Source organism: Sander lucioperca, chromosome 21 (genome assembly GCF_008315115.2).
Source record: "Sander lucioperca isolate FBNREF2018 chromosome 21, SLUC_FBN_1.2, whole genome shotgun sequence".
NCBI classification, from domain to species: Eukaryota; Metazoa; Chordata; class Actinopteri; order Perciformes; family Percidae; genus Sander; species Sander lucioperca.
This window is the reverse complement of record NC_050193.1, coordinates 24,549,450-24,693,628: the sequence shown is the minus strand read 5'-3', so window position 1 is coordinate 24,693,628 and position 144,179 is coordinate 24,549,450. Positions and strand designations below refer to the sequence as shown.

General features: G+C 40.7%; 1 protein-coding gene across 1 annotated transcript; it reads right to left on the bottom strand.

Moving 5' to 3' along the window:
* Nucleotides 1-30,107: 30,107 nt before the first annotated feature.
* On the bottom strand, nucleotides 30,108-126,019 carry LOC116063898 (speckle type BTB/POZ protein). The gene is given in 13 exon segments (XM_035996731.1): nucleotides 30,108-32,536; nucleotides 35,835-35,977; nucleotides 37,322-37,444; nucleotides 41,370-41,416; nucleotides 51,166-51,266; nucleotides 51,268-51,332; nucleotides 69,752-69,771; nucleotides 69,774-69,878; nucleotides 78,176-78,327; nucleotides 80,598-80,719; nucleotides 81,477-81,760; nucleotides 106,571-106,693; nucleotides 125,892-126,019. Coding segments are annotated over 11 exon segments (1,065 nt in total). The 5' UTR covers nucleotides 81,519-81,760; nucleotides 106,571-106,693; nucleotides 125,892-126,019; the 3' UTR covers nucleotides 30,108-32,391.
* Nucleotides 126,020-144,179: the final 18,160 nt, after the last annotated feature.

Sequence of the window (144,179 nt, the reverse complement as noted above, 5' to 3'; positions counted from 1 at the left end):
CCAGCCTCCCAGCCGGCGGGTAGCCACAATGCCAGGCATGGCTGGAGATAACCAGTTTTTATCACTGCTCCCCTGCCGTGCCACAATTAGCAGTCATTAGCAGCTCTGGGGAACAGGGGAGCATTGAGGTAGGGGACACACTCCAACAGCATGGCGAGAGCTTACACTGCTAATCAGGTCTGATTCTCTTTCCCTTGACTCTACTCATCCACGCCTCCACAGCAAACACAGTCCTTTTGATGTGTGTGCGGTCATGATTGTGCACAGAGGAGCACACAGAATACCACTTACATACACACACTGGCTGTCATGTAGATATTGAAGCCAATGAGATGGAGAACTTAACACAGTCTAGAAATCCCACAGGATCAATACTTAGCCAGAGTTATTACCTAGTGTATTACATTTATATTGGCACCAGAGCTCTGAAAAGCCACCCACAATGAACCACCTGAAATTGATGTCAAAGGTGACTCTGCACGAAAGGAGCATAAAAGATAATGTGGAAGCAAAACCAAATAAGAGCGGAATCCAGACGGCAGGTTAGCATCGTAAGTACGCTGGAGCAAACCTAGATGGCCGTTCTTACAGATAAAGACCAGCTGTATGGCCATAGACAGCAAAGTGGGCCTGTTGAAAATGACATTGATGCATAGAGAGAAGCTACAGAAGAGTGACTTTTTTTCTGTGGCAACAGACTGACAGCTTGTCCTCTGCTGTGGCCCTCCCCGGCTCTCCATGAGCGGCGGGACGGCACCATCTCATCTCTACTGCTGTGATTTGTTCGTCCGATCACAGAGGCGACCACTTTTACAGCTGCTATATTGTCAGGGCTAAGCAGGATGTGGCATGTGGAGCCAGTTCTGTGTGTGTGTGTGTGTGTGTGTGTGTGTGTGTGTGTGTGGTTGTGTAGCTGCCTATGAAAGGAAGACATTAATTTGCTGTATCATTTCATGCTGGGACAGCCCCCCCCCCCCCCCCCCCCCACCACACACACACTTGTTTTTTTGCTCTAAAGCTATAGCTCTATCGCTGGCCTGTCTGCCATAATAAACAGGTCGTGTTAGAGAAGTGAATTTAAACCAGGGCCATATCGCATATTTCTGTACATGAGGGGGGCTGAGAGAGAAACACATCAATAAAGATGACACCGTTTAAGAGGCAGACAACCTTTACAAAAGAGCGCCGGGTTTAATGGGCTGGCCGCCTGGCTCATAAACCACAACTGCATTCGACTGCAACGAAGACCGAGAGCCAGCTTTACTCAAGGCTGCTGCAGAGAAATGTTACCATTGGTCTTTTTGCATGAGTCAGTCACAACTGCAGGAAATCAAACAATCTAGACCCAAGGACTGCAGAGCGATCAGCCAGGTTGAGGAAGCGATGTATGAAGTGTGTGCTTTGCGGTGTAGCTAACAACCACAGTTGATGACCACAATACCACAGTGCTAGAGTAGCACACATTTCTCAGGGCCAAATTGTTCATAGCGTGGCAGCCGTTTTTTTTAGGGTTTCATTACTTGTTTTCTGCTTTTGTGGCTTCAAGCATGATGTCACCTAATTAGTCCCTCCAGGATTTCGCGATGTTGCGATCGCAACAATTCACGCAAATTCAACCAATCACCGTGAATTCGGTGCGACTCGCAATTTTGACCAATCACCGTAACTTTACCGTGAATATGACCAATAACCGGAGTTTCCCGTGACTTCAACCAATTACGGCAGTCCCACGTGCCAGACTTTGCGTCAGTATGTGACTGAGGACGCGACTCTGAGAGCCACTGACCAAGCGGGAGTGAGAACGGGTTGACGTAACACACGTGCATCGCCAAATTCATTTCTTTGTTTCTAATATGAAGAGGAGAAGTGTGTGACTCGAACATCTCACATTTACCAACAAAAGTACAGCAAAAGACCGTGCAAAACATTTCAGATCGTCCTGCCAACCTGTATACATTTTAACATCAAGTTTTTTCACTCTAAAGTCGCTGAAAGCTGCTGCTGTTTCAATCCTATCGGCTCTCTGCTGCTCAGTTCCCCACGAGACTGACGCGTGTGCACGTGTGCACACACACAAACACACACACGGTAGATGCAGGAAAAACCGGAGATGAGACGTACACGATGACCTAAATTGAGGACAGCTACTCTCGTTATTGTAAGTGCAATGATAAGTTAAAGTCCAATAAGTACTTTATCAAACCGTATGAATGTGTGTCCCAGGCCAGGTTAGGAAATTAACTAACAATGTAAAGATCAACAAGCCACTGACAGACATGTTCAAATTTGATTCATTCAATAAATTATTATTTTTTGTCTTAAATCCACCAGCCATTTTCATATTACTGTATACCAACATGTGCAGCATCCTGAGCCTTTATGGTAAGGTTACTAGGAAAACTCAGCCCAGAGTACTTTTATTCTCCCCAAGATTTTACTTTTAAAGAAGTATACCCAAAAAAATTTTCACTGTCTCTCTCAACTTCACTGCAACAAAAATACAAAAGGTATCGCAACTTTTATCGCCACTTTTTACAAAAGCTCCCGCAAAATCAGGCATTTTGGGCCGCAACAATCTAAAAAAAAAGGCCGCTGGAGGGACTGCCTAATGGTGAGCTTTCAGAAGGAAACAAGCACTGAAGGTCAAGCACTGCACATAAGCACAACTTTGCAGTACTTACTGTATTCCTTACATGACTTTATACTTTTACTGCACAACATTTCTACAGGAAATATTGTACCTAAAATCTGAGAGCTTTACTTTGCAGGAAAAGATGTTTACATGCAAAACATTCAGTATAAACTCATAAAATAGGATGCATTTCTAAAAAGTAAACTAGAATAGAATTTTTATTGTCATTGTTTCACAACAACGAAACACAGTTATCAGCTCTCAGTTTGACAGTATAAATAAAAAACAGACAAAAATATAAAGTAGCAACATTTAAATAGTAAAATATATAAGAATAACAAGCAAAATTTAAAATAGCTAAATTTGAATACTGAAATAATTTATAAAAATCAAGATAAATAAACACAGTAAGGTGGCACTATTAACATATACAAGGTTATTGCACTTATAAAAAGTATGAGGTTATTAGACTACAGACTGGGGATTTATTGCACATAAGTCTTCTAGGGGGAGGAGATGGAGAGAAGGAGGGTTTGTGCATTTAACTGCCAGAGGGAAAAAGCTGTTTTAGTTTGTTCTGGACCTGATTGTCCTGTATCTTTCCCAAAGGGCAGCATAGAGTTTTAAGATTAGCACCGCATTATGTGTGCTTCTTTGCATGGCATGCTAAAGACATATTTGGTGTCATTGGAAACATTGTGATCTCCACTAAAATTTGAAATTACTTTTGTGAGTTTGAACAATGTTTGACTGCACAGCATGAGTCTGTAATGACTGGATAACTGGCAGGTCATTGGGGTTTAAGAGGTTTTACCACAGTGTAAAGTGAAGTGGCATATGTCTATTAAAATATACATCAGAAAACCAGGATGTGTTTGGTCAACCGTTTAACTCTTTTGAATCAAGGCTGAAGTCATATTAAACTGCAAATATTCATAGCGACAATACTAATGCTTCTAAATTGCCAGATAAAAACAGCTCATGCTTTTAAGTTGCCAAGACAATACTCTCTAACATGAAAATAATGGACTCGGCAAAGAAAATGGCACTGTTTGCCTCTATATCTTGTCCATAATTTTATTTTTCATTGTGTATTATCACTTAATTTAATGTATCAACAATAAAACACATTCATGCCACTGCTGCTCAGTAGTCAAAATACAGTTTTATTTTTTGAGGAGACCGTTTTTACAGTTTAAGTGTCACGATTACAGATAAAGGAGTTCATTTTTTCGTATTGTGGTTTTAGGGAAATGTGTCTGCTTGAGGCATGAACAATCCTGTTTTCATATTGTCCTACATGCAACCAACACTCTCTGCAAAGGTAGATCATCTTTAGTTAAATACCATTTTTACTAAAATGACCACCAATGAATCCATCATCTATGAATATTATCAGAAACTACAACATCATGTAACTGGCTGTAACTTACAACTGTAATACCAACTTCATTAATCATGTACAGTCATTCATTCAAGGTTAATTGCTGTAACCATTAGAGTAGGGAGATTGTTGACGTGCTCAGTTACATTGGCCAGGGTCAGTTGAAACAGCCGTCATGAAAAATATACTGATGTACCTCTTGAAAACAAACTCTTTTATATACTTTAATCAGTATATAAACTATAATAACTGAACAGGAGACAGTGGCAGGGGATAAGGCACTGGAATATATATAAGTATATCACATAATTTCGATGTAAATATGTGCAAATACATGCAAAACCAAACACTGACCTTAACTTGCCAGACACAAGAGCAGCAAATGTCTAAATTCCAAAGTTTTAACCATTTTCTGTTTTGCCACCTGCCAAAAAAACATTTTTCTCATTAATATGCAAATGTGGGGAATCAGATTTGTGTGTTGGATTGAATTAATCCTTGCCACCCCTTCTACTTATGCTGTAATCACAAATTACAGACAGGCGTCTAAAGCCTTGAATCCTGTCAGAGGGTCTTTTACCTCAGGGGACAAATCCCAATCAACACAACTGGTCAGACACACAGATACAGCAGCAGCATAGTAATGTGGCACATCCGCTGTCAGTTTCAAAGGGATATTAATTCTCCCTTTTATTTTCTCCTTATCTCTCTGTTCTTGTAGCGTCATTGTGAAGCAGCTACAGTAGGCCCACGCCGTGGCCAGTTTCCTGACATGTTAATCAGCGGGCAATTTGTTCACATTTAATAAGGGGGATGTTTGAGGAGATAAAATGGCTCCATCCTCTATGCGTTATTCCTTTACAGTTAATGAGGAGGGTACATGTGAAAAATTTGAGATCAGAGGAATGACACTGCTATTTATCCACCTTTAAACTGACCCTACATCATAATGATACTGCTTTTAAGTAAACTTGGAACAAAAGCTAAATGTTGAGACGCAGCAGACATCTATTAAACTGACTTGTTAAAAATAAGCATGGAGAGTGCAAATAGTTTTGATAAAACACAACAGGCTGTGGTTTATTATCATGTATGTGTAATGCTCTGAGGAGAGTATTTCAGAAAGCACTCGTGATAGTCCTGCAGAAACCTCCCTTTCAGATCTCATAGCTGTAATAGTATACTGTAATTGTTGAGTGTTTGCCTCTGTATGCATGTGTGCACATTTCCAGTTGCAAACCTGTTTACGTCTGCACTATTGAATCTTGTGTAAATCCTAATTCAATTGAACACGTGTATTGTGTCTCCTCAGCAGTCTCTCCCAGACCCAGATGGTTGCATGATGAAATAATAAAATGACATGAACATCCACCTGTATGATGAGTGTCTGGTAAGCTGGGCAGACTGCTGAGATATTCATAAGCAGAGTCACAGTGTGAGCAGAGTGAAAGTGTGACGTCCCCTGTGAACAGCATCAGTAGTTACATCTGTGAGAGAGGAGAGGCAACATGAGAGGAAATATAACAGGCCTCATTCAGATGACAAAGAGGGGCAGACAATGGGCGTAGCAGCATTATTTCAACTCCCCTCTGACAGTACTCTAATTTAATGAGGCTCTCTGTGAGCACTCGGGTGAGTCTCTGTCTCACTTTGTCTGGAGCAAGGTCAATCTGCAAACACGAGGGCACGCACAGGAAACAACAACAAAACAAAGCCAGGCCTTGTAAAGAAAAAATGAGAAAGTCAGATTACAAACCACCAACAGTGCAAACAAGAAAGGCCACGCTGGCAGCCCAGAATATCCAAATAATTAAACTATAATAGCAGACATGTTGTAAACAATGTTTGCTGTGCACAGAGTGGTAAAAGCATTTTACAGAGGAGAGGACCCTGCCAGATTATTAAATGAGGTTGCTCACCTCCCCTGATGTGCTAAAGTGCGACACTGCAAACACTGCTAACATAGTCGCAGTGACGACAGCCAAACAACAACAGCGAAAAACAAACACACACACACACACACACACACACACACACACACACACACACACACACACACACACAGACAAAGAGAGACTGTAACTCCAGCCTCTTGGCTTCACCATTTCCTTACTCCCTCCATCTGTCTGTCACCACAGACACGCACAACATTCCAGACAGCAGTCGCCTGGCAACATGGCTCAGCCTCTGAACATATTTCCCAGTTCGGGTAAGATATACACTTTCAGCTAGTAGTGTTATTTCATTAGAACAGAGCGTGTGGGTTTGTGTTTCTGCATCTCTGTCTCCAGCCACCTGCTTTTATTGGAGCCTGCCCCAGGAGTGTTTGCTGGGGGAATATTAAAAAGACGACTGCTGTTGAACGGGATATTATAACCTAATTAGCAGGGGTTCCGGGCTGGCACACTGCACGAAAACAGATGGCCGGCTAATTCTATTAGCAGGGCAAAAATGGCCGCATAGCTCTTAACACTGGGTAGAGTGCTGTGACCTTCAAGCCCCTAGAAGTGGGCTGGTGCACAGACCCCTAAACTATTACAAGATACTTTGACTGACCCTGGACACTTGCTATTAGAATTTTTATGAAGTGGCAAGACCTGTACAGTGGTCCCATATTATTCTGTTTCCATGTTTTGTTCTCAAATATATGGAGGTTCAGATAAGAATACCACCTTTAATTATGTTTCACAATAAGTCTAGTTAAGGTGAAAAGCTATTTATTGAATACATTTGAGAACTTCAAAGTACCTGTGCTAGAAAAATAACAATAATGGACCCTGATGGGCTGAAAATGGGCCTTCTCACAGCAGACATTTTGACTTGTTGTTGCAGAAAAAGCTAAGGTGTTAATAACTAACAACAATAGCTATTCAAGTGTCCCAGTAAGCCATAAAATGTGTGACAATGAGCCAGCATGACCAAAACCAGGATATTGAATCAGCTTAATGAAATCCAGCCATCATTAATTTGTTCATTTACACCTGAGTTTTTCCTACCGTGACATGTCAAAATGTCTTCAGTGTAAGAAGCCGATTTCAGCTGCTGAAACTCAAATTAGTTGCAAAACTAAGACTTTCCAGGCGACCTTTTTCACAGCAGACATTTTGACTGCTCATAGCAGGCAAAACACCGGTGTAACTATTGACGTTAATCATGGCTCTGCTGCACTACTAAATGCCATGCAGCCACGGATAACATTACTAGTTCACACCAGAGAGTGGCTGAAAATGAAATGTAATTCACACACCCTCCAGGAAGTAGGTGGTGCAAGAAGTTTGGTGATGTTGTAACCACTTGCAGGTCCTGTAATGGTGACTGTTGGTTGTGGCTTCATCTGTGCCAAAATGAATACAAAGAGGAAAGCTTTATTGGTGTTGCTTTTCATTCAGCAGTTCAGGGCGACATAAAATCAAATCGTACCACATGGCTCGTATGATAGCTGCTACTTTGGTTTTGACTTTTCAGTGTTATTAATTGTGGTATGATCAAGCAAGGTGGATTTAAAGTAGACGCAAAGGGGTAACAGGAGTATATTTTGATATATATTATTATATTTAGACACCAGACGGATGTATTGTACGCAAACAGGCTGCATCATGCTTTAATCAGATACCCCACCATAACTGTATTTACATTCTTTCATTCACTTTGGGGTACGAGCAACAGTGTGAAGGTCTGCCTTGTTTCATTACTGAATATGGGACTATCCATGCAGTGTGTGCTAGATGTGTGTTCCTGGAAAGTAGAAGATAACTGAGGCTTCTTTTGACATGCCTGGTGTCTCCAACAATCTACACCGGCATCGGAAACTTATGGGAGAAAATCGTGATTCTTGCGTTCACCATGTGGTGTCTTTGTAGCTGCAGTAAAGTTACATTTTAGGACGTGCACATGTCAGTCAAATGACTTTTGATCATATACTGCATATGTATAAATGGTGGAAAAGGGAAGATAAGCTAAAAACCGCATGACTTCATCTATTTAGCATCAAAATGGGCAGGACAGACTGCCATTCCAGGTTCTTAATATATTTTCATCATCTTTCTTTTGGCCACAGAGATATTAAAAGCACTGCAGCGCTGACATGTTATCAGAGCATAAACCATTACAGATATTACATTTTGAAATATTAAAAGTATCATCTTTTATGTTTTTATTACAAAACCGCTTTCAAGATCAAGTTCCCGTTTATGACTTTTTTTATCAGGACTGTCTGTGATTTTGATTCACCTGGTCGAAGCAGTGTGGTTAATATACTGAAAGCATTGATATGCTACTATACAGTAGAATCTGTGGCGCTAAAGCAGCTAAACGCCGTCAGACTGGCCACATCCAAACCTCTGCTCTGCCCGGGACACTGAGCGGAGCTTCAGTCTCTGACTGACATTCTCACACCCACTCACTTTTCATCCTAACCTCAGCCCCAACGCTCTCCCTCCCAGGTTTCAATATGCCGTCTTTCATCCTTTATTTCTCAGAAGATTCCATTTACCTTCTCTATATATTTCACTGACATTTTTCAGCCCTTTTTTGCTCCCCCCCCCCACCCCCAATCCCTTTGCTGTCTCTCTCCCTCTAAAGCAATCATCCTTCTTCCTAGTGTTACCCTCTCTTTATTTACATGACACTAAGGTTTTCTTGGAGGCAGGTGCGGATGGCAAAAGGCAGGCTTTTAAAAAATGGTTCAGGTTTTAATATCTTCCCCTTGCTTTTCATCACAACCCAAGAGCTTCATAGCAGAACTAACATTCCTCTTGTAATCACATTGTCCTTCTGTAAATATCATGGGCCAGGTCTCATCTTTATTTTATTACCACCTCTATCACTAAAGACCCCCAGTGTGGACCAATATCGTTTAGGCTTTAGGGCCAGCTGACGCCAGTCTCATATCCTCCACCCCTACCCTGCAAAAAATACTGCATGTGAAACACAAAGGACTTCTTCAGTATGGCATGAAATCCAAGGCAATAGTTAGGTTTACATCTAATATTTAGTCTAATATTACATAGTCAGAACAAAACTCAGAATAAAGATATCTCTCACGTAATATCATACTATTTTAATGATTATAATACTGTAGTCCAGTGGCAGTTTTAAATAATAAAAACATTAAAATCACAATTTGACTTCAGCATCACCTGCAGAGAAAATGCCGTTCATTTTCAAGCTGCAGAGAAATATAAAGAATATTCTTGCCACAAGGACACATATCAAACTTCCAAAACTAGTTCAATCAAAACAAAGAGTGTAAAGAGTTTCGACATTCAGAACATTAATATCAGAATCAGAATGGGTTTTATTGCCATGTACGTTTTTTAACACATACAAGGAATTTGTTTTGGTGTTGTTGGTGCACGTCACACATTCTCTAGATGGAATATTAAACAATATAAGTATAGGTATAAACAATATAAGTATAAGTATATGTACACAGTATGTATTAAATTAAAAATAAAGATATAAATAAAAAATAAAGAGCATTACAGCAGAGACAGAACAGTGGCATGAAGAGCCAGAGGCTAGTGGCGGAAGGGAAAAAGCTGTTCATGTGACGTGTGGTTTTGGTCCTGATGGACCTCAGCCTCCTGCCAGAGAGGAGTGTCTCAAAGAGTTTGTGTCCGGGGTGGGAGGGATCGGCCACAATCTTTCCAGCACGCTTCAGAGTTCTGGTGTCTGTCTGACTGTGGTCAGGGATGCTTGCCCCTGAATATAGCAGTAAACACATATTTGCTATGTAAAGATATAGTGGAGTTATGGCGTCCTGAGTCACGCCCTCTGTGTGTGTTGTAACCTGAGCTTCGCGTTGTTGAAACTGTTTGCCCTTCACTTTGTGTTCATGTCTCACTGGCTGGCTGATCGCAGACGACTCACCGCCATGCACTGCGTGCTGGGCTGGGCTTCTGCGAGAGATCGGTGGTCATTCAGAGGCTACTGGCTGATAACACCGGCGTCCTGGTCTGGTCGGTAAACGTTACCGCTGATGAGCACCGCTCCCCATGGAAGCTAGGTGGCCCCCGGTGAGTTAACCATGGAGCTAACTAATGTTCTTTTTTAACTTTAGCCGTTATCCCTGTTAGCGCTCCCTGCTCCTCCACCCTCTTTCTTCCTTTGTGATTTCCATCTGCTGATCAGCGGTATGAGCTCCGTATGAGCATCGATGTCGCACGAACACCCAACCCAGGTAATGCATATCTCAATCTGGTAAGAGATGTGTGGAGGCAATCCCAGCACAGACTGACTTCTTTTCAGTATTTCAAGTACAGTACTGTGAATGGAATGGGTAAATGCTGGCTTGTAGTGTAAAGCGCTTTGAGTGGTCGCTAAGACTAGAAAAGCACTATATGAATGCAGTCCATTTACCATTTACAAATTGTATAAATTTGACAGCAAGATGATTAGCGCACAGAGGTCGTGGCGAAATCTGATCGAAGAAAAACGTGTGAGAGCCCTCAGTCAGCTGATTGTAAGTGGAAAAGGCAAAATATAAATATAAAGTAAACAGAAGGCATGAAGGATAGTTTTCCTTTGACTTCAAGTTGAAGTTAGACTTGCAAAGGTAAACCTTAATCAGAGGCGTCAATGGTGGACATACATATACTGTACACATACATTTCCTATCATTGGATCATTGGTAGGTCTAAATATTCAGACTAATAATATTTATTAGTGCAGTGCCCGTTCAAAACGGGCCTGTTTAGAACGGGCTGATGGCTTGGCCCTCCATATTGCTGCTTGCAGCAGCTCAAGAACCACTCATCCAAACAACGTCACACTTGACACTATGCTTCCTCGGGTCCTGAGCAATAAACCTGCGATTACATAGTTGCATCCCCTAGCAATCCTAGAGTATACACGCCATTTGCTAACAGCTAGCTATTTGGGACCAGGCTATTCCCGGGAACAAAAGAATCCATTTTAAAAGTTACATTGCTGATTCTTGAAATGTTTGAGTTAAAATGTAACATCTCTGGTCTCTCATTCGTCATCAGTTCTTGAATGAACTGTAGCGAGCAAAAGAGAGTGAGCTGTACCCAGCATGCGCAGCATGTACGGCGGTGTAACAGATAATAGGGGTCGCGTCTACATACACTACACAATGTGTATATAATGCACTACTAATACGTATGCCCCGTAGATCTTGGAGAGCTTGCGCTCAACACTGCACTTCCTTGGGTCCTCAGCAAAACACCCGCCAAATGGAAGTCGATCAGATGAACGGTTGTTGAGAAAATCGAAGGACAGACAGAAAGAGACTTCTTCCATTTTGATTAGATAAGCAATTCAACAATGAGTGACTCGTGCATAAAAATCAGCACATAAGACAAACATGCACACACAAGTTTTACTTCACACTGTGCCTGAACTTCCTCAGAGGCTGAACAGATGTTTTGTCCAACAGAGATCTGAGCTGCATCTTTTTCTCAGCACAGAGGGAGAAAAAAAGGGAGAAAGAATCGTTGGAACAAAGCAGAGAATCTCCATCAGACTCCATATCAGCTGTTGTAAATAGTCCGTCAACAACAGCCTCTCACATACTGGCAACCTAAATACAGTGTGAATAAAAATCTTTACTTTTCAAAGGCACAAACATGCGTTGCATGTGCACAGTCATGAGAAGTGTCTGAAGTTCTCTTTGTGAGAGTCCATTATAATCAACCAGCACCGTCTCTTCCCACTGTTTTTGCTTTATAGTGTGCCTCATGTCGTCAGCTGTTTATTAATGGATTCCCACTGGGGCATCACATGCAACTCACAACTCACTGATTGCTGAAGCACAGGAGTGATCAACCTACTTATGTGCGGCCAGTTTATGGAAGCTTTCACACTGCTGTTGACTCTTTTCCTGGGGAAAATGCTCCCTGTATGTGCACAGGCAATTATGTTGTGTTTTGAGTAAAAGTAGGAATGATGAGTTTGTATGGGTTAAAAAAAAGCTGCACAGAAAAGAAACTTAAGCAATAATGCAAAGATTACAAGTCATGAGAAGTTATGTTTTACAGCTTTAATCTATAGTGAAATATTTGTTTAAGCTTTAGACAGACTGCAATTACACACTCCAAATTAGCAGCAATATGGCGCACTGCTACATATTGTACAAGGCATCATGCTCATAGTCATTAGCTGGAGCGACAGCACATTGATGATTATTATTCCCATCATTGCACATGCACCTTTGTGCAGCTACTGTAATGCATTTGTTTATTTATTCACTTTGGATTTCATGACGACGTGGCTCATTAACACAACAAACATCATCTTGTGTCACCTTTTTAGGATTTCGCATTATAACTGGCCACAGATGCGTCACATACACATTAAGGGTGGAACGGTACACAGAAGTCACGGTTCGGTTCATACCTCGGTTCAGACATCACGGTTCGGTTCAATACAATGGAGGGAAAAGCATAACAAAAATGCAGAAGGCAAATTTTTGTTTTATTGTGCATGTCTCAGGCTGTCTACCACCTAGTGTCATACAGTCTATCCCCTGAGCTAGCTGCAACAGCCTTTAGTGTGTAAAGTAAGATGTAAACAGTAAACAAAGAGTACCCCACATCATCTCCAGACTCCATCTGTAACTTGTAAACAAAATAGAAAAAAATGGAAATGGAAATACAGCATCTCTTATTTATGAAAGTGCAAATTACATATATAAACAATAATAACAACAACAAATATGTGGAGGGGATGGCATGTTGTAACGAGGTCGAGCACATGCAGCAAATACTTGAAGCCCTATATGTATTTGTATTTAAAGGCTGGTTAAGCACTGTAGGGAGGAGAAGTTGGACAGTTTTCTTTTGTCTTGTTCCAGCGATTGGTACAGCTGGGTGATGGCGTCGGATATGCGTTAGCATGTTAGATGTATTTCCACTTACATACCCAACAACTGCTGAACAACGCCGACACACAGTCCTCGTCTTATCCACCACTCTCTCGCCTGTACTACTGTAACTGACCCTAACACCGAAGTTTTCGAGGCCGGGACCTCACCAGGCGGGAGGGCATGACACGGGAAGCTCCAGGCTTCATCCATACAGTCTCGAAGTTTTCCCAAATTTGCGATCTTAAAGAGGCCGGCGGGTCCTCTAACTCTTGTGGGTCGCCACCACTCGCCATACTCGTCCTTTAGTGCTGCTATCTCTGACTCACTCACTGGACCGTCGACCTGCAAAAAATTGCATGTAGGCGGAGCTCGGCTAGCTTCAGAGCTAAGGCGGGGCTACAGATTAGGTGTCCCTAGAACCCGCGTATCTAACAGTAGTTCCGCATTACATTAATTAATTTGCACGCAAGTTCTATTTATTTTTATACCGTGTGTTCTCCGTGTAAATTCATGTACCGAACCGAGATGCCCGTACCATTTCGGTTCAATACGAATACATGTACCGTTCCACCCCTAATACACATACACACACATGCATTAATTCTAATGAGGAGGTACTTGCAGGAGGAAAGGCTGCTGCTGTCATATTCTGCTGCCTCTGTCGTAATATTTTTTACATGCTGTTTTGTTTACTGTGAAGCACTCTGCATATTATTTTTCATATAAAGTTTATTATTAGTGTCTTAATGTACCATGTCCGAAAACACATGCATGCAATTTATTTTCATATAAAACAATCAGTAAACAGAAAACGCCCACGCCATGCTACTCCTGAGTGATATGGCTGGTTGGTTATTATCATTTAATCGTTCTAATTTTCTCTTTATCATAATCCTAAAATGAAAAATGAAATGTCAGCTTTAAGGTCAGGCGTTCTTGGTGCAGATGCTTATAAGATGATCTACAATCAGAAGTGAATGACTGACTGTGTACGCAAAGTACACAGAAGCAGTCAGGGCGACTAATTGGCCTACTGCAGAAGAGATATTTGTATTTCCCCAGCTGAGAAATAACCGGACCACGGGAGCACCCGAGAGAGGGAGAATGAGTGAGAAACAGAGCAAAAAAAAACTTGCAAAGACTTACAAGTAAAGATAATTCTCAAGTGCAGAGGGGGGAAATTGGCAGATTGAGGAAGAATAAGGGAGAGAGGCAAAAGTCCTTTGCATTTTAATGAAAACTTTGAATTGAACGTAAATAAAGAAAGGAATACAGAAGTACATAAACAAAAATAAAGCAAGCAAAACAGCATCAGCTTTAGGGTTTTGATGGAATTCTTAACCAGGCGTGTGTTTGTGTGTGTGTGTGTGTGTGTGTGTGTGTGTGTGTGTGTGTGTGTGTGCGTGCGCGTATGTGTGTGTGTGTGTGTGTGTGTGTGTGACACATTTGTGACGAGGAGGACTGACACATGAACTCACCTCACTCAGGTGTGAGGAGAATGTGTGATGACTTCAGCTTGGGCCCATCAGCTCACCTGAGCGATCGGGGACTTCAGTGGAGGATGGCAATCGGCCATTTAAAGAATTCATGAGTTCCTGAAAGAAACGTCTCATAAGCAGCGACTTTTTCACAGAGTCAGCTGGACAGAGATTTTTTACAACTAATGAAGGGTAATAGCCAGTGTGATTGCCCAACATTCCTCACAGTGACCTTTCAGGTACAGTATGCATGTTTGTGTGTGCCTGTGTGTGTGTGTGTGTGTGTGTTGAGGGAACAGCCTGCCTGATAAAAGCGGATAGAGCAAAGCTTCTTTAAGGACGAGTAGCTTCATACATCATGCTGGCATTTCTCTGCCCATTGGTGAAATGAGGGATTTTCTATCACACTCCCTTCTCTCCTTACATTCAAGTACACACACACACACACACACACACACACACACACACACACACACACACACACACACACACACACACACACTACCTCTGTACTTGTGAGGACCCTCATTGACATCATGTGTTCCCTTGTCCCAAACACCAATCCAACCCCTCATAATTTGCTTAACCCAAACTCTTACCCTTACTTTGACCTACGTATATGTCTAATCTTATGCAGTTTTGTGAAAAAGGCACACACAAAAAACAGAATTTGAAAATACAACCCTCCTACTGTAGTTTTCTCTGTCCTAAGCCCCTCCCTCACGCAGTAACCTGTAAGAGTGGTGGTTCAATGAAAATGACCGTCCACTTCTTTGTAAAGCCCTTTGAGTTGACATACTGTGATTCCAGGCTCCAGCTAGCTACATAAACATGAACTTCGATTATCCACAGCCATGAGCCTTTGGCTACAGTTAGCAGAAGGCTAAACAGACTCTCTTTTTGATAAGTCTGTCTTCATTTTTGGGGGTTTCTTTGCTGTGTAGGCAGTTGTTGCCAATGCTGGCATAGCAACTTTTTCTCTGCAGGATTTTCCTCCATTGAATCAGGCTTTCTCCATGTGAAGGAACATGCAGGTGCATCTGCATTTAAACAACAGCCAATAGGAACGCCCTCTCATTGAAATTACCTGTGATTGGCCAAAGTTTCCAGTTGCAGGCTAGATTTTCAAAAGCCTGAAGAGCCAAGAGGAAGTGCAGGAGTCTAGTTTTCTCGCAGACCACTTGAATTACGATATGCTGAAAGATTATTATGGAACAACAACAAAAACTGCCTACCCCAGCTTTGATAATGGCTCAAATGACTATATGTATGTGAAAAGGGCTGCTGGTAGCTACAGAGAATTATCACTCAGCACTTTTATCATCTTGTTTTGGGTTTTTTTGGCCCATAACTTTACTGTTTTGGTTCACTCTATCTACTCTCCTCAGCATTTTTCCATTATTTCCCAAAGTGGGAAAAAACTCAGTTGATGCTGCTTTAAAGACAGAAAAACACCTGTTCTTTGGATGTCTCTGCACTAATTGTTTTGCTAACTCTTATATAAATATAAATTATAAATAAAATACTAGGGGTGCACGATTCAGAAAATGTCACGATTCGATTCAATATCGATTTTCGATTCAAAAACGATTCTCGATTAAAAAAAACGATTCACAGTATGTAAATGCAGTTACTTTTCCCATGTGATTGCAGTAGACATACAATTTTCTTTTTTTTAATTCTATGAATCGATTTTGAATCGGTAGCTTGAATCGCAATTCGAATATGAATCGATTTTTTTGCACACCCCTATATAATACCTGTCAAAAAAGTAGAGGTCGACCGATTCATCGGTTTTGCCGATTAATCGGCACCGATAGTTGATTGGTGGAACTATCGTTATCGGCAAAAATCCATACCGATAGTTTTTCCTGGTTGCGTCCATTGCTGGAGCGGCTGAGAAGCGCGCGCTGTCATTCATTACACATGCGCGAGCGCTGAGAAGGGTCTGCTGGCATCATGCATTACAATAGCGGCCTCTAGAGGCGAAATAAAAACTATCTCGTGTTGTTTATTTTCGACACGTGTTACTGCGCGCTGCACGGAGAGCACATGCTGTGCGGAGAAGGCTGACATCAGATGCGTGTTTAAAGCATCGACAGCAAAAAGGTATGTATACAGTACATTTTGTCATATCATTATAAAGTTATTAATTTGTTGAATAGATGCTGCATTAGTAGAGAAAGAACAGCACAACAGTATGTTTGTTTGCTTGCTTTCGAGGCTGAGATGACGCTAAACATTAGTAGTAGGCTAACTTACCTCAAGCGGTTAAAACACTGACAAAAATAAACGCAAGTCCGACCCAAATGTCAGAATCAGAACCCTAAAGGCTCGTCCACGATCCCAAACGGCACCTCTGATTCATATTAGGTAATTTAATAACAGTTAAACGTAGAGACTTACTGATTGCTGTAGCTAAAAGCTACCGAGTTAGCCGTCACGGGGGTGTCTTTGGTGTCTTTCTAGCCTCTACAGGTGATTTTCTATCCAGCCTGGAACTTGTGCCTTTTTTCGGGGTTGTTGAGCATTAAATCCAAACTGTTACATCGAAGATTTATCCACTTGATGTCCATAATTCATCACGTTTTCGGTCATTTCTGCCGCTAACTCCGTGCTACCCATAGACACATAGACTGTATATAAGAATGGACCAACAGATCCCGTTGCTCTGGACGGAGACCAGTGAAGGCCTTTAGAAGCACTTTTCTGGTGAGCGCTGAGCGTTACTGCGCAGCCTCCAACTGAGAGAGATGACGTAAATGTGACGTGAGCAACGTGTCTGAAAGTTGTAAGTCTTCTGGTAGCTGTGCCAAGAGAAATCTCAATCATTCCGAATCTTGCAGAGAAGGAGAGCGTAGGTATATGTAAGGAGATAACGTGGACACAGGCTAATTATTGCTAACTAAAATGCTAGTTAACATTAGTAATTACACTTAAACAGCTAATGTAAGTCCAAACTGCCTGCGAGCTTCTCCTGTACTATACGGTAATTCCTCTACTATGCGACAGTAAGTCGCGTGGTTATGACACAATCGTTAGCCTATTTTTACAAAAACGTCTGCTGCGGAGCCATAACGTGAGGTACAAGGTAATGGAGCCTTTTATACATTGTCGTGTTTCTTTAGAAATAAACAATGGACAAATAAAGTCTTTAAACGCTTCAGATGTAAAGTTATTCGCGGTCAAAGTGACGTCAAAATGAATGGCAGTCAATGGAATGCTAACGTCGGGTGATCGCTTTGTAGCATCAAAATGGCGCCATAGGAGATTCGAGCTCAGAGGCGAAGCTTACCCCCTTGCATGGACAGTAGGTACTACCGACAAGGGAATCTCCCATGATGCCTTTGTTTATGTTTTCAACCAATGGGAAGGCAGGTCTGTCACACATTACGCCTTATATGGGCATCCAAGCGAGAACAAAGAGTATAGTGGGAAAGATAGATCTCTCCAGGTCAGAGATCGTCTGTTACCGTTCTAAACCGTTCTACAGAGAAGAATGGCATCACTGTTTTGAGATTTGGCATACATTTGGGCCTTTTTTGAAGAAATGTAAATAGTTTGTCCTTTATATGAATTATAATGCTCATTATGTTTATTTTTGCACTGGATGACTCCAAATATGTAGGAGAACTGTTTTAGACAACACACATGCTTATGTAGCATTGCTGTGGGTGTAATATCAATAAATATGACATTATTATTTTGATTATTGTCAAAAGCGTCTGGACTTTTTTTGAAACAATGTATGTATTTTGTCAACTGTATAAGTTATAAATACTATCGGTCGGTTAATCGGTTATCGGCAAATACGGCCCAACCTAGCTATCGGTATCGGTAAAATCCACTATCGGTCGACCTCTACAAAAAAGCATTTAAATATTATGATATGCAATCAACTGTGATTTAAGGCAACCAGCTAACCATCCTCCCATTATTAGCTTGTGGGTCATTGTAGCTGGCTATCTATCTATCATGAGTAGGAGGTTTGTGTTTGGATTTCATTTGGCAAAACATTGGTTTTACATTCCCAGAAATGCTGTGGTTGCCCTCTGGAATTTCAATCACATCTCTCTCAAAGTGATACCTTGCTCACATTTTCCATCCACTGGGAAGCACGTCATACACAGATGCTTGATCTGCCATTTTACTGTGGCATCAACACTAAACAGCTCTTTAAAGAGGGAGTACAGGCCAAACACATTCACTTTACAAATATGTTCTCAAAACTCTAAAATTGGTCCTCTTAAAAAAACGAACACACAAGCACACGTATTCACACAGGTACATATGCACCTCAGAAGGTCAAGCTACTGTGGGTTTGTGCCTGTTTCCATGACACTGAAACCCAGAGTCTGTACTAAACCTGACTATCAATCAGCAGACAAACCATGCAAAGGACCACTATAGGTAGGTGGACACACACACACACACACACACACACACACACACACACACACACACACACACACACACACACACACACACACACACACACACACACACACACATCTATTTCCTCTCTCTGTTGTGTAATAGTGTGCAGTATGGCTATCGGTCAGTAATCTGGAGATGTAGCAGGAAGCTCAGCAGTACCTCATCTGAGCAAAAACTTGCTGATTAGCGTCGGAATTATCCTATTAACAGAAATGATTTCACAAGCTTCAGCATGCAAATGAGTCACTTACAAAAGTTTCATCTGATACTGGTGCGAAACTTATTAGATAATTTAATTGTGAGATTAAAGTGGGCTAATTTCACAAACCAGCACTAATCAAAAATGACAATAGGACAGCCTCGAGGCCCAGAGGGGATTGCCGGCTCTCGTTTATTTATATATTCTTAATAAGACTGACTGAAGGGACAGAAGGGTGCCAGTGAGGAAATAAGATAAACCAAACAGCTGAAAAACTGCGATGAGGAAGAGGATATAACAACATGTGTTTTGGGGAAGAAGGAAAGAGTGTGTGCATGTGTGTGTTTGCCACGTCGGGTCAGAGCTAAGCACCAAGACGATCAGACTGAAGGCACAATTGCTGCCTGGTGAAGCAGACACACATGCTCAAAACAAACCTGAGACCCAGAGATGATAACACTGGAAGTAGCGGACTGTGATTAATCAGTGACAGCTAACCACTAATTACAACCCCCAATCAATTACCTCAACGCACATTATCTAGTCAACACACCACCTGGAGAGCACTAATGCGCTTTACTTGCTGTGGGCAGAATCAGCATATACACTTGTCTTTAGAAAACACTGACACTGAATAGGAGGTGTGGGAGCTCTGCTCAAGAAGCAAATGTGTCCAGTGTGTAGTTTGTGCGTGTAATTCTTTGTGTTTGGAGAAAAAAAAAAAAATCAAGTGTATAATCCCCTATATGTATTAATGCAATTATATGCAAACATACGTGTGGTGAGGGGGGAAATCTCTGCCGTGGACAGAAGCCTCCAGCCTTTGCTTTACATTTTGAGCGAGACTAAAGATTAAAGCTCCTCTCTCAGCCACTCACAACAGAGTACAACCCAATTACACCTCGCCGGACCTGCACCACGAACCATGAGGGGAAGAAAGACAGAGATGGGGAAAAGAGAAAGAGAGAGAGAGAAAACGGAATGAAGATGAGGAAGGCTGGATGGAGGGAGGGAGGGAGGGATGACTGGGTATGGACGGGGAGAGGACACTGAAGGAGAGATTGGCTTGAAGGAGGGGTGAGAGTGAGAGGAGAGCAGAGTTGGAGGGATGAGTGCAATGCAAAGGAAGGTGTTAAGAACAGAGAGTGAGGGAGGAAATTGGATTGAGAATATCAGAGGTGAAAAGAAAGCAATGTCAGACGTCTCCTCAGGCGATCAAATACTGTATTCAGTTAAAAGGTGCGACTCCAAATGGCAGAAAGAGTTAACTGTTTGAAACTTCATGAAGTTGAATCATAAATAATGCTGCGTGACGTCAAGAAGGAGACAGTTTGCTTGTGTTTCACAACCCAAATGGTCTGTTATGCATTGGATCACAACTTACCAAAGAGACCCAACAGAGCTAACGTTTGTCCAGTTTTTAGCCATGCTAGTGGCGTGGCTCTAGGGATGGCAGAGTTGGTTGGTCGGTCCACCACTGTTGGGCCAGACTGAAATATCTCAACATCCAGCCCAGTCTCATGGCAGTTCGTGAAATGGTGACGTTATGACGTTCATGTAGTTTTTTTCAGGGTGGTGAGGATGCATCTGAAACTAATGTATTTGAATGGGAAGCATCTTTTGTGATAACAGCACGATTACGGTAGCGAGTAGTATTGAAAAGCCAAAAATCCGCGTAAGGAGGTTGGTTGGGGTGGTGGATGGGTCAAACAACATAGGACTTTCACCCCTGAGACCGGGGATCGCGTCCCGCGTGTGGCAGTTCCTTTCCGCGTTCTTCTTTTCCTAATCACAACCGTCCCATTGTTGTCGCCGTCTCCTGCGTGTGACGGTTCCTTTCCCCGTTCTTCTTTTCCTAACCACAACCGTCCCGCTGTTGTAGCGCGTCCCCCCAGAGACCGGGGATTGCGTGTCGCGTGTAGCGGTCCGTCCCGTTGTTGCCGCCGGCGTGTGGCGTTTCATTTCGCCATTGTTGCGTCCCACAGAGACCGTGGATCGTGTCCCGGTGGCCGTAGTCTCATGGCAGTTCGTGAAATGGTCACGTTCCCATTTCGTGGTGTACACGAATCAATAGATCAAAATAACGTGACCATTTCCGATTTCACCCGTGAGACCGGGTTGCAACATCTATTGAATACATTGCTATGAAGTAATGTACAGACAGTGGTTCCTAGAGAGTAAATCCTAATGACTTTGGCGATCGCCTGACTTTTCCTGCAGCGCCACCATGAAGTTGAGGCGTGGTTCTCAGTCAAATGTCTCAACAACTACCAGATGGATTGGCATAAAATGTGATGCAGACATTAATGTTCTCCTCAGGATGAGTAATAATAATAATAATAATAATATTAATTATAATAATTGGTGATCATCTGATCTTTTATCTAGCACCATTATCAGGTCAAATGTTTAACTTTAGTTTGTGACCAAATACCTGCAAAACTAATAGCAATGCACTCTAAAGAAAGTTGGTTTACATAGATCAGCATGTTGACAAGAACTGCTGTGCATAAGAACAGTCTCTCAGTGCCGCGAGCATGGACGTAGATTCTTAGTCTTATTAGGAGACATTTTGCATTTCGATCCTGACCCAAAATGTATTACTTTGCAATGGCAGAATCATTTTGTTCCTTGTTAGTGTATTTTTGTCATTCAGGCAAGGATCTGGTCAAAATTAAACCAACTGTTATTTCTAACAATGCAGCCAGAGGAAATAATTTACATGAAGATTTCTGAATCATCACTGTTACTCCATCTCCTTGCGGCTACAACCACCCAGCTGAATCAAAGAAGTTCATCCTGTTCTTTCTGGTTGTCAAAAAGCATGAAGGAAAATCAAGAAAAACAGGTTACAGGAAAGCATGTAAAGTGCTCAAATAAATTCAAACATGCCATCACAAAATAGCTTATAGTTGGAAAAGTTATGCTGCAAATGACCATACCCAACACCAGGAGTTCATGTGGGCAGATATAATCCTGCAGCATGTTGCAGGCTGACGTATGTGTAAAATGTAATTTTCCAAAGAAACCCAGCTTTACTATATAGTTTTATGTGCCACCTTGCCTACAACACAAACATGCAGATATCTGCAAATCCTCAGCAACAAACTGCAGAAACATCCTCTTCTCAGCCTCCTAAAACGTTCAGAGTAATTATACAGTTGGTGTTGTACCTATCAAAGAGTTTGATGCAACAAACCGACAGGCAGAGAAGACGAGGGGAAAAGATAAAAAAGGGGAGCTGTCTCTCTTAGCTTAACATCCTTCTGGTAGCAGACACTCTTTACACAGAGCAAGCCGAGTTTATCAGGTCTGCTGTAGGTGACTGATGATGTAGGTTTTTGGAAGCCGATACCAATTCATCCCAAAAGTTGCAAGCTTGCTTCCTTGTGAATTTTATTCTTGGCAGGATGGAACATCATCTGGACGAACATTTAGTTCAAGTTCTCCAAACAGGGACAATAGTAGACAATTTTCTGTGATTATTTAAATACTGTTAATTTGGTTTCCATATAACGCAAAAAAGTCACGCCCATAAGTGCTTGGCATGTCATAATCCAGCAGCACCTCCAAATAAGGCAGATTTCTTATTCGATAAGGTCCAATTCAATGCAGGTTTCACCAGACAGCTGCCGCTGCCTGCTGTGGCTCAAACTGGTTAATGAGAGTGAAACTTAGAAACCCAAAAACATTGAGCTGAAAGTCACTAAAACCATTAGAAGAGCTGAGGGAAACTGCAGAAATTATTATACTTTAACTCTGTGGGTTTGTCACCATGTGCGAACCTAGACTCAAGAATGTGTTACAGATAAAGGTGTATAAAGGTGTATATATATATATATATATATATATATATATATATATATATATATATATATATATATATATATATATATATATATTTCAGGGGATCACGAAAGGAGGATTCATCCTCTAGGGAAGATGAATGTCCGTACACAATTCTGTGCCAATCTATCAAGTAGATGTTAAGATATTTCACAGGATATGTGAAAACATTTTAACCTGCTGATGGTGCTAGAGGGATCACCAAAGTAATTTGGGTTCATTCTCTTGGGACCATGACTATTTGTATCACATTACAATGCAGTCCCTCTGATAGTTATTGTGATATTTCAGACTGGACTAAAGTGATAGACCACTGACCAATGAATGGACAGACAGATATTGCCATCCCTTGATGAGTGCAGCTTTTATGTGGACACGTTTGCGGACTCCAGGGGACCAGTCAAGAGTTCGCTCAAAGACAACCACTGTTGTGTTGCGGACCTTTTTCTGAACTGCACTTAGGTTTGATAACAGCTTATAACCTCACTAAATGTAATGTTAAAACCATATGGTTAAAATGCCCCAAGACTATCCACTAAAAATGTAATATTCATTTTTATATCAAACATTTTTACATCTGTGGAATTAAATCAAACTACAACACTGGAATCAGTTTAAGGCCTTAAAACAGACAACAGTGCAGTATCGATCATTTGGGAGCAGCAACAGTTTATATTGTTAGGTATGTAGTGCCAGTGTATGAGCATGAGCATGAATGAAGATCTCCTCTCCTCTCTCTGTCCTAGAGGCAGGCGAGGTAAAAGGCTAAATAAATAAGGCATGGCTGCGAGGGTCTCCGAGCTTTGACCTTTCGGCCCATTTGCTTTGGGAGTACAGGAGTGCAGCCTCAGCTAGCTGCTCCCCCAAACTCCGGAGAGCGAATTTTAATCAGCGCAGTGCCGGGGCAGTGCATCATGCTTAACGAGGCTAAGAGAGGGCTTTCATTAACCCATGCTCAGGTAACAAATGGACCACAGTGCTGATAAGACAACGCTTGTTTCCCCTTTTCCTGTGATGCCCTTCAGTGTATCTCTCTACTTTCTCTCTCCTTGTCCAGACCTCACCCAGCCTCACTGACGGTCTCATTTATCATTTATTTGCTTTTTTGTACTTTTCACTTGTTGTTGTAACACTAAACACCATTTTTATTTTATTTGTCAACAGCAATTTCAGGACAAATGCTCTGTCAGTTGGCTGTATATCTGTTTTGCATTACAGTTTATTAGGTACACCTTTACAATCTAATGCAATTCAATACAACTGCCCTGCAAAAAAATCCTGCCTCTAATGTAAAATATTTTTGGCACTTTGTCAGAGAGGAGTGGATTCAACTCTGTGGTAATATTTGAGTCCATACAGTAGTTGTTGTTGGGGGTGTTGGATTGGATTATCCTGAAAGGAGTTTTTTAATATCTTCTTGTCCAAACCCACGTTCTCTCTGTTGGTCTCATACAGTCCAAAGACACAACAACTGTGTGTTAGTGTTGAGATAGACTGGCACTACTGTGCCTAGGTACAGCCTCACAGAGCAGCTAGCATGGCTGTAGGCTCTTAGGTCTTGTTTGCTTTTATTGTGTTGTTTTGTCTGCTACTGTATTTTTTTGCATTCACTGTTCATTTGACTACTGTCTGTAAACCAAAGTGCGCCTCAGAGACATTAAGACTCTACTACTCGACTTTACGTGTACCTCCCTTCCTCTCCCCTAATGCATGCTTGGATAGACTCAGGCCCCCATTTATTTTTCATTAATCTTCCCTTCTATTAGATATCTACAGTCTATTTGGACAGGATTAATACTCCAGAGGGAGATGGATAGTAAAATGTTTATCCTGCGACTTTGTAAGTGAGCTAATAGTTCCAGATGGAATTGCAGTCATAGCTTAAGTACAGGAAAGTGGGTTTTTTCAGAAGATACTTCATTTGACCCAGAATTGACCTGCATTATTTAGCTATTTCACTTTAAAATACATGGCGTCTGTTAGATTAGGTCACTAATTGCCGTGCTTCATGTGGCCTTGGTGCTTTTTACACCATCCAACATCCCTCTTTATTTTAGACCCTTCCCTGCTACATCTCTCTCTCTCTCTCTCTCTCTCTCTCTCTCTCTCTCTCTGCTGTGATGAGTCTTGTCCTGATTATTTCAACTCCATCACTCCTTTGCTCCACAGGTCTCATTACAGCCAGGCCAGTAGGGAACATTCTAATAAACAGATGAAGATGACACTCATACAGCCTGTGCATACACACACACACAAACACACACAACCTTGAGAAAAAATTACACCAGGGACGAGCACAAAATAAAAACCTTTCACTTGATTATTTCAGGCAAAATAAATCACAGCCCTCAAACTCACACTCCAACCTCGGAGCAAGAAAAATAGTGATACAATAACGACCGCCGTGAGAGCGCAAACAAAAATACGGCTATAGATAACAGGGCTCCTTGTTAAGGAAAAAAATGGACACAGGCACACACATGCACATTCAAACACACACTCGAATAATGAAACACATGCACCTTCCTCTGTTGCACTGTGCACAATAAGTCTTGCTTCATTAAAGCCAAATCTCATCCACTATCAGTTTACAACCACAGAAGTCGTTTGAACCACCGGGGAAATACAATTCCATTCCGTTTCGGGGTTATCTTAATATATGAGCTTGTCTCCGCCACATTGGTCTGCGGTTATGAGACGAGAAAACACCTACAGCACCGCAATATTGCACCGGCACATTCACAGGACGGATTGGTACACACAAAGCAATTAGCAGCTCATATATGCATAATTGTGTCTGTGTGTGTGTATGCGAGTATGACTCAACTCCCATGTCTGGTTCTCTAATTTCCACATCCGCTGTTATTAGAAAACAGTTCATTGTGGATTGCAGTTTGTTTGTGCACGTCCCTTAATCCTTAAGACAACCTTCTCAGAATGGAGGCTCTCCTGAAATGGTATGTATGGTAGAGTAGGTACAGTATCACAGCTAATCCGCCACCACAGCTGCTGCTGCATTGTCAGAGTAAATAGTTTTATGAGATTTAACTCACTCAGACACAGAGGAGAAGGACAAACAAGACAAATGGAGCACAAAGAAGACAAATCTCTCAACGCTGTCAACGTCTGAGGTGCTCCAGCCATCCATCCTCCATCGCTCCTTCATTCCCCACGTCTGGCCCTATCCCACCTGTATGACACCTGATCACTCTTCATCCCTCTATCCATCCATTACCCCTGTCACTTCATGCTTCCATTTCTCTGCCCCAAGGCCTGAGCTCCCATCGCCTGTCACAGATGATACCATCTGAGTGGATTACTTGGGATATCATGAGGAATATACGGTCAAATGTCTCCTCGCAAAGGTTATGATATGCTCTTGTTAATGCGGCATTAAGTAGTGCTGGTGGCTCCACATGGTTGGGTTAGGGGTGTATGATATATCTACTCAATATCGTTATCGCAATATCACGTTGCGCAATATTATATCGAAAGGGGTTGCAATATTTGCAATATTTTGTTTATATTGTGGAGCGCTGCATCTCGTCCGTTGGCTGTGTGGCTTAGTTAGAGCCCGCTTGAAATGCTATAATGATCATCATTTCATTGGCCAGTTACGGTGCCACTTGCACATGTTAGTACATGTCAGCGCACGGGTCCACTACGCGACAAACCCTATGTAGCGTACCACGTGTGTGCATATTTCGACAGAGTGACAGTGTAAGTGAAGAAATAGATAGAGACAACAAAACGGAATGAATCAGAGAAGCGAAAGAAAAGTTGTGTCCTGTTCTCTTTATTTATTTATTTTATACTGTCCAACCAGTAAAACATGTCCTGTTCTGTAGACATGGTCCTTATTTATTTATTCATGTTGGACCAGTCAGTTGAAATAAACCTTGTGTTGTAAGAAAACTTGTTTTATTTGTTATGAATCTATTTTGATGCGTTTTCCCATAACTTTTGTAATTTTACATATGTTTAAAAATATCAAAATTAATATCTATATCGTAATATTCATAATCGATATCGCAATATCACATTTTGTCAATACCGTGCAACCCTAGGTTGGGTACCATTTTTTCTTAATGAAACATAGTTAAAAAAGGGTTTATAGGTTGTAACTAATGGCTTTATTAATGCTACCAAATCAGTTATGTTGATGTCTTATTAGAAAATGAATTCCTCATTAAAAAGGGTTTCTTACTTTTAATAAGCCATCCATTAAAAATGAGTAAGTAATTAATACTTTTTTTTCCAGTAGAGTAATCTATCAAGTCTGGCTTTATAAATATTAGTGGTCCAAACTGTCCATTAGATACATATAAGAGCTTATTAAAAACACAAAGCAAATTATGTTTTATTGAAGGATATACACCAGCTAAATGGATTTTCACAACAACCCAACAGTTGTCCTTATTAATGCCTGTTTTTTCTGATCAATCCGATTATGAACCATTATTAAAGCTTTACAATTTATAAAACCCTTTTTCAAGGTATGCCCATTAGATGTTGTGACACATTTAACAGGAACAGTTTTCAGTGAAGCTCTGATAAACCCATAGGACACTACCTTCTCAGCACCAAGCAGCAGACGGACAAAGTTAATGACTATCTGGTGAACATAGGACATAGGCATTTAGCGGCCAAAGAGCCAGTTGTTTCCCTGGCCAAAACATAACTAATAGGTGAACATTGGACTTCTTCACTGGATGTGTAATGTGCCAATACGTTGGCCATAACAACTTTATAAGGTGATAATATGTCAATGTTGTCTTTATAGTTTGTTGTGCTGCCCCCACCTGGCCAAACAAATGTAATACATGCAGGTTTAATAGATCCAGATGCATTATAGCCCTTGTCCAGTGGAACAATGGAAAAACTGTCCATTAAAGTCTTCCTGAACAGTTTAAAAGCTAGTTAAAAAAGACAAAGCAAATTACATTGGTTGATATACATCAGGCTAATGAATTTTTCACAACCTGGCAACCAAAAAGGTGTCCTTATTAATGTTCTACTAATGATCTATAAAGCATTAAAACGTGTATTATTAGTATGGCATTAGTTGCTTCTTATACCTCCTTTATAAAGTATGCCTCATTGCAAAGATCTGCTAATAATTGCATTAAATGTAAAGACTTTGGTAACCAGAAATCTGGCATCAATGAAGTAACGAGGTAATTAACCTGATAATTTAAATGTCATGTAGAAGGAATACTGGACTAGAAACAGCTGATTTCTCCAGCTAGATTTCCGTAACATCAGTAAACTGCTGCGGCATGCTTATGTCTGTGATGATTTATACTAAAAGATACCAAAGAGATTAAATAAAAGACAAAGAATCAAAATAATGCAAAATATGTGACATTGAAAAATAAGATAATGGTCATAGTGTTGGTAAGGTTGTCTTGCCTTCATCTTTTCCTGAGACATCAGAAAAAGTCAGAAGTAAACATTTATATTCATAGAAATGCTTGAGTTGGTGACAAATGGGTGGCGTTGACATGCAAATAGTTGAGGGTGAAATTTCAAGCCCCTGAACTCAAAACCCCAAGAAAACCTGACCCCCCCCCACCAAACACTCTCCACTTCCCTCTCTCCTTACTGCTGTCCTCCCTCCTCCTGCCGGGCAGCGCAGACCCGAGGCATCAATCTGGGCCCGGCTCTTCATCCTCTTTTGTGATGAAGGGCGGACACAGACGCACAGCTTGTCACAGGCCTTCACAGCATTGACCTGCCACGCCTCACTCTCCTTCCTTCCATAAAAGTAGGAGTGAATGATGGAGAGGCACACAAGGAACAGCGAGGAGGAGGGGAGGGAGTGACAGACTCTTACAGCATGCATAACAACTGAGTCTGCCTCTCCACATGCATCGCTCCATCTATCTCCCCCTGAAGGCTCTCATTTGAGGCCAATGGACACACACACACACACACACACACACACACACACACACACACACACACACACACACACACACACACGGACACACACACACACCTTTACAAAGACACAGAAGGTTGGCTGCAAGCTGCTACACAAGCTGACTATCAAAGCTAGAAGAAAAACACCCCGATGCCTCAAAATCCAGCTCATATAAGGAAGGTCACACTGGCAGGCTTGACTCCAGTTAACAAACTCCAGTTAAGACAACATAACACATATGTCTGTGTTTGCCATGTTCACACACTCTTTTAGTCCTGACACACACACACACACACACACACACACACACACACACACACACACACACACACACACTTAGTGACTACTTTATTATATACAACAATCTAATCCAACTGTTTTTCCCATAACATCTATCTTTATGTTAATGTTTAATGTTCAGTTTTTGGTGACGCAGAAATGTGTAAATTACATTATGTTTATTGTTACAGTTTAAGTGGATGACATTAGTTAAGTTTATTATAGGATCCCCATTAGCAGTGGCGTCAAGCACAGTTACTTATGCTGGGGTCAGATTGCACAGGTGTACCTAATAAAGTGGCCACTGAGTGTATATCAGTTATATGACTGGGCTGGGTGATAGTGAAATATTATTCTAGTATGTATATTCTATGGTTATATTAATGTACATATTTATGTTATTGCAAATAAGTCGTAACTTTGCCAATACTTGGCATATTGTGACATATATCAATATCCAGAACTATGCTTGGTAATATACTGTATTTGTGATTTCTGTGATAACGGTCATAAGGCCATGCACTATAATGTGCCTATATTTTAGGGAGAGCATTATTGTCCATCAAGATGAATAATTGTTTTTGGTCCATCTGGCAGTTCATTAAAACGCGCACACACACACACACACACACACACACACACACACACACACACACACACACACACACACACACACACACAGTGTGGATAAAATACACAAATTTAAGATAGATTATATAGTCCTATAAATGACTTCATGTGCTTAGGTAATATTGAACAAATCACTGGTAATGTGAGGAGTTCATTAATCTTGAGTGAACTCCAATAAAATACTCAAATATGCTCAGACACGTGTGTCAATTTACTTAACTGTAAACTTACATTGCAACCTTAAAGACCAGGAAAACACAAATGTAACCTATATTACAATATTTGATAACCACAACCCTCATATCAAAGTCTCCTATCAAGATAATACATTTTCATATATTGCTCAGCTCTACTTCCCAGTAATTGTTCAATCTGTCTGATGGCATTTGCAATAAAGAAGTCTGCTAATATGTAAAGCCGGCCTGCCTGAAACAATAACTTTTTTTTTTAAGAGTTATAAAATAAGAAATTCTATATTGTTTAACAGTTGATAACATTCTTCATTGAATTAATTGCAACATGAATCCTAATGTCCCAGGTTCAGGTTCTCATCTCTCTCTCTCTCTCTCTCTCATTTCCTCTCACTACTGTTCAATCTAGAATAAAGTCATAAAATGCTTATAAAATTGATTTTCTTCACATTGAGCTGTCACGCGCACCTCTATCACCATATCTTCAAAATTTGATGCCGCTCAGCAGATATAAATGATGCAATTGAATCATCAGTCTGACTAATATGTGGTCTGTCATGAAGCTACAGTCTGCTGTGTGTTTCACAAATAATGGCCTTCCCTCTGTTTGATGAGCGCCAGATATCCCCAAAGTTCGCTGGCTAGGGCTGACTGTTTGATGAGGAGCGATTTGCAGGGCTTAGGGATGAGCTTCCTTGAAGCCCGCTGGGCATCGACTTTGGTCAACACAAAGAAATCCCTGTTAAGATACTGTCCAAGAGATAGGTCCAGCTCTCTGTGAAGTATTTACAACCTATCTGCTATCTAAGTAAGGCCACAGAGAACAAGTCAAACGGGCCTGTGACCATGTGAGTAAGAGCCAAGTCTACAAAGGAAACAGCTGGATATGAGCCTTTGTGATCAGATGAGGTGAGCAGCATGTGCACTGGGGATTGAACTTTGATCACGACAGGATCAAGCTTGAAACTAAAACGTGTTATTCGCACGCACTGATCACACAGCAAGTTGAAAGACGCTTTTCACTAATGAGTCAGTAACTAGTAGATGTGTCTAAACTGCATAATGAGAAATAATGAAGATATGAAGGACGAAAAAGACATGCCGGACAAAATTAAAAAACATCAGTATTTAATAGGTTCAATCAAATGATATTCTGTGGTAAAAGGTGAGTAAAAGTTTTTTTCATGATCGGTTTCTTTGATATAAAGCTGGCCAGACACGTGCGTTTGTATTCCTCTTTTACATTGTGCGAACTCACTGGTTGCTCACACTGAATGTAAGAATGGAACCCGATTTTTAATTCTAAGTTCATTCAAACAAGATGTCTGTGTCCTCAAAAAGAAAGAAAGGCAGTGTTTGTTTAAAATGACTACCATGAAAGGAAAGTAGGAAGAAAAAAAGACAAATATAGAGCCGCAGATGGCTGGAAAATGCAGACAATATGTTTTATGTATTCTGCAGTGAATTTTATATCACAGCTCAGTCAAGACTACAGTTTCATCACGTCATCACATTCAAGTCATTTCTCTGATAATATTAAAATCAGTACAGTTTATAATGGATATTTTAGCAGTAGTCATGTAGGAAACTGCTCAAACTGCAATACAGCTGACCAACCTTTCTGACATGCCAAAAATCCAACCAATCGCTGATCGTTCAGGCAATTAATCCGGCATCATGACACCCCTGAAACTTCCCCGCTTAAAGAGATACTTTGCCAATTTTAATCCAGCTCTGTGTCATGGCAGTGTGGGCAGTGCATGCTGATGAACAGTGTGTGGCTTCCCTCCGTCATCCGGTGCATCTCGGCAGACCTCCGCTGCTCTGCTCAGCTGGGAGCTCTGTGCACTATGGCCCCGGAGGGAAGCCACACACCATTCATCTGCACACACTGCCCACACTGCCACGACACAGAGCTGGATTAAAATCAGCAAAACATCTCTTTAAGGCACAGGCTGAATAGTGAACGTTAAAACATGTTCAGATTTATTTATTTTCATTCAAACCAACAATTGTTTGTGCTCTAGAAAAACAATTCGTTGTACAAACACTGTTTAAATCATCAACAATGGGAAGAACATTCTTTCAATTTCTGGTTGGTTGATCCTCTTCACTTTACAAGCACAGTTTGGGCTTCAACACTCACACTCACACTGCACAAAACAATATGCCACAATATTGCATTTACAGGGACTTGGCACTGACTTTTCCTTCTGAGGATCAGTTATTTACATGACTGACTCGCAGATTATGGTTCTAGCTTTCCAATATCGCAGACAAAGGATATATGGTACATGCAATCCATAAATATCCAGGTTTAGATGTTATAGAATTCACCCCCACCACCTTGCAGAGATGTGTAGTACCTCCTCTGTGTCCTGTAATTCTCTGGTCGGCCCAGATGAGTAGCTCCTCCTAGTCATATCTAGCCAAGGCTTGGGTTGCAGTCTTGGGCATCTGTGGGTGCTGTAGGAGAGAGAGGAGGACTGGGAGGGAGGAGCAACGAGGTTGCCGGTACAAGTTGACATAGCAGGGTTTGGACAGGAAAGTCTCTCCGGACCACTAGGACTGTTTGAGCCGTTTTCTTGGGGGACCCAGGAATGGGCACTGAGCCGTGGCCAGGGAGTGATATGCCTCTGCTACCAGGTGTGGGTGAGATATCACCATGGACTTCCAGCTCAATGTCTCCATCACATCAGCTGCATGACTGAAGGAAGAAGAGGGCAAAGAGAGAAGATACAAAGTAAAGTGCTGAAAATGTTTAAGGAAAGCAAACTAAATGGAAAGTGCACAAATAAACTAGTTTCTCAAGAGCTTGGGATTCTATGACTCCATCTGTGTGGAGTGCAATGCTGAGACATTAAGGATTTGTCATACCAGCTGGCAGAGCTGTTATTTACTTTATATTTTTAAATATTTAACCCCAAACGTTATTTTGAGAGAAATAACATCACACAAATAAAATTTGTGTAATGATCATAAATATGCAGGCATGTGATGAGAAAGTCTGTTGAGTGATATCATATTCTTTAGAGCACTGGTTCCAAACATTTTTGCTTTGTGACCTTTCATAACCAATGTCTACTTGCAACCCCTCTTCACATATTACACACCAAGAAATAATGTTCCCTTCACACATTGTTTCATTTCAGTCTGGAGGAGGTAAAGCTTTACAGCATTTTACACCACTTGAGAAAAGTGGGAAAGAAATAAACATCATTTTGTGTATATTGTTTATTACTTCACAGATGGGGGACTCCAACTCCAGGTAGGGTACCAATCTTACTAGTAACTGTTATATATAATATATATATTCTAAGTTATTGTATGTATTGTTTACCTACATAAACGGTCACATGATATGGTCCAATGGTAAAAAGAAATTTGTACTTAAGTACTGTACTTGAGTACAAATTTCTACTTTATTCTCCACTACATTTTAGAGGGAAATATTGAATTTTTTTGCAACATTTAAATACTGCTTACACATTTTTTCTTCAATAATAATAATAATAATAATAATATAAATCAAAATATAAATCTATGTAGTAAATACATTTTGCAGATAATACTTTTGTTCTCTTGGTTAAGTAACATTTTGAATGCAGGACCTTTACTTATTAAATATTATTATTTTTGTTTTTTGTTTGTTCTGTTTAAATATTACTGGTACTTTTCAAGACATTTTGAACTCTTTGGATTCCCTGAGGTTGTGCACATTTAGAGCTTCAGGGATAATTACCAGCTGACCCTGTGGCAGTCTTCAACCTCCTGATACCCTCAGGGTGCTGGTCTGCACTATCACGCACACCGCTGTGTGGCCTTTAATGACATTTTTCCTGTTTTGTTGTGTGTAAATACACAACAGCGTGTGTGAGTGTTCACATGTTTGTGTTTTGCCATGGCTACTCTTGGCACTTCGGTGTGTGTGTGTGTGTGTGTGTGTGTGTGTGTGTGTGTGTGTGTGTGTGTGTGTGTTGACCCTATCCTGAACCCCTGCTTGCAGTAATGGCCAGTGTGAGGCAACAGGGCAGCGCAAATAGAGCAGTCACAGCAGGAGAGGAAGGCGGAGGGAATGGGCCGAGGGAGGAGAGAGTAAAGCTACAGACACACAGACCAGAGGGCCAACCCTCGGCAGAAAAGGCAGTTGGACTGATCAGTGTCCCCGAGTTGGTCAAAAAAGTGCCTCGGAACACACCAAAGCGACGAGATGTAATACGTCTCCATAACAGCAGGCGGCGCTAATCTGTATTGTCGCCCAAAAACGAAAACCGGCAGCTGATTAGACGAACGCGTCACGTGGGTCTGGTTTCTCCAGAAATTCAAAGACAGACTGTCATGGCGGCTTGTTAAGAATACAATCTCCTGAAACGTGTTTCTGAAAACATTTTAAGTGAGAAATAGGCCATGCAGTTGCTGAATCTGTCTTCATTTCAGATCGACAAAGGTCAGTTTAAAAGATTTTCGTCAGATGAGAGACTCTAGTCACGCTCATTCCGCTCCCTGTTTCCGGGTTAGCACTCTACCAATCAGCTTGGTCATTTGAGTCCAACTGCCGGCAGTGCCCGCCCCGCCGATTATACATGTCAAATCGGCCAAAATGAAGGCCAACGGCCCCTCGGACGGACGACGGCACGAAACACACCGAACAGACTCGAGTCACTGACCTCGCCAGACTGTCCAACGGCCGATTATCGGCTTGGTGTGTCAGCGCTTAAGACAGCAGCAATGACAACAACAACATAAATACATGAAAAAAACAGGGTGGTGCTGGACCGAGGGAGGGAGAAAAGCAGTAATGTGAAGGTAAATTAAAAAGAGGCCACATAATGACCTTCATAATCAGTGGTAATCATAAAGCAAACCACCACTACTATCAACAAAAAACTACTTTCAGAAAAGCTTTATTTTTTTCTGCCTTAAAAATTTTTTTTACTTTATATTGTGTTATATATAAGCTTACACTTCTAGTAATTTACTTTGGACTACAGATTCATGTTAGACGAAAGAAAAGTGGGTACATTCTTTTCTATAAACAAAGTGGATACGAGTGTCTGAGTGGCTTTATTCTCCACAACATCCCTGGGGAGAGTGAATCAATAAGACAGAGGTGGGATAAAGACGACTTCTATTGTCTCGACTAAATGACAGTAAGCGGCTTGTAAAGGCTGGTCTGGAAAGAGGTTGAGGTGCTACTAGGGGGAGGATTATTGTTCCTTCTTGTCGTCTGTTTTCTATATTCGTCCTCTAAATTGATTTTTGTTTTGTTGCTGTCCATTGTGTCCGCAGGAGGAGGGTTGATAACACTTTGCTCACCAGGAGTCCCCCGTGGCCAATTTCCCCACCACCACAACATTGCTGTGGCAAATTAAACTGTCATAACGCCCATAACCACAATTAATGACTGGGATTAGGAGCAGAAATCTGCATTACATTAACACCTTTAGGCATACGTGAGTTCTTAAGCACGGAACTGGAGGGGGAGAAAAAGGGTAAAAAAAGGGAGGGAGACAGAGCCCATGCCAGGAGATGGAGTAAAGCTGTATAGAGAGGACAGAGGAATAAACAAAGGGATGGAAAACGTGTCTGGCTCAGAGATAGAGAATTTGGAAAACAGAGGGAAGGTGATGAATTTAGCTTTTTGTTTCAACTGTGCATTCAAATACTGGATCAATCACCTCACTGTGGACATAAATAGCATTTACAGTCATTGATGCTAATAGGCCCCATCTTACCTAAACAGGTTGCCTGCAACATGGTTAATATCAGCAGCTGAGCTTTATTGCTAAATGGCCCGATATGATACAGCAGCAAAATGGTCCGATCTGGGGATTAAATTAAATTTCCTCGGGAGACAAAAATTGCTCCCACTGAAAATTAATGACTTCCTTTGACGAAAAGCTAAGTGTATGAGTGCGTGTGTATGTGTGGAACAAAATGTTTGCATACGTGTGGTGCAAGTAGTTCTGGAGATGAATAATCTCAGTGCAGGCGTGTCAACTCACTAGTTGATGAAGTCCACGGCCTGCGTCTTGAGCTGGTCGGGCCTGTGCAAGCCGGTGAGGATGAGGATCTCTGTGGCATTCTCCACACTCAGACTGGTGCACAGACCATCCTCGCACATCACCTTCAGCCTCTCCAGAGCATACTGCCAATGACAGGGAGAGCAAGCGAGAGAGAGAGGAGAAACAGCAGGTAAACTAAATTACTTAAACAGCGCTGCCACAAACAACTGTCGTTGCACTGTGTAATGATACGGAAATACAGAATTACTCCACCACGGCGGCAACAAGACTTAGATTGAATAAGAAAGAATTATGGCGAAGAGAAGGAAAAACGACAGCTATGCAGACTGAGGGGGAGCGATGGTGGGAAATGGGATCACTTGAGAGGTAAAACATAATTTCCATTGAGTTTGATTACAAAATTGCTAGGAACAATAATCTTCTCTCATATTTAGAACGTGTCATGCTGGTTCAGCAGAGACTACAGGGAGATTTTCAATTTAGTTGGGTATTTATTAACACTAATGATGTAAAGGTGTTCATTTAAATAAACTTCCACTAAATAAGACTTGTGCTAGGATGCTGAAGACACGTCTCACATCTAGTAAGCAAAACAAAAGTCTTATCTTAGCCACCAAACTTGAAATATTGGTGAAAGAGAAAACACAAACTTGAAAGTGCAATTTGGCACTCTTTATTTAAGGCTGTAAGTGAGGTAAGGACACATCAATAATTCTCTCTTGAGACAAGCTGACAACATTCAAATCAGTGACTGGTTTTTAAAAAAGCTTCTGAAAATGGTTGTTCTTGAATCTTTTAAACTCTTTTGACAAGATTATTGCTGTAAACATTTCAACTAGACTAAGAGTCTACAGCCATGCTAGCAGTTCTGTGAGACTGAACGAGCTAAATGCTAATGCCAGCATGCTATCATGTTCACAATAACAATGCTAACATGCTAGCAGGTATAATGTTTACAATGTTCACAATCTTAGTTTAGCGTGTCAAAGTTAGCTAACTAGCACAAAACACAAAAGTGAGGCTGATGGAAATGTCATTAGTTTTACAGTTACGTTTTGGTAATTAAAAGTTTGTCCAAATACTGGCACTTGATGAAAAAAAAATCAGGGTATAACCAAAGTTATTACAATTAATCCTGTTGGGGACATGAATGATGTGTGGACCAGAGTTCATGGTAATCCATCCAAACATTTCACACACAAAAAAAAGGTTGTCGCAAAACCATGAATATCTGTACAAAATTGTGTGCCAACCAGTAGATGTTGAGATATTTCAATAAAAAACTCTCTCTCTCTCTCTCTCTCTCTCTCTCTCTCTCCTCTCTCTCTCTCTCTCTCTCTCTCTCTCTCTCTCTCTCTCTCTCTCTCTCTCTCTCTCTCTCTCTCTCTCTCTCTCTCTCTCTCTCTCTCTCTCTCTCTCTCTCTCTCTCTCTCTCTCTCTCTCTCTCTCTCTCTCTCTCTCTCTACCTTGTCAGCTGCAGCCAGCAGGTCATCAGCCATCTTGTCCAGGTTGGGGGCCTTGCCTGTGTAGATGAAGCACATCATCTCTTTGAAGACATCTGGCTCCATGTCATTTATCTCCACATGGTTCTGAATGAGAGGAAAGGACAGAAGAGGAGAATACACACAGGATTTAACAGAATAAAAGGCAAGAGTAAAAAAAAGGACATATGCTTTGAGAATCCTTCAAAACTATGCTCAGCAGTAGTGTTTTTCATTTCATGTGAATATCCCCAAACCTACCTGAATTAAACTCACTCACCTTGTTTAGCACACACACAGGGACAGTTAGCCACGCAGTGATACAAAACAAGTTCCAAGTGGCAAATAAGAAAAAACAAAAAAAAACTTGAACCTTCTGAAGAGTCTGAACACGTTTTAGTAAAACTACATTCTAGCACATTTATTTAATTCTTTTCAGCTGATTCCTGGAAATTAATCCAGAACATTCATTTCCTTGACAGTGCCTGCAGCCAGCAAAGTAGGCTTTATCACTCGCTGGCATAGTGATGGTAACCTGAACCTTTCCCTCCGCACTGAGAGGCAGAACAAAGCAGTAAACCAATTATAACAGTGCTTTATCGTCACAACGGTGACCGGAGGCGTTTTAGCAGGGTCAGGCTGGGTATACCAACAGCTCAGTGCGTTTGTGTCAACTCTGACCACTCAACAGCAACATAAACACACTGAGAAATAATGGAGGGAGTCGGGTTGAGTTTACAGCACGCAGTGTGCTATAGTGCCCTTTTACAGGAATACAGATAACACACATGCGATTTTGGGGTACCAAATATATTAAGCACAACTGTTACATACCACCACCCGCCCCTAGGTTTGGTTCTACAAAAGACTAACAGTATACACGAGAATACTCATTCAGTTATTAACATACATTTTATTTATCATTGCCATGGAATTACAATTTCCCCTCTCTGGGGATAAATGTGGGGTTAAAAATGTACAAAAAATATTCACCACAGTTAGGAGGGCCAGAGGGGGGTCCAGGCTTTTCAACTGGTTTACCCCTGAAGTCAGATTTTCGACTGGGAAAGTCAACAGAACCTCACCAACCCCGACATCACAACCCAACATGGCTGCTCAGTAGTGAAAGCTGTATGAATATACAGTTTATTAGCACTTCTGTCTTATTTGTGTCTCATCAAATGAGTCATACACACAGTACTGTTCATTTTCTATCTGTGGACATGTTGCTACAGTGTTTGTACATGTGAAAGCCCGCATAATGCGTTGTTATCAACTGGTATTGCTAACAATGGCTAACCTGGCTACAAAAAAACAATAACGTCTAACTAAAATATTCTAAACAACTCCTCTCCTCTACTTGCTACATAATGCACATCAAACCTACATGTACATATTGTTTCTAAAATTAGCATCAGAACCTTGCTTAAAAATAACAACAGCCTGTGCTTTCTTACTTCTATTGTTTGTTCTATTGCAATCCAGCAATAAAGAGGAGGTTTGACATACAGAAGATGAAAATTTAACTAAATTCATCCTGCTAATTTTTAACAGCGAAGTGTGTTGGAGTGTTAATGGGGAAAAAATGGCATAATAGCACCACATTGGAAGTCACATGAGAAAAACTAACAGCTAACAGAGCTTCCTTCAGTATTGCGAGCTTTCAACAGTGTCTCATGAATAAATGACGCTCCTGTAGTTACAGTATCTAAAGCGCCCCTCTACTCACAGAGCAGCCCTCTATTAGAGTGTTTCTTTATGAGCTCATTTGTCTTTCCTATATAGAGTACTGCAGAGGAGTGTTAACCCATCTATCTGTTTTCTCTGAATCGTATGGGGACATGGCCCACCATTTCTCCCTCTTTCTGATGAAGACGCCCACTTAAACAGCAATTAAGATGCATTTCCCCATTCGGGCCATCTAGGCATCAATATTCCGCTGACATGACGGGTAAATCACCAAGGCTCAATCTCACCACCTCCTACCAGATGAACACAACTGTTCAACTGTGGCACGAGAGTGCACGCACACACACACACACACACACACACACACACACACACACACACACACACACACACACACAGAAATATCACAGAGGACACATAACAAATGCAAAGATGCACACACTGCATGCCGTGTTGAAAGACTTACATGTACAATAAACCACCAACATACATATGAAAATAAATAAACTTCTATTTAACACATCCATAATATCAGTTGCATTCAGGGCCACTAAACTTTAATTTAACACAGTACATTGAGAGTACTTCATTTGAGTTATTAAGAAACCATTGCCATGCTGCAGTACTTGACATTAAGGTTAAACAAATTCCACAACCTGAAATTAGCATATTTATAAATTAACTGTGGGCATTTATTGAAGGTGTTTCTCCTCACAATCTGTCTGAACACACCATACAAATAACAAGGAACTCAATCCGGTTACACAAAGCACACACAATGGATGAAATGGTTGTCATATTGTTCTCTCACCATCTAAACATTAAGTGAAAATCAACTACCAAATGGAGACAAAATAACTTGTGGTTGCTTTCACTTCAATTGAAGTGTGTACGTTTGAATTATAAATTTAATTTCAAGCCACTATGTGTATACTAGAGCCCAACTAATAGTCACCCAGGCTGATTATTATTATTATCAGCCAAAGAATGTTATACGCAACTTCAGTGTCAGTGCCATTACATAGTTTGTCCACCAGAGAGCACTGACTATTTCCAAACTGTAAAATGTCTTGCTCAGTAGGCTACATATCATGGTCATAAGTGATACTCATTTTTTAACTCTTGAATATTAATATTTAACCTGACGCGCTAGATGGTTTGGCACCAGGTTTAGTGCCAGAACCAGAAGAACACAGAAGCCGTGATTGGAAACCGTTTGGGAAGGGGCAGGCAGGCAAAATACCTGACAGGTGGTTGGATGAACTATCTCTGTATCACGTTGTTTTGATTTAGGTTGTTGTTTTGAACGAACAGTTGCGGCCGTCATACGCACCTAAACCACGCCCGTAGCTGCCAGTAGATCCTCATCGGACACTGATTGGTTTGGTTCGCTGCTGTTCGGACACAACGCATTACTTCAAACCTGATGAGACAGGGTTTTGTGTGATATGTGATCCCGTGATTCTCTCGTGAAATTTACAAGGTAAATTAATATTGGTATCAGCCTTAAATATGAAGTATTTTGCAGCCCTAGTTTCCTCTACCAATGTTTCCTCTGTTATGTATTTGGTTTGTTTGTTTGTCAGCAGTATTGCGCAAAAACTACAAAACTATTCTTCACTTTTGTTAACATTTCGAGATGGCAGTTCTGCACTCTCCGAGAGCCCTTCTAGTGAATCTTAAAATGTCCAATTATGTCCAAAAGAAACACCATTGCAGATCACCTATACCCTCCTCCTATCACAATTCTATCCTAGAAATAGTGACATGATTGTGCTGAAGGCAACACAGACTGTTGTTTTACCAGTATTGTCTCATTGTGTCTACAACCAACACCTTGTGCCATTAGAATCATTTCAAAGACACTATAATCACAAAATAAATCTGCACGTAGTAGGGGTGTTAAAATTAATCATTTTTACGATGCATCGCGATGCGGACGCGGACGATTCTGCATCGATGCCGTGACAGACCATAATTGATTATTAAAAGCCTAATGGAATTCAGAAGTGTCCTTTTTAAGAGCAGATACAATAAAAAAGGGGAGTTAATATATATCTGACTGCTTGAATTTGTTGATGAAAACCATGTGCAGTATTATATAATAATGATAGGTGACACATCGCTATGCATCGTGATGCATCAGGATATCGAATCGAAGGTGGATAATCGTAATCGAATCGTGAGAGCAGTGAAGATTCACAGCCCTAACACCAGACCACCAGATAATAGAGTTAGGGTCAACAAGACATGAAGGAACACGTGCAGACACACTTGGATGTTTTGCGAAGAGAACACTTCCTGACGCAACAGAGAGAAAGATAAGGACAAGCGCTCGACTCACCTTCTTACTCTCTTGCTCAAACATGGCACTGAACACCGGCGAGCGAGCTGAGACAGACAGAAAAACAAAAGACAGACAGAGAGAAAGAGAGGTTTGTTATTGTGTGTAATGTTGATGCACGGTGAGGTCTCTGATCTCCGTTAACAGCCTGCCTGCCACAGGGCCAGAGGAGAGCGAGGGGGATGATTGACAGCAGTGGCAGCAGTAGAAGCATCATGTGGAAAAAGATGACTGCAAGTCCGTCCTGCTGACAGACTCATGACGAGCTCTAAGGCGTGGTTAGTCAGACTTTAACACTGGTCCACTGACTTGACTGGAGCTTGTTTGATACATTATGCTTTAATGAAGGTCTGTCTTCCTGTTTTGATTACATTGGCGCCTGCTGCCACTCAACATTCTATCATGTTAACATAGAGGACTGCTGAGACTTATTTTAATAAAAAAAAAAACACAAACATTTTTCAAAAGAAGCAGATATATTTGAAGTGTTTTTTACCCAGCCTTTATGTACCTGCAAATCCAAAATGTGTTCTGTCACATGCTGCAAGAGGACACTGTTCACCACAGTCTACAAATCCTCTTGAGGCAAGGACAGTTCACACTATGCCTCCGTTTACAGAAAATATGCAGTAAAGTGGGGACAAAATGCGGCTGATTATGTGCCAAAGTCCCTTAAAGTGGCCATATTATCCTCATTTTCAGGTTCATAATTGTATTTTGAGGTTGTACCAGAATAGGTTTACATGGTTTAATTTTCAAAAAACACCATATTTTTGTTGTACTGCACATTGCTGCAGCTTCTCTTTTCACCCTGTGTTCAGGTCTCTGTTTTAACTACAGAGTGAGACCTCTCACTGCTGTAACATCTTTGTTGGCAGTCGCACATGCGCAGTAGCTAGGTAAGGATCACATCATCTAGCTAGCTGTTTGTTTCTACAACTTCAGTAGTACAAGGCAGGATTAGCCGGGAGACTTCTTCTAAACGAGGGCACACTTCCAACTTTGCGTGGAATACCTGCAGAATAGGGACATGTAAGTAGTTCTTTTGTAGATTATGGTGAACTAGTGTGTGTTGTAGCAGTGTTTTGCCATTCAGAACGAGCTAGCATGCTACGGTTAGCCACCTCGTTTCGGCTAGTGACGTAAAAAGCCCTGCCGATTTTGAACAGCTCACCCGGAGACTGAAGGCAGGATACATTCAGAAACCCGTATCTCACTACAAACAGCATGGATGTTTTTTTTCCAAGTTTGTATGTGTGTGGAAGCACCAGAGACACAAAATAACACCCCAAATCCCAGAAAAAGTGATTTCTTTCATAATATGGGCACTTTAAAGAAATAGAACACAGTTAAAAAGAGTTTTAACTGTGTTTGCAATGCAAATGGTATTTTAATAATCTGATTTTTACCCAAATTGTATTATATTGATTCTATTAAATCAGATATTGCAACACTTTTTTTAACACAAATAAATTCACAGTTTAAATAACCAGACCTTGTGACCCCAAAGTACTGGAGCTATTGATAAAAAAGGACACATGGATGATTAAGCGTTTGTGTCGTTATCACTTAACAGGTGAGGTGACCAATAACTTGCTGCCAGTGTCCAGACACAACCACAGCTGGAGGGGTGATATGTTAAATCTTCATCACAGACCGTCATTCTAAGTGTCTGATCCAACCACAGCACTTCAAATTACGTTCATCAGTCCCACTTCTGTTACTCGAAATCAATTGCTCTATGATAATTCTGCATGCTTAAAATAATCACCATATCTTGTCTGTGTAGTTCTGCTTAAGGCAATGACATAGTGTATTTTCTCTCTTATCATTGCGGCCGTGACAGCAGTTAGTTTCGGCACAGGCTGAGGATGAACCTCAGAGTCTGCGTCTGAACTCCATTACCGGCAGTGGAGGAGGAAGCACTGAATCTCAGTACTTAAGTAAAAGTGCAAATAACCAGAGATATATTTACTTTAGTAAAAGTAGTACAACAATGACAACCCTACTTAAAGTGCCCATATTATGAAAAAAACACTTTTTCTGGGATTTGGGGTGTTATGTTGTGTCTCTGGTGCTTCCACACTCATACAAACTTTGAAAAAAATCCACCCATGCTGTTTAGAGTGAGATACGGTTTCTGAATGTGTCCTGCCTTCAGTCTCTGGGTGAGCTGTTCAAAATCGGCACGGCTTGTGACGTCACAAGCCGAAACAGCAGGCTAACCGCAACATTAGCTCGTAGCGTTAGCACGCTAACGCTAATGCTAACGCTAGCATGCTACCTCATTCTCAATAGCAAAGCACTGCTACAACACACACAAGTTCACCATAATCTACAAAAGAACTACTTACATGTGCGCCCTCATTTAGAAGTCTCCCAGCTAATCCTGCCTTGTAACTGACCGAAGTTGTAGAAACAGCCTTTCTTTTACCGTCTATGGAGCTAGCTAGCTGACATGATCTACATCTGAGCTACTGCGCATGTGCAAGTGCAATCAAAGATAGTACAGAAGAAGAAGAAGAAAAGAGGTCTCACTCTGTAACTAAAACAGAGACCAGCTGAAAAGAGGATCTGCAGCAGTGAGAGAGAGCGGTGCAGTACAACAAAAATATGGCGTTTTTTGAAAATTAAACCATGTAAACCTATTCGGGTACAACCTTAAAATACAATTATGAACCTGAAAATGAGCATAATATGGCTGCTTTAAGTAAAAGTAAAAAGTATCTGATTTTAAATGTACTTTAAGTATTAAAAGTAAAAGTACTTGCATAATGATTTATTCTCTTAATGTCTATATTCTAATAATTAAAAAAAAACTGTATGGGCTGTGGCATTTTAATTAAGTTAGTTTTAGGTTAATGTAATTGTGCTTACCATCTGTGGCCCAGTTTACATTCTGACTTACAATTCTGGTTATCTATCAGGGTGATCTGTATGAAGCTCGACTTTGCATTATTTCCCACGGGACAGTGAATGCTGCACACATTTATTTAGCGAGAACACACAGGCTTGGAAAACAAGTAGGCTACGTGGCTTCACAGCTGAGGAGGACCGGGAGTGTTTTTAAGATAAATATACGGGTTGTATATTAACCATATGGGAACGGATGCTTCACACATGACCAAGCACAGTATCGGGAGCAGCAGCAGTAACAGGAGCAGGAGCAGCGGTAGTACCGGGAGTGATACACGCCTGGCCAATAAACGCTATTGAAGGGCGGGTCTTGGCGTGGCCATAGTGGGATTCATAATATCGCGAGCGGCACCGGGAGCTGGACGGCCGTTGCTGAACAGTGTTGGGAGTAACGCGTTACAAAAGTAACAGTAATGTATTCCTTTTTGCTGTAACGCAGTAATATAACGCATTACTAATTAAATTTCGGTAATATTATACTCGTTACAATCTCAGTAACGCGAGTTACAATGCATTTTAACGCAACATTTAGTGGTGCGTTTTTTTTAACAATTCACCACACATTTCTTCACAGGAAAAAAAAAAAAAAAGCCGTATTATTTTCCTGTCGCTGTATTCGATGGTTGAGATGACTGCAGAGACAAATACATTTGCGAGATGGATATTATTTTCAGGAGTTATTACGCTGCGTTGAAGTGAGCTGTCCTGTTTCTGTTCCCGTGGTCAGAACCAGAACCAGAGACGGTACGGACAGCATGTATGTCCCAACAGGTGACGGTACATCAGCGGCTGACAGATATAAACATGTCGGGAATTAATGTTGAGGCTTGCTACACGTAAATATCATTGCATTTTAATCAGCCGTAGAGAGTAACTATGGCTGTAGTGGAATGGCTTCGAATGACGACCAAAAGCGCTTGTCTTTTACTCTGACCATTTACTGTTCAATATGTTGCAGTTTTACAAACAAGAAAGTGAACAACTTGAGCCTGACGGACATGTTGCTTCTCAGTAAGCTAGCAAGAGTAGGCTACACAACAGACAACTTCCGTGTAGCTTACTTCAAAATAAAAGCACTTCCTGTGACGGTTCGCAGTAAAACTAAATTACTGTTAAATAAGGTTGTGTAGGCTACCTTTTCACAAATCAGCTGTAAATCAAGTACTGTAAATAATGTAAATAGTGAGTTTTAATCACACTATAATTGAACATTTCCTTTAGAGTGTTTTAAACTAAACAACATGAATTTCTTATTCAAGTGCTATAAACAAACATTTTACAACAATGCCGTACTTTTAATTGAGTATTTTCATTTTCTCCTACTTGCCTATTATATGTTTTACTTATCTATTTTTTATAGCTTTAGTTACTTTGCATATTTATATTAATTATACAAAATATGAATAATCTATGATGTATTAAAGTGGATTCACAAGCTAGCTGCCAAATCAAACTTCCCCTTTTATTTTGGTAAAAGTAACTCAAAAGTAACGCAAAAGTAGTGTAACGCATTACAATTCAGAGACAGTAATATTGTAATATAACTAATTACTCTCAAATGACAGTAACTAGTAATCTATAATGTATTACATTTTGGAAGTAACTTGCCCAACACTGTTGCTGAAGGCTTCCCTCCGGACTGCAAACGTGTGACGGTCAGGAAGACGTCTTGGCAGGGGGATAAACTGATCAGAAAATGTAACGAAAATGTAACGGAACGTTGTAGAAATGTAGTGGTGTAGAAAGTATAGATAATTGCTGAAGTCAAAAGTATGCACTATTGATTGTACTTAAAACTTGTAAAGTACAGATACGTGAAAAATGTACTTAAGTACAGTAACGAAGTATTTGTACTTTGTTACATTCCACCACTGATTACTGGTTGGTTGTTTAACAGCTGAGAGAGAAAGTGTCACTACAAAAGGTTAGACCTTTAACCTTTTACTAAAAATCGCATATATCAACCAGTGTCGTCCTCTTCTGATACGGTTGACTTTGTTTGATTATGTGCTCATGGGTAACACTTTACATTACTGTTCACTAATGAATGCTTAATTAACTAGTGATTAAATTTTAACAAATGTTTCAACAGATTATTAAGTATGTGTCAAAGTCAGTGATATGCTATTCATTTAAGTACGTAATAATGAGTTATCAACCTCAAAGCTAGCTACCCATTTAATTACTCAATTGGAAAGGTGGTGTCATCCATCAACCCTGCACACGGCACAAAACAAGTGGAATACTGATAATATCAGTAAAACGTGGGCCAATAAGTGAATGAATAAGTTAACAATGGGACATAGTGGTTATAAGATCAGCAGCACCTGCTGCTTCAGTAGTAACATAAATGATCAACTAAATAAATAACATCAGATATGCTAGGGCTCAGGGTCAGAATCACTTCCAACGTCAGAAACAAAACCTTTCATTTTAAGGAGCAAAAGAAACAGTGTTAGCTATCTTATGATTAGATTATAGATAAGACAGGACGGGCATCCAAATCATTTTTCAGTCAGTGTCAGAAGGAGCAGGCTAATGTTTGGTTTTACCACACATCAGTGGCAAGATTAAAATGGTAGAAGCTCAAAAGTTGAATGGACGCTTAACTAACTATTCAACTGCCAGGGTTGTTTAAGGGATCAGTGAAATAGACATATAAAAACTAACTTTTTTTTATACTTCTGCTTTCTTTGTAGAGGTAGGTGACCGGACAACTTATGGTTAAAGACAGTTGATTTAAAAAAAAAAAAAAAAAAAAAACTTTACCAATGTTCTTGCTGTCAGAAAATATAAATCTTCATGACCGATAACAAAAGTTTGTTTGTCTGTGAGGAGTCTCAGTCATTCAAGTGATTCAGGTGACCATTGACCAATCCCGTTTGAGCAGGCTTCAATTGCATGCAGTTAAACAGTCTGTGTGGAGAGGAAAAGAGGTGGAACGCATTGGCTGAAATTTAACGACTTAGCTTTTTTATTTTTTTTGTTTGTTTTGTTTTTTGGTTTACTAATCTGCATTCATATGCAGATATGTGTTTATAGAGATGAGCCGAAATGTTGTCTGAACCTAAAACACCTACAAAAAGTATCGACCCGGACTGTAAAAAATGACTGGCACATGGAACAGGAAGTCTTGGCCTGGATATCTGCTGGCTACATTGGAACCCCAGAATAATTAGCCGTTGCCCCCAGGGGCTAAATTGTCATCAGACCGATAGCCGATGGGTTCTGGGATTTCATATTGGTTAAAGTCACCAACTGACAAAAAATATTTTTTTTAAAGTTAGTGTAATCATGGAATAATGACTGCATCCATAAGCACTGAAACCAAACTTAGCAGTGAATGGGCAGGTAGGACTATGGGGACAAACCTACAGTAAGTCTGTCTGGTGCAGCTCAATATTGGTGAGCTCATACTGCAGCAACAAAGAGAAGGGGCGGGCGAGAGAAAGAGAGTCATAGAAAGTGAATGGAGGGAGAGGAGAGAGAAAGAGAACAGTAGACAGGAATGGGGAGTAATGGGAACTGAGAGAAGAGAAAGAAATAAAGAAGACTGAAAGGAAGAAGGACAAATAATAGAGGGATGTCAACACAGAAAAGAAAGAGAGAGAGAGGAATGATGAAAGTAGGAGGAAAACGAAGATGGGCGAAAGAGACAAGAGACAGAATGAAAAAGGGAAAAATGAAATTGAAAGGGGGAATATTGAGAAAAGGTAAGAAGGATGTAGAGAAGAAAGGGAAGGTAAAAGACATTTAGAGAGAAGCCAGAGTAGTATAAAGATCACATTGCCAATGTGGAGCCAATTTGAGTTGCTCTCCCTCCTTCGTTTGATCCCTCTCTGTCCGTCTCCACGGCGATTAACGGCCGGGAGAGTTGTCACGGGAACGGCCGAGAGGGGAAATAACGAGGAGGAGGGATGTCATCTGGACCAAGTAAAGCAGAGAGAGAGAGACAGGGGAAGACCCCAAACCACAGCAGCACATAATTAAAATGGCTCCTCACACACACATTTCAACAAATCCAATAATGAACAGCCTCTCTTTCCCTCCACAGAGACACACAGTTCACTAGTTTCCTCAAACCTTTCACTATCTGACGCTGTCTATCATTAAAGTGCCCATATCTGCAACAAGGTGTTCACTGTGCAACACCATGTGTGTTTGTGTGAGTCAGCATAACAGGGTGTGGTCAATATGTGGACTGTATAAAGGACAACAAAGACTAAAGGTGCCAATAGCTGATACTTTGTATGGATATTCAATGTATTCAAATCTAACCATCACTGTGGCAAACAAAAATGATTCACTAAAATTAAAAATATGGTGAAGTATCTCCCCCGGAATTGAATTCTCTTCTCAGTGGGAAAGCGTCTGAAGCAGCATTTTGACAGAATCTAAAACTCTCAAATGAAACCCAGGATGACAAACATTAACTCCCCCATATATCTTAAAACTATTTGTCAATTACTTGTTTAGTCAATCAACAGAATTGACACCAAAAGAGAATGAGAACACCAATCTTGATAACCTATTAATTTTATTTATTTATGAAGCAGAAATGCCAAAGAGTCACTGATTCTAGCTTCTCAAATGTGAGGATTTGCTGCTTTTCTTTTATATAGTTGTAATTTTAGTGACTGAGTTTTGGACTAACGAGCAATCTGAGGACTTCACCTTGGACTCTAATTTTGGAAAGTGTGATGAGCCGCTTACTATTTACATACTGTAACCTCTGCTCCTCCAACACAAACCTCCTCTCCCCACCACTCAGGACCAAGCACCGTACCTGGGGCGACAGAGCTTTCACCATCGCAGCCGTCTCTCTCTGGAACTACCTACACATACGTGACTGTACTGACCTGGACTAATTCAAATCACTTTTTTCAAAACATACTTCTTTAGATTAGCCTTCACCCTCTAATAATATTACATTTCAAATGCTGTTATTCACTGGTTTTGTTGTTTCACTTGCTTTTAATGTGCTTAATGTACTGGTTTTATTGTAAAGTGTCTTTGAGTACTTTGAAAAGCGCTATATAAATAAAATATTATTTATATTTATATAATATATATATTATTATTATTTTCTGTTTTACTGTTAAAAAAAAACAAACTCTCATAACGCTTGTCAGAATATACCTGTATTCACTCTGTCTAAATCGCTCTGTTTTAGCGCCTGTCTCTTTGAGTCTCCATCCCGAAAAAGCCCAGTGGGCACTGATTGGTCAGTGTTTCTGCGACTTCATTATCTGTGTGCTCGGAGCACGGATGTATTATATTAACGGGATACCGGATCCCAAAAGGGTGCCTATTCAGTTCAATGGAGTTGCTTGCCTGGCGCAAGCTTCCGAGTTTACTTCCGTGATATGCAGCACACCGAATATGTGCAGTAGTGTTTCTCCCGCTTCTCCCCGTTTCCGCTCGGCCAATAGAATTTACAATAGGATGATGTCAATCGCTTTTTTCAGCTAGAGGGAAGTTTTTCAAATATAAAAAGTCCATGGATTAAAGATTCAGAATAGAAAGAGTCATAATTAACCTTGTTTGCAGTTCAAGGTGTCCTGGCAGCAGTTTTACAGACGTCATTTTTACAATGGTGGCCAATGGGGAAAATCCTTTTTGGGCCGCAGAATTTTTTGTTGCAATACCGCGAGTGGCACTTCCTGGGGGCCTTGTTCAGAGTTAGGCTTGGGCGATCGCTTATAATTTTAAATCATCCAATCGTGGTTGCTTGAGATCACCGATAGGCGATCTGATCGCCAGTCTGACAGGCTAGCTACTAGGGGTGCAAGATATATCGACTCAATATAGTTATCGCAATATCACGTTGCACAATATTATATCTAGGGGTGCAAGGTATATCGACTCAATATTGTTATCGCAATATTATATCGAAAGTGTCGCAATAAGTATGCAATATTTAGTTTATTTTGTGGAGTGCTGCGTCCTGTCCGTTGGCTGTGTGGCTTAGTTGTGTTTGATTTAGAGCTCGCTTGAAACACTATAATGACCATGTTTCATTGGCCAGTTACCGTGCCACTTGCACATGTTAGTGCACGTCAGCGCACGGGGCCACTACGTGACAAACCCTATGGAGCGAACCACGTGTGTGCATATTTCGACAGAGTGACAGTGTAAGTGAAGAAATAGATAGAGACAACTAAACGGAACGAATCAGAAAAGCGAAAGAAAAGTTGTGTCCTGTTCTCTTTATTTATATATTTTATACTGTCCAACCAGTAGAACGTGTTCTGTTCTGTAGACATGGTCCTTATTTATATATTTTATACTGTCCAACCAGCAGAACATGTCCTGTTCTGTAGACATGGTCCTTATTTATTTATTCATGTTGGACCAGTCCAATATGACAGTCAGTTGAAATAAACCTTGTGTTGTAAGAAAACTTGTTTCATTTGTTAAGAATCTATTTTGATGCGTTTTCCCGTAACTTTTGTAATTTTACATATGTTTAAAAATATTGGAATTAATATTGATATCGCAATATTCATAATCGATATCGCAATATCACATTTTGTCAATATCGTGCAACCCTACTAGCTACATTGAACACATAATTGGACATAACATATTATGCATATATGCAGAGCGGTAATGAAACTGGCTACACCGGCTTGGCTGTCCTGCCTCCTGCTTGGCTGACATGCAGCGGTAAGCGTATTGCATAGTTGACATAGTTGTCATATTCTTCATTACAGCGGCTAAATATCTGCTTTACATTTACACCTACCTGTTTTTTTATTTTCATAGACATCACAAAATCAGAAGTCGAACAAACTCCACAATGTTTTTATTACCTGAATGCTAAAAGTCTATATTCATCACCTTTTCAGATGTGAGTAATTAAAAAGGATATTCTCACCTGCCAGGATGGCTTTCTGCGCCTGAAATTTCTGGCCAGCAACACACAGGGTGCAGTCAGTGAATCTAGAGTTTTCCCACAGATCTCCTAGCTCCTTGGCCAGGAACCTTCAACATGTTCATTGTTTTCTGGCCTGAGATGTTTACAGAGTCCTGTATCACACTCACCTAAAAAAACACAGAGTGCATGAGTAAAATCTAACATTGTATGCCTTGATGCATACATACATTCAGTACATACATACAGTAGGAGTACTTACACACTGTTTTAATTTTAGGGTGAACTGCTCCTTTAACACACTCACTGGTTCACGCAGAGGCAAATAAATAGCATGCAATGTTCATAAAAAGAAAGTAAATCAGGTAATCAAACATGCTGTGAATGATTAATGTGGGTTCTCTGCCTCTGTAATCAATACATCAGACACTCAATATAGAGGCTATTCAAAGACAACATATTCCTCCTTCTTTATCCAATCAGATCGGCTCCGCTCTCAAATAAGCCAGAAAATCGGCTTTGAAGTAAAATTGTGTGTGTGTGTGTGTGTGGGTGTGCGTGCCCATGCATGAGGGTTTTCTGTATGTCTTCCCTGCTGACTTCACCACCTGTTCCAGACAATGTCAACCAGACTCATTTATCTCTCAACAGGGCTCACTGCAAAAACACACACACACACACACACACACACACACACACACACACACACACACACACACGCTCAGGAGCACAACAAACACACACATTCTCACATTCTCACACACACACACACACACACACACACACACACACTAATTACTACGTAATTTCCGACAGCCTGGGTTGACTGACTTGCGGTTTTGTACCTGCTTGCTGTGCCATCTAATCAAATATCAGGTAGTTATCCATAGCCCTGCTAAGAATATATTTAGTTATTTAAAATTTGTGATAAAACAGTCTGATAAATAAAAGCATTATGCTAATTCCTGGTGAAAAATAATTCTAGAGCAGTCCTTGATGGTTAGCATCAAATGCGTAATAAAGTGCGCAGAGTTGTACTGAAGGTTCCTGAAGTAATTTAACCAATAACAATGTTAGGCGATGGCATGTTGGAGTACTTCTAATGCTTATATATACTTATTCTTTGCTTTGCTCACATGGTCTTTTCTCTGATTAAAATTCAAACAATGCAAAACATGATGAAGATGTGATAATAACACTGGCTGCTGAGGCTCATGGATACTGTAGTAATTACAGTACATGTATTTTATACCAAACTGACTTCCATAACTTCTCTTCATGTTGAAATACAGATTACATTTTTGACGGCCTTAACGTAATCCAATGGTACTTTTAAATCATCCTACTGTGTTTCAGTGTTGAAGAAAATTAAGGTGAGAATAAAAAAAAAAAAGGTATAACCAATACTTCTCCTATGTAGCTGATTAGGTAGGTTTATACAGGAACATATGACTGTAGCCACAAACATTATAACTGTTAATTAATAATTTGTCACAATGTCAATCTGTCAAAAGTGTAATAAAGTCTAAACTATTGCTGAATAATGTCAACGTCAATTTATTTATTAAGCACGTTTAAAAACAACTAGGTTGATCAAAGTGCTTTACAAGGTAAAAACAACAATGAAACAACAATTGAATACAGAATACATCACAAAAGAAAAACAATAAACGAACAAGGGTAATAATATCTTTCCTTAGCTGGAAGGAAAGGCCAGAGAAAAGAGATGTGTTTTTAACAGTGATTTGAAGTGTTGGAGAGTAGGGGCGGTTTTAATATGAAATGGTAAACTGTTCCACAAGTTAGGGGCGGCTGCAGGAAAGGCTCGATCACCTCTGGTTATGAGCCTGGTTACTGGCACATCCAGGAGGAGCAGATTGGCCGATCTCAACACTCTTGCTGGAGTATGAGCATGAAGGAGCTTGGTCAGGTAAGGCGCCATCAATCCTTGGATAGATTTAAAAGTTAATAGTAAGATTTTAAACTCGATCCTGTAGCGAACAGGTAGCCAGTGGAGGGAGCGCAACACAGGTGTAATATGGTCCCTCTTCTTTTTTCCTGTCAGGAGGCGGGCAGCAGCATTTTGGACTAGCTGCAGGCGTATAGATGACTGGTCTAAACCTATATACAAAGAATTACAATAGTCAAGTCGTGAAGTTATGAAGGCATTGATCAGCCTCTTTAAGTCATTAGGACGTAGATAGGCCTTTACCTTGGCTATATTCCTCAGCTGAAAGAAGCTAGACCTGACAACGGAGGAAATCTGCTTCTCAAATTTGAAGGCGTTGTCGAAATAGACACCAAGACTCTTTACAGTGGAGCAAATGTTAGGAGCTAGTGGGCCTAGGGTGCCGACATCAACCAGATCGTGATGTCCAAACACTATAACCTTGGTTTTGTCTCTGTTGAGGTTGGGGAAGTTTAGGCTCATCCATCTTTTAATGTCATTTAGACAATCAAGCAGTGGCTGCAATGAGCCCTTAGTTTTTAGATTTAAAGGCATATACATGTGCACATCATCTGCAAAACAGTGGAAAGAGACCTTTTTTCAAATATGGAGGCCAAGGGCAGCATGTATAACGAGAATAGCATAGGGCCTAAGACAGAGCCTTGACGGACACCGCAGGTTAATGGGGCCGTCTCGGAAGAGTAATCGCCAAGGTGGACAGAGAAGCTCCTATTTGTGAGGTATGATTGGAACCACCTGAGTACAGTACCTTTAATTCCTACACACTGTTCCAAGCGTGACAAGAGGATTGAGTGGTCAACCGTGTCGAAGGCAGCGGTGAGGTCTAAGAGTACTAGGATGGCGGGGACTCCTGAATCAACAGTTACAGTTTTTTACGATTGCTATGACAATTTTTTCAAAACTTCTAACAACTTTCCTAAACTCTTAACACAGTTAGCACAACATCCGTCTGTGTAGGCTATACAATTAACACATTTCTTGTTGCTTTGACACAAAATGCATACAGTTAACACAAATTTAAAATGCTTGAACTTCTTTTACACACAAGCTCAACCAAGATCAAAACAATGGATCTTTACTGCCAAATTTACAAATGCTTTCACTCTGTATGTCAGAACAGATAACAACATGTTCTAAACCTAACTTATAGGCTAAAGTCAAAGTGAACAGCTGTTCATATTGTAAATTGAAACACAAATATATCCCCTGGATTTTGTTCCATTGCTACTGAGAAACAGCTGATTGAAGTTATGCAAATAGATAGATCACAGCTGACTGACATCTAGGAAACACACTCAGGTGTTGAGGTTCTTTCAATCGCATGACCATATGGTAGTACATACAGTAAAAGAGGTCCTATTTGAACAATATAGATGAACACAAAGAAAGGAGGAAAATGCCTGCATGAGGGAAAGGAAGACGAGTACTAGAACAATTCTGTCTCTGTCTTCTTTTTCTCATAGACCGTACATTCTATAAAGCTACTCTGAGATGGTCATTCATTTTCGGTATTGAATTTCTGCAGCAAAAGAAACAAAATGCATGCATTTGCTCAACCCAACAAAACAAAAGTGTAGAAAGGCTTCAAGAGAAACTGGGGTCCATTTCAGGAAGGAGGTTTAACAAACTCTGAGTCTAACCCTGATCTCTGAGTTGATTTACCCTGAGATGGGAAACTCTGAGTTTTCGGTTCCAGAAGAGCTGATTTGAGTTGGTTCAATCAACTCGGAGTAGGTTGACTCAGAGCTAAGCGCGTGCACCACCACAATAAAAAGGCAGCATGAATTGACTCAGTTACCATAGTAACTGACTCGGAGGTGAAGTTACCTCTCTTTCTGAAACGGGCTGGAGTTACCCCTCTCTCTCTCAGGCTTGATTAACCTCCCTTTCTGAAACAGAAAACCCAGAGTTTCCCTCATCTCAGGGTTAACAAACTCAGAGTTTTCACTAAACCTGCTTTCTGAAACGGACCCCAGCAGTGCAAAACACAATCTATGGTCAATACAATATACTATTGTCTATTATTATTGTATAAGGGCAGACCTGACACATATCAAATAATGTAGTTTCTGTAATTCCATGTGATGTTAGTGTTTTGTTGTGTGATAGCGATCGTATAAAACTGTAAGATTAGGTTACTAAAGACTCTTAAAAGAGCGGTTTCAGTGCTATGACGGGGTTTAAAACCAGACTGAAACTTTTCATAAACATTATGAGTAACTAAAAATGTTTGCAGCTGGGTCAAAACTACTTTCTCTAGGACTTTAGAGAGGAACGGCAGTTTCGAGATGGGCCTGAAATTAGACAGAACAGAGGAGTCGAGATTTTCCTTTTTTAACATGGGCTGCACAACAGCATGTTCAAAAACAGCTGGGACATTACCAGAGACAAGACAGGTATTTATCAGTGATAGAACACATGGTCCAACAGTGTCAAAGACTTCCTTGAGTAGACGAGCGGGAATGCTGTCTGAGGGACAATTTGTGGGCCGCAGAGGGTGGACCACCTCAGATAGGGAGGTGATTGAAATGGGCTCAAACTTGTCCAGGACCATAAGGCACATTGAAGGAACAGATGGGTCTTGGTCAAAGGATGTGGTCACAGAAGATCGAAGGACAGACATTTTTTTCAACAAAGAATTTAAGAAAGGAATCACAGAAATCAGATGTGGGAACGATAGGGGCAGAGTCACAGGGGTTTATAAGATTGTTAAACATTTTGAAAAGAACCTGTGGCCTGTGGCAGTTATGAGAAACCAGGTCACAAATATACTCAGTTTTTGCAGATTTTACAGCCCTCTGATAATCAGACAGACTGTGCTGTAGAATTTCATATGACACTTTGAGTTTGTCCTTTTTCCACCTTCTCTCAGCTTGCCGACATGTTCGTCTGAGAGCACGGGTATGGTCATTTAGCCAAGGCTCCGAAAGTGGTTTTGTGTGTTTCGTCCTCAGGGGAGCCACAGAGTCTAAAATGGTTGTGGGAGTTGAATTAAAAAGAGTAATAATCTCATCAGCACTGGGGGCATCAACACTGTCTAGATTATAAAGCACAGAACCTTTAAAAACAGCAGAGAACCGCGTCGGAGTTTCACCGTTAATTACACGACGGCGGCATGCAGGCGAAGACTTGACCACAGACCATCGGACTGTAAATAAAACAGGGAAATGATCTGATATACAAGTGTCACAAATTTCACTGATATGAACACACAAGCCATGGGACAGCAAAAGGTCTAATGTGTGCCCCTTTTCGTGGGTCGAGCCAGACACCCACTGGGTGAGGTTAAAGGAATTAGAAAATTAGAAAGTGGTCATACTTTAACATGATACCCGCTATAAAATCAGCAAACTCTTGCATAAAGTCCTTGTTGGATTTCGGTGGCCGGTATACAACCGCAACCAGCAGCAGAGGCGAGGCATTTAGCTCAAAAAGCTGCAGCTCAAAGCTGGAATAGGTGACAGATGCCAATAGTCTACACTGGAAGATGGATTTAAATACCGTGGCAAGCCCTCCACCTTTTCCAGTGGTCCGAGAGGAGCTAAAAAATTTATAGTTAGGAGAGAGAAGCTCAGAAAAGGGAGCGGACTCACCAACATGAAGCCAGGTCTCAGTCAGGAACATGAAATCCAATTCATGTGATGTAAAAAAGTCATTAAGCACAAACGTTTTGTTGGTTAAAGACCTGACATTCATCAGGGCTAAGCGAAGAGTTAAATCCTTATTGTCTGGTTTGGTAGCAACAGATGTGGTAAACTGAGCCAAGGGGCACAGGCATCTGCTACGCCTACGAACAATGTGGGATCTTACATGTAAGGACTGTCTATTTGTAACAACCGTAGGGATGGGATATTTAGCAGGTAAAGTTACTAAAACAGGAGATTTAATCAGGCCAGCATTTGTACAGGAGACTGGTGGAAAATTATGGAGTCTGGAAAATGAAAATGAATGCCCATATTGCTTAGAACAGGTTGTTGTATAGGGCCTCAGGGGGTATTAGCATGACATGTTACTTTGATTCTTCTATGTTCGTTCCCATGTTTACGCTATTACGTTTAAAACAATATGAAACATCTCAGTTCTAATAAGGAGAAGCCTTTTTTAATTATGACAGTGTCAATGTAAAGATGTAATACTCGAAAAAGAAACTTTTTATATAAACTTCACAAACATTTATATAATGTTTTCAATCAATTTAAAGTGTTTTTCTTATGTTTTGCCCACACATACAAACTATGTTATTCAGGGGATTAATACAAAATTAAATCTAAAGATGTTTTTACATTATCCAGCACATTGCTACAATGGATTTAATTGAACTATGAATCTGTTTAATTGGTTATTACATTCTGCACAATTATCCCTGTCTGATCAGAGATAACACCAGATAAGCCAAAATAAACATGAAGATAATCTTTGTCGGTTTTCATTGCTGACAGCTCCTGAACACATTCAGTATACTGTTTTCAAGAAAAAGGCTGAAAATCCCCACAAAGTGACCTTGCTGTTAAATCTTCAGGGAGGCTGACATCCAAAACCCCACAAAAAACATATCTCCTCGTCTATCCATCTGCCCACCTATTCGTCCAATAGCACATCCATCCACCTATTCAACTAGCACAAAAAGAGTCCTAGAAGGAGTAGGAGGAGAAGCACATACAATAGACAAGTGCGTGGCAAGCAGGAAATTGAATGTCAAGGAGCCTTGTTTGCTCCTGATCGAGGTTTGAGAGTAAGCCTGAAGGGGGCAGAAAGACAGAGAGAAAGAGAGACAGAAGGAAAGATAATAAAACAGAAGTAGAATGTGAGAAAAAGGACAGATGCAGAGATACCAAGAAGAGAATAGAGAGGCCATCATACATAAAAGGTGATGGGGGGGGGGGAGAGAGAGAGAGAGAGAAAGAGAGAGAGAGATTGAGAGAGAGAGAGAGAGAGATGGGGTGAGCAAGCTATTGGTGGGATTTACAGTTGGAGATAGCCTCTCAAAAGCAGCAGCTCATTTCTGGCAAAGAAACGACAGGGACACAGTGAGAAGAAAATAAGAAAATGTGATTTTACTAAAGAGAAGAACATTCACTATGTGCGTGCGTGCGTGCGTGCGTGCGTGTGTGTCAGTCTGGTTTCCACAGCTGGCTCTATTAATCACACTCCAGGGGGATGCAGGTCTGACTGACTGACGTGCATCCATCTACACACACTCACACAGTAATGCTCACACCTACATATATACAGTCACATAAGGAAGAGACAGTCCAGCGCACAGACACTGGTATTCCTAAAACACTGATTATCAGTACAGAAGGCCTGGTAGAAAGGGAGCTGCTGTGTGTTGGAGAAGAGAGGGAGAAAAACAACAAAATACAGACGAGAGAGACAGACAGACGGACAAAGAGACAGAGGGCAGAGGACAGAAGGTCAGTCATCTCAAGTTGGAATGAAAAATGGCTTTAGGAGAGGAGGAGGAGGAGGAGGAGGAGGAGGAGGAGGAGGAGGAGGGCGGCAGTGAGCCCAGCGTTGAGTACAAACTAAAAATGCCTTTCGGTATAAATAGCCCAATTAGCATGGCGGAGCAGTCGCTAGGCTCTCAGACGTCTAATTACTGGCTAACTTGACCAATTATTTCACTGTTTAACCAGGCAGAAACTAAATCACAGCACCTGGTTATTTAGACACACTGGCTGCCCTGACAGTCTTCACGCCATTAGCTGTCATCTTCAGTCATTGTCAACCACCTCCTCTCTCTCCCCCAAACACTCCTTTTCATACTGGAAGAGTGGACAGGGATGTAAGCCATTTTAGCTACATTTGTAATCGCAGAATAGACTCATCTATAATGTTAGTTTATTCTATAAATTTAAACTAACTAGTGCAGTGCCCGTTGAAAATGTGCCTGTTTGGAACGGGCGATTAGTTGGCCTGTGGTATTGATGGTTACAGAATTCTTCAAAACCAAATTGTACCCCAAAATGACTTGCAGAAGGACCCCAAACCACTTAATATGCAACTCCACTGTATAGCCTACTACTGACTTACAGTGTAGGCTACGTCTACATCAGAGGAAGACATTGTACTAGTGTATTTACCTGACAGAGAACGCTGTAGATTCAGAATGTAATCACAAAATATCACAATGAAAATGTGGAGTAATCAGACATTAGTGTCATGGACTCATGGCAGTGCGCTAACCAGCTGGCCAAGTTATGAGAGCTGATCAGCACCTATCTGCGTTCATCAACCACCAGAATCGGACCGTGTGTGTGTGTGTGTGAGAGAGAGAGAGACAGAGAGAGAGAGCGAGAGAGAGACATTGTCTCGTGTCGTATGATCGTTAACGGATTTAACATTTCAGCAGAGGTGTTCATTTCCATACAGGTTTAGTAGCTTGACGGTTAACTGTGAAGTATGGATTTGATTCGCGGGGGTATTTTGGCGACGGTAATGTTATTAGTGTTGCAATTTAGCAGTAGACTTAATTAACCCGACCCAGGGTGAGTCTGATGAAAACTGATGTGTCTGAACGTTTCAGCTCTGACATTTTCTCGCATTGCACAGCGCTCTGAAGGAATAATCTCTGAGATTACGTTATGTTCTGCCAGCTCACAGCAATTTAATACAACAGCAGGAAAAGAGGTAGCTGTAGCTGGCTGTGCTTTGCATGTGTGGGATTCTGAAACGTCCTTAAATTCGGGAATTGTCGTTTGTTTATTCAAAGTCAAGTCACATTTTTGTGGGTCTGAGGTGTATGTCACAGTTTAGCTGCCAAAGCTCCGCTGCTCTCTGTCTCTGGTCCTCAGTGTGAGAGGGGGAGTGGCCAGCGGCTAGAGCGGCAAAAGCCAGTGTGTGCTTCTTTTACCTATATATTTGACGATATCTTTTGCATTTCTAATCCAAACAACGTCAAACTTGGCACCGCACTTACTCGTGCCCGTAGCAAGACACCTGTTAAGTTTGAAATCCATCGGACTAACAGTTCGAAAGATATGCACAAAACACACAGACAGACAGACATTCCTGCAATTTATAGATAGATGGCTCATACAAAACTGTGTATTTTGTATTAGGGCAAATTCTGACCTGATGGTTTTGGGGTTACCAAAGTCATTAGGAATCATACAGTGGGGGCTATAAATATCTGTGACAAATGTCATGGTATCCAGCGTCCCAGCAAAGTGTTGGACTGACCAACCGTCTTTTATTTATAACCAAGTGGTGTTAATTATGATGATGACAGAAATACATTCTATGTACAACCTTAGGTAAAAAAAACAACAACAGTAATGAAGAATCATTGCCGCTATATCACCACAATCATCATTTGTTTTGGTAATTAAGTTCCCAGGATAAGTACTTACTGAAGCGCTTGCCTCCCAGTTCGTTCAAGACATCAAGATGGATCTGTCGTAAGCTCCCTCTCAACCCTCCAGGCAACACAGATTTAATATTGAGTTTTGGTACCGAGATGATTTATTCATAATGCATCAATCTTTTTCTGCCTGTTTATATGTTTGTTTATGGATTTACAGTGTTTTGCCATGCATGAAATAGTTTGAAAAAGGAAAAAAAAATCTAATCAAATGATATTCATTAAGTTATGGAACACTTGTTCTTTTACCTCCCAAGTTTCATTTTTCTCTGTTCAGTCCTGTGCATTCTCACACACAGGCAGCCCCCCCACCCCCGAGCAATGCACAATGTCTAATGACTTTACCAGAATCTACGTAAAAAGTTCTATGTGTTTTGATGACAGACGACGATCTTTCCACAGACTTGTGTGTAAATTAATTAAAAACATTCTACAGAATAAACAAACACAAACTGACAGAATAAGGAGGAAAAACTGCCTGGCAGAGGCAGGGTCTGACAGTGTTTTGGAAATAGCAGTCAGGTTGGCAAACAGCTATTACCAGATTGCCAGAATGGCAGCCGCATTTTAATAGTTTATAATTAGAGTGATAACGGTCCCGTGTAATTACACCCCATATTTCAATCATGAAAACTGATACCAAGATTAGCTCAACATATTTAATTCCATTGTGCGCCTGCTGCAGCCCACTGTCACTATTTGTTTTATTTTTACATTCACCCGCTTCAATTTATTACTACCTCGTCTTTGATTCAGTTTTGTCTGTCTCTGTATAGGGTCTACTGTCTCATTGACATGTTATCACTGGATTGTTTTACTCCACACTTTACTTTTTATTTCCAGCAGAGTAAATCAATGCCACAACAGCACTCTCATTTGTCTAGGTAAAGCTTCTACACTCTATATTGAGAGTTGGATACACATTAAACATGCTTTCTGTCTTTTGCAGCATTAACTGTATTACACCTGCAATGTTTCAAATCAAACACCATATTAGTCTGCGTCATGTTGCTGCTTGGGAGGAACAAAACAAATGTGTTCAACAAAATGATTACATTTCCCTTAACAGAAGGGGAACTTGCAACTTAACTTGAATCAAATGTTCAAGGGAGATACTGCACATCACATATTTTATCTCACATTGAATATCTTAACAAGGTGGGTATGTATGAGCTGACAAATGAGACAAAGGATAAAGTGACCAGTAACTCCAGTATTTTCCTGAAATACAACATATATAAATATACACTCAACATACATGCAAACACTACAATGGCTTGATAGATCTGTGATTCTTTAAACTTCTCCTTTGAACCCTCCGAGCCCAAAGCTCATCATCACCAGCTTTTTATAATGCATGACTGGCCTTCCAGTCTCCAGCCAGCCAGAGTAAACAGGCTCCATGTCACAGACTCACTCTGCAGCTCTCTTTCTCCCTCTCCCTTCCCTTTTCATCCTCTCCTCTTACTTTTACATGTTATTGCGCACCAAAAAAAAAAACACTCAGAGCAATGACAGGATATTTTAGTCAGGATTCAGAGTTAGCCGCCCTCTGGCAGCTGCAAAAGGTGACTGGCTTGATTAAAACTGAGAATAATAGCAGAATCTGATTTGTTCCTGACACCATTAAACAAACATAGCCCCAAATCCCAACGCTAAAGTCAAAAATAAACACTCCACTCACTCTCCTCAGAAGACAATAGCTAGAATGTTTTTTTTAATTACAGGCTATTCATTTCATCCAAGCTGGTTATAATTGTGTTTCAAGGACCTTATTCAACCTATAACAAGCTTTTACAGTCGTTGTCTACAGCCACTGTTTGGTGGGTCTTTTCTTTGGAGCACAATATGTGACATGCTTTGTATTTCTGGGTTTGTTTTTGAGAAAGCAGAAGAAAAACTGGGCAGATAGCCTGAACAGTGACAGACACCACACTGGAGGAGAAAGAAAAAAAAGAGGGTCACACCACAGAAAATAACAAAAACCACATAACACTCATAACAAATCAATGAATAAAGACTGCCAATGTACGCAGAAGGAGCTGCCACAGTGAGTGGTTGGAAGAAGAGCTGCAGGCGACAGCAAGGTAACCAACTTTACGTTTTTTTGGCCGCACTGTGAAGAGATACACCAGTTGCTTTTCTTCTGGAAGTAAAGTAGACCTATAGTATTAAACTTGCTGTTACCACCAGTAACCACAGGTCTCACAGAATCAACCAGGACTATTACCTTAAACACCCTACATCCTACTAATCCTACATAACCCAACCACTCTACATACCCATTTGTGTATTAGAGCGGCCATTTCAGTTGGCTGCTTGCAGGGACCCAGCTGTGTCCATTCAATAGCTCAGTCCACAGACAGGCGGGCTGGCCTGCCATTGACACAGAGGTATTTAGGTAATTCTGCACAGACAGAGGCATATGTCATGCATGGTTTGAAGTCAAGCTGCTGAACGAACGCCGTGGCCTGCTCCCCGATTCACAGCCGAGTGTGTCGTGCCTGGTTAACCTTGTTTTTATACACACACACACACACACACACACACACACACACACACACAGTATCACCACTGGCAGTGGGCATGAGCCTCTGCATGCCGTCTGCAGGCACTAGCCATTTGGGTCTTTTTTTAAGTAGTTTTGTTTTCTCTGCTGGAAGATCACAGACACTAAAGTAATAGCTTTGAGACTCCGAGGCCCCGATCTAAAGTGCTTCAAGGAAATGTTTGGACAAAGAAGAACAAATAAATAAGCAGTCTAAAAAATGCTCAATTTCTGCTGTCTTTGCTCTGGGAGAAGCAAAGGCCTTTTGATGGGATATAGAAGACCTGTTCATGTGGTGCAAATAGTGTAGCAAAGGCAGTATCAATTAAATGATCCATTGTGGCTCACAAATGGGTGCCAACAAGCTATCCCAGTAAAAATCACATTGCAAGAAAAGGATCAAGCTTGCAAGTCTGTTTGCTCATTCTCTTTCCATGTCTTAGCATCTCAATCAGCATTTGTATTTCCATCTCCTTGATTAGGTCCCAATCCCCTTTTCAAATGATCCAAATCATCCTACCCTTTTCACTTTGGCATTTAGACAAAAACAGAACTTTCTAAATTTCCCAGGAATGAAAGATTGTTTTTTGTCTTCCCCTTTTTACACAAACCCAAATCTCTATGTGCATTATTTCTGTGTGTGTGTGTGTGTGTGTGTGTGTGTGTGTGTGTGTGTGTTGCTCAGTGTACAGGGAGGGAGCAGCTGGAGCATCTGCAGTCGTCTCTGACAGCAGCACGGCATATGGCAGAGCCCTGTGAAGGATGGGTGCTGTCACCCGGCAAAGTGCTTACCCACCGACAGGAGAGGCAAGCCGCACTAACACCATGAGGACGAGAAGGAACAGCTGAACATCAGCACCCCACTCATTTATTCTCTCACCGCCACCTCGCCCCAAGAGGGAGGCACTGGAGAAGCCTTAAAGAAAAGACCATCGACCAGCTAGTGGTGGCCAAGACGGCGGTTGAAAATGCAATTAAGTAAATCGCATCAAAGATCGGCTATTTGCAGAAGATTAACCAATCACGAGGAAAACTTTGTCTTCCAGTTTACACATGCTGGCGCTGATCCTCACATATGCATTCATCACCCTTCTGTGTGTCACAGAGGGGAGCATAAGCCTGGTTACCATACGCTACATTAATAGGCACAGCTTTTTGCCTCTTATTTTGCCTCACATGTTAAAATTACCACTGTGAATGAATAAGGAGGTACTTTTTCTCCCAAAAGTAAATTTCCAGCTTCGGTGTTAAAGACACAGTGAAATGAAAAATACATTTTTGCAAGCTCTAAACCTGTGTCCCTGCGTCATCTCTTGGTATATGCTAAATATATGCCATTTAAAAAAATATTTTTACATCAAAATCCATCTGTTTTTCCTCATGATGTAAATTGTTACAATATTTTTGATGACTCATCTTCAACTTCTGGGGTGTACACATAAATGTATCCAATCAAATTTGGATACATTTAAAAGTGCACATTTACCGTCAGCGTGTGGGTCATAGTAGCTACTAGCTAGCAGAGTAAAATCATAGTAGGAGGTGTGTTTTTGGATTTCAGTTGCAAAAGACTGTGTTTACATTTCTGTCTGTTTTACTCATTCCTCCTGATCTCACAACAGCTCCATATCACGTACTACGTGCTCAGCCACGTCCACTTTTGAGTGATGTCATCACACGTGAAGGATCTGATTTAAATCTGTATCGTAACCTAAATCCCTCCCACATATTCTGTTTCAGTCAGAAATATGTCACAAATTATTTACTAAGAAAATGTCGTTTGTATTCACCTTCTGATTTACTAAGACAGCAGCTTGTTACACAGTCAGCTCCTGGACTGAACTTGGAAGTGAACCTCCAAGATGACCTGTGCTAAGGAGAGCTCATGAGCGCAGTTCAAAGGTGGGATTTCTATGAGATCACTGAGCTCAGAAAAGAAATGATAACACATCAATAACAATATTTACCCTGGTCAACTACACCAGAGAAAAACTGTTGCTATTATTATTCCTCGTAAAATGATATTATGATCTTATGCATATGTATAAGATGTATAAGATAAGATTGAGCATATGTATAGAGAGAGAGACAGACGGAGCAGGTGAAGGTGGAGATAGTGTCGATATGAATGTTAATACTGTTAATAAGGCAGCTAAACGCACACTTAAATGTCTTAACAAAACAAAGAAAGATTCAGCCTCTAGTGATTATACAGTTCATTGATGGTCGAGACCCGTGTTGGAAGAAGTATTCAGAGCCTTTACTTAAGTTAAAGTACTAATACCACACTGTCAAAATACTCCAAAATACTGTCAAAAGTCCTCCATTGAAAATGTTACTTACAGTAAGTAGAAGTATGTAAGTATCATCAGGACAAATGTACTTAAAGTACTCAAAATAAAAGTACTCAAATCAGAAACATTTTAGGAACTGGAAACTATCAACAACAGTTCTGTCAACCAACTAAGTGTTTAATCGGCTAATCATTTCAGCTGAATTTGTAGGCCTATATATTGTTGGATAATTTAATTTACAATAAAACATTTTATTTTATAAAACTACATGTGTTTTGTGTGCAAAAATATTAATTTGTAAAGTAACTGGTAACTAAATCTGTCAGATGAGTGTAGTAGAGTAAAAAGTAATATATTTCGCTGTGAAATATAGTGGAGTAGAAGTAGAAAGTGGCATGAAAGAAAAGACTAGTAAAGTACAAGTACCTTAAATTTGTACTTACAAATTAATGTACAGTACTTGAGTAAATGTACTTAGTTACATTCCACCACTGGTCGAGACACTATTCGTTTGCATCACAGTAATCAGATTTTGTGTCCATTAATGAAAGTCGAATTGCTTCCTTGTAGTTTCTATTAATCACTTTTTTGTTAGTTACGAGCCTTTATTTAATGCACGTTTCTTTTCCCACTACAATGCTTCCGTGTGGGTCTTACAAATCCCATCAGTGGCGTGTTCACGCCTCCCTTTCAAGGCAGAAACATTTCAGTAATAAATAGCGTGACCTCAGCAAATCCCACAGAATACATAATCATCTTCTGTTAACATGTACCTCCTATGATTTGTGTGATCCTCCCTTAAATGCATATGCAATGAGTAGAGAGGCCTACCTTGCAGACACTTGCACAAATGACATGCAAACTGCGACTCCAGCCTGGTGCATCTGATTGACAAATACAGCATGTGTTTACGGCAGAATGCATCACATTTAAAAGCTTGTAAATCTGGCCCTCTGTCTTTCCCTTTGTCGCACTTCACAGTGATGTTTACAAAAGCTGATAAAGAAATCACCTACCCTCTCTCACTAAATGTATGTGTAAATCAGACAAATACACAGATACATAGTTCTCAAGTTTGCAACTTGAATGAAACAACAGTAAAAATCAATCCAATTTATAATATAAAAACGCTAAAATCAGTCCATCCTGGCAACACATATATTAAAAAAACAAAACAAAGCACATCTAGGATGTGACAGCGATGTGACCCAAAACAGGTGATAGTGATGCACAGGTGGGCAATCCATGTCCACAGAAAATATCATTGGATAAAGCAGTATGCTGTGTCTGGGTGGTGGACAGCCGACAGCATGTAACTCTCCAAGTCTTACTTCTGGCTGACTAAAGGTGGCCGGGGTTCCTCCACTTTCCAGCAGCCAATTTAACATGACTGACAGATAAGTTTCACCATAAACTTCTCCCTTCCAAAACAACCCCTTCTTTTCCTTAAGTCAGTCAAAACAGACTTCCACAGTATTAATCCTTACAGCGTCAGTCAACACGACTCTGCCTGCAGGCAAATCACGACAGCCCAAAGTTGTCGAAATTTTCCGGGAGCCATTGGAAACCACAAGTGTGTATAAGACTCTTAGGGCATCTGCATTATCTATAGCATGAACAGCTAGATAGCAATGGCCTGACCTTAGAGCAAGAGGTTACCTGCCACGCTGGCAGGGAGAGAGAGGGGAGAGGTAAAGAGAAAGAGGATTTAACCTCTTTTACCTCTGCGTATCATTAGAGGAGTAGGAAAAAACATCTTGTCTCACCCACATGAAAACATTCTCTCTGAAACTAAATCCAAACCATCCTTTATCATCTTTTATTTTTCCTCTGTGTCTGTTCTTCACCCCCGTTGGCTCGGTGCCCACTTTTCCTAAGAAGTCCTTTCCTTCAATCTCTTCTCCCTGTGCCTCCTTCCCCTCCTCCTTTATCTCTCGCTGTCCCTCGTGCTCTCTTTTGACAGCCAACGCAGCACCTTTAATGGGAGCTATCTCCTCATTAAATACCTGCAGGTGTCTGCAGCGTTTTGGCAGAGACGGAGAGATGGAGACAAAGAGGGAGACAGAAAGTGAGAGAACAGCGGCTGGTGTTGTTCAGGCCCTTTCCAACATGACATATAGTCAGATTCCCTGTGCTAAATTTGAATTTCTAATGTCTCCGGAGACAAATGAACCGAGCACAGGGACCAAGGGTCAGGAGGAGAGGTTGTTCCAATATTCACCTCCAACAGTGATCTCCTTAAAGCCTTTTCGCCTCTTTGACACTCTACTACAGCGAATAAAAGAGGAAGAAAGACGGGAGATGAAGGAGGGCAAAGAGGGAGGGAGGGAAAGTAGGGAGGCTGAGCAGAGGGGGGAGACGAGGAACACAAGGGATAGGTGAAGGTAGAGTGAGTGGGGGGGAAAGTAAGAAACTGTGATGCTCAAAGTGGGAGGCAGCCAGAGATGAAAGGAAAAGGGAAAAGAGGAGGATGAGATTGGGTTTAAATGAGAGATAAGATGGAGAGGAAAAAGAGAAAGTGGAGGGGATGAGAGAGGGAGAGAGCTGGGCTCTGGGGCGATGGGGCTCTCTCAGATGCAGGACGAGACCATCTGGACGAAAAGCGGAGCCAGGTCTCTGACGTTAAACACTGGGCTTTACTTTCACATGGAAAAGGCCAGGAAGAGACTCAAACACCCATTCTGCAATTTCTTACCACCATAGACCTAAAACCCAAATCCTTCCCACGTGGTGGTGGAAAACGCTAGACCTCACTATTGGCAATCTCATCGTTTACTGCACACATCATCCCACTAACAGACTGCCGTTTTATCTATAACACACACACACTTTTTTATTTAGAATTGATTTGAAAATACTGCTGCTTGTCTATATTTTAAGTCTCTGTCTTGCTTTAAGAACATGAACTCTGCAGACCTCTCAGGTCATCTGGGACTGTTTTTCTGAATGTTTTCTGAGTTTTAAAAATGATAAAGCTTAAGTGATTATGCAACACACAGTTGAAGAAAACTTCCATAGCACCTAAGACTACTTTCAAATTTAAAAAAAATAAATAAAAAAAAATAAAAAAAGAATACAGAACATGTTCTCTGCCTTTCTTTATTTATCCGCTTTCTCACTCTCATTTAATCTTTTTCTATTGTACATAGTTTTGATATTAACCACATTGATTTTTCATTGTGTATAAAATGTGTTCTATAAATCAGGTTTGCCTTGCCTTGCTTGTTCATCAGCAGAGCTGGCTAATTACCACACAGTACAACAGACATCTACGGGGGAGGAAGTGGCCACAGAGGACTTGAACCAGCAACCCCACCTCCTCCCCTTCAGGAGAGTGGATGAATTCAGTGAGAGAGGACTCTTCAAGGTAACTAATCCCTCTCTCTTACAGCTCATTCTCTCCAGCAAACAGTCTCATCCTCAGAATTACGTCCCAACGAGACACGCCTTCACAAACGCACACAATATATGCATAAGATACCACACAAACACACAACTCTTCCCTTCATCCCACATGGCTCTGGAGAAGCAGCACTGCCCCTCCTACCCCTCTGTCAATAAGCCCAGTTTGGAAACACTTTAAACAGACTTGCACATTGCTCCGCTACAAAAAGGGAAAACTTCAAGACATGCTCTCCTCCATACCCTCAGGGTTAATTAGAATTGTTTTAAACAGCCACTGCCATGCTTTTTAAACATTTATGGGTGCATGCATTACAACTAAGGCATTAACATATCCAGAAAGTTTAACCTCTTCTCTGTTCCCTGGCTCCATTTTGAGGAGGAGAGGGACGACGAGAGAGAGGACAGTTGACCTCTGCTGCCCCCTGTGTTGCAGCTGAAAAACAACAAGGGAATGTTCAATGAGCAACAGCCAGCTTTGGATCAGAGGAATTGGAGCCAAGCCCCCACGCCGGCTGAATGACAATGTTAGTGATGGAAGAGAGATCTAAACCCATAGGCTATGTAGTACCAATAAAAACATACATTATTCACTAACAGGGACATACAATGAGCTGTAGTGTTGAATAAAAAGATGAGACAGGAATTACAGTTGTGATCACTCTGAGGCAAAAGCACCAATACAAACACTAAATTTAGATATTTTAACAGTATTCATTATTTTTTAGATTCTATTAAAACAAGTTATATTCTGGGGAAATACAAGTAGTTCTACTAATGTACACAGAATTCAGCATCAGTATGATCCAACGTCCCTATTTTGGTTTTAAAAGTTAAGTCTGTGTTTGTCTACAATGTTGAAATGTGAATAATAATTTTGATCTAGCAATATAATCAGAATTATCAGTATTTCATGTGCAGCCTGTACTATGAATTTCTTTGGGAAAGATTTAGAGTTTAAAAAGGAAGACAAGCAAATAACCTGATTTGAGATAAACTGTCTCTACCCTTACCTCACAGAAAAGCGTTAATTGTCATCGGGCAGCAGACCGTTGGCCTCGTCCAGCAGGAAGTTCCTCCTTATGAACTTTTTGAAACCCCAGTCCTTCCCCTGGACAAAACGGTACGCTCTCTGGCTCTCTGGGAAAAAAACACACAGACAAACAAAGAGAAACAAGATTATTTGGAGACTTTCACAACAGGATTAAGCTCTGCGTGTGTGAATGTGTGTGTGCGAAAGAGAAGGTTTGCTATGAGTCATGGCCATAAGCAGCAAAGAAACAATGGCGAAAGAGGCTGGGTGCAGGAAGTATTGCCTGCAGGGAGCTTTTAACACTTCAGAAGAAAACAGAATCTCTCTTTCTCTCTCCATCGTTCACTCTCTGTATCATCTCGCTGCCACATGAAGACTAGTGGTAAACATGAGACAGAACTGCTGTGCCTCTTTGGCCAAGAAGTGAGAAATTGCAGGGATCAAAGCAGTCCAATTATCATGTGTTTATGGAGTGCCAATTATCTCTGACAGTGGTAGGAAGGATTCTGCAACACTCAGTTGCACTACAAAGACAAAGGAAAGGTGCGGGAGTTCTTGTGTGTACACTATTCACAGTGTGTGGGCAGCTATCTATCATCACCTAACAGTCACAAATGTTCAAATACGAGGTCAAAAGACAATGACTATGGACTATGACTGCTGCGGAGATCACAGCAAATTAAAGCTAATTGCTGATAGAAAGAAAGCAAGGCACTAACACATAAATTCTACAAGTAACTGGAGCTCTGTTGACGGAATGTAACACCATTCTTTGGAGAAATTACATAATTCGCCATTTTGTTAATGACTCGAAAATGCTTCCTTGGGCACTGCTCTGGGATTTCTGAATGGGTTCAGCCGAGACAAGCTTCAGGCCCTTTCTGTGTATGGAGACATCTTTGTCCATTCCTATCAGGGTAGACATGCCTCACCACACAATGAAGGTAATAACTTAAGACTGTGTATCTCTGTTATTATGTATCATATAAAGGCTTGAAAGGCATCAAACGATAAAGGAAAACCACTAGAAAACCAATTGAAGTATTTTCATTTCTTTGGTAGATGCCATCAAGACGCCCTACAAATTATGTCAACATGCATCTGGATGACTGCATTGTGTTGAGAAAGAGCAGAAACAGCATCCAGGAGCAAATTGACTAAAACACACACTCAAGATCCAATCAGTAAAATTACCAGAAGAGGTTGTCCGATGCTCATTTGACCATACTGACAAAGGGCCCTATCTTGCACCCGGCGCAGCGCAGCGCAAAGCCCGACACAAGTGTCTTTGCTAGTTTAAGACCGACGCAGTTGTCAATTTCCCGTCCTACACCCACGTCGTTTAAATAGCAAATGCACCTGCGCCCATCTGTGCGCCCATGGGCGTGCTGGTCTTACAGGGAGGTGTGTTCAGGTGAATTCTTGACGTATTGCTATCTTGAGGCAGCGGGAAGTGATCGCGCCATTGACCAACAAAAACCTGGCATTTCATTATTTTAACCGCAAATTAGTAAGATGCGCCTAGGTTCGTGCACAGTGCGCGCACACTATGCTTGTTACACACACACAGGGAAGCGCAGCCGTACACAAACATGCAAAAGATTACAAATAAAAAAAATATTACGGTGCAAATCCGTCATCATATAAGCAATGCGCCAAGGTACAAACGCGCCTGGCTTTTAAAGGGAATGGGAGATGACACTCTGATTGGTTTATTGCATGTTACGCCCAAAAGACACCCATGAATTAATGAAGACACTAAGTACAACCCTTTTGAACCATGCGCACGGACCATTTTTTACACCGTCAAACTAGCAAAAGTGGATTTGGACATGCCTTAAACGCACCTGCGCCATGCACTTCACGCCGTGCGCTTAGATCATTAAAATAGGGCCCAAAGTGTAATAGTGATGTATCCCCCTAGTCTACATAGAGTATATCAACTCCATGTATGTAAATGAACATTTGTGCATGAATCAAATCAGAAAGCATACTTAAAACCCAACAGGGAGTTCCTAGTAAGTGCTCCCAAGTATTAAGAGGGTAGTGTGCCTAGCAGTCTGGGATTTGCAAGACACATCAGATTTCAACATGTACTGTACATGAGGATTATTTTAATGTAATTGTTATCATTTCCCCAAAGGCATGAAATGTACAACTATTTGAGATTTAAAAAATTTAAAAAGAGAACAATGTGCAACTAAAAGAAAAGCGCACAAATGAAATCAACCGTACAGAACCTGTGCCTGCTTGAGTGGTATGAATGCTCACCAAAAGACACTACACTTTTCAAGGCCTTTGGTTTAGCATTTATGACATTTAAGACTTCTGTGGGACATACGGAAACAACCTATATCCATCCACATTCTAGATTCAACTCATGGTTTAACACCAGATGATGAAAAATTATAAAAAAACAAACCTTGAGTCTTCTTTAGACCCGGTTAAAGGGCATAAAGTAGTGAAAGACTCCTGTTAAAAGTCGATTGAAACAGGCTACAGTATAAGCTGCACGGTCACCACATACCAAGAGGTCATCACCTCTCGCGTTCATACATCTGCAGTGTGTGCAGAGTCAGACTACATGTGTTTAGCCCCAGCAGTTCAAACAGATTTCTCTTTAGGCTGCTCTTGCACAGAGATCTTAACAGGAGATCTGCTGACAGATCACAGTGGGAAGCACTAAGATGAAGTGTCAATGCTGCTGTAAGATCCTGTGTCAAATCCCTCTGTTTGGATCTGAGGGAGCAGGCAGCCTAAGAGGGGATTGGTGGAGGAGTGCAGTGCATATGCAGTTATTCCCACCACTGCTCATGCAGGCGGTCCTTCACTGTAATCCCCTGTCCCCAGAGACTGTGTACGCAAAGACGCTGACAGAAATCACTATGCAAACACACACACACACACACACACATGCATAAGCATGTATTCAAGCACAAAAATTACAAATCCTAGCATTCTGCTTTTTCACAGCACTCTACTTTATTCATCGTTCTGCCACTGAGTCTAACAGAGGGATCGTGTCAGTGATTCAAAAAAAGACTGAGTTTTATAGACCAAAGATTTCTCAACCAAAGCTGAGCAGGTTTAAAAAGAGAGTCAAACTTCTGTGGCCTCGGCACACTGTACTGTTTGTGGCTGGGTAAACACAAAGTCATAGACAGTAGTACCTGGATCCCTCCCAAGGGTCTGAAGAAAGTCTTTCTCTGCTGACTTTCAGCCACTCTTTGATGTCCTTTAAACATGTTTGATAAGTCCTAGCATGTGAGACCCAGATGAAGTCCCAAGGCACAGACTCTCCCTGTGAAGTTGTGTTATTTGGGTATGAAACAAGACGAGCAGTGATGAGTGGGGACTTCCCCAGTGGCAGCATCTTAAAACTAAACTCGGGTGTGAGGAGAGAAGTTGGCAGAAGAGTGAGACGGTGGGGAAAGCAAGCCAAATGGAAGAGGTGAGGAGAGGTGAGAGGGAGTGCCGAAAGAAGCTTCAGCAGACTAGAGGAAAGGGAGGGAGAGGTGTGACTTCTTCAGTGCTTACCCGGGACAGTGTGGTGCCTGTGTGTATGTGTGAATGTGCACATGCATACAGGCTCCTATGATGAGGGTGTGTGTGTGTGTGTGTGTGTGTGTGTGTGTGTGTGTGTGTGTGTGTGTGTGTGTGTGTGTGTGTGTGTGTGTGTGTGTGTGTGTGTGTGTGTGTGTGTGTGTGCTGAGCTCAGCTAATGCCATACTGCCATTTCTAGTGGGGCATCAAAAAACCTGCACTGGCAGAGAATCAACTACAGGTCATTTCGCTGGAGCTCACTCTTTCAGTGACCTGGCCAAGGCGGCGAGAGTACAAACACTCCAGAATTGCCAGAATACCAAAAAGAGCTTGACAGTGGTGGAGCGGGTCGGCCCAACTGAGATATCCAATGGGAAAAGTGTGAGTGATGAAAAAGGCTGGTATGACAGAAAAATTACCAAGCGTAGATACAGTAAAAGATTGTGTAAAGTGTCACAGCACGCTTGTGTGACATAAAGATTGTATAAAATCATTATTATGGAATTTGTGTGAAAAATCACAGCTACAATGTAGACATGTATAGGTACTGCTCAGGAAAGGAGTTTTCACCACGTTGTGATGCACTTTGATAGTTCCCCAGGCATTAAAGAGTGAAGTTTCTCACCATGCCAAAAAAAGACTGAAGGTGATGGGGAAGGTGATAAAAAACGAACTCTGAGCTGCAGACAGAGAGAAGACAAGGAAAGCGGGAGCGATGCCATGTTGTTTAAGTGAGCGGGGCATCCATATTCAGGCGGAGGGCTCAGGGGCACGGTTGGCACACAGAACGAGAAGGTCGCCAGAAGACGAGCTGGCATGTAGAAAAATAACAGCCGCCACAGCAGCCAGTCAACATCTCTCTCCCTGTCTGTCACTCTTCTGGCCTTTCTTTCACACATTCAACTAAAGAAAAACTCCCTACTATAACAGCTACTTACAATCACTAACAGACCACGCTCGCATCCATTTCCCAATCTCTCAAAACATATTGATGTGAAAGGGCAATTAGCATAGCAATTGGCTGACCAGTCTATTCAAGTGTGTATTTATCTCACTCTAATAACAGAGTTTAAAAATATATTATAAAACTTCATTTCCACTACACGCTGATTCACAATGCATAAAGCAGACAGACACACAGTCTTTCCGAGAAGAAAATCTTATCTCTATTGAAGATTGAGCTCTGTAAACCAGTGTCAGCACAAACATGTCTATTGACATCCTTTCTACCAACGTCAATACCATCTGATTATGTAAAGACTGACCAATAGCTTCTGCTCTATTAGCCGTGCTCCACTCACCCACTTAGCCTTTGGCTACAAAACAACAAAACCATTGTCTGTGGGGAGGACTTAACAAGGAGACTATTTGAATACAAAACAGCTTGCGGCAGAGGATGAGAACTTTCCATCTCTCCTCTCCGAGCTGTCAGGAGTCTGCAGGGGGGCAGATGTTTTCTCTGGCAAGAGGAGGAGGATGGGGGTGGGGGGGGAGGGCGGGGGAGAAGTTACAACCCACCCAACAGCCTCAGAGGAGAGAACCAGCACATTAAGCCAGGGAGAGAAATTTCGTGGCCAAGCCAAGAGTAAGGGAGTACGGTGTGAGGAAGGGGGGTGGCGGGCTACCACTGCTGCCTGAATCTATCTCCATTAGCAAGTAGGAACCATCAGAGGATCCAGACACACACTCTAGTGGCGGGCTCAAGGGCTGCTGATGCAGATATGGCATTTCATCAAATATTGTCAAGCTTTTCAGTCAAAATCTGCCATCATCGTACAGCCTTCAAATCTTTGGACTGTTTTTATACCTCCTCCTTTAGGTACTGCAGGGATGCTTTAATTCTCAATATGCACACGCCAGTCAACACCATTTTAAATTGATACCCGCTCAGAGTCTGGGTAATATTAAACAATGAGTGTATGACCAATGCTTTTGCATTAGTGACAGAGCTTGTGAGAGAGTCTGCCTCAAAAGACAAAAATTCAAACTGACATGTCAAGCACAAACTTCAGCTCCTCAGTTGTTCAGCTCAGCACTAAGTTCCCATCGTCGGATTTTGACATTTGCCTTCAATAGCAATGTTAACCTGCTTTATTTCAATACAGCATACTCACTACAGTTTATCTTGTTTCTTTACTGATTAATAGGGGTGTCACGATTCTTCAAATCCATAATTCGATTTTAAGGTCACGATTCGATTCTATTTAAACATTTTCTTTTCAGCAGTGACGGCAATGCTACAATAATAGCCACTAGATGGCAGAAGGTGACTTGACAACAGTGAGCTTTTCAAAATTAACAAAGTGCAATTGAAAGCGCCATTAGTTAATCGAGATGCACATAAACGCACCATGAAGTCCTGTTGGAGCCAACATGCTTTACCTTCGTTGTTTGTTTCCATAACTCACTCACCGGGAAGGAAAAATGTTGCCACACCGGTGACTTCAGGGAAGCAGGAGGATTTTCCAGTTCTGTTGTTTCTCCGTTATCTCCGCCTCTGGCAGTGGCCACGGTGTCTGGAAAAGTGCAGCTGCAGGCTACCGGTAAGCTAACGTTACGTTCTTCTGATATGCGCAAGTAGGCGGGGGGTGGAGAGAGAAAAAAATACTAGGGGAAAAGCAGATCCTGCTTTTAATTTCGGTAGTCGAAATCGAAAGCTCATTTAGATCAATTTTGGATTTAAAATCGAAATTGTGACACCTCTACTGATTATCCACTTATTCTTCTACCTATCTATTCCTGTTTAAAGTACTCGTAAAGAACTTGACCTGATATGCATTGTACAGTATCAGAAATTGTCCCCACAGGGACAAAGTATATAAGCAGACCAAGCAGTGACCTGCCACATAAACAGTCCACAGCCACCCAGCTTTCCTAATTAAGGCACTTCGTTTTTATTTGGCCTTTTTTTGCTAGAGGCCTTGATTAAATTGTATTCTAAATGATCCAGAACTGATAGAGCAATCTTTACTGCCATATTCTTAGACGGAATGTTCACTAAACTGTCACAAATATGCTGGCAGTTGGGTAATTTTCCTTTGTGACAGGGGGAGCGAAGTGGAGGGCCCAGGTCTCCCCAGGGGGATTGAGGGAAGATTGGAGGAGGGCATATGGCAAGAATGGGATGGGGTGTGCACTATAGAGCACACCATTTATAGGCGAAAGCCCCTTGAGACACAAAAAATAAAGGAGAAGAGAAAAATGAGATCCTCTTCATTTCACTCAGTATTCCCCACATTCAGGCTTTTCTGGGGTCATTTAACAGAGCAGTGCTCACGAAATGGCTATGCAGTGAAGTCACAAACCTCAAAGGTCTGTTTATTACTCATACCTTAGGCAGATCCTCTCCACAACACCACATAGACACCAGCATACTGTATAATAGCCAGAAGAGAAAGCTTTAAGGACGATAGCTGCAGTAAAGTTTAGTTTTCGTGAGCCTGTTGCTGAGAGTTAAAGGAACACGCCGACTTATTGGGACTTTAGCTTATTCACCGTATCCCCCAGTTACATAAGTCCATACATACCCTTCTCATCTCCGTGCATGTACTCTGTCTGGCGGCTCCACCGGTAACTTAGCCTAGCACGGATCCTGAAGGTAATCGGTTCCTAGCCTACTGCTCCGAATAAATGACAAAATAACGCCAACATGTTCCTATTTACATGTTGTGATTTGTATAGTCACAGCGTGTACAAATAACAAGGTCATATGAGACACAGCCGTCTAGGAACATGGTGCCGTTTTTTTTGTCACTTAGTTGGAACCGATTACCTTCAGGATCCGTGCTAGGCTAAGCTACCGGTGGAGCCGTCGGACAGAGTTACAACACGCAAAGAGATGAGAAGGGTATGTATGGACTTATGTAACTCTGGGGGTTACGGTGAATAAGCTAAAGTCCCAATAAGTCAGCGTGTTTCTTTAAGATGTGGTACTCCAACATTACAGGGCAGAAGTGGAATAAAAAAAGGATAAAAGAGAAAAGAAAGTGATATTGTGAATGTGAAAGAGAGGAGAGAGAGGTCTAAGTGAGCAAATGAGGGACCGAAAGTACACACAAGGAGGTGGGGGTGTCAAGTTCACATGGGGGAATGTTTCTCAGCAGGAAAAATGATTTCCCTTTCTACACAACCTGCACCGCAGGGGGTTGTACACAGTTTCACTGCATACACCTCCAATTCAAACCCACTTCCGCCTCCCACCTCTTCTCTTCCTACCTCCCACCCGCCCCATCTTCCTTCCTCCACGCTTCCTGTACAGTATGCTGCAGGGCAATGGGAGGCAGCCAGAAAGCCTGATAACCAGGAAGCGGTCACATCTGGCCCTCACTAATTCAATTCCACACAAGTTTGCTTTTCCTCCCCATAACATAACCTAATTAAAAAAAGCAGGAATTGGAGGCACATTCATTTCCAATTCATCAACGGGAGAGAGGCGGACGAAGATTTCTCAAAAGGTTGGGTCTTTTTTAATTAAAATCTAAATTGCCCTACGCTACTTTGAATTATATATTTACTAGAAATGAATCCAACCGGCAGTGATTACACAAGCCCATATGGCTATCAATACCTCACATTATTAGACACACTTGGAGTATTAGACACACTCTGCACCTTCCGCATTTACAAATTTCAGCGCCCCAAAGACACAGGTGTGACAGGAGTTTTTAATTTTGAGCCTTTCAAACTTTGAGATATCCTCTGTTTTCTGCTGTGCATAGACTTGCAGGATGGACCAAAACAAGTTTTTCAGTTATTAACTCAAACTTCTTTCCAATGACAAGTTAAGAAAATTAGAAGTGGTGAAAATGACGACTTGTGTTCCAGAGTGCAGTTAGTATCAGTTGTTTTTAGTCACACTTACCCATAGCTTTGGCCTCTTCTCCCTTGGCATTGAGGATAGAAAACTTAAACTGGGCGCGCACTTCACTTTTTGGACAGCTGACTAAGAGCAAGTAAAGTGACAGATAGTCTTTACTCTCCTCATCCAGACCTTTAGGGTTCACACGCAGACACCTGGAGGTAAGAAAAATAAGGAAACATACTGATCAGATAGATAAAGCTAAAAGCTAAAGCGATGCGTCGATTCTTGGACGTATTTTGTATGCAACAGTAATATTATTCTATCAGTAATTGCACTCTGGCTATTATAATGTATTTCAGGTGTTCTTATTCTGTAAAGACAGTTGCAAATGCTCCATCCTTGGCTTCACAGTCAAATCTATTGATTTCATCCACAACCCTTCACTTGTGCCAAAGTGATGGTTTAATGGTATTGATTTGGCAACACACGCTACTGTTTATAGCATGAAACTGACCTCCTTCTACTTCTAATTAAGGACGCAGCTTTCTAGATAACCTTCCTGAATGAAGGGAGAGATTCCTAAATATGTAGATCCGATGTTCCACTTTCTTTCGAAACAGAAATATGTCAGGCACATGAACAATATATTCTACCCAGGGCATTCAAAAGGATTGCTGTGTTGAGTGCACGGATGCTACGGTGAGTCACAGTATTTTTATGCTTAAATAGAGCAGCTTCACAAAAGAATCCCTGTGCATTTGTAACTTTGTAAAGAAAATGGCAGTGACTGAACATTGAAGATTTGTCATACTAATAATATACTGCTAAATGGCTATTCCATTTTTACTGTATTATACTGTAGACAACAAATTCTACATTCTTGGCAATTTCATGAATTCATCAGAATACACGTCTTTTTATTATAGTTTCAATTTGTGCTTTCTTGCTGTAATGCCTAAAGGTGTGGGGCTGACCTGCAGTGCACTCTGGATCTCATTTCTCTAACAGGCATCTATGAGAGAATCGGAAAAACAAGCATTAATGCTGCTGACAGTGAGGTACTGTATGATCCAGAGGGCTAGAAAAGAACAGTCACAATTGTTCACTCAGATAGGATGAAAAGCAGGTAAACCGTCTTAGTTGGGCACTTAGAGGAGGAAGGGATTAATGGTATAATGTCCAAAAACAACTTATGTGTTGATGTGGTATTTGAAGAAAAGCCAATTTCTTTCCTCTGAAATTGCGCAACCTATTTATTTCTAATTAATGCAGGTAACTTAACAATCCCAGACCCACGGTTGTGTGTTATTTTACCTGAGGCTACAGTCATTACTTTCAGCCCCCTCAAAGTGGCCGTGTTTTTGTTTGAGATACAGAATCTGTTTCCCTGCTTTCTGGAAGCTCTTTTATTAATATGAATGTGTCATTTAAATTCACTGTACAGTATCAAAGTATTGCAAGTGTATCTTGTATCGGTATCGCTAGGTTACTGTAATGTAACCTAATAAATACAGCAAAGCTGATTATGTGGATTTAATTTGTTGTCATAAGCAGATATTCACATTAATCTTATCAACCCATCAGTAAACGGGAGAAAGAAAGGCTGCCCAGAAGTTCTTCATCCCTGCCACTTTGTCCAGCTCCTTCAGGGGGATCCTGGGGCTTTCCCAGACCAGGTGGGATTAGTAATCGCCCCAGCATGTTCTAGGTCTCAAACCAAGTCCATCAACTCCTTCCAGAGGAAACCAGTCTAGACTGAAATCCTATTGCTTCTAGTAAATCTGTATTTTAACAACTGGCCGACCCCTTCTTTCCAGTGCACTGATATAAGCTTTCCTGGGAGGTTGAGCAGTGTGATACCTTGATATTTGGAGCAGATCCTCAGGTACACTTTTTTAAATTTTATTTTATTTTTTTAAATGAAACCACTTTAATACCGCCTTGCTGCTGCAGGCATTCTGACTACCTCTGTGACTTCTATTCAAGAGATAAGCAAAATGATGATCCCCAAAATGTTCTGACTCTGCCTCTTCTACAGAGCACATGACGTCAGCAATTCCTTTGACTGTCATGATGAATATGTCAAACATAGAGTAAGTCTGAATAGTTAACTGGCTATACATTTTACATTTTAGTATGCTTAAAGTTATGTGTATCACTTACACTTTTCTCTGGCATTGATGGTGGTTTTACCTTTCACTCTGAGCCTATTACAATGTGAGAAAGTGAAGATGCAGCCAGACTAAATTCAAGAATAACAAAGTGCTACATTATTCCAAACACGCGTAAGTAATATAGACTAGATGAAGGTACACTAGATGCCACTGAAGCAGGCAATTGGATGCTTCAATCTCTTGAAAACAATGTTCTACCTCTACAAGTGGATAATACTTGAGAGAGTTGTTGGAGAAAATGTTCTACAACAACTCTCTCTCAGAGCAGTATCAATATCTGATGGCTACAATGAGCAGCCTCCACTAACCATTTGAGTTTGTCGTTGGCTCCCGAGGAGAAAGTGGAGCTTTTGCTGACCTCTCCCATCTCCTCGCGACAGAAGCTGAAGTTGTTGATGGTCCACATGTAGGAGAACTTCACCACTTTGATCTGTGCAGAAAAGATACAGGAAGAGCTGAAACCCGATCTCTAATTTTTTTTTTATATATATATATATTTATCTATTCTATATGGGTAAGTGGTATTTGGTCAGCCTGGACTTCAAAACCGCACATCAAAACTGCCTTTCATCTTAATAAACACTGACAACAAACGGAGGGAAAGAAGAAAGGATATTGTAAAAGCAATTTTTCAAGAGAGGAGATGAAAAAACACACATCATCAATGACATACTTTATGTGTCTTGGCTTTTAACAGGAAAGTGATGCCTGAACTAGCAAAGCCTGTACTGCAATGACTAAAACAAAACACAATTTCACGATATAGGTAACTTTTAAACAAAGCTTGAAATGACACCAAATTAGGCTTGTTGATAGAATTATTGACAACACAGTTACTGGAGAAATCCAGACATGATTGATTCCATTCAACTGCCAGTGACCAGTCACATAAAATATGAAGCTTAACGGATTACTGATTTATACTTAAAGTGAACTTCTTTTGTCTCGATAGACAGGCTTACTTTCAGATACAACGCCCACCTCCACGGAGCAAAAGTGAGCTTCATTTTTACAACAACAAAAAATATTCAACGGCTGTCTTACTCACAGTTAGCTCCGTTTAACAACATTATGGAAAAAAGATCTTGACAGAACACAAACAAAATGGACTATCAGTGTGAGTTATGCTCTCCATGCAGCAATGTGCTCCTATCTCATCCTGAGGAAAACATGCGCTCCCTCCTCACCTGAGTATAACACCAGCTCTCAGCCACCTGACTGCTGGACATTTCTGCCGGGGGAGGGGGGGTTTGGGGCTCTGGACATTGCCAGCCTTGATGCAGAGACGACCTGAATGGGGCCGGAGCACTAGCCAGGTGTGGGGTGAGGTGCTATGGGGTGCTATGGGGAGGGAAGGGCCAATAATCAGACAAGCTGGGCGCCTCTTAAACAACACCTGCCATACGGAGAGCTGCAGAGAGATGAATCCAGAACAACAGGACGTCCAGACTCCAAAATAGCTACAGGCGCTCTGTAGGGACACAAAAACACAGTCATTAAAATAACTTTAAACTAGTAAAGGGCATTACTTTGAAAAGCTGTGACCTTGTGTGAGTGCTAGTGTGTCCGTGTCTGTTTCAGAATGTCAAGGCAATTCGTAATTGAATGGTTAGTCTAATTAAGCGGTATTTCCTAGTAAGTAGGAGTAAGGGGTCTGAATTAATTTGCTTTAAAGGAGGCTTCAGCATTCAAAGCACAGCAGCGGCGCGAGCTCTGCTTCACTGGGGGAAGCCTTTCTTTATCTGCGTGTGGTTTCGTCTTTGTTTTGCTTTGAGAGGAGCAAGAGCGCTGTGCCCGCCATCTGATTCCAGGAATGGTGAACGGGTGCAGCCTGGCTGAAGTGAAGTGCAAGACTTTCATCTCAAGCTGCCAGTCTGTACTCACACAAACACACCCACAAGGCCATGCAGTACTTTTAAATGCCAGTGCTGGCGAAGAAAGGTCAAAGTTGTTTTTTTATAAGTACCTGCATTCAGGATTTTTTTTTTTTAATTTAGAAATGCTGTGATTGAGATTTACACTGCAACTGCCACATCGCCTCCCACTTTCTGTTCCTGGCAACCAAGCGACACCTCATTGTTTTTATCTAATTTCTGGTCCTTCCCTACACTGGCAGTCTCATGGGATAAAAAGAAGAAGAAAAAGGAACATGTTTCGTTTCAAACCTTCATTTCTCTGCTGCCTTAATCTCTAATTTCCGCTGGTTTCATGCTCTGCTCCTCCCAAGTTCCTCTCCACATATTTCATACCTAAATCAACACAAGGTCTCAGGATCTGGCTTTTCTCACTCAACCTGCACGTCCCCCCCTATCTCCTGCCAAAGAAACCCTTCCACTCCGCTACTTAATTAGTGGCTGATTGAAAGAGAAGTTCAGGACCTGAGAAAACTTGGCAGAAAGTGAGTGTCAGACCCAGAGCGCAGAGAGACAGAGCAAGAAATGAGAGAAATGGGTGAAAAGTTAGACAGACCTCGGTGAGTGGATTGTAGACAGGAGAGGCGACCTCAGCAGCTCTAGACCCATACATGACTTAATTAATGTTTAGAGATAACGCCTGCATCTGATCTTCCCCAATCCGGGTGCCCCCCTTTTCTTCTTTTGTGCTATTTGTATCTGATGAAAAACACTGGTGGCATTTTCACTCAGTGAAACAATAAAATATTAATCACAAAAGTTGGGAGAACAAGGCTGCACTGATTTGCAATTTAAATTACCTGAGACTTCCTGGCAATTAATTATAGTCTATATGAGTGAGTGAAGGCATATACATAGATTTCCATTCACACTTGTGCTTCTGTGTGTCATCATCCGGGCTTTGTTTCACAGCCTATCTGAAGCACAATTTACCAAGTGCTTTTCTTGTATCCTGTCCCTTACAGAGCAACATGAATGCCAAGTTATCACAGGGAATCAATTTAAGAAAAGATGACAACACTGGCAGCACTGCTAACAGCCTCACATCTTTCTAAACAGACCCAGATGACACTTACCAGAGTAAAGCTAAGGATGGGTTTTTTCATCCTTTTCACGACAAACCTTTCATTCCTTTAGAAGAAATATCTTCGGAGAGTTCATTTGTCATGTGAATCAGATGATGACAGCATGAATGGGAAGAATGACTAATAATGATAAAGCACACAGTGATAAAGCACACAGCATAGAGAAAATAAATATTGTCACATGTTAGGCAGTGTTTTACAAAAACGTGTCAAGTAAGTCAGTAATGGAGGTGCTGTGCTTCAGATAAGGTGGTGTTTGTTGATGCTACGTGGGCTCCATCAGCATCTCATAGGTTGGATAAAAAGCAGTGGAAATAAGGATGAGGGGAATGGTGCTGGCTGAGAGAGAGCGATGCAGAAAGAGTGCAAACTAGTTCAGATTCCACACAGGATACATCTGAATCTCTTCTCTGGCAAATACAGCAAACTAAAAAAGCAGACAGCTTATCATATTGCATACATGCATACAGTACAAAGGTCCGGCAGTGAATAGGACATTGTGAAGCCTATAAAGTTCAATTCTCACTGGGATTCAACAGTACAATTTCAGAGGGTTGCTGACGCATTGCATTGCGCTGTGGTATAGTAGACAGTGTATAAAGGACAAACTGAACATAACAAGCTTCACAAAGACAGTATATACTGCATGGCTTTTTTCACATAATCATGCCATGTCAGTAGATAATGACCATATTTACCTTTATACAAATAAAAACTTTATGCAACATTGTGATTTAATATATGACGTCATGCTGCATATCATGATTTTGTTTGTTACGAATCATCTGTAGATAATGTCTTAGCTGTTTACATGCTTTGTCTATAAAATGCCAGGAAAAGCACACATTTATAGATTTTAAAATGATATGAAAACAGAAAAAAAAAAATCAGCAAATCCTCACACTTCAGAAGCTGGAACCATGGAATAGTTGCCGTTGTTGCATGAGTAATGACTTAAACGATTATCAAAATTGTTGCTGATTCATTTTCCGGTGAATAAAAAAAGGACCACTTGAAAAGATCAATATCAGTTGTACACTACATTTAGAATTTTTTCACCGGTTTACCTTGCTGTCAGACAGCCCTTGAAGCTATTAACTATGATCTCGTCAAAGCCACCAGACTCCTTTGATGAAAACCTTGCAAAACACGGGACTTGCTGGTCTACGGCTGCTAGATCGGTTAGTTTGTTTGTGACTTTGGTGTTGTAAAGGGTTATTATATAAGGACTATTACTTTAAAAAGCATTCTCCTGTCATTTTATGGTAACACATTATATTTCATAATAAAATATAAAAAACGGGATTTAAACACAGTTACTTTGACATCACTCAAGTTGTATAGAGCTGAGAGTTTCACTAACAGCTTTCTTGGCTGAACTGGGACTTTGAAAACCCACAGAGCAGTCACCACAAAATCCAGAAATAAACTAATTTGTAAGATTGTGTGTGTTTGTGTTCTTTATGTACAATGCAGCAAGTGTGTGAGTAAGTAGAGAGAGAGATAAAAGGAGTATGGGCCGCCTCCATCCCACATCCTCGTCCCATGCCTGTTTTTCAGAGAGGAGAGCCAAGATGAGGAGAGTGAGACCTGGAGCCCATTTATATTCATTACAGAGAGACAGTCTGCTCTCCCTCTGCCAGTCCAGCCTCCATCTCTCTCCATCTCTCTGTCACACACCTCAACACGCCAGGGAGGAGAGTCTGACAAACCAACAGGCAGATAGATTCAACTTCCTCTGTATAAACAAGAGCTAAGCAAGGTGATGCCATATCTGCCTCCCACATCAGCATGAGAGCCGGAGGCCACCGGCTACTCAGATACTGACCAGACTGTTACAGCCGCACCACATCACAAGCTCATGTTAGTCAACACATGATACTCAGCTCATGGTGTAATAAAGCATGTGCCGTAATATTAACTCCATCTGTAAATTTTAAATGGTGATAGCATATATTTCTGCACATATGTTACCTCCATCTGCAAATCTGATAATGGGAACAGCTTACAATGCATATTTACACTCGAGGACACATTTCTGTTCATTTGTTTTTCCATCTGTCCTTGTGACAATCTGAATAGCTGGTGACGTCGTCTGCACAGCCATTCCAACCTGCAAGTCTGTCTGTGAAGACAATGCATATTTAACTGATTTAATTTTAATACGTTCAGCTGTCAAAGTGTTATTATTAATTCTATAAGTAGTACTTATGCAAAAATTACCAGCACTTTTCTTAATGTTCATATTTAAGGTGTATCTACTGTAATTTAGAAAATCCTAGGGGTTTATATTCTTCACAGTGACTATTCATACTCACTTTGTCAGATTCAGCACTCTACTGTCAGACTGGGATCAATTTCATGTCAGTGTAAACTGAAAGTTGCATGCTAAAAGTCAGTATATTAACTTTCACGTTAACTATTGGATATTAACATGCTGACGTTTAGCATTTGACATTAAGCTTGTTAGCACATATTATGTTCAGTATGTATCTGTAAATTATTTGTTTTATCTTATAAATTATCTTATAATAACATTTTCAACATAGACATTTTGAAGTGAAAAAAGCACATGGGTGAATATTAAGTGGAATAATGGCTGAATGTGTCAACAAGAGATATTCCACTCAAAATTGACATTGCCCCCAGAGCCACGCAGTTAGCATGTCTTCTATTGAACAAGTTTGACACCAACTTCTTCCATAATATGATATACTGAACAAGGGGGAAATTTACTTTGCCAAAAAGCTAAGACACTAATCTGTTTCATCATCTATAATATTTTTTACAGATCAATATTTCTGAACAACGCTGGTGAGTGTGGCTACACAGAGCCAGTTCATTGTGATATAATACAAGTCCAGCAGCCCGGTGGTCAAGACACATAACATCACTAACTTATCGCAATGTCCAAAGTTCAATTCCAGCCAGGGACATTTGTTGCATGTCATACCCCTCTCTATCCTTATGTTACCTGTCTGATCTCCACTGTCATGATCACATTATGGCAACATCCAAAAAACAAGCCTGTAGCTTTAATATCCCTAAAAATAAAGTCACTGTAAAGAGTCCTGCAGGCTTGTTTCATTGAAAAAGGTACATAAGATAACTTTACAGTTGCTTTTCAATGTTGAGATGCAGACACTATAATTGCTGGCAGTGGTGGAAGAAGTACTCAGATCTTGTAGTAATAGTAGCAAAACCACAGAGTAGAAATACTCTGTTACAAGTAAAAGTCCTGCATTAAATCTTTACTAGTAAGTACATAAGTATGGGCATCAAAATATACTTAAAGTACCTAAGGTAAAGTACCTATTATGGAAAATAGCTAATTTCATTCAATATATTATATAACCATATCATAATTATTGATGCATTAATGTGTTCAACACTTAAATGTTGCAGCTGGTAAAGGTAACTACTTTATGTATTCCATCTGCTGGGTAGCCTGGGAATTTCCCCCCAGGGATCCATTAAGTTTTATCTTAACCTACAATTATACATCATCATTTATTTATTTATTTATGTATTGCGTTTTGTATTATTACATCTGCAAAGTAACTTAAGTTATCAGATAATTGTAGTGGAGTAAAAGTATAAAGTAGCAGAAAATGGAAATAATCAAGTAAAGTACAAATAATTTCACATGCAGCTCCATCAATAGATTAGTATGAAATAGTTAAGTTTATCTCAAAAATCCTTCAGTATGGCCATATGGCAGGGACTTTAGGCGACCAGGCCTGCTGTGAAATAGGAGGTGAAGAGTGACAGAATAGAGAGATGGAAAGCCTTCTGGAATTCATTACAGCTATTGCTGAGACTCTCAAAAAGAGAAAATAAATGTATTATAAAAAAGACTAAACAGAAACACACACTTCACTCTACATGCGAGCACCCAAGCACTTACAGACACAGACACACACACACACACACACACACACACACACAACCTAACTTGCTAAATGAAAGGGAAACATCAATTACAGAGAACTTCCAACTAGCCTCTTCCTCAGGGAACTGCTTCCTACTGGAAGATAAGGTAAATGGGTGGCATGGTGCAGAGACACCACCACCAGGACAGGGGGTGGAGCTGTGTGATTTGGCTGCTGCAGAAAAGGAAGGGATCACATCAGGGATCCTGGAGTGTTTAGAGGGTCACCTTGTGCGACAATAGGCAGCGAGCGAAACAGTGAGGTACAGAGACGGGCTGCAGAGTTTAGAGGGACAGGCTACAAAGACTGAAATCATGCCAAAAAGCTGAGGCTTAGTGACTGAGTGTTGCAACTTTGAGCGTATGTGTGACGCATTTCTGAACGTAAAACAAGCGCCCACATGCTAGCTCACCTTTCCACAGCTTAAAGAGTCAACCCTGTGCTCTGATAACAAACCCCCCACCATCACTGTCCTCTTCCCTCCAGTGCTGGTGAGAAATCTGACAGATGGTTAATGCAGCCTGTTCAATATGAGGTCCGATGGCATTAAAAGTGGACGGGAGCTGCAATGAAAGCTTACAAGGAACATGTGCAGATGCATCCGGGGGATCAGCAAGATTGATCAAGTGAAGTAGCTGACTCCCATTTCTAAAACTCATACACAGCTGGCTGGAGGCGCACTTCCTGTCAGATAAGCACACACACACACACACACACACACACACACACAGACAGACAGACAGACAGGGATCATATGACAGAAGTGATTCCAACTCTCTGTTATGAGAGATTCAGAAATCAGGAGTTTCGGCATCAGACATGAGAGAGGAAAGCAGTGCAGAGGAAAACCTTAACTGTATGAGAAGCTGCCGCAGGTGAGACTGGCAAGCAAAAACAGGCAGAGGGAAGGAGAAATTCCTCTCAGTTGTGAGTGAAAGACACACATGTGTGAACAAGGCTGGATGTAGAGCATATATGAAAACATGTCTGCTGTAGAATGTCTGTCCATCTTGCCCGAGGCACTGCTGATAGGCCCTGTTTACATGATGACCCTCGCGGGTGAAAACGACAAAATATTCAAATCAGATGTACCTTTCGTTTATACGGCGACGGCGTTTTTGGGGCTTAAAAGTGTAAAAAGTGAAACCACCCTCCAGAGTGGAAATCTTAAACCTCCACCGTCGCGTTTCCGTCTAAAGTGTAAAAACGCAAAAGTCTGAAGACAGCGGTGTAGAGAGAGACGAGAAAAAGGCGTTCAGGTAGTCTGTTGTTACGGAGTAGGATACAGAAATTATAGGCTTCTGTTATCTAAAAGATTTTCAATGTAATGGCTCAATATTTAAATGATTTCGACAATGTGGATAAGGTTGTTATAGTTCGATGACCATATGTAGGCTATTCATTTGAGCCAGCTGCCAGAGTAGGCTACAATGTTGCGGATGAAGAGAAAGAGAGAGAGCGAGTGGCAGCGGCCAGCAGGCAGAGGAGGGTCTGCTTCAACCTCCTCTGCCCGCTGCCTCTCGCTCTCAAGCAGTGGCTGAAGGGCTGCGAGGCTCAGGATACTGGTAGTGCTCCCGTGGGTGCTGTGCTGTGGCTTATCAGGGTTGACTGTGTCGGTCATCATCAGACAAACGTGCAACTCCACCTCCTCGTCTGTCCAGACAAAATTGTCAGCTTTTGTTGTTCGCTTCAACATGTTTTGGTTTTGCGCTACTAAGGAGAGAAGCAGAAGGAAGGTTCTACGCAGGCGCGTGGAATTGGTGGTGTTGTGTGGCAGTGCCACCTAGCCGCCTGGCGTGTATACTACTTCGAATTTCACACACTTTTACGTCACCATATGCACGCAGATTTCCCCCCCAAAACTCTCGTCTAAACATTTTCTCTTCAGATTGTTTCCGTCTAAACATAGCCTCAGTCAGAGAGGGTGAAAACAGGGATAAGAGAATGCCGGGAACAGTGAGCACACATGCATGACAGGGCTGAGTGCGAACTGGGGAGACACTGGAGTGTGTCGGATCCAGGGCCACAGGAGGTGTGATGGATTAAGAGGCGCTAGCAGAGACAGAGGCCCTCCCACCGTGGAGCAAACCCCGGTGAAAGAACATCACCATCCCTCTCCATATCACTGATGGTCTCCTTGCTCGATCTCTTTCTTCCGCCTCCTTATTTCTCCCCTTTTTAAACCTAAACTCCCCCATTTTCTCTGCCTCTCTTAAACTAAGTTTTGCTTTAAAACCGGGCAACCATGCCAGCACCACACTTTTTTCTTATTGCTTCAGTCCCACGTTTTGATCACATTTCCTACTTTCAAAGATATGAAATTGAGAAAAGTATTAATTTGTGTAGGTAAGATAACAGAAATTACCATAAGAAGTCTCACATCAAGAAAGTGAGACAGCTTATCCCAAATGATTACCGTAATGTTAATATCTTAGCTGCATTTCACATCATTAAGTCTACCTATCACTACTATGGTTGGTAATATTAATTAACTGAATCCTGGTGTCACCTTAAAAGGGGTGATAGAATGATTATATTGGGTATTTCACACTGTTCCTTAAGGTCTCCTAATAGGGTATCTAACATTGATTGGGCTGAAAATTGCCTGATTGCTATTCTATGGGCCCTTATGCATCCCTGTGTTTTGGCTCCATTTGGAACAAGAGCTTTTCTTCCAAATATGGTATGCTCATGAATATTTAGATGAGCTGCACGCTGACCGGTTGAGCGAACCACATACACATACATTGGAGACGAGACAGCAGGTCTCATATTTCAGACACTGCAATGTTTTGTTACTAAATTCACTTAGGAGATTTTTTTATGCAAAAAATCAAGTATATAAAGCTGAAATATGGGCCGTTTTACGAAAATTGATGGCTAATTGCAAATTTGGTAAGACATGTCGGACTTCAGGAGCTCCACACAGTCTGATGAGACAGTGGCAGCCCGCTGCACCCAATACCCAGGGCAAAGTCACGTTTCTGGGTTACTGGACTACCGGGGCTCGGGGCTCCGCGGAGCTGGCCGGCTGCCGACTGCCGGCATAACTATAGTATATTTACAGTTTGAATTTCGTCACGCAACTTATATTACAGCTCCCCTAAGGTCTTACAAAGCTAACACTTGTGTCCAATTTCAATTTAATGCATTTTTGTGAATGTGAGGGGTTTCGTTAGCTGCTGGTGTCCCTTATGGATAAAGACTGCGGCTAGCTGCAGGCCCTGGAGCTCCGTCAGGCCCCCGGCATTTGGTAGTCCAGTAACCCAGAAACGGTGACTTTGCGCGGGTATGGAGCGCCGCAGGCTCCCGGCCGTGACGGAGCTCCATCTAGCTCACAGCGGGCCGGGGTCTGTGAAGGAGGACAAGCCGGGCGGCGAGGCAGCACCGGCCGCTGTCACGTTAGCCTGCTGAGCTCCTGCTGAGCTCCTGCTGAGCTCCTGCTGAGCTCCAACATACAGTCGGACAAAACTTGCAATTAGCCATCATTTTTCGTAAAAAAGGCACATATTTGACCTCTACATAGTTGATTTCTCGTATAAAAAAGTCTCAGAAGTGAATTTAGTAATTAAATAGCAGACGAACAATGTATAACATTTCTGAGATTTGCGTGACCTAGATTCAGAAGACTAAGCTGACCTCAGGTCAGTGGTGTAGCCTATGTTTGTCTCTGCATATAGTGTCTTTGTATGTATTCATTAATTTGTGTGTAACACCCACCTGCCAGGGGGTCTGCAGATGGAAATTAGCCTAAGGCTATAATCTGGCATATTTACATTTGTGAAAATGTTCATTAATATGTATTGTCCCCTTTTTCTTTCAAATAAAATAAATAAATAAAATCGGTTTTGCATTCTATCACCCCTTTAAGATATAAGCAGTCATTGCATTGATGTTTTGGACTACATTTCTAAGAGATCACTTCACAGTGTTGCTAGTAGTTTGACAGAAGACTAACAGCAGTTATCAAAATACATAAAGACTATAAAGTGGCACAAGTATAGTCATGCCAAAAACCATCATATCTTTGATTAAGTTAAGTTAAATCATAACGATATTATTACTCTATAACTTTTTTGATTATTCAAACATGCCACATAGGAAGTAGTGCAATGGTAAAACCTTGGTGACAGCCTTATGCAATTCAAGAGTTGAAAAAGACAAAGAAGAGAGTTTTTTGTCAGCATTTGGCCCTTGCCATCATCCTTTCTTCTCTCTCCCTATCTCTCCATCCTTTCTGATCTTCCACAAACCTCTGTTTCGCTCATTTGCAGAGCTGACCAGCTGCTGTGTGACTCAATTTCTCTATAAAGGTCCAAAAAAAGTCTAAATGTAAACACAAACAAAAGAGCAGCTCCAAAACAACACTTACCTACACATTTAAACAAGTCATTTACTTTAACTACAGTCAAAATGTTGGTCTCTGTACATTCCCCATATTTGCCACAAAGCTGCAATCTGTGAATGAATGTCTGATAATAAGTACATGATCTGCTGTATTACATACACAACACCTTTACTGCAATGCCTTTCATTCTCATCACATCACACATTCAAATCAATCTATCTGCATACTCTTGTCTTAATATTTTGCCCACTTGAAGCTTGAAACATCCAATATTACATATTTAATAAGACCGACCTGCAAGAAAGATAAAGGGCTCATTTGATGGACACAATCCTTTAAAAACCCTGCACAGCTGCTGTACTCACTTGGCAGTGTTAACAGTCTTGCATGCGGTTTACACACACAACCCTTAGATAAGACCATGTGTGTACATGTGTGAACAAAAACATAATGCCTTCCTGCGGAAACAAAAAATCCAGACTGGAGCTTTAATTCCCACATGTAAAGCCTTTCAGTCTGCGCTCTGTGCTCTTGCAATTTGTCCTTACACGCTACTCCAAAGTGATCAATTAGCCCTCTTACGTATGAGAAAACATACCAACACTTCTACACAAGCACAGACAGAAACACACACACAGCAGACAGAGCCAAATCAACTGTGAAAATTTGAGACTTGAAAAAATAGAAATGATATGCTCTGAGGCAGACATCAAACCACAGTGGGCCCATGTAGCCAAGATAACAACAGAAAAGTGCTTTCTAAATGACAAAATGATACTGGCTGCAGCAAGTCCACAGCTCACTCTCACTCACTGTATTGTTCTACAACACAGGCACCCACTGAAACACAGTAAAGTCTGTCTAACCATCAAAATAAAAATCCTTTTTGACAATATATATGTCTTCCTTTTCTCTGAACAAAGCGGCTGGAGAACAATATCTGTGCAACATTTGCAAGCACCCACTGAGATAAAGCTTCTTTCACCTTCATACACACGACTACTGGATGTGCTCTTACGTATTATCCGGCTGGTTTGTTTTCTGCCCTGCAGAGGCTTCTCCGCATGAAGTTTCATTCTGTTGAAGTAAGCCGAGCTTGGAGTGAATGGAGGGGAGAGGGAGTTGTTTTGTTAATGCACTCAGTGCAATGATGCAATTTATAATTAAAATGCAAATAGAACGACAAGGAGTCTCTCTTCACCTTGTTTTCACTTTACGCCAACATTCTCAGGGGAGGCCCATCTCTGCCTGGGATCAATGTATCCAAGCCAGTAAATCAATATTCATATGAAGCGCTGAAATCAATTTGAGATTTAGGCTACACAGTACAAGTGACTGCTTAACTGAGAGAAAACTTGAGATGCATGGAAAGACTCATCCCAGCCTGTGGCTATAAAACATGTTTCTACTTTGTTAGGATGATGTGTGAAGGATCTTTAAAAGCTCACATCCCTAAACTGAAGGCTAAAAGCAATTATTTCGACAAAAAGAAAACACAGGCCTGCCTGACACATCCACCATTGGCTCGTCTCTGTTTTGACTATAGCTTATCACAATAGGTGGCTCAAAGATCCCCTAAGCTTCAATCTCAACAAACAACAAAGATAAATGCTGTGGAATGAATCATTTGCGGGCGTTTTATTTCATGCGTGCCTGACAGAGAAAACAGGGGGGAAGTGGAGAGGAGGACTTTTTTAGTGACTGTCCTTCAGCGTGACTTTGTCATGTAACACATTTCCAGCTCAATTATCTGCATCCAGTGGATTTCAAACACATTCAGCAAGGACCAGAGAGCTTGGTAATTAGCAGGAGCCGTGGCTCATAAGGGGGCCAAAAACAAAGCCTGTCTTTAGCTCTATCTTTATCCCCTCCGCTTGTCTAATCTCCTCTGATCCTTCTCTTATCACAGAGTGTGTTGGACATCATGTATGCACTCAGTCAATGCCTTTATAGGCCAACAGGTCTCAGCTTTTATACACCAACGCATGATGCAAAATGAGATATTTGATCCAAGAATAGAAAAAAAATTAAACTGACAGTGGCTTACTAATGACGATACTGTATGCAACATAAAACATGTTTATGTCATTTCAGTTATCTCTGAAATACTGAGCACAATGTGTCAAGTAAAAAGTGTTTTCGTACATCCCAAAAAATGTATAAACACAAAAATAGAGTATGTATACTAGGGCTGGGTATCGTTTAAAAAATGACGATGTCAGTACCCTTAAAGGGATACCAATAGAGTACTTCACTTGATTTTTCTACTCTATTTGATACCCATCATGTGAATGGCAATGGTAAAATGGCACCAACTCTCCTCCCCATCCAAATGATCTTTTGAAAGTTTTCACATTATTAACCCTAACCCTACCCCTAACCATAACACCAGATACTGACTGGTTTTCGGACCCCCCCATAAGAATTCCAAATATAAAGGTTGGGACCATGTCAGACTTTGGTCAACCAACCTCCTTCTCATGTTGTTTCCATTTTAATTATGGTTTGAAATCATGTCAGCTTGTTCTGGCACAGGAATGTCGCCTTAGGTAAAACTGATTTCATTCTCTCCCCAGATCCATATAAAGGTTCATTTCAGTGAGGGACAATTTCATCTTCCCTTCACCCTCCCCCCTTCACTCCAGTGCTTTGTCCAGAATCACTCCCTATTTGCTATCCAGTGTACTAAACTTACATTCAGCCATTTCATTTAAGAGTCTGAATTCTATGTCTAACATTTAAAGTGCCCATATTATGAAAAAATCACTTTTTCTGGGATTTGGGGTGTTATGTTGTGTCTCTGGTGCTTCCACACACATACAGACTTTGAAAAAAATCCATCCATGCTGTTTAGAGTGAGATACGGTTTCTGAATGTGTCCTGCCTTCAGTCTCTGGGTGAGCTGTTCAAAATCGGCACGGCTTGTGACGTCACAAGCCGAAACGAGCAGGCTAACCGCAACCATTAGCTCGTAGCGTTAGCATGCTAACGCTAATGCTAACGCTAGCATGCTAACGCTAGCATGCTACCTCGTTCTCAATAGCAAAGCACTGCTACAACACACACAAGTTCACCATAATCTACAAAACAACTACTTACATGTGCGCCCTCATTTAGAAGTCTCCCAGCTAATCCTGCCTTGTAACTGACCGAAGTTGTAGAAACAGCCTTTCTTTTACCGTCTATGGAGCTAGCTAGCTGACATGATCTACATCTGAGCTACTGGGCATGTGCAGTGCAATCAAAGATAGTACAGAAGAAGAAGAAAAGAGGTCTCACTCTGTAGCTAAAACAGAGACCAGCTGAAAAGAGGATCTGCAGCAGTGAGAGAGAGCACTGCAGTACAACAAAAATATGGTGTTTTTTGAAAATTAAACCATGTAAACCTATTCTGGTACAAGCTTAAAATACAATTATGAACCTGAAAATGAGCATAATATGGCTGCTTTAAGTACTATAAAGCCATAAAAAAAAAAATCCCTCAGTGGATTCCAATGGTTCGCTGCTGCTCCTAAGATGACAATGGTGACAAAATAACGATCCATGATTAGTGTCAAAAATCTCATAACAGAGTAAAGTATTGAGTGTTTAAAATGTTTAATATATAGAGAATAGTGGATGAGTAAATAAGGGAGCAATTTCAGAAACCAGTGGGGTTTTACTCACTTTTTTTCCTCCATTTTCTCCTCACCATTTCCTCCCTTCTTTCCAACAATTTTAATGATGAACTTTGCCGGCAGCAGTACAAGTCACTGAATTTGTGAGATGTCATCTTATATAGAGTGTGTGCAAGAGAAAAAGAGTGGTGTGGGCACACCTGGTGTGGATCTTCATTTAAGTTAACTGTTTTGGGCCAAAACTGGCATTTTTCCACACAACAGCCCCTCTTCACCCCAGGGGACAATATTCCTGCTTCTTACCAGATGTCACATCTAATCTCTCGCTCACATCTGAGACCATTCAGCAGTAACCTCTGAAGCAGGGAGCCGCTGCACAGGGTCATCGAAAGCGGTGGTCCTGGGTCATCCTTTGTTGAGACGGTCCTCCCAAGAAAAATGACAGAATCACTTGTTTCAGCAAATGCATCAAAACAACATCATGTTAACGTTGAAGTGCCCTCTAGCAGCTGTGGGAATTATGACTATGGTGGCTGGTTTTTAACCAAGTTTGGTTTCTTTTAACCACGATTGATCGTTCCCCATTCTATATCCACAACGTTTCACTTCCGGGATTGATCCGTTGCCGCCGGAAATTCCGCCAGATGTCACTCTTTACAGCCAGATGTCTGTTACCTTTTCGCCTTCTTTGTATTGGAATTTTAAACTCCGGTGGATTTATGAGAATTATGGTTAACTGCTCCTCAGACCTCTGCAGGGTGAATCCAGACAGCTAGCTAGACTATCTGTCCAATCTGAGTTTTCTGTTGCACAACTAAAACAACTTTTGAACATACACAAAACAAGTTCCTTCCCGAGGCCAGTGTTTCCTTTAGGATTTAAAAAAAAAAAAAAAAAAAGTTACACATTAAAGCTTTAACAAGGTAGTAACTTGAACCCAGACTATGATGTTTCCCAAACCTTAACTAGGTTAACTATGACCATTCCCTTTTTGTGCCTCAACCTAACCAAACTAACCATCTTGAACTTGAACATAGCGCTGTCACATCATAAGTTATCATTATTATCTATATTGTTATTATTATTATTATTATTATTATTATTATTATTAAGTGAATGTGGTGTCCATTAGAAGTAAAAAGAAAAATGACAACAACTCAAAAATCAAACAAATTCTAAACTGATGTTTAAAATGCTACAATATGTAACATGCAATTAGGTGTTTCCATCAGCTCTATGGAGGTGAATAAATTGGCGTCCTACTTGAGACTCAGATTACAGCTCAACAACAAAGTTTTGTAGTCTTCAGAAACCCAGAAATACAAGGCAGGATGTTATTCTCCTTTGCTGTCTACTGACTAAGACAAACACCGAGTAATAATGTGATTCACATTACAACAATTTTATATTCAATTGTTAAAGGCATCTATTGCATTATTTATTATTTTCATAACACAGTTTGTCAACCAAGAAAGACATTTTATCAGAAGGGTTTTCATGCTTTTTCTCATTCAGTGGAGACACAGAATTCACATATATTCACTTACACTGTATGGAACCCGGGGCGGAGTCTCACAGACTGTTGAGGAGATTTAGAGACAGGGAGACAGGTACACACGGTGCTCTCTGTCTTATTGCATTGCTGTTGCTCTTTTCAGTGAAAGGAAGGGAGTGGAAAGGTAGCTGCGCTAATAAGTTCAGTTCTATCCATCGGTTGCACTTGGTACGACAAGGGTTACTCCTTTGTGTGCCCCGACGTCACTCTGCCTCCTAATTACCACATTTACACACACATACACTTGCACACACATTCATTTATATTCAGGGAGAATTTTAAATACTCTCTATTAAATTCATAAAAGATGGATCGTCTTTTAAAACCAAAAGTGATCTCCTCACCTTTTATACATTGTTATCTATACATTAAAGAGCACATACATTATACAGTGAGGGCTAAAAATGAGCCGTCTCACTCTGAAAAGTGTCAGACCACAGCCTTGATAATAAAAAGGGAAATGCCAGTAATACTAAGCAGAGAAAAATATTGCTGCTCAGATGAACCATTAAAAGTAAAAAAGAGGAAACTTTTAAAATACAATCAATCATCAGCAAAACCTGTCTCAAGCAATACCGATTGAATTCCACAAATAATTCAGATGAATGAGCATGAGCCTGTACTTGTTGCTCACAGTGTTTCTCACATCGTTGCTAATTATGCATGTTTATAAAGTAGAAGTATATCCCATTTGCGTGGCATACAGTATGTTAATATGGTTTCAATGACACTGCTATGAATGTGACTTTCTCTTTAGGAGACACATGACATTAAAAATGCTAAATGTTTCAATATTTACATATAATTTTCAGGTGACATTTTCAATATTCACTCCTTGAAGAACCCTGGTTGAGATAGTGGTGGGCGTTGAGTGCTTGCAGTCAGACGTCTCTGTTTAGATGCTGGCACCTAAATGCCAACCTCTATCCTTGCAGTACTGAAGTGGAAAAGACGGCAGCCACAAACTGATGCCAGGCAACTGTGAATGTGTCTTATCGTCCGTATTAATCAGTGAGCAGTCGGATTTGAGATCAGTTCATTACCTGCACACAGGGGCTTACAGAAAAAGCCAGCATGAAGGAATCAAATCCGAACTCCCACAACATTATTAAGATAACACCTTCAAAATACCTGCTGGTGTTAGTAAAGGTGACAAAACCCTGTATGTCATCTTCCAAATCCAAGCTTTCCTAATCTATGTGAAGGTTACATGTGTTACCCACAATATTCTTTGCAGCGCTGAGCCTTTTGGAGGGTCATTAGATGGTGCCTGGTGCCGTGGTCGGTTCTAAAAGCAGGAAATGCCACACAGATAAAGCTGCTAGACTATCACAAACAAACACACACACAGTGGCATTTCAGATCTCTGCAGTGAATCTGGGACTGTGACCAACAGTTATGCTCGGAATCCAAGCCTTCCTAATTTATCTCCTACTCTTTCTCTAGGAGCACTCCTGCCACCATACCAAACTTCCAGCACTAAACCTCATCTTCTCTGCCTATTCTGCAATTTGAAATGACCATGTTAACTATTCAACACGTTTCATCTTTTGTCTAAATGGCCCTCGCATCAGGCTGCCTTTGGTGGCCACCACCTCTGAGATTATCACTCTCTAATGAAGTCGTTTGAGTCAGGCAGGCACATTCCAATCTCTGAACGGCCAGTCAAAAGCACCAGGGAGACTTTCTCTGCTCCAGCAGATGTCAAGATGATGGCAACAACGGACAGTGATGGACGGAGGGACAGGCAGATAAACATAGAAAGAGCGTGTGAAGTGAAAAAACACAACAGTGGGGAGCAAGACAGCATTTATCTTAGACCATGTTAAATATCTAAATACATAACGATAATAGGAGAGTGTAATAGAGGAAAAGTAGGAAAAAAATGGATCAAGCAAAAATTAAAAGCTGAAGGAACCTGCCTTTTCCTTACTCTGGTATATCTAAACAGACAGGTTTTGTCCAAAAAACAAAGAAGCAGGAACGTTTTGACAGACAGAAACTGAGAAACCAAGGCAAACAAGTAAGACAGATGTCCAAACAAATCACAGTCCAGTCCCTGTAACTTTGGATAAGCAAGATGTACTTGTCTTGAAGAAGTTACTGAAGTAACCAAAAGGAGGCATTTTCTTCAGAGTAATTTAAAGAATTTCCAAATGCAATGTTTCTATGTAGAGTTGACTGTAAGACGCCATCATCCATTTGATTATACCCATAAAGCTTTGCATTTTAGAATAATTTCCTGTTGTTGATATTTACTCCCAGAGAGCTGCACTGTATTACAATTTAAATAATGTGAAGAGCCGCAGTTTTAGACATGCTGGTGTGGTCATTTGTTGGCATTACGATATATACAGTAAAAATGTTTCAGAGATGTTATTAAGAGATACACGTGGAAGGAAGAAAAACAGACCGTGAGGGAGGAAAGGATAACCAATAAGAGATAAGGAAGGAAAGAAAAAAAAGTGTGAAAAAATTCCAGCTGAGCAATAAACAAGCAAGAAACAGTCCAGTCCTGTGGTACATCTACAGCCTCTTTCCGACAAATTAGTTACAGGAACGTAGTTATAGGAATAGCCCACTTCTAAACAGTTCTACTAACTACTTTCGCCCAAAACCAGTTTTTTCCATTTGCATTTGCACTGGCCAAGTGGTCATAGGGACTGGTAGGAGGGGTAAGGGAGTGACGCAAGCACGGCAACGGTCTTTATAGCATCGTTACTTGACTTTAGCGCCACATACAACAACAAACCAGCATGGAGGATGCCATCGGAATGTTCCTGTTGTGCCTTGCCGGGATCCTCATAATTAATTAATATGATGGAAGAAGATAGAAGAGCAGAGCGCAACAGGCAAACAAAACGACGGGTAAGTTTAACTAGCATTAACAATTAGCTGGTTGAATGCGTGATGTTTGTCTTATGAGTTAGCATACATGAAGAATATGTACTGTTTGTGTTTCAGACGTTGCTAGGTCACTAAGGGTTCCTATGCGGAAAAGGGAAAAGACCCTGCCCTGAAGTAGGAGCTGAAAGAGTTACAGGAACTGCGGCCAGAGGAACTTAATAATCTCCAAATTGGTCCAGTCGGAACACGAGAAAAAAAGGGTTCTAGGAACGTTATGTTCTAGGAACTGCAAAAATCCCTCCGGTCGGAAAGGGACTTATATTGTAGTGGTCTTTGAAGTATGATATCAAACTCAATTTAGGCTACCATAAAAAGGTATCAGGCAATGATTTCCAAAAAATATTGTAACCAATATGAAAATTAAAGCTGTTGTAAGGTGTGAATTTGATGCGTTGATGATAGGGCTGAACGATTAATTGCATTTGTGATAATATCGCGATATGTTAAAACGCGATTTCCTGATCGCAAAGGCTGCGATTTGGTCATCAACTTAGCAAGAAAGCATCAACTTAGCACGCTAACGCTACACTGTACCTTGAGCTGATTTCTGTCATTCAAACAACTCTGAGTTGTAGTTTAAAACTTTTACAGCCATTTTAATAAAATGAAGGGTTTTATTCTGGTTCGAGTCCATACGTGCAGTTAATGGATACAGACACGTAGAACTGAAGGCTCGGTTGGCAACTAGCTCTGATTAGCGGTTAGCTGCGGTTAGCTGCGGTTAGCTCCGTTATAAAGATATGGAGTGGAGGAGCTGCCACTGAGAGGGGTAACAACCAGACTCTGATAAATGACGTTCGGGGAGCTTTCACAGCAGCGTGGCCGCGGTGTTTCAACGGTTTTATTAGTACAGTTAATCCCATGGCAAGAACACCAGCAACTAGCTAACGTAACGATAGCCTCTCTGAGCAAGTGCACACGGCAGCACGCAACTTCACGAGGGGGAGGGGCTGGACGCAGCTCCTCTCTGTGCACTGTAAAAAAAAAATACACTGTTGTGTGTGTGTGTGTGTATATACTATATTTTTACTTTTTTAACTGTCTAGTGTGTAATTGTGTGTTGTTCATAATATAAAATTATTTATTGTTTGTTGAATAATACAGAAGACAAAGCTTAAAAAAATAATCAAATCGCAATATTTGGGAAAAAAATCGCAATTAGATTATTTTCAAAAATCATTCAGCCCTAGTTGATGATTTATCTGTTAGTTAAAAGTGCATAAGCACACATTTTCACTTGTTTTTAGCTTTAAGGCTATTTGTTTAAACTTGACAAATACTAACTTAATTTTACTTAACTTAATTGATAACTTTTAATACAGAACTGTCATGATATCTTTTAATTGAATATGACCAATAAGAGGAGATTTTCCTTTTTAAAATAAGTTGTTTTCACTTAAAGTTACAATCTGGAAGATCTTTGGCAGCACCTTTGGGGCTAAGCGGTAATTGCAGGTGGGTTTTGGATCTCATTTCCCAGACATCGCAACGCTGTGAGTTGAAGTGCGAGTCTGTGAGATGAAGAGCCAGTCTGTTGCGTTAGCTTCGCCTACCCTCTCTGGTGGACCAACCAGTGCTGGGTGATGCAAAACGCATCACTAATTGGGCACCGCTTGTGATTTTTCCAGGAATGTCACCACAGACACTTAAAACTTAGATAGATATAAAGTGTATAGCACATTTCAAGCTTGAAAAACTTGGGGCTCTGTGCAATATTCTTTAGTCTGGAAGCCCTTCCTCTCTTACTTCGAACAAACGAACCCCCCCACCCCTTTTTTTTCTTGATTTTCTGTGATGTGTGTTGTCTTATTTCATTATGTGGTATTATATGTATGTTAATCTGTTTGTATGGAGAGCTTAGTGTATACAGCAGAGCGTAGTGTTTTATCACTGAGGTGTTAATTACTGTGATCTATGTTGTGATAAGTAAATAAGTATGTTGGAAAATTCAATAAAAAGATTTAAAATAATAATCAGTGGGCCACAGGCTCAAACACAGTGTTTTAGCTGCACAGAGCATCACAGTTAAAGTTTAATAGGAGGAGAATAAGCATATGCTAACACTGCTATTAAATGAAAAATATAATTCTGGCTCAAATAAACATGGATTATAGCTTTATTATTGGATATTATTTGTAAAAAAAAAAAAACTTTAATATTATACTTTCCTTAAGCTACAAATGTGTGAACTTTTACTGATGAACCAACAGTTTGGAGAACTCTATTTAAACTTCATCTCCAAAAAAGCAAAAAATCAGACAGGCACACTGAGCAAACTAATTTGCCTCCAAGTATGGCACTGGATAAGAAGTGACGGTCCAATAGTGTCCTTGAGTGACCACAATTTACTGCACGACTGATAGCCAACAGTGGTAGTCTGCAGTGTCATGAGAAAAACAACACAAAGAGAGACTGCAACAACATAAGAAAAGGAAGAAAAATAAGTAAACAAGTAAGCAAGAAAGACATGAAATGAAGATACAGTAGAAAGAAAGCAAGACGTGCGGTCCCATCGAAAGGAACCCTACCGGAGGAAAAATATGAATAAAACACAATCATTGACCAGCTCTGCCACGCTTAACAAGGAGCTCAGAGAGACGAGGTATAAGTGGAGGGAGCCGCAGGGTTGCCGCAGCAACTGAAATTAGAACCTGGGATATCAAGAGAAATGAAAATGTGTGGGACGACCCAGGTGAGACACACAGCGAGGGGAATAGAGACGGGAAAATAACAGAGTTGCCTCCATTCCTGTGAGCACCGCTTACACAACAATGTGAAAAATACCAAATGTCACCAATGTCAAATTTTAAAAAGAAATGGCAGCAGCACATTCCACGTACAGTAATACATAAAGAAACCATACATGCTCTCCTGCGGTGTGACATCATCTAAATAAAATTAAAAAACACACACTGGCATACTGCAGCAGGATGAATGGAGCTGTGTGAAAATTGCAGCCAAGCTTGGATAACTATAGATAGTGTTTGAAATAATTCAACTTCCACTTCCAGTTATTGATTAAGTCAATTTTATTTGTATAGCCCCAAATCACAGTGAGTCTCCGAGGGGTTTTCTCAATGCCCACACCATAAAAATAAATGTAAATTACACTTTCAACCTCAGATCCTCACTGAAAATGAGGAAAAACTCCCTCAAAAACTTCTACTTATCAGTAAATAACAGGCAATGATTTTTACAATACACTGATGAATTTGAAAGCACCCATCGCACAACAGCTGACAGGAATTTAGCTGTAAGCACTTATCAAGCACCTTTCTCGGCCTGCTTGAAGGCTGCCAAGAGGCAGATAATGCCAACTGGAGAATGGCAGTTTGTAAGGTCTGAATGTTAAAACCTAAAATGTCAATATTGGTCCTAAGGGAAAGAGTAATTAAGGCGTAAAGATCTAAAAGCCTTGTCACATATGGCTGGCCAGCTGTCACATCTGTCTGTTCATATTTATGCCAGTAACAACAACTAGACCTATACTAAAGCAGCAGCAGAGTGCGTGATGGCTGAGCATTAAATGTCAGCTGACTGAGCTACAACTAAAGGCTCACAATTGAAAACGCACCAAATGAGAAGAAACCTGGCTTTTAAAAGAACACACAAGCTCCACTCCACGCATTTTAGACGTTCACTCCCGAGTGGGTTGTCTCAAAATGATCTATTCCCTATGGTTCTACTCCACACATCCCAAGTGTTCAGTGTTATGGAAGGCAGCATTGCAGAACCAACACAAGAGCACAGTATTTAAGAGGAAAGTATTAAACTGCAGAATTCCCACAGGATGTCCGATTTTTTAGGTGGCACTCCCTCAACAACTGGAGGACATTTAGATGCAAACTGTCAGCAAACATCCACCCTGCTGATGTGTCAGTGAGCAAGGCACTGAGCCACTCGCCTGCTCCAGGAGAACTGTGAAATTGTACAAGAATTACAGCATTGCTTGTTTGTTCCACAGTATCACTTGTGTGGTCTTTGCAAATCTTACTAAGCTTGTTTTGGTCCAAATTAGTGGACAAGTAGTTGCTTTGTTGCATTCATGCATTGCCTGCTTTTATGATAACCATATAGATACCAAAGCCATGCGGCAGGCAAATTTGTCCAAACAAATCCAGTTGCAGTCTGTGTCCACTATAGCTTAGTTTTGTGGACTTGCAGTCTAGGCTCTTTTTGCACTGAGCTTTAACACTTCTTATCTGCTCTTTTGCAGAATTTAGAAACATATTGAAAAAGCATTTACTGCATCTTGAGCGCAAGTTTGCCCTTGGTTCATTTTGTTTTGCTCGGCTTTTCAAGCATGAGTAACTGCTGGCTATCAGATGACAACATCGGTCTCCTTATAGCCATAAAACTGCATTTCAGGGTCACTTCATGAAGGTCTAACTCCTAACATACTCCCTTGCAGTTCATTTGAGGTCCACATTTCCAGATGTCTCTGTGCGGTTATTATTTGTCACTGATCTCACCTGCCTAAATGAAAGAAACTAAAAGCTTAAGGGTCCATACACTTCTTCAGAACTGACCAATGCACCCTGGTTTTGACTACAACTGGGGCGGATATTGTGAGGAGGGTTTGGGTGGGTTTATGCTGAGCATCTCCCTACTGCGTCCTCAGTTTTCAAATGTGAAAGTGGACGATGTGTGGTTGTGCGTGGCAGGCAGCTGGCAGTAGTGACTGACAGGTCAGGTGAGCACCGTGGTCTGCTCAGGCGTGCAGATCCAGCTCCTCTGACTGATCTGAAGTGGCTTCAATTAACTGGAGCAGCCAAGTGTGAGGGAGGGGTCTATGGGGGGTGGAGTGGGGGGAACAGGCCCCAGACATGCATCTTGACGGGGGGGGGGGCCCCACCAACTCCAACCTTTCTCCATTTCCTTTTAGCTAATTACTTAATATCCATATGGAGACACGTGTTACTGTGATCACAGCAAATTGGCTGTAACTGCAGGGTCAGCAAGGACTGTCTTTCACTTGCGTATGAAGGCATACACACACATCTAGTATTGCACAAAAATAAAACACACATAATAGTTTCATCATTTTCAATACTTAAATTATTTTGAGTTTCCCGAGAGAACACAAATTAAGTAACCAGGAAATCCAATATCGCAGGCACTGCTTCACGTACATCTGCTAAACCATATTCATGTTGATTCTGCATGATGCTCTGTATGCATTATAATATAAAAAGGAGGTGATTAAAATATCCAGCATTTCTCAACAAAAAAAAACCCCACACACAGATTTAATTTTCATGGATATGTGCAGCAACCCTGATGTTCGAAGACACTGCCAAGTGAAATGCTAGTTTCACTTTGAATATGAAGGTAAATCACACTCCAAACATGTGGGAACGTGGAGAATAGTCTTAAAATTTCTCTTAATTTATCTTTAATCCAAAAAGAAAATTACCTTTGTTAAATGTTTGATGAAACAATGAAACTGCAGGAACCTGTACACGCCAGCAGGACAGTATGTCACATCAATAATGCACTATTTTACTATTTTCTCCTCTCAGCACACACACAAAATGTATGTTGTTTGGCCTCTAACTGAATAGAGAGTGCTATACTCTTTTCATCTAGCTTTTGCTGCTGCTTTCTTGCTATGTTGCTGTTCTTGCTAGTTTTACATTACCTAATTAACATGGAAAAGTTTTCGGGGGAGGCATGAAACACAAAGGGCCACATAATTTCCCCTTAAGGATATGTTATATTGTTCATGTTTTGGCCTCTCATGTTACCACTTCCTCTATGCCTCCACCCTCATTTCCCCTTCCAAAATCCTGATCTCCTTTCTCACTTTTTAGTCTTTTATTAGAACTGTGTGCAATTTTCACTTTTAAATGACGGCTGAATACTAGTACAAACTTCTTACCCAGCTGCCATGTATATGATCAAGTGTCTGCTGCATCCTCTGTTCTCTTGCTACTTGGTATTCCTCTACTGGTAGCCTTCTGATCTTCTGTCACCTTCAGTCTTTTTGAAGGTTTGTGTTTTCTATTCAAACAATCTACCTCATTTCTCATTCTGGACCATCAATTTCGTCTTACCCACTATTTGGTTGAACACGAGACATCTGAGAATAGGTGTACGCCTATCAAAAAGCGAAACAAAACACAGATTGCTTAAGAAAACCTACTGAACTACAACTTAGTAACTGATTATTATTTTAAATGACATGTCTGCAAAGTAGACTACTAAAGATTTTAATGCCACGTAGAATTCAAAAGAACACAGCATGTCAAACAAATAAACATTTAAATTAAATTAAATGTAGACCTATTACAATATTGGTTTGTAAGCCTGGGCTGACAAATCAGTGCAGAACTAGTGACGCAACTAACAATTATTTTCTTGATTAATCGATTAGTTGTTTGGTCTATAAAATATCAAAAATGGTGAAAAATGTGGATCAGTGTTTCCCAAAGCCCAAGATGAGGTCCTCAAATGTCTTGTGTTGTCCACAACTCAAAGAAAAAAAAATATTCACGTTTATGATGCTGGAGTCAGAGACATTTTACTTTTCTTTTAATAAAAAAACGACTCAAACCAATTAATCAATTATCAAAATCGATTAATTTAACAGTTGACAACTAATCGTTTAATCGATTAATCTTTGCAGCTCTATGCAGAACACACGGCACCAGGAAGACTGAAATATTTATGAAATACAGCAGTTTCATGTTAGTTTAAGACTTCAAAAAATGAACAAGGCCTTGAGTTAAAACATTTTTAAGCGTTTTCCAGGACCTACGGACACCATTTTAAGTCAAATGTGTTTGCTACTGATATTCATCAAATGTATCAACGGCTGAAAGTGTCTCTAACACCTCCCTATTCCAGTGGCCCACAGTATACTTGCCATTTCCCAATAGGTACAGACCAATACCCCCTTCCCTCCCCCCATTTGGCATTCACCTAGATCAAAGTCCAGCGAACATCTGTTCCGCTTGCTGTTGCCATGACTAGCCAGCTGAACACTGTCTGTCTGTAGGTGTGTCAGTACTGCATGTCTGTCCAAAGCCTGAGCTTCTTGGCAAGCTGCAAACGTAAACAGCGGAAAGAATCAACAAGACTGTAGTTGTGAGAGCGAGCGTGGGTGTGAGCCAGTGCCTTATCATATTCTTGCAAGAGACTCCTTGTCAAGTTGACTGTTTGGGTGCGCATCTGTTATGTAGGAGACTTGAATGCAGAACGTTTTGGGATAGTGTGTGTTGAATATTACAAAGACACATGTTTTACGAAGAGGTAGTGAGGTTTACACAGCGAGGCGGAACAAAGTGGAACAGGGGCCCTCCTTATGTAATTACACCCAGCATTAAACCCTAATCCAAACACAAACTGTGTCTGGACTGTATCCAAACAGCAAACTAAGCTAAGTCACAGGTGTAAACAGAGCCATAAAGGAATGCAATCTAATTTTCACGAATCATGGTGGTGCTAATAGCAATACCATTCAAAGAAGGCTTCATGCTTCTTTAATACTTCTGAGGGTATATTTACACTGACCCAAAAAAAAGGGATAAAAATCTTTGTGGATATAATTCAGATGTATACGCTAGGCCCCACAGAGACCCAAATATCAGTGCAACCATCTGACAGAACAGACCCACAGTGGTACTCAACTCCAACATAAAGGTGTACTCTGGCAGTCTCATTAAATCCTCCAAGTTTTATTCACTTTCAAATACTACCTCTACCTAAATAAACATGCCCGCTTACTAATACTCCACATGGCTGCCAAATACAGACCAACAGGATTTCACAGTCGGCCGGTTGTGTATAACCAACCATAAAGAAAGGTCTGTAGAAACCTGAAAGGTCTGCAGATTGTAAAAAAAATGTCTGAAGCTAAACAGCCACAGTGAAGCTCGTTGGGCTCACAATACAGCCGATCCATAAAGATGTCAGAAATTTAAGACATTTAAAGTAGAAAGAGATGGCTGATTTGAGTCAATTTCCTTTTATATCCAGCTCATAAAGTACGAAGCTGCATTTTAAATCAGGCATGAATGACTTGAAATGATGATGATAGCTACAGAAAAGTGAGTCCCAAGTTGCCTCAGAAGTTAAATAATTTCTGACACAAACTAATACACTGACTTAAATATCCCAGATTTACCGAACAAAGAATTGGCTACTTTTTACACTTAGGCTCTTTGTATTCATGACCAGTATCCAAACTGCCTTTGGGCTTTTACCTCAGAGAGAGAGGAAAGGATCTACATGAATGAATGAAATATCTTAAGAGCCACATGTTTACAGATACATACCAAGGAAATGTCAATCAGATGCATAATACAGAGGTTGAGCCCTGAGAGAAATGTCAAAAAGGGAGCCTGTCTCTGTGATATGTGTGTGGGCCCAACATCGTCTGATCAATAGCTCACCTGAAATGAATACGTGATCACTGACAAAGTAGATGTTCACTCCAAACTTAGCAAAATAGACGCAACCTGATTAATACACCCCATTTTAAAAAATATATTTAATACCAACCTATCTTTTAGAGCTGAACCAAATAGTTTAAAGCATCAAAGCATCATTGATATCGTTGCCAATGAAATTCTAAATTAACATTCAAATGCTTTACTAGGGTTGGGCGATTAGATATTGGAGATTGGCTGAGTACATCACCAGTTGTTTTTTGGGGCGATTTTTGGGACGGTTTTGTCAGCGTTGAGCTGCAGCTCTCACTTGGCTCTCCCAAAGAGACCAGCAACGACAGAGAGAGACAGCGAGGAAAAACAGCGTGTAGAGCCAGCATATTTTCCCATCTAAATCAGTGAAATAAGGGTTTGTTTTGACCAAACCAGAGTTGGTAAATGTTGGAACAGTGGAAAGACTAACCAAGACTGTTTTGGTGATTTTTATTTTGTTTTTGTCGAGTTTGACTGAAATGTGTTTTACAAAGAGTTAACAAGGCTTAGTTCGGTGAAAGAGAGAAACCTCAGATTCAGTTGTATTTTATAATAGGTGTACAGATTTCCCCTACATCTTTCACATTTCAGAGACTAAACAATTAATATAATAATCATTTGTCAGTAAGCATTGACAGTGTCATTCTGAATTAAGATGAAGAATAGATTCCTAATCATCATCAAGTATTTTAGGGAGGACTTTAAGATAAAAGTGGATTTAGTGGATCTGGAGATTTTAATTTACAGCTTATTATTTCGGTTTTAGGGCGCACAAATTTATGTTTTGATTCACTCTAGCCGCTCTAATAACACAATTTTCAGCTGTAGAAGGCAGCTGATTTAAGCAAAAAAAGCTTTAAAAACTGACTGCAAGCTACCCGTTCAGCACCAAATGGCAGGCAAACAAAGTTAGCTACCAGCAGGTGAACATAGTAGAATATTCAAGAGCTAAAGAGACACATTTTCCTCAGGAGTTGGTGGAGAAAAGATGATAATATGCCAGTGTTGTGTTCACCTTCACAAATTGTTTGTGCTGCCCCCAAGTGGATAAAAAAACAGTTATTGCAGGTTTAAAGAATATTCTATAGTATCATGTCCTCAACTTCAAATCTCACCTTCCTTCCTCATTGTTCCATGTTTGGAACTAAACATTTATATAGTTTTTGTGGGCTATACTTTCTGTGTCCAATATACACACTGGTCAGAGGTGTGATACTGGGTTGTGACCACAGGAAATGAAGTATGACCTGGAGCTTGTAACAACCCCATCAACATTTTAGATAAGCAGGATGAGACCTGGCCTTCATGCCCTTCCTGTCTTCTCGGTCCTGTGTCGTTTCCCCTCCTGTGACTCTGGCAGTCTCAAGTGGTCATTTTGGACAGGGACAGATGACAATAGAAAATCCAACCAGTCATGCCACCAAGGCCTGACTGGTTGACCCCAGCAATGTCTGAGCATCATGAGACAGCACGGTCCGTCTGGGGGAGAAAAAAAAAAAAAGAAAAGAAAAGGAAAATGGAGCTGCCAGACAGAGAGGTGGGAAATAAAAATACAACAGCAGAGAAAATAGAAAGCAGAAAATTAAAGAGCCGACAAGACGCACAGGCGGGAGGGGCAGGATGAAAGATAGGTCGATGTACAACAGGCTGTTGAAATAGAGTGAGAAAGACAGAAAGAAAAGAGTGACAGCAGCTCAAACAATAGTCAAGAAACAGAGGAACAAAAAAAAGGAGAGTCACTAAAGGGATAGAAGACATTAAGCAGAGGGCAGTGAGGAACATGAAGAGATGGGTAGCCCAAAAATAAAGAAAAATGTCAGACTCAATTTTTCTCTCAAAAGAGGGGAGAAATAAGGTAGAAGAAAAAAGGATTGCTCCTCTATGTCTCACCACTCCTCAAACCTGCCCAGACTTAAAAAGACCAATCTGTAGAAAGGGACAAAACGCCATGGGGGTTACATCAAGCGCTTCACTACATTCAAAAGAGCCACAGAGGAAGAATAACTGATACAATTAAGAGCATAACTGTCATCACAGCCAACCAACTCATTGCCTCCCACACACAGGCATTGAGCAATAGACCCATCATATGGAGGGATGAATGACTGCTAATTCCACCTAGCAATGCAGCACTGACTACTAATAGTGAATACCAGATACATTTAAAGGGTTAAAGGCCTTACAGCATTGTAATGCAACAGAAACTGGAGACACATGTACAAAACCGCTCCATCACAACACGTTCCCGACTCCTTTGCATCCTGAGAGCAACGCTGACATTTAAATACAATCTTCCTGACATGCAAATTAAGTACAGCCAATTTCATAACCTGCATGTGCATAAAAAAAAAAGACTGATGTTTGAATCTGAAACCAATCACAGGTGGATGCATACCCTCACTCAATAAAATACAAACTAAATTTAATGAGCTCTCAAGCTCCTTCACGGTGACATTTCCTCTTCCATTTCTCCATCTTTTACAACTATCATTCACCTTACCTCCATTTCTCTTTTTCACCCACTACCGGCTGCCCCCCACTCCACCTCCACTCGCTCAGTTTTTCATTCTAAATCCACTTCTAAGGCTCCATCTTTTTCTCTCTTCATCCAAAACAACAGCCATTCCAGAAAGAGGGCCATCAATCTTCTTCAATGAGACCAGAGTACCGAGGGAGTGCCAAGGCTAGAGCAGATTACTATCTCTCCTTACCACCACTCAACACCGGATAACATATAGAAGGAGAGGATGGGCAGACGGAGAGGCAGGGAGGGTCGAGAGCAAGTCAAAGAAACAATCTTAGATAGCGAGCGGACACATTTAGATCTTAAAAGCCTCAAACAAACTGTCAACAGCAGAGACTTGTCAAGAAAAGTAGCACAGCGGATGAATTTAAAAACTCTAATCCTAACTGGCAACTCCAAACCTGACCCCTTGATTTATTTCTACAGAGAGCTCTGCTAATAGGAAGACAGGAGCTACACTGCAGCTTTCATCTCCTTCAAACAGCTGGCTTTGCTCGAGCATTGGAATTCATTGGTCATTATAATTTTTTTCAATATCAATTAATCAAATTATTATTTTTCTTTTTATCCGTCAAATGTAATAAAAAAAAATGATTTTTGCTTGACAGATGACTTTATAAATGACTGTTAGGGCTCTACAAAGTATTTTAATATACCTATTGAATCTGGATCTTATCAAATCCCTTATCAAATTTGATTTGATGTTTAGCTTTAAAATAACTCAAACTCAAAGAACTGTATTCACCTTTTGTTGGTCGAGAAGACAGAAACACTACTCTGACTAATCTGAGTGTGACAAACCGAATATAAACTTGTCTGTTTTCTGGTTAAAGTGCTCTCTGCAGCCGGCGTCTGCGCTCAAGACTATTTGTGAGGGAAGAATCTCCACTCTGTAACACCGCTGTACAATCACAAGTGGACTTAAGTGTTCTGTAGAACCAACACAGTGATACCTCTTCTCCATACGTCAGATTCAGGAGTTGCGTATTCTCCCAGTAAAAGTGGTTTGGAAAATGGAGGGTGGTTGGTTTAAGTCCAGCACTGACCACGCTATGGAGTGTGGACTGGTGAGCTGGTAGAGAGGTGCCAGTTCACCCACTTGAGCAAGTTACTAAACCCCTAACTGCTTGGAGCACTGACTATGTGGCAGCCCCATAACTCTGGCATCTCTCCAAAACCACTGCATGTGCATGTGTGTGTATATCCTATGTGTGTATGTAAAAAAATAAGAATTTCCCCAAGAGGTATTGATAAAGTACTTTTCTTCTTAAACCTGGTATTTCAATGTGCCAGATAGCCTACATAATCAATCAAAATTTGAGAGACTCGCTCAGCAAATACAGGTATTTTACTTTACAGGAACCAGATCCAAAATGTAACTCAACTATACTGACTGCTTCAGCACTATAAATATATGTAAGTAAGTGGAAAGGAGGTGGGGAACTTGATGGAGCAGCTGACATGTATTTATTAGAAGACATTCCAAGCAAACAGTTGTTAGTGAGAATGAGTTAGCGAATGTGTGTGTGTCTTAATCGAAAGTGTTATGTCCTACATTTGCAGCTTTGTGATATTTAAAGACTCAAAGTGTTTGAACGTGTGTGTGTGTGTGTGTGTGTGTGTGTGTGTGTTGCAGCATTGACACTCACGAAGGTGGAAAAGCCATGGCTTTGCAGCTGAGGGGATTTTTTAACGAGCCGCCTCACTGCCCTGTGTATTGCATGGGCAATAACACACACACACACACACACACACACACACACACACACACACACACACACACACACACACACACACACACACACACACACACACACACACACACACACACACACACACACACACACACACACACACACACACACACACACACCAATAAATCTAAGGCCAAGTGTACTTGTACTGAGGGAAACAGATGAGATACATGGGAAAGTGTGGAGGAGAAATTCTGCATAAAAAATTCACCTTTCAGCAATTAACACAAGTAGGGTATAGTAAAGGATCTGTGATCACTTACTTATACAACATGGTCTTCTCAAGCAACCATGTCCAATCCAAGGACACAACAAGACCACCAAGCCAGCTCTGACAGCTACATCCACAATTGAACATGATAGGGCTAATCGTTATGTAGCAGCTTTCTCGCTGAGGAGAACCTACATGGGGGAGTTTTGTCAGGCATAATAAACTCTCCTTGCATTGTCAGAGCTCTGTTGAGAAGGAAGGTTAAACTTAGAGCTGTCTGTAAAGCTCTCCCTCTGCAGCAGCAGTGCTCTGACTGGGGATCAGCATAGTGTGGCTTCTGTTGGGCCTCTGGGCCACACAGGAGGACAAGGAGGAGGAGGAGGAGGAGGAGGAGGAGGAAGCGGTGGGGCTCAACCCAGCACTAAAGACTTTGACACTAACATAATCACTGATAATTGATTCAGCTAGTGAGGAAGGTGTAATATTAAAAGATAAAAACGGGAGCGGTGGTGTCAGGACAGCACTGGGGCTTAATGTGAGCTGATGGGGCCGACGCTGCCTGTCACACGCCGTCTAATCACACAAAAGGGGACGTACACATATCATCACATCCCTCCTAGCTCTGGCCCCGCTCAGCACCCTCAAAGGGGCTTTGATCAGCAGCGGGCCAAGGGAAGCGAGGGGGCACACAGGCCAAAGACGGCGAAGAGATGGAGGAGAAGACGGAAAGTAAACCGGCATCCTTTTCTGTTGCAGGACGGCCCTGAGATATCACATGAGAGGACAGGAACTGTGGGGTGTATCAATGACTAGCACCCAAGGTTCACACTTCTTATTGAGTGTTAATGTAGGGAATAACCTTGTCCAGTCCAGCAACCCTAATAAATACAAGCAGAGTTGAATTTACTTGCATGTGATTTTATTCAAATTTCATTTACAAATGATACAAAATGCTCCAACTTGATGTTTGATTTGGATAATGCAGTTTCCAGATGCAAAGACTAGATGCTGATGAACACTGAAATAAAGCTAAAACAATGACAGAAAATTAACCAGCAACTATTTGATGACAGATATATATATAGATAGATAGATAGATAGATAGATAGATAGATAGATAGATAGATATATATATATAAATACTTTTAAATATATATTTAAAAGTATTTAATCAAGTATTTAATCAAGATCAAGGTATAACGAAAAAGCAGCAAACTAAAATAAATGCAGCCTGTACAAGATGTTTGTTTCAAAGTTAATTCCTTTGCTATTAGCTGTATAATTGCTTCACACTTGCAATAATTAAAGTGGAGCATAACAGTCAGTTAATATTGCAGTTACACTATGACTAATGTTATTCTTGTTAGCTTATAATGAACTGACTACTACAATACTATGGCCTTCCATTTTACCCTGTTCAACCTGTGATTTGAGCAGACCGGTTTTTTAACATGGCATAACATAGAGCGCCAATTCTACTCACCCTCACAGTTTGGGTATTAACGTGTAATGGAGAAACATGAGGTAAGTCTACTAGCGGTGACTAGGGTGTGCCTATCTGCAGAGTGAACTGATGAAGACGGAGGGCTCCCTGTAGCCTTACAGTCAGAGCGCTGATAAATTGGCTAGCCTCCACCCTTTCTCCAACTGCAGGAAGGATGTGTGCGTGCATGAGAATCAGCAGTGACGCCCGCTAGACTGGAACTGACAATATTAAGTGGCAGTGCCACAGTTTTCATGAACACAGGGAGGCCAAAAGAACCATGGGCCAGGAAGGCCTCTATGTCACTGAATAGTAGACATAAAAGGAGCCAGTCAGACTATCTGCCCTCCTCTACAGCATCAACAGACTCACCTTTCCCAAATTAAAGGTTGCTCAGTACATGAACAGCAGGAGAAAGACAGACAAACACACATTTCCACCTTGTGTGGCAGATATAAACACACATCCCCTCATGTTGAAAATGGCTGGTGGGAGATCAAAGATTTACAGATGTTTAACAGAACCATAGGAGCTCCTTTAGAGGTAGACTGCAGGGGGCGGATATCTTACAGAGGAGCAAGGGAGGAAAGAGGGAGGCTGAGAGGGGAAAAAGGAGTAATAGCAAATAAAAGGGGGGGAAGAGGCACAGCAAAAGCCGCAGGCTAAGGACGGAAGGGAGAGAGGAGGAAGAATGAGAAGTAAGTGAGAAAATGCAAATGAGAGGCTGCCGAGCAAAAGAGGAAAGAGAGGAAAGAGAAAGTGAGAGATTACTATAGGGACTGTTGAAAGAGAAGCTGAAGACCAGAACAAAGCTGACAATGAAAAAAGTGTGGTGGGGGGATAGCGAGCACAGGAGGAAATGGCAATGCATGAAACATGACGAGCACACATCATGCTGCCTTTTGCTGAATAAATGGGCCTCATGCTTTCCTCATATGTCCTTCAAAAAGTAGTGCTGGCGGCTGCAGACATCACAACACACGTTCCAAGAAGGAAAAAAATGCAGGAGACAGAAAATGAAAAGATGACGAGAGGTAGCGAGAAAGAGGGCAAGGTATAATAAAAGGATGGAGACGATCCCCAGAGAGGCGGCCCATGGCATCGGTTTGTCACAAGCCAGCACCACAGGGGAAAAGAGGAGGAGGACGAGAAAGAGGAGGAGGACGAGTGTAGGCAGCAGACTGAGAGGTAGCTCCTCTTCTGAGTCTCGCCCTCCCTGGCTTTCCTCCACCAGCAGCTGGAGGCTAAACTTAAGCTCCGCCAACAGCCACCAGAGAGATAGGAGAGGCCTTGGGTAGGGGTCATCTACAATCACCAACCAAAACAAAATTCAGGGACGCACATCTGCATCATTAGCAGAGGAGCCAAGAGTCCCCTGATGTCCACAACAGATCCCTCAGAAATGTGGCCACCACAGTGCCTGTGCACACAAACATCCTTTGCACAATCGCCATAGAGCGATGTCAGCCTGCTTTTCATGAATATTCATCTGCCTCATTAACACTCAAGTGGGGAAACACAGCATATTGCAGCATGAGACCCCGTTACTTGGAGAGAGGACAAGAGTTGAGGGAGGGAGAGGAAAGGGGAAGAAGAGATGGGACACATAGTGACTGTAGAGGAAGCAAAGGGGAAGAGAGACAGAGTAAGAGGCAAAGCCTTCTTTTCATGCCAGCAAACTTTTTTTGAATCTCAAGAGTGGAGGGAGCTGATAGCCTCCTGTCGCTTCTCCTTATGAAGCCAGACTAGGGCAGTATGAAAGCAGCGTCAGCAGCAGAGACAGCACAGTGGGGGAGCCCAGGGTGGGAATTACAGACCATTTTACCCTGCAAATCCTCCAGCAATAAAAATCTTTAAAACAGCAGCAATTTCTCCAGTAATGGCTGGCTGTTCACAATAACTGCTAAACTGTAGGGGATATGTGTGAATACACCTCAACACAAGCTGCTGCCAAACAGACATTCATGCAAGCCCCATCCTTGTTCGGTAACAAAACACACCCGCACATACAGACGTACAAAGCCAGGCTTGCTCACACGCAGACACTGATTCTGTCAGTCCACTCAGTCAGTCTTTCTCTCCGAGCCACTTGCCAACAGACACACATGCAGACAGATACTACCACACATAGAGAGGGGATTATTTTCTCTTTATGTTGTAATGCCAGTGAATCTCTTAACATGAACTGCCAACAGGGGAAATCTCCCATCCTGCAGCTGTGTCCTCAAAGAGACTCTGAAAACTGTAGAAACAGAAGACTCTATTTCCTCCTTCTGTGACTTTGGTGACAGAAAAAGCCGGCCACTCGGGGAGGAGGAGATGAGGTAACGTTGGGCGATGCCCAAAATTTTGCCCCACCAGAGTCACTCTGGTCCTTCAAAGGGCTATGACAAAACCAGCGGTACCATAATTTGACCAGGTCTTTGGAAATCAATACTGCTACTTACATCAGGGGCCTCTACCAAAGCTATTTCATATTCCACCTTCTACACACAGTCTCGGACAAAAAACAACCTTCAATTTCAGAACAGTATGAACTATCGATTTCACAGCCACGATTCTTACTCTCCCTCCGCCTCCCCCTGTCCCCTCTCTTTTCCAAACCCCTACCGTTGACACGCAACTCCTTTAACAAAGAGTGTTTTCTATGGGGGGGGGTGAAGAAGGTGGAGTGCAGTGACTGGCCATCTGGAATTTGGGCAAATGCCAGAAGGGCCGCCCCCCTATTGACCCCTATGGGCCACTACTGATAACTTGTCTTTGGTAAATTTTGATAAGTTATTTTATGCATGCAGCCACAAATACTCAAGACTGTACTGCAGCGAGGTGCATGGAAAGATTCACTGGGAAGGCAGAGTTCCTGATTGACAAAAATAGGGGCAGTGTGTAGCAAATGCCAAGGCCGTTTTTTTATCCCAGTCCATCACTGGTGGAGTGGTTCTTACCTGTGAACTTAACATCATTTTAGACCATTCAAATCCCTTAAGTGGCTTCCTATGACTTTACTTCAACAGGTTTGGGACAAGGTCCTTCTAAGAGAACTTTCATGAGGGTACTACAGTCGTTTTGTTTAGTTCTTCAAATAGCAAATAGTGAAGTGAAGACCACAGCTACTTCCTACCCTTTAGATGCATTTCTAATATTTCACTGTTGTTTAAATTGTCTGCTCTTCCTTCTTGTTTTCAGATTTATAAGCAAGCAGTTATAGTTGCACTTGTATAAAAGGTGTTACATATATAGTAATTTGTAATTGTTATCTAGAGATGCAACCAACAATTATCTTCAATATTAAATAATCTGCCAGTTGTTCTTAAACACTCAATACATTTTTAAATAAATATCAGAAAATAGAGAAAAATTCCTCTACATTCCATTTATCATTATAAAAAAGACTAAGAAAACCAGGAAATATTGACATGCGAGTAGGAACCAGTTAATTTTTGGCACTCGAAAAACCGATTAACCAATTATCTAAATTATTTGCTACTTCATTTTTGGATTTTTGGACTTCATTTTTCATCAACTGGCCAATTAAATTGACTTTTTGCTCCATTATTATTATCTTTAATATTATTCTTTGGCTATATCAGGTGGCACATTACTAACTCAGGAGGCCACTAAAAAAATTAAACAAACATGTAAGTAAATGTTTGATGTCACACAATGACAGTGGGGTTGCTAATTAAGATTTCTTTTGGACCTTTTGACTTGTCATTGTAGGAAAAGCACAGCTGAAATTGATAACCTTAACGATGGCTCAATTCCATCAAGTGTCCCAGTAAGCTATGTCAGTGAGTCAGCATGAACAATACCAGGGCCTCTCCTAAGTGGAATGCAGCCATCATTTATGGTTTTGAATACACCTGTGCTTTTCCTACTATGACATTTCAACATGTCTGCCGTGAAAAAGGTCTTTTTCAGACTGATAGCCGATCCTCGTTAACCGATCATTAACCGTTAACCGACAAGCAGCCAGAGTCCCAGTTCACCCGTCTGGAAGGCTCGGACATACTACAGCTGCTGACTTGTACCAGTCGCAAAGCCACGATGTTCCGTGCATTGTCGTGGACACATGCAGCCACTTTCCTGAAACCACTTGCGGTCCACAGAGCCCGCGCTTGTTTCCACCGCATCCACCTGCGAGGTTGTCAGCTCTGTGTCTGCCTGGCCTACTCTGTGTGCCAGTCCTCGATAGTGGCATGTGTCACCTGTCCAGCAGAGAGTCACGAGCTTAGCAACAACAACAAAAAGTTTGCACTAGCACTAGCAGTAAAGAAAAAAGATTGTATAGCCTATTTTTCTTTTCTCATGCAAGAAATTATTACTTTTTTTATTTTTTGTTTAGTATAATTGTTTTTTTAACTGTTGATCATTAACATCCATAAATAACAGTATAGTATGACTTGAAATGTGTAATACTGTAAACAATCTGCATGGAACTACTAGTCATGCATGAGTAAATGAGACTAGGCCTCTTGACTTTTGGGTATAATACATTACAGCTGCCTTCAACATTTTACCTAAAAATGATATCCTTCTCAAATGCCAAATCAGATATTTCAGCCATGACGGAGCTGGATCTGGTAATCAAACCATTAGGATGGGTCACCATTTTCTAGGTTTAAATGCCAGTTAATATCAGCAGAATTGGATCTGACGTTTGGGCAGTAACACTTTTAACCAACTTTGTTGTCATCAATTCATATTCAGATGGCTTTCCTGGGTCACGAGTTGTGCTGAGCAGCCTGGCAGAGACCGGGGACCTGACCAGTTCAAATCACAGGTCCAAACTCAGCATGCATGCATGATTTAAATACATCTAAATGGCAGATGGTAAGAGAGCTGGCTCGTGATGGCTTTGAGACAGAAGCAGTGATGTAGGAGAAGCAGAGGATGAGGCTGCGTATTAGAGTGAGGAATGGCTTGGCTTGTCTTTAAGATTACTTTTCCTCTTAAAACATTCACTTCATCTGTGTCACTCCTGCTCCCAACTTGTTATTGGAAAATAGAAAAGCTGGAAAACCATTCGATGCCAGCACTGTCTGCATCAGTCACACACTGACACACACATACACAGAAAATACATTTCATCCTCCATATCCGAAACAGCCAATAGCACTGGCAGGCATTTGCGACCCCAATCCATATTTCAATTTCCCTGCTCTCATGCAAACTAATTCAATACTTGTTGCCTTCCCTCACAACTGTTCAGCAATGTGATAAATGAGCTTCTTGTCATGCTGCATCTATAAAAGGCCCAATCAGAGACATTTTTGAGTGGGCATCTGCCTATATAAATTATGTCTTAGTTGGTCCGCACACAGGAAGATTCTTGGAAGTAGCATTAAAGGATGGAAAATCAGTGCTTTTCAACATTTTCACCAAACTGTAATAAAATGCAGATCAATTTCCTCCATATGTTCTGTACTAGAATGCTTTCAGCCCACATTAGCTACATTTCAAACTCATATTTTACATCTGACATTGCTTAAATCTAGAGCTTAACTACTCATGTTTTCAAACCAATTTAATAGACCTTTTTCACGGCAGACATGTTGACATGTCATAGTAGGAAAAGCACACGTGTATTCAAAACCATTAATGATGGCTGCATTCCACTTAGGAGAGGCCCTGGTATTATTCATGCTGACTCACTGACATAGCTTACTGGGACACTTGATGGAATTGAGCCTTCGTTAAAGTTATCAATTTCAGCTGTGCTTTTCCTACAATGACAAGTCAAAATGTCTGCTGTGAAAAAGGTCCATAAGCTTTAAGCTAACAGCGGGATGTCAGTCAAATGAGTATTTAAAATATGATGTATTCATATTCAAGATTTGAACTTTAAAGTGGAAATCAGGTTCAAACAAATATCGCACAAAAAAAGTTTTTCTACATTTACCAGTTCCCATTTGTGAATTTGTAAAAGTCCGTCAAAAAGTCAGACAGAGAAATGCCAAAGCTGTAGGCTGTGATGCCTTCGCCCAACACTTTTTTGGAATTGATCCACCGACACAGCTCAGGAGCCAGATTGTCCATAGTGATGAGCCAAATTTTAGGGGAATTTACGTACAGTATATTCTCTTAATCAGGCTCATTGGCGGAAAGAAACTCCATTTACTTAGAGATTCTACAATGGATTTCTGACGAGGGGACGATTTCAAATGACTTTCCCCTGACTAAATGGTGTTTGATGTACAAACTGCTGTAGAGTTTCGCTGTGACGACCTAGAAAAGACTCACACATATTGACATCCTCCCCTGCAGCACCATTAACAATTCCCTAAAAGTACACAGCTGTAAGAATATGAGTGTAAACAAATACAGTACATGGCTAGCTGGGTGCAGCAGAGTCAAAGAAATGGTGCAGTGCAGAAACATTTTGTCTTGTAAAATGTACAATACTCTGAAGTAGTCCTCACTTTGTACATGATACCACTACGATGGATACTATATTATTGATCCTTACATTAACTGTCAATGCATTCTGCATTAGATGCTGAAAATGCACAAGCATGTGTGCAAGTATGTACACACATTTGATATTGTTGAGACAGGAAAAGATGAGTCAACATTTGCTCCAACTCCAGCACCTGGCTACACTTTTCCTCACAACTCTTTGGCCATGTAAAGGGAGAAGCAAGCAGGTAATAGCGACAAATTTAGGGGCTTAAACGGCGACAGCTTTACGATGCCTGAGCGGCCTCTATGACTCCATTTCTGTCAGGTTCTATTAGCTTGGCCTCCGCCGTGTGTTTCGATTGGCTCTTGGCCTATTCCCAGCAGTTCCAGAAGCACCTCGCGTAAATAAACCAAATGGCTGCATCTTGTAGTGTATGAAGAGGCGGGGGGAGGGCTCTGGGAAGCTGGGCACTTGTGTGTAAAGAACATCAGACAGAGTGGTTGAATAGTTTAATATACAGCACCGAGCTGAATGGACACAGTCGAGTAGAGGGAGAGCTCGACACACATCAGCCTAAGAGTTTAAATTTGACTAGTGTTTAAAAAGAATACAAGCAGCCAGGCGAGAAAAGCACTACTAAATCAAGATAAGTGGTCTCATTCCACTCCACACACACTCCTATAAACAAAAGACAAAGTGTGTCTATCTGCCAGCTGCCAGGTGGAAGTCTAAGGAAAGGCCACCTGTCTAATAACTGTTTTTGATGCGCACAGCTCAGCAGTACGAAACTGAGCATCTGGCCTGTCCCCTCCAAACTGATCTTGTTAACAGCATGTATATCTGTGTTCCTCTTATATATAATTTATTGCACCCAAAAAGGTTTTCACCTACCCAAAAACATGATTTTGTGATTATTAATTCAACCAATCATGCCTTGTGAATGCAGTTTTGCCAACAACTCTCAACTGCCAGATGTTCACTGGATATTTTTATAAGCACACAGTGTTTCCCTCAGTTTGAGAATTTATTTTTTGTTGTCTACCAGAAACTGAGAATCATTTGAACTATTCTGAAAATAAGTCACTGGTTATTTTATAATCCAAACACCCCAAGAGTGAAACAAAATGTAATAATACATTCTGGTAAGAATTATTAAAATGCAATGCTTGACATGCTGTGGCTGAATTAGTTTTTTTTTTATGGCTTTGAAAAACATTTCCTTGCACTGATAAAAAACTAACTGGACTGTAGCTCAGTCAGCTGAAAGAAGAAAGACTGCTCACACAATGAAATGACTATGACTATCAGCTATGTGTTTGAATTTTTAAAAGAAAATAAATACAGAAAAATACAGAAATCTATTTGGGAAGAATACACAAAAGCACATGAAATATTTCTTATTTAATAATCAATAGTATAATTATGATAAATAGTAAATATCTATTGCATTTATTGTTTTTTATCATTCTGTTTGGTCCTTTTTCACAGTAGACATGTCATAGCAGGAAAAGCACAGGTATAATTATTACCTTTAATGATGGCTCTGCTTTATTTAAGTCTATTGAGCAAGCACATGCGTTAGAGCTGGGCAATATATCGATATTATATCGATATCGTGATATGAGACTAGATATCGTCTTAGATTTTGGATATCGTAATATGGCATAAGTGTTGTCTTTTCCTGGTTTTAAAGGCTGCATTACAGTAAAGTGATGTCATTTTCTGTATTTACCAGACTGTTTTAACTGTTCTATTATTTACCTTTACCCACTTAGTCATTAGATCCACTGATGATTATTAATCAAAAATCACATTCTGTAAATATTTTGTGAAAGCACCAATAGTCAACACTACAATATTGTTGCGGTATCGATATCGAGGTATTTGGTCAAAAATATCGTGATATTTGATTTTCTCCATATCGCCCAGCCCTAACATGCGTACAGTGACCAGGCCCTGAAACTAGTAAAGCAAAATAGAGTGCAGTCCTTGTTAGTATTGAATATTACGCCTGTCATTTTCCCTCTTTGTCTTGTCAGAATGCCTGCAGTGAATAAGGCCTATTGTATTTCTTCTGTGCTGCAGTCTTTTATTTTTTTCTGATTATCAACAGTAGTGTCTACAGATCTTTATGTTATGGTCACTGAATGCTGTGCGTGCCAGTGAACCCAATTCTATTTCTTCTGGCATATTTTTTGTTCAAATATGACTTAAAATGTTTAAGGTTAGCCAACAGAAAAAGTGTTGCCTCTATGCATCGTCATCCATTTTGTAAAATATTACAGTATTTACAGTCTACTATCACTCTGGATAATATGTCTTTATTACTTATGCTAGACGGTGACATCAGATCCTTTTAATGAGGTGAGTTCAGGGTAATTTTGTTGGACTATAGACAGGTCTGACTTAAATGACTGAGTGATGACCTGCTGAGAAGGAAGTATTGTATTTCAAGTAGAGCTGCCTGCAGCTTAATAAAACTTTTCACACCATTATAAGTCAACAATCCCTCTTTACCAGCTATGTAAAGAATCTGTGCGGCAGTATGAAAGGAGCTGTAAAAATGAGAAGAATGCAAAGCCAGCCAGCGAGTTATCTTTGAGATTCAAATACCTTCACCCATAGACTGTTATGAATCAAACAAGACTCCCATTCAGAGTGTTTCTGAACTCCCACACGCCACCCTGCACATGCATACAATTCCAGCCCATCTGAGCAGAAAACACTGTGGGGCAAACTATCTGAATTCAAATAGACAGCAGGACTTGTAACTGCCAAATACAACTTTATAAGAAAGCATTCGACAATTCCACCAACTATATACAGTATCTCACAAAAGTGAGTACACCCCTCACATTTTAGTAAATATTTCATTATATCTTTTAATGGGACAACACTGCAGAAATTACACTTTGCTACAATGTAAAGTATTAAGTGTACAGCTTGTATAACAGTGTAAATGTGCTGTCCCCTCAAAATAACTCAACACACAGCCATAATGTCTAAACCGCTGGCAACAAAAGTAAGTACACCCCTATGTTAAATTCCCATAGAGGAAGGCAGATTTTTATTTTTAAAGGCCAGTTATTTCATGGATCCAGGATACTATGCATCCTGATAAAGTTCCCTTGGCCTTTGGAATTAAAATAGCCCCACATCATCACATACCCTTCACCATACCTAGAGATTGGCATGGTTTTATTTCAGTTAGCCTAATAGCTGGTTTGATTTGCATTGATATGGATCTTATCTCAGTTCAGAATTCAGTGTTTACATTCAGACTGAATGGGCTGTCAACACAGTTTATATTGCCACAGCAATCACTGGCATTATATTACCTTAGAAAAGAAATAATAAATTGTGGAGAAAGACAGCACTGTTATTGGATCGGTATTGCTATATCTGGGGAGAAAAGATTGGAGCATCCTTGTTCATTTGTTTTTAGAAAAGTGGTGTTTTACTCTTTAGCCTTAGTAGTAAGCAGTGGTGGAATGTAACTAAGTGCATTTACTCAAGTACTGTATTCAATTTTAATATAATTTTGAGGTACTTGTACTTTACTTGAGCATTTCCATTTTATGCTAGTTTATACTTCTACTCCACTACAATTCAGAGGGAACTACTGTACTTTCTACTCCACTAAATGTATTGAACAACATTAGCTAGGGCTGTGCAATTAATCAGCTCCCAATGATCACAAAAACAGAATAATCGAGAAAAACAATTATTTAGCTCATTACGTTTTGCAAGTAAACTCTTATTTATAAGTTTAAATAGGAAAAGTATTAAGGCAAATTTTACAGTTGTATGTTTTTTTACTGTTGATTTATTTAACTTTTTCCATTGTTTTTTAAGTTCAATAATTGCAACATCTTTCCAGAAGTCAACGAGTAATCGTGTTAAATTATCGTGATTTCGATATTGACCGAAATAATCGTGATTATATATTTTTCCATAATTGAGCAGCCCTAGCTACTAGTTACTTTGCAGATTCAGATTATTAATACAAAATATACATCAACTAATAAATTATGATTATTATTATAAATAAAGCAACCTGGCAGTATGCTGCAATATTAGTGATGCTTAAACATGAATGCCCCACTAATTATAATCCACTGATACAACATACATTATTCTGAAGTTTACACTGCTACTTACGTAAAAGATCTAAGTAATTCTTTCAAAACTGGTAGTAAATATGTTTTATATGTTCAGCACACTCAAAGTCAAAGTTTTAAATTAAGTTAAATAAAGTAAAAGTACCTGAGTAACTGTGGGTTAATTCTATTGATCTTGCTGACCCAAAAAGGGTTACTTATAAAAGTAAGTCACAGTTCTTGATCTGCTTAAATAAAAATATATAGTGGTGGAAAAAGTATACTCCGATCTTTTATTTAAGCACAAGTAGTAATACCACAATGTAGAAATACTCTGTTACAAGTAAAACTCCAGCATTCAAAGTCTTACTTGACTAAAAGTACAAAGTAAAAGTACTCATTATGCAAAATGGTTTGAATGAATTTCAGAATAATATATATTATTGGAATATTGATGCATTAATGTGTAGGCAACATCACTTTATTGTTGCCGCTGGTAAAGGTGGAGATTTTTTTTAACTACTTCATACAGCCTACTGCCGTGTAGCTTAATCCATAATAATAATCATAATTTATTAGTTCATTAATAGTTTGTATTAATAATCTGTATGCATAGCTGCCAAATAGGCTAAATGTAGTAAAACATTAGAATATTTGCCTCTGAGATGTAGGAGTATAAAGTAGCGTAACATGGAAAACACTCAAGTAAAGTACAAGGACCTCAAAGTTGTTCTTAAGTACAGTAGGCTACATGAGTAAATGAAGTTACATTCCACCACTGACAATACATCACTTGTTTTCATTGTGGCTTGAAACCACTTTTACTTTGACTGCTAAGAGGTGAAGTTAGGACCTCAGTCTGCATTGCAGTGTTCCGCTGGTTTGTGGTTTGTACAGGTGCAACCATGAATGTATTAACCTGCAGCTGCCCTGCACTGCGCATGGAGACGCAACAGAGGCGGGCATGGGCACCGTGGTCACTATTTGGCAGGATACTCAGACTGAGCCGGAGGACGCTGCACCGGCTTCTCTTATATTGTGCTCATTATTTTGCATCTGGAATTTTTACACAAATATATTTTGCTGTGACACACACAAACAACCAACAGACCTCGATATGACAAAAAAGCACCCGAAAAGTCCTCCACACAATCTCGACATCTTAAATAACACACCTGAGCAGATACTAACCTGCTAACATTAGCCAGCTAGCGGCTAATATTTAAGCCCTGTAAAAGTGTCCCCAGCGTTAAAGCGAGGCAAAACGCACGTTGTACGGGGAAAGTAGCACAAGGTACAAACGATAAGTGTGCGAAGAGACAATTTCGTAGCTATAAAACTCACCTTTGTTTCGCTGTTCCACGACAGGGATGAAGGATTTTTGAAACGTCACTGCACTTCCGGGTTATCCTATGACGTGTACAGGCGCCCTACAAGCGGCTGGCCATGCTGGGATTGTTTTGGTTTTGGTCTCTGGGTGTTACCTATATACAGTCTATGGGTGTTACACTAGAAAAAAAACACCTCCATCTCCTCCATTGCATTTAACCCCAGTGGTGCCCAAACTGTGATTAATTTAGTTTAGTTTAGTTTAGTTTAGTTTAATTTAATTTTAACATAACTCATTACTTATTAATGTTAATTAAGATATGAGATACAACTTTATTGATCCCCCAGAAAGGAAACTTAGCATTACAGTAAGAAATAGACCAGAGAGGAGGATGTAAAAATATGCAGATCCTTTCTCTAAGTAAAAGTAGGGAGCATTTTAAGGAAAATTGTAGGCCTACTTAAAGTATTGAATGTGAAAATTCTTCTTATGCTGCAGAATGGCCCGTGTCAGAGTTATCTTATTTTGTGAATTTATTTTGATTATGTATGCATTATTGTGTACAATTAATTTTATTGTTGCAGCTGGTGGAGGTGAAGGAATATTTATACATGTATATACGTATAAACTTATTTATGTTATTTAGCCTAGAGAGATGCATCATATTTTATAAGCTCATATATGTTTTGAATGAAAAATCTCAATCGGCAAAGTAACTAGTAACAATAGCCTTCAGATAAATGTAATGGAGTAAAAACTTACAATATTTTCCTCTGACATGTAGTGGAGTAGAATTATGAAGTAGCAGAAAAATGAAAATACTCAAGTAAAGTAAAAGTATCTCAAAAGTATACTTAAGTACAGAGTAGAAGTACTAGTTACATTTAACCACTGCCAAAAAAGTAGATAAAAAAAAAAACAGGATACGGATGAATATATATATATATATATATATATATATATATATATATACTGAAAAAATGAAGCTACAGTAATTTGAGCTTGCTAAAGTGTGCATGAATGTAATGCAAGTGCAAAATTAATAGTTCAGTTGTTTTATATTTAGAAAACAATGTGTTAAATGCTTCCATTAGTTAGTAGAGTAATAAAAAGACTATTAGCTTAAATTCTCAAAACGGTGACGGAAAGGGGCAACAAAGAGAAGGACCCAAATGCAGACAGTCGGGGCTGATGTTGAAACTATGTGCACATTCATATGTGTAAAATGTGACATTTCTTATTATATGGAGGATAAAATGTAGCCAGACATCAATGCAGAAGACATGTCTAAAAGTAAAAAGTCTTTTATTGCCGCATGCAGTACCCATTTTCTATTTGGAGCTGGGTGCTTGGTGATTTATTGTACAGGCACACACAGATAGATTGTGTTTGTTGTCACCAGTAATTGCTGCACTTAATTCCCAGAATTCTAGTCAATATAATTTATAAAAAAAATAAAGCCCTATTAGATACATCGACTCTGCCATGCATGCTTTTTTTTTTTTTTTTTTTTTTTTTTTTTTTTTAATTATTGCCCTCAGGAAAGTGGGTCATATATGCAAGCAAGAGATGTGAGGATACAGGAGGTAATGCAACAAGCAATTAAAAGCGTACTGAGAATAATGCAAAACATAAATTATAGTGCAGTGTCTTTTTAAAGATTTACAGCTTTTTCCGGTTTGATGATATGACATGAAAAGATGTGCTATAATATGATTATGATCTTGATGCCAGCATCTAAATTGGCTATGAAAACAATGGTGTGCACGCTTGTTTATGTTGCAGATGTGAGTATGCAGAATTGTGGATATTAAGTCACCACATGTGGGTAGCTGCCCATGTAGGATCACCTGGCAATTTCGCAATGTTATAAGAATATCATAATATGATTTTCTCTTTTGAAGATCTGAATCACAATTATCCAACTTCAACAAAAGCACTTGGGATGCACTACGAATTTGCTGTGATGCTCATCCAAAAGGTTGTCTGGTGGGATATTTAGTTTAAGACAAAGCAAATTAGGAAGATAAACAAAAAAGGAAAGATAAATCTGGCAATTGAATAAAAGGAAGAAGAAAAAAGTTGTTATTTCACCTGGATTGTTTTTTTCTCAGGAATGTTTGATCTCTGGAGAAACAAAATGCTGCAGGGAAGGTATTGATATGATCCTTTTACAGGGGAATTTGCTTCTCTGTTGTCCAAAACAGTCCACGTTCCCACAGTTTTAAACATGTCCTCCAAACCATACAACCATATAGATTGTTTATTCCTACCCTCTAATACAACCCATAGCGTGGTGGCAGGAAACACTGCCCACAGAAGCATTTTCTGTCCTCATTTCCAAACGCATCACGGTTTTAAACACGTTGTTAACGTTGTTCAACTGTCGCAGTTTGGTTAGGTTAAGGCACAAAAACCACTTGGTTATATTTTTAAAAAAAAGATTGTGGTTTGGGTAAAATTAGTACATTGAATACGTTACTTCACGTTAAGTTACTTCACATTAAGTTACTTCACGTTAAGTTACGCACGTGACGGTCATGATCACTACGACCACTAGAGGGCACCTCCACTATAAACGTAAGAATGGGTCGTAATTGCTGCTTGAACAAACAACTTATAGGGTCGTTTTTCAGGGAGGACGGTCTCATTTCAAATTATATACATCTGTGTTGACATTCTGTATAGCTACTCATGGTGTTTGGAATAACAATCCAAATTTTCTTTTGTTATCTTGTTGTTGTTGTTAACCTACAGTGCATCCCTACATGATTCATAATGTGGAATTTTCCCAGCTGGTGTGATGTTTCAGTACATGAAATTGTATTACTGTGTGACAATCCCAGCTTACTCCACAGGTCTGGCACCGTGTTCAGCCGTGGCTTAGCTCCGGAGTTTAATGCAATTATAAATAAATAAGCATGTGGTCGGGAAGAAGACAGGGCCCTATGGGGACAAGCAGGGAAAAAATAGAGGAAGTTTAATTAAAGCTGCAAACTGCACTCCCCCACACAGACACACAGTAATATAGGCAAACCAATACACACCAGTTATGTGTTTGTGTGTGTGCATTTCACTTGCCTGTGTGAATGTGTGTTTATAGCTACAACTATACAAAAGAGGGAACTGTGTGAGTGCATGCGGTGTGTGAGTATCAATGCGCACATGCTCACTTTTGAGCATCCATGTGTGCACATGTCTTCAGTCAAATCAGTACATGAGGGGGGAAATGTGAGTGTAGAGTAATCCTGTGTTGTGTTCAGGTAAAGTCCTCTAAATTTCTTCATCACACAGGTTACCTTCCTGACAACAGAGAGGAAGGTTTTTTGCTTGAACCCAACATTCACACTCTTGACACAGCCACAGTAAAATTATTTGGTGTATGCAGCTATGTTTTTGTTACATTATTTTCAGCAAAATGATTGAACTGCCAGTCTCCTTGTAATTACCTAAGGGGTGAAAGCAAAGGCACAGCCAGTAAAAGTCTGATGAGGGAGTATTGAATTTGCACTTCAATTAGAGTGCTTATAAAGTGTGGATTACACAGGGACTCCAGGGCCACTGCTCTCTCTCAAATATCACAGTGTACTATAGGAGGAGGGACAACAGGCAGGAGAGGTGGACAGCGAATGCATCAGGGCAAAGCAGCAAGGTGGCAGAGGAAGGAACAAAGAGAAAAAAGTACAAGATGCTGAATGATGTGCAGCCTGAGCCAAGTCTTTAATCAGGACAGATCCATGCAAATGCAAGGACAAACAACTGGAGGGAGATCCATTCATGTGTGACTCAGGTCTCCCTCAATCCAAGTTCTGGCCTTGGATTCACCAAGGACATCTGAAAACATGCAGCCATCTGAGGCAGGCTATTAGACTTCCCCGGCGCTGCACAGACTAGTACTTCACTGATTTGAAATGCCTCTGTATGTGCATTCAGTTCCATTTTTCTGTGTTGTTTAAACAAGTCTCCTTCAAGTTTAAGGGTGTACAGAGGAATCTGTTGAAAAGGATCCAAAAAAAAAACAACCTTAACAATGTGTCTGAGTCCCTGAGTTAATTCTCAAATGGATTATTGAGCCAATGAGTGAAAATCACCGGCCATTTAGAGTGGATTTGTCTGCGAGGCAGCGATAAACGACAGCTCGCTTTTCTCCGGCTTAGCTTCTCAATTCTGAGAAGGAGATGCTTGAAGGGCATGCTTTTGGAGTAAACAGACCAATGGCATTGAAGGAAAAAAGAAAAATTTCAATTTGATTACTTGGCTGTACTTATTAAGACAATGTGAGATGATATGTGAATAATGAATTGTTATAGAGACGTATGAAGAGTTCCTGGTGCTTAATTACTGGTAGTGATGTTTGCACAGTGAGATTTTAAAGGTTTCAAAGGGAAAATGTGCAACTCTGAAATCACTTTTACAGTATAAGCTGGAGGCTGCAATAACACAGGGTGGCAGTGTTATACATATGGGGAGGTTACCTGAATTCAATTTGACAGTGTTATAAGATGTAACTAGCAGTTACACGAATGCAAAGCTTATGTTAATTGCATATGTGGATGAAGAAATAAAAGGACAACCTAACAGTTTACTGCAAAAAGGGATTTTATATCCTTTAATCTCCAGCAATTTTCTTTCTGTTTAGATCATCTCCTTCCCTTATACCTTTCTCTCCTTCACTCTCTTTCTCTCTCATTGCTACTGTCAACAAATAATGTGCAGGCTTCCCACAGGCCCTAAAGGAATCTCTCACACTGCACTCACATAATCACTTCAGACCTGACTGTTTAGGCCGACATCTCCACTGGGACTTACCAGCCGCTCGCTGCAGGCCAAATCAGACCACTGAGTTAAAAAAAAAAAAATCAACTGCAACAGTGAAACAAAGAAGTGCAAGTCAGACAGAGGAGCGTGACCAGTCTGAGAACATCAAGCGCACGTCTTTTGGTGGCTGAATGTCATACTTTCCTCCTGCAGTAATGGGATGATTTGGTGCCCTCCTGTATGAAAATGATAGACTAAGAGGCTTCCTTTCAAAGCGCAATATCATATTGTGTATGCACAGTGATCAGTGTTCAGTGTATGTGTGTGTGTGTGTGTGTGTGTGTGTGTGTGTGTGTGTGTGTGTGTGTGTGTGTGTGTGTTTGTGTGTGTGTGTGTGTGTGTGTGTGTGTGTGTGTGTGTGTGTGTGTGTGTGTGTTTGTGTGTGTGTGTGTGTGTGTGTGTGTGTGTGTGTGTGTGTGGTGTGTGTGTGGCAGGTCAAGCATGAGTCTTTCACTGCCATAAGACCAGTTTAAATTCCATCCTTTTCAAAGACCAAATGGGTTCCAGAGCTTCATCTACTTATATCAAATAAGCTGAATTTAATGACATGTTTAATGACTCCTTACATTGGCAAATTGGCTTTATTTGAAATCTCCAGCTCTGTAAGAAAGAAGCCTTTTTTCCTCCAATTAGAGGCATCCTTTGGAAGACAGACTCGCTGTTCTAAACGAGGATCTTTTTTTTCAAAGATAGAGAAAGAAGAGCTGTTGATGCTTGGTCCCTCGCTAATGTCAGGCTCGAACAGGCTGGAAATACATTAAACTATCAAGGTGGGGAAATATTTTTAACAGTGTCAGGCAGCGACTGAAGCCTTGTGGGAGTTGACAGCTTATGAAAAAGACAGTTAAATGCATCTGCTGGATCAGACTCAAGATCATCTCACTGTATTTTATGGATGGTATCTCCACTTCACTTTTCATTGTTTTCAATATATTTCCACTACTTTTTTCCACTTGTTTTTTTGTGCAGTCAAATTTGTTTGTTTTTTACCAACGCTTACAGCATTATGTCAACAAAAATGCTGCACTGAAAAGTTGCACACTTTCAGATGTGTCGCTCTGAATTCGGCAAATTGTTGTATTGAAAGTAGCATATCATTGCTCTGAGCATAGTTTGCCTCAGTGAACCAAATTATTAATATCTTAATTAACAACTACAATATGAAAAGTGTGAGACACATAACCAAAATGAGAGGGTTTTTTTACACTCTCAGAGGCTGAGCTATGCAGCTCAATTTGAAGGACTCAAAAAGCTACTTCCCCTCCAGCATTGACTTGCATAGAAACATTTGCTTAGTAAAGGGTGATATAGAAGCTGAAAGAAGAGTAAAAATATGTGAAATACTACATGTGAAGACACATGTATACAATAAGATACAACATATTGCAACATATTAATATGTAATAGCTAAATCAAAGATCAAACACAACTATTCAAACCCTAAACTTTAAAGGGGTACTCCAGCAATTTGGTAGTGTTCTTCTACAAAGTTGAGGAATATAATGGCTAAGCCTAAAAACTTAAAACCACTGAGGGGCTGCTATACGGACTTGAAACAAACAGTCTATGGCTAGTAAACTAGCTGAATCTGAACTCTTATACCTTACACTGCTCAGTAGCCTTCTGTTGAAATCATAGACTCCAATAGTCATCGTTGCGTTTTGATGGACATTTATTGATGCGGTGTGTAGCGATTTGATGCGGTCAAAAACTATTTGTGCTCCTCCGATTAACAGCACCTCCTGTTACCTGCTGAAAGGTTCCTACCTAAATAGACATCACTCAAAAGCACACTAGTGACACTAGTGGACAATTTGTGTCCTACACCCAAAACAAATGAAAATGGCTCTTAAAGAGAAGACACACCAGCCCGATAATCGGGCGTCGGGCCATCTGGCGAGGTCCGTGACTCGAGTCTGTTCTGTGTGTCCCGTGCCGTCGGCCGTTCGAGGAGCCGTCGGCATTCATTTGGGCCGACCCAACATGTTCAGTCGGGGACAGGGCAGTCGGGACTCACCCGGAAATGGGGAGCGGATGAGCCGCTCAAAATCTGACGAAAATCTTTTAAACTGACCTTTGTTGATCTGAAATGAAGACAGATTCAGCAACTGCATGGCCTATTTCTCGCTTAAAATGTTTTCAGAAACACGTTTCGGTGAACTATTTTAGTACAATATGAGATCCTATTCTGAACGAGCCGCCATGACAGTCTGGCTGTGAATTTCCGGAGAAAAAAGAACCACGTGACGCGTTCGTCCTATCAGCTGCCATTTTTTATTTTCTGGGAAATAATCAAACTGTTAATGGAAACAATACAGAGCAGCGTCGCCTGCTGGTATGGAGACGTATTACGTTTCGTGCACGCGCAGAGCGTACTCTCAAGTCGGCGTCGCCTCAGTATGTTCTGAGGCATTTTTTGGAACTCGGGACCTGACTGATCAGTCCGACTGGCTTTTCTGCCGACGGTCGGCCCGTCTGGCTGGTGTGTCAGGACCCTTACAGGGAACTCGAAAGAGGCAGGCTAAATGAAGACTGGTCAAAACTGAAGCAGCAAAAGCTATGATATCCTGAGTGTTATGGGGCCGTTCACACATATGGACTCAAACGCTAGAGGTACATGAGGATGCCATTCACTGTGAATGGAAACTCCAAATAGCAGCCTGATACCTTCCCCGCGATTCAACTCAAAACCTTTGCTGCAGGACAGCATGAGGAACTTTAACTTTATGCAAGGTGCATGAGCGACAACCTGGACCAACCAATCATGTTTGTTTTGATTTCCAGCTGTTAGCAGCTCAGCTGTTAGCTCCAACTCCACTATGTAAAACCACTTTAGACAAATTTGGTAAATGGCAGTAGAGGTCTTCCCCAGTCATGTGATATAAATTTAACAAGGTACTGGGACTTGACAACAATGCGTGGAAACACATTGCTCGGAAAATTAACTACTTTGCTATTTTTCCCAGCATAGTAATGTCCAATCAGACCGACTTTCAGTCCGTATTTGTGACAGCCCACAAACCCTGGATCCTACACTTTCCATAATGCAAATTCATAGTGTCTTTTATTCTTTATTATCTGGTAAATGTCAACATCTTTCAAACTCCATACCTAATTTGTAACACAGGTTTTCTCTCCCTTCAAAGCCAAAGAAGATATTGTGTAAAATTGTGTGCCTTTTTAAGTAATACTGGTTTAACTTATTGTACGAACTTATAATAACAAAAAATACATTCAGAAATTAGCAGGAAAACAAATGCAAAAGGAATGGCAGCAATGGTAACACACATCCAACATTGCTTCGGGCTACAAATCATAATTCTAAGATAAATCATTAAGATCTGTCAAAAATATCATTCACCTCATTTACTCCTAGGAGGCCCTTGTATGTGTCTTTCAAACTACAGTCATTAACTTCAACTAAAGTAGAGAGACACTGGCTGTCTTTCAAGGCTTTGACACGCTTGGCTCCATCTCAAACATGTTGCACTATTACTCTGTTTCTAATTCAGGAGATAAACAAGGACATGAAAGAAAAATCCCAAAAAGTCACAGCATGAAGAACAAACCAAGCAGCTTTCTGTCAACACACACTCATTTGTCATTTCATTTAACCACTTCACCTCCGTCTTGGTAGTGTACCGTAAAGGGCTTCACCTGTTAGATAAAATCTTCTGCTCACTGACCAGCAGCCAAAGCACAGTACAGCACAGGCTTATCTGTTACTGACACAGCTGGGGCATAATGACCTCGTGCCACAGGTCGAAACCTGTTTCTGTCCTCCATCTCCCAAATGAGGCTGCCTCTGCTCATTAGGGAACCAGCGTTTAAAAAACAGAGAAAAACAACCAGTGCCGTGGCCATTAAAGATGCCATTGACTTTTACATTAAGTCTCATAAATGTAAGGTAATGTACGACGGCGTAAAGCCAATCCCATCCCATTTCTGTGTTCTTTGAGGCTTTAACAGATCTGTTCTCATTTCACGCTATTAGAGAAGGTCTGGGACTGAACACTTAACATCTCAGCAGTCCCCGGTCTAATTTCACATTGTGTGCCATAAGCCAATTCCACCATTTAATATGACTTTTTTTTATTTTAACCCCAGCCAACATGGCAAAGAAAGTTTATTTGTAAAGCACTTTTAAGACTTACCTTAACTTGGTGATCAGAAGACAAATCTAATGCTAATGTTGCTTTATATCTTCTGGCAATTGTTTGCTAATAGGTATTAATGTGTAAAATGTGTCAGTGTTGTGTTCACAGATTTATTTCTCATGCTCCCAATTGGCAATGGTTATTGCAGATTTAAGTCAACATGTAAATGAGCCTGAGCTGAGCGAAACGTGTTGCTCTTGTCTAAAGATCCTTGATATATTTTAACAGGTCGAGTGCCAGTCCCGACCAAAAACACAAATTGTTTTTTTCTGTCTGGATTTAAATGGATCAGGCCTCACATCTTCAGACATCTGTTCTAGATATATGGTAAGTCCTATATCCTAAAAAAAACTGCTTCCCACTGTTTTTTTGTATTCCTTGCAACAGTAAGCAAACCAGCCCCAGACAACCTTAGAAGTCCAGAGGGTTTGTAACACAGAAGCAGGTCACAGATGAATATTTTGGCCCTAAAACTTTCAGTGCTTTACAAGCAAGAAACACTAATAATATTTTAAAAGTAGTCCTTTGACTTACAGGCAGCCTGCAGAGTGCAGTGATCTGAGAACTGTAGTATTGTTCTTCTTCCTAAGTCTGAGTAAATACTCTAGCCCCAGTTGTTATGGAGCTAAACATTTGGCCCTGATTTAGCTCCATAAGCTGTCTGGTTGCTTTTTGGAGAGACCTGTGAAGACACCTTCACATTTGCCTAGCCAATGATAAATACAACTGGGGGATGGATGTTTTACTGACACAAATCCTTAAATTTGTGCTTTTTATTGTGATGTTTTTTATTTGGTTGCTTACTGTAAATCAAGGTTTGAATCCAAACTATTTCAAGCTTGTTTTACTTCTTTTTTAAGTACACAGTCTATATAGTTTTACAGCGTGGTACAGCTGATAAGTTTTTGCAAAAAGTGTTCGTGTCAGAGAAACATGAGTGAACGGCAAAAAAAGAGATCAGGACAAAAATGATTGACCTGGATTGACTACTTCAGACTCCCAGACCACCAAACAGACTTTGAATGCTTCCTCTGATTCCCTCTGTAGAGGAATCATCCAGAGGGGAGGTGATGTTGGAGAACATTCACTCACCTCACACATGGAGCAGGTCACAGTGATCTCAAATCTGCACAGATAAAGTTCTGAACATCACTGGGGCTACCAGGATGCAGTCATAAGACCGACCTCCTTATCTCCAGTTGGCACAAGATACCATATCTAATGCTACAGAAAGTCCAACTTTCTACAAAGTGTTGAGGGACAGTTCTACTGCAAGGAAGTCCAAGTCGCAAACTGGGTTGGGTTCACTGTGAGATTTCCAAGCAATTATCTGATATCATGTCAGCCTGTCAAAGTACAGTATACTTTATGTGTATAAGTTTTAACATGACTATAATCCTCACAATCACCTTGTATTTTATTTCTATCTATTTATTTATTTATCTATTTATATCTAGCAGGCAGTTTGTGCTATCCATCCAGTTTATCTTGATAGATTCAGCCAACGTTACATTATCTGTTCCAAAGGGAACAGTATTGAAGAAAATCTTGTGGTTATCTTTGTTTTTCATTGTCAGACAATGTAAAGTTTTTTGCTCTGAGATAGATAGATAGATAGATAGATAGATAGATAGATAGATAGATAGATGGATAGATAGATAGATAGATAGATAGATAGATAGATAGATAGATAAATAGATAGATAGATAGATAGATAGATAGATAGATATAAAATAAGTGTAATAAGTAATAGTAATAAGTATATATATATATATATATATATATATATATATATATATATATATATATATATATATATATATATTGTTGACTGAAGGATAAAAATAAACTCAGAATCTTGGTCATGACTTTTGACCTCTGCAACTCATTAAAAGAGCTGTTTTCTTTGCAGAGTACAGTATGTAAATAGATTTACAGTGCTTTGATGAGCACATGCTTATACACTCTTTGAACCTTAAAAGCATAAAAAGTAAGTCAAGCTTGTGTTTTGCTCCTGTCTATATGGAGAAAGAGTATGGCGCTGAACACATTTTGCTGCTCCACTAATCAAAGACCTTGAGTATGGTCCAGGACATTAATGTCAACCAATGGCATACAGCAGGAGAAAGAAGGTAATGGGGTTGGCAATATAAATCAGTGCACAAAAAACTCTATTATTGGTAAAGTAATAGGGACCGACGTTGTTTGTAAGCTTCAGCTGTTTGCTTAATTGCAGATTTACAACACTAGCTCTCATTTACATATGTAAATTCTAAGCAGGCAAACAGAGCTGTTCTTGGCAATGCTTCTGTTTGACTGCAGGAGGGGGGAAAAGTGGGCTGTGTGGCAAGAGAAAGAAGGAGAGAGATAAACAAACAGATGAAAACCAAAATAAAAAACAGAGAGAGAAGGGATTGTTTAAGAAGTGATGAGCAGGAATGGTGGCAGAGTTCTGGGGTGAAGTGGCGGTTTAGCAGAGGTGGATGGATGGATGACGAGGAGGGCTTTGTCAACACAAGAAACTCAATGCTCCACCTGTGCACACAGAGATGGTCTCCACTTTCCCCTACATATGGCAGCAGTCAGGCTAAGTAAATAAAAGGACATGTTGCTCTTTCCTGTAGGTTAAACCAGAGAGCGCCTTGTACAGGTTATCTGACAGTTGAGAGAGTCCTTAGGGCAAATTACCCGCTAAGTTCAAGGACTCTCAGACTCACACTGATGTGCTCAGATGTGCACAGATGTTGCGGTGCCTGAGACTGTGATCTGCTAGCATTAGTGGCACTGTGTGTTACTAATTCATATAGACAGCTGGGGACAGTAGGAGCAGGTCCCCGGCGCTTTACCCGCTTCCAGACAGCCACATGCCGGCAGCTAATATTGCCGGGGCATGTGTGTGTATAATGTGTCTGTGTGCATAAAGGAGAACGTAGGGCCAGGTAGTAGTATAACTGAGAAAGAAGGCACTTTTCACAGGCCATAAATGAGAGAGCGCAGAATTTTGCAGCCAGACACACTTTGATCCTCATTGTTCCAGTGAGATCTCGGTAAACAGGGAGAGCAAGCCAACATGGGAGCATGCAGAAAGAAAAGAGTTCAACGTTTAAACTCACCCATCTGAGAGAGAAAAAATAAGCTTTGTTTAAAGGAAAAATTTGGCAACATGTCACAAAAATAAATACTCATCTTTTCTCATCTCATCCCTGATTATGAGTAGCAATCTCTATGCCTGATTACATCAATCAGCAACAGAGATGATATGACATAAAAGTGATTCAACCTATTCCCAGTTCATGAATATACATTAAGTCTACCAATCATCCACTGACTGGTTTGGGGAAAAACTCTAATGTGCAGGTGTTTATGGATTTTACATTTACTGTACAGCTTGACTGAAATATAATTTAAGAAGAAAGTGGTACAGTACTGACCACTTATAAGTGATAACCCCCTAAAGAAGGAAACCATTTTAACAGCAAGGTGCATTTAAATAAAGTCAGTTAAAGCTAGCAAACATGATGAGGTGAAACCTTATTAAGCCCAAAGATAGCAACCATTGGATGTCTCTCTCAGAGCCTTTTCTGAAATAATCATGGTTTTACTTGAAGCAGCACCAAGATGCTGCAGATTGGAGGAATGAAAGCGAGTTACTGATTTACAATTAATGTGACTTGGCAGCAGAGCAGACTGATGTCTCTGGTCAATCTCTCCCACTCGTTCCCTCTTTCACACATGCATGCACATGCACACAGACACAAAGGCAGGAGAAATATCAATAAAATTCCTTGCCAGGTATTCTCACTTTGCTCTCCTCCTGTTGACAGACTCCTCCTCTCTCCCTCTGCTGATCTACAGGCTGTCCTAATTCATAGATTCTCCTGAGGAACCATCAAAGTGCCTACTGTGTTATTATTATCTTTCATCTGCTTTACCTGTTCATTTTACCCCTTTGTGCACACTTTTACACATTTGGTGCAATGAATGCCCATAACAGTGGAGGTTGGGTAACAGTCCAGAAATTAATCCTACTCCCAGATGGTGAAGTTTATAGTGTGTTCTCACCACCTCTTCTCTTTAACGTGGCTAAACCTTCTTTGTTTGGACCTCTGTGTGGGGAAAATGACCCAGGAGTTGGTAACACAACAGCATGATGTGTTTAAAGCTGAAATGAAGGAGCTTCACGGCATGTTTAAGGGGGAACTCCGCCAAGTTTACACATTAAAGTCTGCACACAGGTCTTGGAGAGTATTACTGCATATAGGAAACAGGTCAGTTGGTAAATTGCCTCAAGTGATTACTTGGGTCAGTGTCAGTTGGAGACTACAAGTCTGAAAATGAAACAAATCTGAGGGCTTGGAGTTAGAAAGAAGTGAGGTTAGCAGATAGGTAGCAGATCTCTGTAGCCCGCTCCTCATCTCTGCTTAAGGCTAGCAGGCTCGAGGCTACATTAGCTACTACTAGCATAACATACTCAAATCTCAGACCGCTGACAGACTGTCGGTGGTTAAGTTGCATTTTGTGTAATGTAGGCACCAGGGCTTGATAAGGAAAATACGTTATCTCTGGTTCTGCTGCATTGATTTTGATCCTTTTTTCCTTAAAACTCTGCATTGCGTCTCCAACAATCTTATAAAAGTCTCTTTTAAGACTGAAGCACATTTTCTCCTTGCTACTTTCAATCTGAAATGGAAATATCAAGTTCAGCACCACGGACAGCTCCAGTCTGGAAATTGTTAAATGGCAGCATACAAAGAAAATGTGTGCATTTTATTGGGTCACAGTTAGGCTACGATGACGGCGTTAGGCTTCTACAGACAAACACTGGTCTTTGAATGCCTACAAAAACACATTCCCTCTTCGAATCAATAATCCAATATGTTCAGTCAGAGATAACAGATGATCAGAAGATAGGTACTACGTGGTGCCAGAAGGCGCCTCCATCACCCCTGGCTCACACATTTTAAGTGAAGAGAGGGCCCGCCAAAAAAAAAAAAGCATCTCGAAGGACTGCCAATCACCTCCAGTAATGATAATACCAGAGATAAATGAAGGCAATAACTAGCAATGGGATTAGACTTATATAAAAGTGTGAAAGAGGGAGATTTGGGACATTTGTCTCCTCCACTACAGTGCAAATATGGCAGTGCAGTGCAGTGAACACAAGTGTGAGACTGTTTTTAGTGGACCATATTCAGCTGACATTATCATTAAATCGTCACATCATTTTTATCATTTTTAAATACAAATATTTTTCTATATAATTTACTGCCCATATGATGTCTGTCCAAGAAAACAATCAAAAATATATTCAGCTATACATTTCAATTTGATGTATATGCACCTGATTTTAAGTTTCTACATCAATGTTAAATATACAGTGCCTGACAAAAGTCTTGTCGCTTATCTAAGTTGTAGGAACAACAAATAATAACTTGACTTGTAGTTGATCAATTGGAATCAGAAATGGCTTATATGAAAGGCAAAGGCTTCTGGATTATGCTTATTATACCAAAATAAAGTTTTGTATCATTCATTGAGTTTTATCATTGAATTAGGACAGAAAGGTCAGATTTGGCTTGGACAAAAGTCTTGTCGTGTCTTTATATGATTCAACCAATCACAGATTAGAGTTTCACCTGTGACAAATACTGTAATTAACACATTCCTGGGTGTGTATAAAAAGAACTCCAGCACACCAGACCTTTATGTGAAGTGCAACCTGACCTCTCACAACATGCCAAAGATTCAACCACAGACCAAAGTGCTGATCATCAAGAGCCTGAAGACCAAGTCTGCTGCTGAGGTGGCAGACATCTTCAATGTATCCAAACGTCAAGTGGAAAGGATAAGAAAAAGATTTGAAGAAACTGGTGAAGTTCATGACAAGTCCAGGTCAGGCAGACCCCGTAAGACAACTGTTCGAGAGGACCGTTTGTTGCTTCGACAGTCCAGGGCCAGCCCTTTTTCTGGGCTGGCCACCAGAAACCCCTGTATCTATAACAGTTTGTCGAATTCTCTCACGCAGTGGTCTCCATGGCCGAATTAGTGCTCACAAACCAGCATTAAACAGAAGACAACTAAAAAAGTGTGTTGCATTTGCAAAGGCCCACAACTTGGTGAAAGGATGGACAGTGGAAAAGTGGCAGAAGGTTGATTTTTCTGATGAATCATCCATTGAACTGCATCCCAATTGCTGCAAATACTGCAGAAGACCTGTTGGAACCCGCATGGACCCAAGATTCACCCAGAAAACAGTCAAGTTTGGTGGAGGAAAAATCATGGTTTGGGGTTACATGCAGTATGGGGGTGTGCGAGAGATCTGCAGAGTGGATGGCAACATCAACAGCCTGAAGTATCAACAAATTATTGCTGCCCATTACATTCCAAACCACAAGAGAGGGCAAATTCTTCAGCAGGATGGCGCTCCTTGTCATACTTCAGCCTCCACATCAAAGTTCCTGAAAGCGAAGAAGGTCAAGGTGCTCCAGGATTGGCCAGCCCAGTCACCAGACATGAACATTATTGAGCATGTCTGGGGTAAGATAAAGGAGGAGGCTTGGAAGATGAAACCAACGAATCTTGATGAACTCTGGGAGTCCTGCAAGACTGCTTTCTTTGCTATTCCAGATGACTTCATCAATACGTTATTTGAGTCATTGCCGAGACGTATGGATGTAGTCCTCCAAGCTCATTTTCTTTTTCCCAAGGCACCATGACTTTACGTATGCTCTGATGTTATTGTAGCATGTTTGTGTATTCACAATAAAGTATAATTTCTACCGTACATTACGGTATTTTTGTATGCGACAAGACTTTTGTCCAAGCCAAATCTGACCTTTCTGTCCTAATTCAATGATAAAACTCAATGAATGATACAAAACTTTATTTTGGTATAATAAGCATAATCCAGAAGCCTTTGCCTTTCATATAAGCCATTTCTGATTCCAATTGATCAACTACAAGTCAAGTTATTATTTGTTGTTCCTACAACTTAGATAAGCGACAAGACTTTTGTCAGGCACTGTACATGTGGTATCTGAAATGCTCTCTGGTTTTGAAAACTAATTGTCAGCCAATCTAATGGCATTTGTTCTTTCTGTACTTGCTGTTACCTGCAGGAGATGCTTCGGAGCATCTATATTAGTAACGTGTCTGTGTGTGAGAGAGGTGTATAATCACACCTTGAAATACCTATTTCCGCCTCATTTAACTTCAACTGATTTCAGGATGTTGGAGCCTGTCACATATCATTTATTACTGCAGTGAACATTATCCAAGGTTTCTGACAACCTTATGCGAATAATTGGGAGAGTGAACAAAATAATCAAAATGTTTTTGAGCCATTCATTTCCATCCCATACAATTTAGTGCATTGTATTCACTGTCACACATGGTATTGTGACCATTTTGTCTCTACTTTTGTAGCTATAAATGTGGTTTTAGTCTCATCACACTAAACTGCAATCAAAGGCACTGTAATGAGAAAATATGGATTGTATGAGGAGTGCATATTAACACACACCCTCTGGTCCTTCTGCGTGGACATTGAGTCATCATGGAAGGAAGCTTAATGCATTTTCATAAAATAACATATCAGGGCTTTGTCAACAAACAACCTGGGTCATCAAACAGAACAAACTGCACATCTATTAAGGCTAATCATTGTGAATAGATGGACATTGGGGTCCACAGAGAGCTGAGATTAAAACCAGCGGGTGGCAGAGACAAACAATACAAGGCACTGGAGCTAATATGCAGACAAAATCAAAACAGAAGCAATATTATTTTGCACTGATCACTCACTCGTCTCGTTACGTGACCAGTGGCGTTTTCAGATGATGAATTCACATTTGCACAGACAAGCTGTTTATAACTCTGGCATAAGTGACAAAGTACATTATGTCTTGACTTCAAATAAAAAAGTTAAGCATTTCAATTCGTTTTATTTTTTTTATTTCCAGTTGCGTTGTGGCAGCAAGTTTGCATTTCACATGAGGTTATGAAAGCAATATATAGGACGTCATTTGCATGTTATTTTGGGGTAAGCCATCCGCCAACTGCTGTTCAAGATAACAGGAAATATATGGAGCAGGCTTTAAAATTGAACTCCTCTTCTTTTGAAGGGAACTCAAGGGACAATGGCTACCAGCAAAGAAGTGGTACTAAAGACTATAAACAAAAGAAACCTTCAGCCGAATACATTCAAGAGGAACTGTCAGTTCAGCAACAATAGGCAAGATTTCAACCAAAATGATACATACGGTAATAGTGTACATCCTGTTTTGTTAAGTTCTGATTTAAAATGGAAAAGTACTGTGTGTGTGCGAGAAGTGTAACAAAGAAAATTCAATTCAGTTAATGTCCTGTTTCACTTTGGACCTTTAAACCTCATTGAAGTCTGTACTGTTTGTGTGTTTATGGCAGAGCTCGAAAAGAGAAGATGAGGTTATGTTTCTCTGCTACATCCAAACCATTTTAATATTTGCACATACTTTCATAAACAAGTGGCTACATCAACATTAAGTAACATGTTTAGGCCTATATGTGATGTGAGACATCAAACAGCACCAGCAAATATTCCTATGTTATAATGGTCGCTGGAATTATAGATCTACAAACTTAATTTTGCCCTGTTGGTTTTATTGTTTGTCTGCTCTTTAAAAGAACGTTAAATGTGACATGAATCTGACTAAATGTTGCAGTGTGGGTATAATTATGTTATGGGACAGACGAAAAGCTCTCCAGTAGGCTAATTGTGCCTGCAGTTGCTCCCCGCTCGACTTCAGATGGGTAGCCAGTAGGCCTGATTGGCTACATACAGCCTAATCAGACATGCCGGATTGTCTTGCTTAACATTTTATCCCCATCCTTGTATCAATTTTCAACTAAATTAGCCCGGTCCACCAGAGATGTAGCAGAATCAGGCAGGGGGAGTAGAGGGGCTGCTACCACAGCACTTCATTTCAGCATCACAGTATTCACAGTCTGCCACAGTGAAGGCAGCATAGTGTGCTTAATGTCATTCAGAGTCAAAGGAGCTAATACTGAGTCCATGTGTCCTGGGTTAGCTGACGTTAATGTGTCAAAAGAGCACTGTGTTCCTGCATTATTTCAGTGATAATTCAGAGAGGTTATACCGCCCCCTGTAGGCCAAGCTCATTCTGACATACAGTACATTCCTGGGCCAGGACTAGAGTTTTGGGGGCCCTAAGTGGACCCCACTCCACGTTGTTTGTCAGGTGAAGGCTTCACACAGACTTGGTGCTGTGTAAAGCTCTACAGTGAAGTAAGCAATTACATTTTAAATTGCCATGTTAGCTATAGCTG